At 41.0% G+C, this 144,179-nt stretch overlaps 1 protein-coding gene across 4 annotated transcripts; it reads left to right on the top strand.

Annotated features, from left to right (window-relative positions):
* The first annotated feature begins 46,196 nt into the window (after positions 1-46,196).
* On the top strand, positions 46,197-133,346 carry SLC5A7 (solute carrier family 5 member 7). Of its 4 annotated transcripts, none has more exons than XM_080377436.1 (9): positions 46,197-88,812; positions 89,799-90,021; positions 96,762-96,875; positions 99,919-100,074; positions 104,630-104,778; positions 108,664-108,807; positions 110,643-110,796; positions 111,986-112,203; positions 112,933-133,346. In XM_080377436.1, exons 2-9 carry the CDS (start codon positions 89,844-89,846, stop codon positions 113,554-113,556), a joined length of 1,737 nt encoding a protein of 578 aa, XP_080233562.1. In that variant the 5' UTR covers positions 46,197-88,812; positions 89,799-89,843; the 3' UTR covers positions 113,557-133,346. The 4 variants fall into 4 exon arrangements, with proteins under 4 accessions (XP_080233562.1, XP_080233565.1, XP_080233564.1 ...); XM_080377439.1 differs by lacking the exon at positions 46,197-88,812 and adding an exon at positions 88,938-88,955; XM_080377438.1 differs by lacking the exon at positions 46,197-88,812 and adding an exon at positions 88,962-89,461.
* Positions 133,347-144,179: the final 10,833 nt, after the last annotated feature.

Raw genomic sequence — 144,179 nt, 5'->3', positions numbered from 1 at the left:
GCAGAGCCACTTCTGGGGAAAGAATCCTTCGCTGGGGGCACTTGGATATTTCCAGGGACTTGAAATTACATCAGAAACCCATATAAGACCACTTCTTCCTGGCTTTTACTGTGTTCTTGCCATGCTTTGCACCTGGTATGTTGTTTGGTTTGTTTGGTTTTTTTCCTAATTTTTTCCACGGCTATCTGTCTTCTCTTCCATTCCCTCCTCAGGTACAGTAGGTCAATCATGGGGAATTAAAGCTAGGCATTACTGAATTCTAATCTCAGTTTTAAAATGGTGATTTGGAGAAAAAAAAATCAGTCTGAGTTACTTCCAGCAGTATGTAATGCTTTGCTGAGGCTCTGTGGGTGTAGTTGCACTGCCATGCAGACGAGTAACTTACCTGTGTTAATGGAGTCTTGACTTTGCGTCTGACTGTTGCTGCCATTATCATACATATAGCCTATAGGTTCAGGCTCCACTATGAGACTTGACAGTGGGATTCCTGGGGAAAAAATGTGTCCGTTTTCCTCCTAATCCTCCCCACCTGAATCAACATCTGGCCCTGCTGGAGAAAAAATACCAGTGAAGAATCCACAGCAGGGAGGTACTGCAGACAGCATCTGGGACATCCTTGAACAGTAAAGCAGTCCCTTCAAATGTAGGGACAGCTGGACACATGGATCACCATGAGCCTAAGTACTGTCTTCCTGAAAAAAAGCCATGTCTGGGCTAGTGAAGATCTCTTAGTTAGGTATGCTGTCATCAAACAATAGTATTCACATACTCAGCTTCTACACACACTGTCATTTGCAAAGGAAAATGTGGGAGGGAGGGTGTGGAAATACAAACTTCTTAAGACTGTGAGGTAGATAGTGCTCTTTACCTTTTTTCTTTGTAGATTCAAATGATCTCCTGGCTCCTTTATGAGGGTTCACAGCCTTGCTGAGCTGTAAAAGGCCCCTAGGACTATTCTTTTGTATATTGGCTATAATGACTTTTCTGTAGCCTCAAGCTGTGGAGAGCAGAGCAGCTTTCGGTGAACCAAGCGGTGTTTGGGAGGTCAGCCTAAAGGCTGGTGGTGGCCCATTCAGATGCCCCTTAACCAGGGCTCACTAAAACACTGAAGTGGGTAGGTAGCCTAAGAGTGACCTAGGCAGGTGGGATGCATGCACCAGTCAGCAGAAAGTGTGTATCATCTCCATTTGCAGACAGGACATCAATGCCCTTGCAGGCCAGCCATCTTAATGTTCTCTCAGTGCAATCAGCCATGATGCCTCATAGGCTCCCACATGCTCTACCAGGGCCTGCAGAACCATGGAGCAATGTCCCTCTGTGTTAACTGTTATAAACACCTGAAGAAGCTCAGCTATTGTCAGAGTATACCACTGACAGCAGAGACAGCTGTGTCAGGGAGCTTCATGTGACTTTTCTAGCTGCCAGCGTCCCCCATCTCACACTGAATCCTCAGTGAGGTGTGAGCCAGGTACGTTGAGGGAGCTGAAAACTGGCTATGTTCTAGGGCTCCAAAGTGGGAGTCCTTTGGGAGGTATAATCCTACTGCAGGAATGTCACTGGCTTTCTGGTACATGGCCCAACTTCATTTCAAAGTTTTATACATGTTCACAGCTGTTTGAGATCTGGAAGACAATGTGGTCCTATCATTGGATATGGTAACACCCCAAAACTACTTTTCAAGAGAGGATAAGCTGAAGTAAATCAAAGCATAATCAGGCCATCATTATTAAATTAATATTTAGCCTCTCAGATGATATATCTACAGCTTCTGCCACTCCCTCTGTCTTTCAGCCCTCCAGAGAGGGAAGGTTATAGTTTTTGGTGTAATAGAATCAATTCAGGTGCATCACCAAACTAGAGAAGTTTTTTGTTTACCCATGAAGTGAGGACAACACTGAAACATGGCAAAACATCAAAAGGAGATTTCTATTGTGATCATTGGCCATCAGAATATGGGCATCATCAGACTAATCTCTTTGCAGCCTGTCCCCTCAACGTTTCAGCAGCCCATCTGGAAGCCTTCTTGGTATACATACTCTTAAGGGCCTTATGAGGAGTCTTCATTCTCTTTTACAGGTAACATCAGACATTTTGGTCTTCATTTCCAAATTAAAATGAAAACCAGTATTTGAGCACCTTAGTGCTCCAAAGCCTTTTCTGCTTGATCCTGATACCAATAATTTGGGGGTGATTAATACATTGTTTCAGCAGTTCTCAGAAAACAACATAGATAGCAGCATGTGGATGAGCCTGTATGACCATCATCTCCCTTCATAGTTAATAAAAGAGAAATAGGCACTTTTGGCTTATGATTCAACTGAACTTTTCCAGCTATCCACTTAGGAGGAGATAGCTTGTGTCCTGTAAGTGTTTCTGCTGAGAAGGCACAAAATCTAGGTGCCTGTCTCAGACTATAATGCAGTTATTGTAGATGTCCATGGAGAAGAGTGATGAATGACAAAAGATTAGGACTCTGATAAGTTTCTGCAGGACATGCTCTTGTGGAGAGCATGTCTCTCCTGGAAAAAGTAATGGACTCACATAAACCTGCTTCTTTTTTTCCATCAATCCCTATATAATGAATCTGTTCCAAAGACAGTAGATTAGATTTCTGTGTGTTTGCCTTTTGTAATCAGTTTCTTACATACACATTCTGTGTTGGATTTCCACTTAATTTCTGAGATTTGGCATGCTTCTTGGCTTCTTACACCTAAACCATGCCCTTTTCCTGAACTTGGATCCTATCTATCCCAACACAAAGAGAACCCCAGGCACATTCATGCAACTGAAAGAATTATATCCATTTATCTTATTACATCCATCAAACTCGTAAACCAACAAGTCTATTGCTTGTCTTTCCTACTGACAACCTCAACACCCTCAAACAGTTCTCTTTTCGCCTATCACTTGTTGTATTTTTCCTTCATGCTGTCCCTTTCACCTAGGCTCCAAACCATCACAGTATTGCAACTGTTCCCCAACAACAACAATATTAGTGTGGTCCATTGTCCTAATATATACCTGACACATATGTTTGATCCATCACAAAGACACATCTTACCCATCCCATCCCATTTATAAAGATGTAGCTTCCTAGCCTGATCCCTGTCTTTTCACCCAGATTTTTGGCTGTGACTGAGATTGAGAGAAATGAAATTCCAGCCTGGACATTCAAAGTTTGATTACCTAAGGAATATGATTTCTTTTAGCCAGAATATCCCTGAGAGGGTACATGGCTTTGGGGTAAAAAGGGCCACACATGTATCAGTAGATACAGTGTTATTTAGTAGCAGGGGAGGCTCAATGAACATCCTTTTCAGCACAGGATGAGGCATGCCTCATTTAAAACACCCTCATTTAAAAAACAGTTAAGGTAGCTGAGTCAGTTTTGATTAATTCTTCTCATTTCCTCCTTTTCTTCTTGTCAGTTTACCCAAGACTGAATACATCCGTTTTTGTCTTTCCATATCTTAGAGTTACTGCTTTCTACTGCCAACCCCCTCCCCACCTGATGTATTTCAGTGGGAAAAGGCAACATAATCTTTCTTTGACATGGAAATTGTTCTCATTTATTGATTAACTGAATAGAAAAGAACATGAAGCCCACATATGCCCAGTGTCTGACAATCTGTTATTATTTCAGTCCCAGAAAACATAAATGATCTTAGATATAATTGTACCAATTACCTTCTCTCCCTCTAAGTTACACCAGAAAAAGTCCCCTCAGATAAAACCTGATGCAGGTCTGGGAAGAGATTTTCACCCATTAGGCACTGCACTACTGTGGCGGGCAGCTTGTAACATGTAACTATCGTGCTCTAGTGCTGCAAGGAATGATTCACACAGCAGAAGTAACTTGTGCATAGCTATCAACAAATGGGTAACATACCAGTGATGCTACAGGGAGTTTTTATGCCTCCTGTAGGTATTTGAATGAGTCTGCCTGTGACAGAGGGTTATGCCAAGTCACTGCTCCCAGAAGTTCTTTCACATTTCTGTATTTAAAATTCAGTCACCCAAGTGCCAAAAGCACACTGGGAAAAGGAATTGTGATTCCTCCCACCACCTGTAGGCTAAAGAGTTAGATTGTGTCTTCCCCTGGTCATCGTGCCCTGACTATGGTCCACTCCTGGTTTTGTGATGGCTACGACACACTCAGAAGGTGTGAGCACAGTGCCCATCTCCTTGGGCTCAGAATGGTGATGTGCTGGGCATGTGCTCCCGACCACTGTACAAAAGGTTGCTAAACTGACCTGAGACAACTGCCTTGTCCACAAAGCAAGGTATTCTGGGGCATGTGATTCAGGCTAACTACAGTGTGTACATCAGGACAAGCCAATGTGCCAACTGGACCAGCAAGGAGATAGTGACTGAAGTGCGACTCCTCAATGGCACGTAAGACTAGGGGAGATCACGCACAGTCTGCTCAGGCTCAGAGACAAACTGTGTTAGAAGAGTAATTTTTAAGCCAAATTTAGCTCAGCTGTATACACCACTTTTAAAGCATGAAGTAATTCCCTGCGTACCATGGCTGTTACCTTGCACCCTACTTCCCTCATATTCTGCTTACCAGCTAAAGTACATAGGCATAGAAACCTGCCGTCTTACATGAAGAATAAGACTCCACTTCCAATCTCTGGTTAGGATTTTGTTCCAGTGCTCAGGTACCTTTGCTTTCAAGAAACTGCGTCTTATTTCCAGTGTGAATTTGTCTGCCTTTCACTCCCAACACTGATTCTTGCTAAGTCTTTTCTCTGCTGTACAAAAGACCCCTTTGGTATTTTCTCCCCATGAGGGTACTTATATATCATAATCAAATCACCTCTCTGTCTTCTTTTTTATAAACTAAACAGATAAAGCTCTTTAAGTCTGTTATGTTCCCAGAAAAAGCATGTTTTCTGAGCACCTGTCACTCCCATGTGGCACTCTCACATCTAAGCAGGACAGTTCATGCATAAAGCTGAGAAAGCAGCATCTTCAGAATACTCTGGGCAATCATTTGCGCTTCTCTGCTCTGTCTTCTCTTAAAAAAGACAGATAAATAAGCAGATACTATAAACTAAAAGGTATTTCAAATTCCCTGTGTCTTCTGGCAGGCAGAAGGTAATCTACTGCTTTGGTGTGGGTGTTTTTTAAATTGTCTTACATCTTTAACAGTCATTTCTACTTAAATGCAATAGAAGTAGATTTTTTCAAATTCTGATCTGCATCCATCCTGCTTTTATTTGTAACACACTGTTGATGCAATGGTAGAAGATGAGGCTTTCCATTTAATCCACACAGTTCACTTCAGCATACTTTGCAAGAATTTGACAGGCTGTCTCCTGAAACCAGAACCCTTAAAAGAGAGCCAAGATTAGGTCACTTAAGAGCTTCTGCCATTTCAGGACCTTTTCCAGGTTTCTCTTTCTACTGGTGTATGTGTGTGTCATATTTGGGTTTTTGTTTTGGTTTGGATTTTGTCCTTCCTTTAATATATCAGTCAGCACATTTTGGTGGGTTAAGGCTCCTCTTACTTTATGCCTACATTTCCAACATCTGTTTTGGGTTGGTCTCAAATTCCTCTATTCAATATCTTCCAGTTCTATATCTCAGAGCATAATGAATTGTGGTTTACCCTTTTCCCTAGATAATACAAACTTATTGCTACTGATGGTAAATGATAGTGATACCTTCTGTAAAGTTCCACCACCAGTCCCAGTTAAAAGAGAAATTAATTTAAACTGAGTAAAATCTAATACAAATATGAATTTGCAGCCAGCTTCATTTCTTAATTCTACTTCCAACTTTCTGACAGACCATTTATTTTGGTAATATTTAGTCAAAGAGTTGCAATTAAACTGCTCAGACACTAAGACAGTGAAAAAATGTAACACCTATCAGGAATCAAGAAGAAAGTTAAACAAAATGATTCTTGGTAAAGTGCATCTGAATGCAAAAGAAAACCTGGAGTATAACTCAATGACATGGTAAGCCTATGCTGTAGGTTGGGTTTGTATGCCATGTCCGCATGGTTAAATACTCAAACCTGACCTAGAATTCCCTCTAGCCCAGTTTTCTGGTCATCAAAAGTTCTCAGAAACTGAAAATATTGCCAAGACAATAAAAAGAAAGCATATTCTCTCATTTTTGTTCTATAAGGGTAACAACAGTTGGTCTGTTTAATCATTTTTTCCATCAGTGACAATAAAAACTTCTTTTATTGTTTTTCATCTCATTCTGGGCACAAAGGTCCCCACTGGGGAGCCAAATAATAAAATCTTCCATCCTTGCTCAGAGGCTCACTTGGAAATGGCTGGGCAAGATTCCCTGGATGTGGCTTAACATTAAAAAGCTGTAGATAACCACTTTGAATTTGAAAATACTAGTCACATCATCCATAGATAGATATCATTCATTATCCTATTTGAATCTTCATCCTGCAGAGGCATATGTTTCTGTAGATTACAGGAAAAGAAAGTGCTCTTGTCTGGTTTATTAAAATGGTTGGGGTTTCACTGGGGTTTTTCATAGCTGGGATAGCCATCTGAACTCCCTTTCCATGATGCATGGGAGTCATAAGGACGTCTCTGAGGATTGACCAGTGGCAGCGAAAAGCATTGTGTCAGTGGTGTGTTACTGCAGAGTTTTTAAATGAGCAACATTTTCTGGTTAAAAATAGATGCAAACATCCTGTCCTCTTTCCTGTGCTCTAGATGTAAAAGAGCCACTTAATTAAGCTAATTAGGTTAATTAAATCCCTAGGCCATGAGAGCGCTCTCAGTTCAGTTCCTTGGGAAACTGCAAGGTAACTGAAATGGGTTATCATGGTCACTTTTTGGCATAATGCTGTGGAGAAGCCAGGGCAGTGGAAAAATCTCCCAGGACAGCATCTCACATGAGTTAGACTGGATTTCAAGAAGAACTCCCCTGTAACCTTCAGGCAGGGTTGTTTTGTACTCGTGCTTTTTTCTTGTTGTGTTTTCACATTAATGCCATTTCTATTACTGCTTTGCTTTGATTTCTGTCACACCTTTTATTGTATGATGATTGCTCTTTCGAGAAACCTGATTGGCATGAAGGTCTGAAGCTATTGGAGCACTTATAAAAGGCCACATGCTATTAGGCAAACAAAAGGCTACAGCAAAATATGCCTGAGCTCCAGGAAGAAGTTTGCTGCTACTTCACTCTGAGCTTGGGCAAATGACTTTACTTTCTCCTCCCCACTTTCATGTATGCTGCTTAGAGCCCTTGGCTTCCCGGATTACGTTACTCCATACAGCTTCTGTAAATGAAGTGGAGTTTGTAGAAAAAGGAACTGCATGCAGATCCACAATTACATTACTTCAGCAGCACAGCTTGATGTATTCAGCAAATAAAATATAGTCTTCACTGGTGGTAGAAGACAAAACTTAGCTTCCACCAGAATGCTTTAATTTGCCCTAATGTTCTTTTGCCTTGGTCTTCCTAGTGATCAGTAGACTAGCCTCCAAGGATCCATGCTGTGCTGAAAGGAAGCATACAGAGTTCAAAGCACTTCAGCCTTAATGCAAAGCCCTCATTAAGAAACATGAAATGCAGTATTTGATATTGTAAAGTTATGAGTAATGAAAAAAGTGAATGCAATAACTATGAAAAACACCACAGATGAAAAAAACTTGTCGTTCCAATTGTCCACATGTAAATGCCATTTTTGTGCCTCCAAGAAAGATCCCAAATTGTGGTGAAAAAAATCTACTGGGCTGGCACTTTCTTCTTGGGTACAAAAGGCAGAAGGGCCAGGATGGATACTTAAGGTCAGATTTTGTTGTGTTTGTACCGACAGGGTTGCATCATAGTCTCTATTCAGTCTTACAGATTTACCTGGGAAAACTTCAGGAATGGAAGGCAACTGATAGAAGAGAAGTAGAGTTTATTAGCAAGGTCTGATTGAAACCACAAACAAACAAACGTGCAATAATTGACTTGTGACACTTGTAGAAGGCATGGTATCTCGTTTTCATCTTGCCTATTGTCCTTTGCCAGCTGGAGGCTTCAATAGAACATTTAAGGTGCTGCAACCTGATTCATTTCAGTATCATACTTAATCTCTTGGTAAAGTATTTATGCTAATTTAATGAAGCATAGAAAAGACAGGCAATGATAAATATGAACCTTTGTCAAGTGGGTCTTGGATGTGTAAATTTCCCCTAAAATGTTCATCAATAGTAACTGCCCTTAGTTATCCCTCTGGTAATAGTACCCTTGTGTCTGATGAGCTATTGTGGCAAATGCAATCATTTAGCTTCATTTCATCTTCCTGGAAACAGTCTCTTTGAATTTAACTTGCTGAAGAAGCACTCCAAAGATTTTTATCATCCCCAAAATATACACATTAGCCGCATGGCTTCATGTAACTGCTTTAACTTGGCAAAATCAGAAAATGTGTTCCCAGGACTATACGGTGACCTATATCTGTTTCCTTTGAGATTATTTTTTTTAAGCTTGGATATTTTTCATTTAAAAAAACAACAGAAACATAGGACTATGCATGGATTGTTGTCAATTAATTTGTTTTTTGTTTGTTTTCCCTTTTTTAAGCAAACCTGCAAATCCACAAATCTCTCTCATTAAACTAACAGAATTAACACATATATACAGAAAGGGCACAGCATGAGTTAAGGGAAGGTTTTACATCATTTCTCCAGATATCAAAAAATTCAATTCAGCTGCAATGAAACACTGTTAAACCTCAGGTCATTTGAATGTTGAAACAAAATATTCCCTTTAGAAATTTCACAGCTATTAGCCTTGAGTTACCAGTGATGAATGTTTCTGGAGCTGTAAAATTTCTTCAGACCCAAGAGCACATTTTACCCCAGTTTACTGTGGTCTTTCTGTCTCCTTGAAGAGGGGTCATCATTACTGATTAGCTGTGTTAATGCAGTGCAGTGCAATAACTACATATGCCAGTGTCCACTTTGCTCAGATTAGAATTTGAAAAATATTGTTCTTTCATAATGCTGGATCCTGAACGGAAATACTTGTGAGACTAGCCCCTGATGAAAATAGGCTTTCAAAAGTGAATAACAGCCTGGCCTCCTCTATTCTGCTTCAGCTTTCAACATGTTCATGATATGGATGAACATACTGGGTGCATGGATGTGTTTCTCTCCTTTTGATCACAGAATGCTAATCATTTTTTATGTCGCTAGGATTACATTAAACCTTCTAGCTGGGTTCACACAATAGATTAATTCCTTTACACGTTGTCATAGACATTATTAACTGGCTGGAGGAATGTCCTTTTCCCTCTTAGAAATATGTTCTAGTTTGAGCACAGGATTAGCTTATTTCTCATGATGGGTTATTAAGATGTCTGTGTTCTGATGACTTACAGGTCTACTTTTCTGCTTGCTCTGTCCCATCTTCCATGTCCTGTAGGTCTTCCTACTCTCACCCTTTCTGGCTATTTAGACCATCTCCGACCTCAGATGTTTTTCCTCTACAGCATTTAGCAGACTACTTCCCAACCTGTTAGCTAAAAATCACATCCACTTCCCCTCCTCCCAAGCACATCAGCCGCACTCTTCCTCTGGAAAACTTAACTTCTGGTAGCTCTTTATCCTTTATGTCCAAGTTGTTCAACTGAATACACTGAGTGACAAAAAAAGACCACTCTGCCATACCTTACCTAAGTGCTTCTAATTCCCAACATGTCTCATCTGCAATCTCTGTTGCAAGCACTGGAGTAAAGTGATGTCCATGTGTCTTCCTTAGCACCCTGAATCATAATGAAAAATGAAAATATTAACAGAACAGGAACTTTTCCAACTATAATTGATTTCCATTACAATATTTGCATGACCAAACCACAGGATGTGGTGCAAGCTTACTTTAAAATTATGACAAAGGCAGAATAGTGACATAAGCACAGATCAACAAGTGCATTGCTAAGAACATCTGACACCTCTTCTTCAGGAACTAACACTTTGTGGAAGATAATGCAGTGGATCTCCATACATAATGGCTAGTATTTTCATATCCATATAGACATACATTAGATGCACACAGACAACAGCCAGGTATCAGATATTTTTATGTGGAAAGGTAAATCTAGGTGGGTTCTCTGATTTATTTATTATTTTTTTTCTGTTACCTAACAATGGCAGCATTGTGGTTGCAATATGACATTACTCAAACACAGCGAATAAATGAACATGAAGAAACCATTGCAGGTCTCATCTGGCAAACAGAAGGAGCCTGGAAAAGCTTAATACATTATTCAGTAGCAAGTAGTGGAATCATATAGCTAGCAGATGTAAAAGATTCATTGTACAAGATACTCAGCTCCTCAACTGAGTATATGGCATGCTCTTGAAACTCATTAAAAACATTAGTATGCAAAAAATGGTGATAAAAATCTAAACAAAACTGTACTTAAACTTGATTTGGGATTATACCTTTCCACACAGATTTTATTTTCTTGTTTGTTTTAGAAGCACTTAAATACTTTAGGTACATTAATTTAGATTTATTAAGATATTTAATTCATAAAAAAGAAATACTTTATAACTGAGACTATATTTCTTCCAGAATAATAAAACAGAAAAGCAAACAAACAAAAAATTACAAAATATAGTCTGCTACAGTGAAAAATTGCTAAAGTGAGATTATTTAATTACAGAGATTAAGATACATTTCTTAAATCACAATGGAATACGCAAGCTTTAAATTTGCTTATGGAGCCATGCATAGCCAGAAGTATATATGGTCAAATTTGCACCTACCGATTGTTTAGCTAGCCCTCTGATCATCCAGCTTCTATGGACAAAAGCATGCATCTTGCTTTAATTCACTAGCTGTATAATTGTTCCTTTGAAAATTTGGCCAAGTAGCCATCAAATCATATTTTTCAGGCCTTAAATAATTCACATTTACCAACTGTTATCTCATTAACAATTGAAAAACATTTATTAAATGCAAATTATATTGTAACCTGTACTCAAAAATGTAGTTTAATTTTGATAGTTGGGAAAGTTTGGTGCCTAACAAGTAGCCAGGGAGTGCAGAGGTATTTCAGAGAGAAGCTTCACCTCTCCAAGCCACCTGGAGCCACTTCTGGCTGGCGAGCTGGAGCTCCAAAGAGCCACCCCAACAGTTGTCTCAGCTCCCTGTGGGCACACAGTCACAAAGTCCTTTGATTTTACATCGCTAAGTTATAAAGGCATCTCCATGGGACCCCTCAGCAGGATCCTTTGCTTTCCAGGCTAAGTCCTGTCACTAAGCATCACAGAGAGCTGTCACAGCCCCAAAGACTGATCCTATTTCTTCTGAATTTCATTTGTTCCTTGGGTCTTCTCCTTTCCCCAGACAGCCAGATGTCAGGAGCAGATATTTCCAGACTGAGGAAGGAGGAGGATTTGACTGCATGGGGCACCAGTTCACATCTCCACACTAGGCTGAGGTAGGATGGAGGAGGTAATAGACATGATGATCACCAGAAAGTATCTACAGGAACTTTGTAGCCTACTGAATAAGGCACACCACTGGCAGAGAGCAAATCTCTCTTCTTTTTCCAAGTTATTTCTAGGTTTTATTGAATATCCTGATCAATATACAGGACATGACAACCCAGGGAGCCAGAAACAGACCTTCTAAAATGAAAGATCTCTCTAGCTACTAGGAAAGAGAAAGAGCAGATATTCAGATCAGTTCAGGAAGCCATTACCTAAACTGACAATGTCATTTCTGTTGATGAAGGCAATAATCATTGGCCTGTAAGCTCCCCTTCTCAGGCACTTGCTTCTCTGAAGCTAGTACCAAGCCTGTCTCCAGTCTGCAGGCTCTAATTTCCTTTGTCCTGTAGGACCACCTGGTGTCTTCAACACTGTTACACCCAACATTGGAAACTAACGGCAGAGCAAGGACTTGGGCTATGGACTGTTAATTTTGCATCTCTTCTACCTGTGTAAGTAAATGTTGAGAAGTTATTCTCAATTTGTATTTTCCTTTAAAATCTGCTTCTCTTCATTTATACCTGACAAAGGTCTCACTTGCCCAAAAGCTGGTGTAATTTTTCCAACAATACTTAGCTGGCCTAATGACAGACATTATTTAAAAAAAAAATCTTGCCCTGTTGTTCTCTGCCTTTGTATCACCACAGTAAAATACTGCTGTATCTAAACTAGTAGCTACAGGTTCCCTTTACAGGTGATGTAAGTTAAGATCGAAACTCAGATGACCTAGTTTACACAAGGACTTTAGCCCTCTAGTAAGGGTACTTTCCCTCCATTAGCTATAAAGGAGGACTGTAGTGACTAGCTGTGATAGTAGACTAGTCTACTTTTGGTCAGTTGAATCCCCAAACTACTCTATAGATTTGCTGCATCTGAAAATAAATTGTAAGTATCTAGCAAAATTGCTATACTAAATCTTTTAGCAACTCCTCTTTAGCAATAAGTGAGGTGTTAAGTCATATTCTCTTTTGCCTATTCCTGGTTAAGCACATTACTGCTAATTTTCAGCTATCTGCTACTATTTAATTTAGAACTCTATAGAGTGCTCTGTATTGTTATGAGAATAGTCATTTAGCAACATGTGAGGTAGCAGACAAGTACTGATGAATCTGAGAAGTAAATGTTGTCCAGGAGTATGTAAGAAACGAAGGAATGGGAAGTATTGCTTATAAAAGGAAAGCTGGGAAGTAGAGATAATATAGAGCAAAAGCAGCGCATAACAACACAGAGAATAAGTGTATTTCGAAGTGATCATTCTTACAGTAACATGAGCATACTACCTACAAGGGGACCTCATCTTGATATTGCCAGTCCTAAGGTAGCAAGGGGTTTTGAAGTGCCTGGTTTCACTTCATCCTTAATCTACAGAAGAAGGTTCACACAAGGAAAGTTAACTATTGTGCCACGATCCAGTCTCCTCTTTGTACTTTCCAGTACTCCCCAGCGCTCTGCTGAGCAAGTTCAGTGAACCAAGTGAATTTTTTGAGAGAGTTTCCTGCTGGATTAGCACATGTGAATGGCTCTGTAAAGGACCAGACAGGACCAGAAGCAATAGGGCAAGAGGAAAAACAGTAGAGCTAATAGTTAAATAGATGGAGGTCACACAGTAACCTAAGTCAAACTCAGCTTCCACTCAAAAGGGTGTTTCTGCCCTATCCCATTTCCAGTCACACATTGCCGGTACTTCACCTATGTGAACATGAGTTATATGCTGCAGGGCTAAAGACTAACTCAACAACAGCAGCAAATAATTATTTTCCAGTCAGCTCAGCATCCTTCTGGGGATTGGCTTGGAAGACATCAGAACGCTTGCAACATTTCTCCCTCTACTGTTGATGTTAAGAGCTAAGAAGGTTGACAAGGTGAGGTTACGACAGACTCAAAATTCTTATCTACAGTGGTGAGAGCAGCCCTGTCAGCAGCAACACAGATTTAGACTCCAACCATGAAAAAGACCAACATTAGGGTCAGAAGAACCAGAGATCAAGTTTAGGACTATAGTCATTGAAATGAACTGTTGACCCAGATCAAGGTCCTGGCTCAGACACAAAAGCAGTCTGAACCCCAGGTTGCTGCAAAAGAAAGTCTTCAGATTCTGCTGCCAACTTGTGCACAGTGAAGGTACGAGTGTGCGTGAGTCACCTATTGAGAATAACTCTCTAAAACAGATTTTGCACTTAATCTATAATAACCTGCCTGTTAGAGTATGAATCAACAGAACAGCTGGTTTGCATTTCAATCATTTGTTCCATCTTTCAGTTTTAGCTTAACAACCTGCATGTACATCACCCTCTGACCTCCAGCCACAGGGAGGCAAATCACTAACTAGTGTCAACTGCATGCTGGAATTTAATTTCCATGTGAAATTCAGATACTCCTATACTTGTTTTTATTCCATGTCGGGATATAAAGTCATTCATTACTCATGACATTAACATGAAAACACCAAAATTTTACTTTGAAATTACTAAAATGATTCTTTGTTTCAAATTAAATTTCTCAGAGTTGCTGCATCAAATGCTCTTTTGCAGTATTGTAAGCCAACTACGAATGACTCATGATTACAAAATCTGAACTTCATGCAGTTTAGCTTACAAAGAGCCCAAGGGAGGATGCGATAACAATTTTTAAAGATGGAAAATGTTACTGAAAGGGCAAAGAAGAACCAGTGCTTTATGACTATAGTAGGCAAGACAAGACATAATGGACTAAACCAGCAGGAAGACTGAAGTAATATCATAGAAACATGTCTCATTTCTAGGAATGGGTTAAAAATTAACTGAGCTGTTTGGGGAAGCTTGAGGTTCTTTAAGAACATAGGAGATTAACACCTGCCAGTAAGTATCATTGATGTGCCTTATGGCAGAACGACTGCAGTAGCAGTCTCTTCCGGATGTATGAATTTGTTCAGCACTGAACTGAACCCATCTGAGCTGCTTGGTGCCGGGCGGCAGTTAGTGCCCTGTGACAGTGGCACTCTGGACAGGGTTCCTGATCGCCTAGCAGTAACATCCCCATGATGGAAATCCACCGACTGAAGCACTGTGGTAGGCAACAAAGAGAGGTGCAATGCATCCTAAGTGGCATAATTTAATGAAGTTGTCATCTCTATTCAAAACCAAACACCTCAAACTGAGTTCACACCCAGTTTGGTCTATGTCATGCATCACTTTGAAAATCTAGCTTTTCAGCCTAAGGTATTAGTAGTTGAACTTTTTTTTCTTTTCTCTTTTCTTTTCTTTTCTTTTCTTTTCTTTTCTTTTCTTTTCTTTTCTTTTCTTTTCTTTTCTTTTCTTTTCTTTTCTTTTCTTTTCTTTTCTTTTCTTTTCTTTTCTTTTCTTTTCTTTTCTTTTCTTTTCTTTTCTTTTCTTTTCTTTTCTTTTCTTTTCTTTTCTTTTCTTTTCTTTTCTTTTCTTTTCTTTTCTTTTCTTTTCTTTTCTTTTCTTTTCTTTTCTTTTTTTTCTCTGCTACAAGGTTCAAAAGTTAAACCATTTACTTTTGAATTTACCAATATCCCACAATGGCATCAACGAATGCTGATGCTGAGAGACATGCGTTGTTCTAGCAGAAAGGCAGATAGCAACGCACAGGCTGCTACAATGCAAGGACACACTCTGCTCCCAGTGCTAGTCCTGGAAGCATTCAGTTTCTGAAAGTCATTGAGAGACTGTTTTGGGAGGTGAATGGTAGTGCAGTCTTGCTTAAAGAAGTCTTTCCAACTGAGAGATTATGTCCTTCTTGTGAAAGATCGTGCATTGCTCTGCCAACATATACTTTCAGGAATAAGCTGAGAATCATAGCAAAAGAGAGCTGGTCGCAGCCTCTTGTCTCTGCAGAGGTGTCAATGCAGTTCAAGAACTTGAGTAGCCTGGCTTCTCCTGCTATTCCCAAGGGAAGGGCACGTAGCTACAGCAACAGGTATATAAAAGAGCAGAAAACACCGTCATTACTTTATGCTTTTCAGGGCGAAGAGTTTTCCAGATTTGTTACCCAACAGATCAGCTGGTCTGCCAATTTAACTGATGCAACATAGCAATTGCTATTACCATTTTGCGTTGGCATGTCAATGTGATGGATCTGGGCTATGTGTTGCCTTTGGGTTTCTCTGGGAGAGAGAGGTGAAAGCCTTCTGCTGCCGGGAATGCTGTGGGTGGGGGAAAGATGAAAAAGAAGATGAAAAAGCCTACACTTGTTATTTCTATGACTGTGAGGCTGGGGTAAAGAAGTATGTCCTTCTGGTTCCCATCACTTAAGTTTAGCTAGCTGATAGAAATTAACTGATTTCTACCACTTTCTGCTCTCCTTTCCCTTGGAATAGACCCCTGACTAACTCTCACTTCCACATATATCATCTTTGAAGGAAGAAGCTTTTCTTTGAAAGGAGATGCATTTCTTTGCTGCAGTTTGAGGTAGGAAAGTCAAATGGAGCAAGACTGTCATTTTTTTGAGCTGCAAGGCTTCTGAGAAGTGTGCTTGTATTGACAGGTAGGACTATTCTTCAGAAGATGCATGTAAGAAGTTTATGGTGCACTTTTGCAGCATACTTTTCATTTATTTTTTTTTCTGCACCACCCTTTCCTTAGCTACCAGTAACGTTGTTTGTGGTGGTGCATGTCCAGCTCCACTAAAATTAGGGAGAATATATTTATTATTTTCCTTCACTGTCTCTGGCTCTGTAGGCACGCTCCCTTCTTCCTTCAGCATTCTCTATGTCTATAATAAGATTTTTCTCATTACAATACAGAAGCACTGAACTTAATTGAGGGTTATGTGTGGTTTTTTCAGTGACTAATTCCTAAAAGCCTACTAGTAGTAAAAGTGGCCCTCATTATACTAACATGAGTGTTGTAGGTAGGAGAATCTATCTCCATTTGGGAAAGACAGGTCTAAATCCAGAAACTCATGGGAACTTTCCAATATAAAAAGTTGTGTGCAGAGAGAAAAGGGAAGTTTATTCCTTAGCTAAAAGTGTCCAGGAAATATGCCAAAATCTGTTGCCTTATCTGTTGACACTTTCAGAAAGACCATTGATCTAGAAGACTGTTTCCTTTCCCTGAAGCAGTGTTGCTTTTCAGCAGACTGACTGTCAGTGTGGTTCTCTGTCAAAGAATCCCCAGGATTACCCTCAGAAATATTTCTAAAGAGGCAGACCCCTTATGGGGCAACCAGATTTAATGACGTGTCATGTTTGTAAGAATAGGCATGTAGTTCCAGTTTCGTTCCTCTTTCCTCTTTTTTTTCTATTCTGTGACTTTCTCAGTGGCACAAGTAATACAAATACATAAAACCAAAGATACCTGGATTATAATTACAGCTGTTTCAAAAAAGATAAAAATCACCTGGGTTTGTACATTGTTACAAACATTTTGCACAAATCCCATGCCAAAATATTAATCCTATTTGCCCATTCTTGAAATCCCACGAACTGCATAGAGAGGAACAAAAAGATCCACTAACAAGATACATTCCACTTACTGATAGAGTATATTGTTTTATTTTGGACAAAATTGTAAGTGAAGGTGGTGCTTATGAAAATAAAGTATTACCAATACTAGCTCAAGCCAGGCATAGTGCCAGACATTTGTGGAAGAGCTATAGGGGAAGCTTGCTTAAGTGCCTAATAGCCTGATTTCCAAAACCCTATTTCAGTCCTGGTTCTCTCTTGATCAAAGAGAGCCTAGTTAATGAGTTATGATCACATTTATGGTGATCTGGTGACACAAATGAATAAGGATTAGGATAAGGCCACCAAAATCAGAGCCAGATATCAGACAATTCTTAAATTCCTATTGAACTTTAAAGAAAATGATTAGGAAATTAAACATGGTGTCACTGATCTCAACAAATAAATATCATCAGAGTGTCTTCTTTCTTTCCTCAGCTGGAAATCACATGGCACTGACTGAAAGCTATGAAAAATGCTCTTCTTCTCACAGCATCTGGCTTCTTGGCAGCCTTGACTGGCTGGTTTCATTGGCTATCTCTGCATTGCCTGCAAGTCTCTCCACTGTTGTTTGGCTGTTTGGTTTACTTTGTACTCTTGGAAACTGTTTTATTTGATTTCATTTGAATTCTAAGACATTCTGGACTTTAATTTTATTGAAAAAATCATGCAGTACATGAATCTCTTATCCTTGACTGCCAAGCTTCCTTTAGAATGGAAGAGAAGGAGTGTTAAAGCATGAATGTGAGGTGCTTTAAGGCAGAATTGAAAAGTAAAGAGGATAGGTAAAGATGAAAAACATCTTGCACTTCATCATCATGTGATGTGTGATTTTGAGCTTATTCCTCTATGGCTTTTTAACCATCTTGGTCTAATTCACCTATTCAGAAAAAAATTATCAATGAATTGGTCACTAAGGTAGGGCCTGTCTTTTACCATACCTTCTGACAGCACAAAGCATTTCCCACACAATCTGTAGCACAGCTGCTGAGAACCATTTTCCTTGAAAATATTAAAAGACTATTCTTTTTATTAGAATTTTATGTCTTTGTAATATCTTCCTAAGCAGTATGAACTAACAGTCCTATTTAGATTCAGAGTGAAAAGAATTACTTCATGTTTCTTAGCAAATTAAAAAAAACCTCAAGCATATTAAATCTTTTGTCCAAAAAGAAAAACATTGTTCTACAGTTAATTTGCTGTACTAGGTTTCTGTGGCAAAGTTTTGTGGGGGGGCTACGGGGGTGGCTTCCGTGAGAAGCTGCCAGAAGCTTCCCCCATGTCCATGGAGCCGATGCCAGCCGGCCTTGAGATGGACACGCCGCTGGCCAAGGCCCAGCCCATCAGCAACGGTGGTAGAGCCTCTGGGATAACGTGTTTAAAAAGGGGAAAAACAGCAACTGCGGCCAGAGAGAGGGGCGAGGAGGTGTGAGCGCAGCACCCTGCAGCCCCCCGGCCGGGCAGGAGGGGCAGGGGGGGCTCCAGGCGCCCAGCAGAGACGCCCCGGCAGCCCCCGGCGAAGCCCCCGCTGGGGCAGGCCGTGCCCCCGGCCCATGGCGGCGAACGGGGGAGCAGATCCCCCCCCGCAGCCCGCGGGGGACCCCAGGCCGGGGCAGGGGGTGCCCGAGGGAGGCTGCGACCCGCGGGCAGCCCGGCCGGAGCAGCTCCTGGCAGGGCCTGTGGCCCCGCGGGGGGGAGCCCGGGCCGGGGCAGGTTCGGGGCCTGTGACCCCGCGGGGGGCCCGGGCTGGAGCCGGCCGGGCCTGAAGGGCGGCACCGCGGGGGGGCCCGGCCGGGGCGGTGCGTGAAGAGCTGCAGCCCGGGGGAAGGGCTCCCGCGGGGGAAGGTCGCGGAGGAGCCGCTCCCGTGGGAGGGACCCCGGGCTGGAGCAGGGCAGAGTGTGGGGAGCCTCCCCCGAGGGGCAGGGGCGGCAGGGACCGCCTGAGGGACCCCCCAGCCCCAGCCCCAGCACCGTCCGGCCCGCGGGGGGAGGGGGGTGGAAAGAAATTGGAAATGAAGTTGATACCGGGAAGAAGAGACGGGTGGGGAGAAGGTGTTTTAAGGTTTGGTTTTATTTCTCATTATCCTACTCTGATTTGACTGGTAATAAATTAAATTAACTTTTCCCCAAGTTGAGTCTGTTTTGCCCATGACAGTAACAGCTGAGTGATCTCCCTGCCCTTACCCCAGCCCACGAGCCTTTCATTATTCTTTCTCTCCCCTGTCCAGTTGAGGAGAACAGTGACAGAGCAGCTTTGGTGGGCACCTGACATCCAGCCAGGGTCAACCCACCACATTTGCCAGTCCTCTGATTTACTCTGAGGCTTTTGACCTGTTCTATGGTGAACAATAATCAAGTTAAAACCAAATGTTTGAGCACAGGCATCAAACTCTCGTATTTGGGCACCTAAAGCTGGAATGACTTTTAAAGATACTGAACCTATGTCACTGATAAAAGAAGGATCAAAACCTTCAGTAAAGAAGTCAGTTAAGTGTACTTGTACAGCAAACACAGAATACTTGTAGGCACTATGGTGCAAAATACCAATCTTATTTTTCATTTCATATGGAATGTTGTGATTGGAATTGGCCAGATTTAAGAATTGAAAAAATGTCTCTTTCCCTCTATCCTGACACTTCGGAGCAACTAATGTTATGTGTGCCTGCATACACATACATAAAATTTCTCAGTCAATAGAAACTGTCTAACATTCTTGTGTCTGTCATGATATTGCATTTCCAAACAAGGTCATATTGCATTTCCAAATTTGAAACATGATCACCTTAACCCGATAGCTGCTGAGAAGTCAGTGAGATTCTGGTGGCTTTTGGTATCACTGTTGAATGGTGAGAAGCTGTGAAACTTAAGAGCTTCATCACCATGGGGCAAAATCCATTTCAGCCCAGGCTGCCCCAGAACAAGGTCTGTCTTGCACCATGGTTACCAAAGCACCAGGTTCTGGTGCCAGCTGACTGTCTGGACTGTCTGATGTCAGGGTTACTAACCTCTGCACATGTAATCTATGCAATTAATTATGCTTGGAGGTCTCCACTCCAAAGAGCAAGACTGCAGGAGTCAAGAAGTCTAGACTGCCTCAGACATTGCAAAGCCCTAGCTCGCCAAACCAGAGGATGCTGTGGGCTTCAGAATTTGGAAACTGTTGTCCTTGAGTGGTAGAATCAATGAAGCCCTCATTTCATGTTAACTTGTGTCCTGCACACCTACAGCACCATCATTACAAGGAAGTTTCCCACATCCTGCCTGCCACAAGAAGTCTCCACCAGAACCCCTCACCCCTCCACCCTCCCACAGGTTCCACTTTTACTGCCTTATTTCCCCTTTAGCTATAAAACAAACGGCATGTGTCATGACCAGTTTGCTGCTGTCTGGACAACAGGACTAAAGGAGCTCACCACTTTAAAGCTCATGGTGGAACACTTCCCTCTGTGACACACATATTTTAGGACTGTCACTCCTTCATAGAACCACTTTCCATGAAGCGTGTCAGATTTAACTATCTTTGAGCCATCTTAGTGAAAGGCAATTGAAATTATGCCAGGAGATCTGAAAGGTATTAGGAGAGGATAAGCAGACACATGGATGGAAGAAAAGATTGCTTAAGCCTTGTTTCTTAAGAAAATTAGGCTAAAAAATTAGGCTCTTTAATTTAGCAGAAGGAAGTTATTTTAATGTCAATAACTACTTTAGAGAAACTTGGCAAACCCTGAAATGTCCATGCAGACTTACCTTCATGTGATAGTGTTTGGAGTCGTGACTACTGTCTATGCAAGGATTTATCTCACTGTGTGTAAAAGTTGCCATGGCAATAGCAAACTGCAAACAATCATATAAATAATAAATAAAAGATTTTATGAGCATACATTAAAGCTGCAGTTCTTGTATAGACTTCTTTTGCTAGACAAATTGAAGAAAAGGGTCACACAAAGTTTTTCTTGGTGCACATACTTATTTGCCTTGCTCAAGGAAGAAAAACATTTGCTTTAGGAGGTGAATACTAAAAATAATTAATCCAGAAGACAAACACTGGCCAAACCCCAGCTGGAGGGATAATAAATTTCATGTTTCTTAAAGCCAGAGGTCAGAGGCACAGGCTCTGAGCCTCTCCCAACACCATGATGCAAATTAAAAGCTGCCTTAACAAGACCCCTAGGATGCCACCTGTACAGACAAATTCCCAGCAGGTGCAGAAACACCAGATAGCTGCTTTAATGTCCTTCTTTACACCCCAGACAGAGGCTGTGACCATAGAAAAGGTGCATAACTAATGTATCTATCTGGTCTCCTTGAATTTTTGGCTATCTTAATCCAGCACTTGCTGGCTAGAGCTAGTATAAATTAACCTCCCTACCCTTTTCTGGTCTTTCTCCAAGTACATACCTCCTCTCTTACAAGAGGGAATCTGAGTAATCATCCATATATATTTCACATGTTGTCAGGCCCATGTCCTGTAGTGATTCTCCCATATAGAGCACTGGTTGAACACGTGCAGAGTTGTCTACACAAAGCACTGGGTAATTGGGTGTTGAATTTTTTCATCAGAAGGTACTGAAGTCTCTTTGTTTGAACTATGGGGTTTTTCTGTGTAGGAGTGCTCCTTAAAACTGAGAAATAGAATTAGTGTTTTGGCAGGAGGAGCAGGGGTCAAACTATTGTTCATCACTTAAAAAACTAGTCAGGAAGAAAACGTGCATATATTTATTGGATGGGTTCTTTGGTGATGACTGCTATTTTCAGCACTATCAGTGAATCAGGAGACATTATTTACACATACAGCCTGGTTGGCTAAAGTTTTTCTATATTACCCTCAGTATTTTGGATTAATGAAGAGTTAAACATGATGCTTGATTCATCAGTTCTACGTTTCAGGCAGTTTTGAACCATACTTTTCCTAATTGTTTCTTTAGGCCTATTTAGAATTACTATACAGCCTGTTACATTAAATAGGCGGATCATATTTGTGTGTGTACATGTATGTATATTTCTACATATACTTATATTCTATATATCTATAATATCTATATAGAAAATATATATAATGCACAGTTAATAGAAATAAAGAAAGATTAATCCAGCCAGGCCCACTTCTGAACTTCAAGTCATTTGGATGAAAATATCTTCTGCTAATGTTTCACAGCTTTTCAGACTCCTCTAACTAGAAATAAAAATCCACTTTTCAACATGCTTTTAAGATGTAAAGAGCTGCTTTTTTTGGTCTAAAGCTAGAGTTCAGAGCCAGGATTTTCGTAAGCATTGTCCTGAAACCAGCTCCCACTTCTAAGCCAGGAGGCCAACAGCTTAAATATCTCCATAAACCAAAGTTGGCTGTCTGTCACATAAGCAAATCTCAAATTCTTTAGTGCAGGAAGCCTAAATCCAGCGATGTGTCTAGTCTGAACACATGGGTAATCTCACTGACCTTATATTATTAGTCTAAACAAAGATATGATGGTCCTTCCAAAAATGAGCAGGAGACCAGTCCAGACTGTGAAGCATTGCTGCAATAGTCCTAGTGAGAAAATGTTAGATTAATTGCTTTTTTAGTTCAGGATTTTGAATTATGTACTTTAGGTGATAAAACAAGACAAAAAATTATAGCTGGCAATAGTAAATTCTGTATTTTAAGTATATCTGGTTAAATATAACATCTGAAGCTCTGTTCTTTTAGGTGCACAGCACACAAAAGTGGGAACCCTTTTAAGTTCAACATCTTTTAATTTCTTGTGGATGAGTCTCAAAATGTTCCACCAATGATGGGTCTAATTCTGTTGGCTAAGTTTGTTTTGCTGTGTCATATAATAGTAAAAGACCACCTGAATCAACATGATCCAGGTGTCCTGAAACCAAAAGACATCAAAACCCATATAGCAGTCTTCAGCCCTTCATTACAATGACTGGGATTTCACAAAATAACTGCCTGCATGAAGAGAGAACTTAAATTTCAGAAATATAGACATTTCTGGAGTGAAAATGACCAGATGATCCTAGGAAGTGGACCATGCACCACATTACAGAAGGAAAGAAACATAAATCAAAGGTCCTGATGGTATAATGGGGGAAACAAATCTTTCCTGTGTCCAGTCACACATCTGTTTTAACCCTGAATGCATAAGCAAGACCCCACTGGCCATAAGACAGTTTACTATCACTAAGAGTAGATGCCCATGAAATGTCCCTTTGCTAGCTGTGGCTGGTTTTCAGTCCTCCAAAGGAAGTAAAACACCATATTCTTCCCCACTCTTCCTCAAAGCCAAGTTATGTATCTGCAGTAAAAAAACCAAACAACTTCTTCCTGTCCCCTGCAGGTGGTCAAGAATCCTAAAATATAGCGTCAGTTAAAAGCACTAACAGTATGTGGAATAAGCTTCCATGACCAAGTCTCTTCAGCCATCACTTGCACCTATCAACAAATTCAGCACTGGACTCTTAACACAGGCTTGAATTTTGGGCTCCAGGATTACTCTCACCTTGTCTTAGAAATACTGTCAGCAAGCTACCAACTTTTATCATGAAGCTATTTCAGATTTTGGCCCCCTTCTCTTCTAAGCAGAAGCCTGTCCCAGAACTGTGCTCCTTCAACATTTTGCCTGTCCTTCCTCAGCCAGGGTCTGCTAGATTCACAGGGAAGCCCAGCACGGTGATCGGTGTGCAGCAAGCCACAAAGCAGACATAGTAAGTCTTGACTGAATAGTGATTTGAGTATATTTGTACCATTCTGGACTGGCTTTGTGGGAGGTTACTGCAGCAGGTGAAACTGTAGCATGCTGTTTCCCCAGCTAAGTCTGCTGGGCTGGGCTGGCCTGGCCTGGCTCACCACTGGGGCCACAATCCATAGCAAAACTTCTGCAGATTCTAGCAGTACATTCCCTAAAACACCACATTGAGGGCAGAAACATGTAAACTTCAGCATGAAAAGCCCTGGATGTTTTTTTTAGCATAAAAATTGTTTCCAGATCCTTTGGTTTATTCCAGCTGCTTTAACCTCTGCTGAAATACTGTTGTGCAAGCAGAGGTCATACCCTCGGCTAATGGACAGCTCACTTCCCTCCAGAGAAAGAAAAAGTGTGCATGCAACATGTAAGAAGGAAAACGTAACATAATGTGGAGTCCAGAGTAGCTTGAATTTCAGCAAATCCACTAGGAAAACAGCTTAAATACAATACTGAGGATCTTGCCTAGGTCTTTTGTGCTCCTGACTTTTTCTTAAACCAATCAAATGTCTTTACATTTGACAGTTTACTCTGTCAGGCACTTTTCCACATCTATCACCAGTTCACGTACCTTCTGCTCCCCAATGTAAATAAAGATACTAATACTCTGCTTTAGGGTAGAACAATTTAGATTACTTTTCCCAAAGAAGAAGTCTTAAAAAGAATCTAGCAAAATGAGTGGCAACACTAAATTATTTACTGCCTCGGATTTTCTTCTTTTGATTTTTGGTGGTCCAGCTCAGTGCCTGTATTCCACTGATTCCACTGATATTCACTCCACACTGATTCCAGCAACAGTCAGTTAACAGCACTAATGAAACCCACACAGATTTGGTAAATTTGTACAGGTCTAGATTAAATAGTAGTAGAATGTTGAAGAGCATTACAAAAAAAAGATTGCGTATGCAATGGGATTTTTTCCTTTTACTCATTAGCAAAGCTTATATAAGCTGACTAAATAAGCTGACAAATTCAGATTTTATATGTATGCAGCAACTCAATAACAAACACTTCTACATACTTTCAGTTTATTGGGTAGTAACATATTTGATGACATTATTTTCGAGTGTCTTTACATTTGTTCCTTCAGTTTTCCTAGCAGTCGTGTTTTTCTGGGTTTCCCACAGAGCTGGCCCTGGCCCTGGGACTCTGATCATTGCTGTCCCTGATGCCCTCAAAGAGACTATAATAAGCCTTATAGGTATTATATATCTGAATTACAGTGGCAAACACACCCCAAATCCAGCCAATTTTTGCAGTCATGGATGCTACATATTTCTGATGCTGTATTTAACAACAAATCTTCTTATTTTCTGAAGTCAAGCCAGGTTTATTGCCATCTCTTTCAGTATTTATAGATTTAGATTAAAACCATGTAACCATATCCATTAGAGAGTGTGCACATTTTGAGGATGCTTCTGCCAGTATCTATTCAGCACTCGGGCAGGAGCAGCCAGTTTTGATAGGGTTCATGCCGAAAAAGAATTCTTCCATGAAGTATATAATGTTTACAGTAATTTTTGATATTTATCTTATTGATTTTGTATCTTTCAGTAACTGATATATTTTCCCATGGAGACTTTGCTAAGGCCGGCTCCCTTTCAAGGTACACCAGGTGCACTGCATTGCAGTATCACTTCTGCCACTTGGACTCCCTGGATCTGCCTCCACCACTGCACTTCAGCCTGTTTACAAGCACTCTGTGCCTGAGAGAAAGGCCCAGAAACTTGGTCTTCTGAAAGAGCAACTCACATTTTCTTAGGAAGTGCTTGCACATACAGATCATGATCAGTCAGCCCTTTGGGAATTGCCAGACCCCTTGTGAACTCCACACCCAGCTACCCTGTGGGTGCTTTCAAAACATGTTAGAGGCAGCATGCACACAGCCCAGACTCAGTAGATCCATTAATTCTCCTAATCTGCCTAAATCTGCTGCCTTTGAGGAGAATGACTGCATGTATGAAAGCCAGTTTCTCAAAAATGCTGGATTTCGTGTCTGTACAGCACAGTACGTATGCACCATCGCTCCAGCCGGGCTCTGTGCCATAGTCATATCCAGGGTATCCCATATCCAGATATCGAGTAGGCAAGTGACAGACATGCAACTTATAACTGCTACCAGACTTTGGGAAAATCTGGACTAAAATACAGGATCCTTAAAGTCCTCTAGGACCTCTAATGGGATGAAGAGAAGATGTCATGGGAAAAACATAAAATGTTGATGTTTCACTGAAAGGCTGAAATTTTTCTCACACTGAGATTCTGCAGAAATCCTGCTGAAGGAGCAGAGCTCCATGGTATGCTTCACAGAGATAAAGCCATAGTGAAACTCATAAATACAACTTCTCAGGAGGTAATGAGAATCACTGCTTCATCAGTCAGTTGAAGATATCATGGTTGTAGGCAGATGTGTACTCTTCAGTGACTTTCTAACAGCAAGCTTCTTTCTATAGCTAGGAATTCTGCATGTAGTTGCCATCCTGGCCTTTTCAGTACTGGAAAAGTTTCACCAGAGAAACTGCAGAGATGGAGAAACTAAAGCAGATTTATGCCTAAAAACTTCAAGGGCTTGGGAGGATGGTTTGCTTATAATTCCTTTTCTTATTTTACATCTTTTTAGATCTGAATTTCAATTTTAAAATGTCCCAAACCAAAGAGCCCCCAAATCTGACAGGTAAATGAAAAATTCTGGAACACATTTTTGTAGACCCTGAGACTTTTTGGTGAAACCTGCGAATGCTGTGAAAGACAGAGGTTCAGAGACAAGTACCTGAGATGTGTGTTTTTATATGACAGTTATGTGAGCTAACAGATGGCTGAAGTTTTAAGAATGACTTTATGTGGACAAATGGGTAGCATTCTAAGATGCCATTTCTCCAAATTTTGAATGATCTGTCTATCCCTCTTCTTTCACAGAGTCCTCATTGAGCTCAGAGTTTTGCCAGTGTCTTCTGCTTCATTACTTGTCTTGTTATGATTCCTAAATACAAAAAGGGGCATAATTTGTAAACATTGGAGAATTTATAAGGATTATTTGGGGGTCTGATTTAGTCAACCTGAATTCATTCCTTGCATGCTCAAGTAAAAATCCCTACTCACAGAAAAAAAATAATCCTAAAAGACTAACAAACAATTCTAAAACTAACAAACCAGGATGAATTTAATTTATTCATTCTTGAATATCCCAAATCACAAATAACACAGCTATACAGAGCAGAATCTTTGGGCAGTAGAAATCAGCAAAGCACTGGTGAAACTGTTGATCTGGCTGATAGTCTTTAGACCTACAAATATGTTATGTGTAAAGACAAAAGAGCCTTAAGGCACATTTCTTCCTTGTGTAACCATGCAGTCCTGAATAAAGGAATCTATGGAGTTTTTTCTTGAGCAGCTGGTGACAGATAATAAGCCAGTGCATGAAAACACAGGAAGAAAGATGAAATTTCAATGGAAAAAAAAACTTTTAAAAAAAGGAAGAAGAAAAACAAAACTCTGTAGAGAATTTCCTAAATTGTCTGATATTATAGACTGAACTCTGTACTTGTAGTATTACATTTCAGAAGAAATAAAATCCAAAGGTAGGAAAGGCTTATTCTTTATAACCATTTCTATCCTCTCTGTGGGCATCTAAATGTGTCCTTTTTTGCACCTTCAGTCCACTATGTATTATTTCCAATTTTGATGCTACTGACTGTGATAAGGGAAATACAGAACAGTGAATTTGTCAAGTGTAAGAGATGGAAAAGGATCCTCCAGCTTTGTACTTTTAATTTCATACTTGTTGGAACTACAAGCACTGAGCAAATTACCACTTTCAGGACTTACACACCACCCACAGGATAATCAGTAGATTTTCCTAAATGCGACAAATCGCCCTGGCAGTTGGCAAGATACTCCAGAGTGGAAGTCACCCAAAAGTCTGGCTTGTGAGCTCTTCCTAGGGTCAAGCAAAGCTGGAGGCACCCCTCCATCACAGCCCCATGAAGAGGGGCAGCTCCAGCCCTGTGCTGAGATGGTACAATGCCATTCCCCTTCTGTGATGATGGCACCCCAGCAAATTAGCTTTGGAACTCCCCCCACAGCTGATGTTTGTGTCCTGTTTGAGAACAAAACCTGAGACACACTGGTTTGGATTTGTTATAAATTATTTGTAAAGCTCCTTTTAACACACATCTCTTCTTCACCCTACAGGTCAGTCTTTGAGGCTTCCAGAGCACTGAAGGGATATATATGAGAGATGCCACTTTGTCTTCTCAAAACAGCCCATGGAATCATGAGCTGATTAAACAATTGAAAATACACTTGGTGTCAAAGGCAATTAATTTGCACAGGCTGTACTAGCTAGATAACCAAGGTAGTCCTGTTTGGGAGTGTTTGTGCAACCAGAACACTCTTTCCAAGTCATAAGTATTCTGGAAACCAGCTGAAGAGCCAGGGATGAGTTGCATTCTGAAAATCAGGCTTTATTTAAACCTTCGTCCTGCCTTTTGCACCTGTTTCTGATCTACGCCTTATCTTTACACTAACATGATAGCACACATAATCTGCAGATACAGCATCTAAATTATCTTCTGTCATAGCGTGGAAGGTGATTTACCTAAAATGAGTCAGGATGCATTTGAAGGTCTACCACGCAGACTGAGCCCTTATCATTTATTCCTTAGATTTCCATGGGGTGTTTAGTCTGCGCCAAGAATAAGGCATGTGGCTGACTTGAATAATACCAAGAGGTTTGATAACAGGCACTTCTCTGGCCTGGGCTAAACAGCTGCCTAGAGAACTTCTCATCACTGCACTTAAAAACTGTCTCTAAGCAAAGAGTCACAACACACATGTGCAGCAACACCACGAGGGGCTGTGCGCTGTCCGCAGGAATCCACAAACACCCTGAAGTGGAGAACAAAGAGTTCCCCAGAGGTATCCATTATGCTGGTGCTGCTCCATTCTTATCATTCCTGTCCTACAAGGGGCTGAAGATCAGGTGGAAACCCTCAATCGAGGCTTCCCTCGTGCGGCATCCTGCTGTCAGGCTGCACAGTAAATGAAGGTGCTGAGGCTGCTGTTAGGCTGGGGCTGCCCTTCCTTTCTTTGTGACTGCAAGAGGACTCCCTGCTCTCAGGGCGGCTGGGTCCTTGCAGTGGGGTGCCTGCTGAGGCACAGACACATTGACTTAACCACCAGGCAGCTCAAGAAAGCTGAAACAATTTGTACCAGCAGAGGTTCTGGCCCTATATTTACAACTGATGCAATTCCAAGCATAGTCCATGTTAATAAGGCAGGCAGAAAGCTGAAGGAGGGCAATAGTTCTTACCTCTGCTCATGAAATATTACTTCTATGAGTTATGCCAAGGACAGCACAGATGCTGAATAACTGATTGAAAATATATGTAAGTCAATTTGTCCCCAAAAGCCCCAGAATAAATTGAATGTGCTTCTCCACCGCAATAAAACGAGAGCTGGGGCTCACTATTATATAAGACAAAGAAGGTGATTTATCTGTGCAGCCTTGGATTCGGTTTTCTCTATTGACAGGAGCAGCAGCTAGCAGCACCATTTGGGTGCTGGTGAGGGAGAGGGGAATGCAGCTTCAGGTCCTTACCTTCCTGCCAATGAAAACATCTTTTCAAGATTTAATGACACTACCTGTCCTGAACCATAACCCAAATGCAGGAGCCAGTCTTACTGTTAAAAACACAGCTCCTGTCTCCAGCAGATATCCTTGAGTAAACATACTTTCTGATCAGAGGGGTACGACTCTTTCCCCAGAACTGACTGTCCAGGTTCAGGTTTTCCTGCTCTGTTGGAGCAGGTCAAAATAGAATAAGAACATCTTAATTTGCTTGTCAATGGATAGGGACTTTTCCTGAGTGTTTCCTGGCTGGTTCTTTACCAAATCTTCCTGAGAGCTGGGGCCCAACTCTGCAGCAGGAAGCCTGGCAACTTCAAAGCCCGCAACAACCTGGGAAGAAAATCAAGGCAGGTAAAGGTTTCCAGATGCTGAGTTTCTTAGCAGCTCTGCAGCCAGACAGCTGGAAAACCCAAGCAGATGAGGGAATCAAGTCAATTAGAGTTAGGATTGTTTTGAACAGGGTATAGCATTTGGATGTCCTGAACCAAATTATGGATCTCTTCCCATGCAATAGCAAATTCCATTTTGCTGGACACTTCTGATGCAAAATCGCTGGGGGGCAGGGGGGCAGGACTTTCTGGAGGACAGGGATTCTGGGCTCTGCCTTTCTTTAGGAGACAAGCACCCAATCTGCTGCCTAAGACACTTCTCAGCTTCCCAAAAATTGTGCTAGGTGTTTAACATACCTTTCAGCACTAAAATACATTAAGGCTCTAGTTCTAGGGACCAAAATGACTTTTGTTCAATTTAGCTCCCCTTTAAAATACTTTGTATGAGTCAACATTTGGCAGCTATTTTAAAACCCTGAGGTACACCAACAAATCAGAAGCTCTGTAATGTAAACTGTATATAGGTGCTAACGCCATGATTTTTAAAGTATGAGTATCTGCTCATGAAGAATAGGAATATTTTCTTTTTAAACTAATGGAAAATATGCCTTTAAAACTTTGAGCCTAAATTCCTACACTTAGGCTATTCTCAGCACTATATTGTGCTGTTGGAACAAATCCATTTTTGCTCTCCTTGAAAACGCATAGCCCCATGCTGACTTGCATATTGTTTAGACAAGCCTAATGCTCTACCCCTTGTCTGGTCTATTTAAAGAAAATCAATCAGCATTCCTCTGATGAACTTCATGGGCACTGGTGTTAGACACTCGCTTAGACTTGCCTTCTTAATGGAACACATTCTTATTCCGAGCACCTTTTTTTTAAGTAATAATAAGACAGCTATGAGTTTACCAAAAAGGGGTCATAGGTGAACAACAATTATTGGGCAGGAGCAAAATCCTTCTTAGGCGGTCACTGGTTGCAGGTAGGAATTCCTTTCAAGGCTGAGTAATGGTCGTAAGCACCTAAACTTATACACACACTGGATTAGCTATGTACCGGATAAAGGAAAGGAAACAGATGGTGAAAAAAAATTGAGGAAAAGAGGAGATGAGAGATAAGCAAAAAAGCTGCAAAAACAATGAACATCACTCCGATATGTTGGGGAAACAATTGGGTTAAAAGCAATTCCTTAATTCACCTTTTTGAATTTATGCTGAGCTATATGTCTCCTAGCTTCCCCTCCTTAGCTTTTTGTCCATCTCTGCCTGGATTTAATTTAATTTCTAAAACATATAAAGTCTGGACAAACTGAATCTATGCAGATAATTTCAGGTCTGGGACCTTTTGGATGAAGAAACCTGCTTCTTTTAAGTTAGTTCATAGAAACAAAGCAGTAAAGTGGCAGTACACCTCTGTCTGGTTGTTTAGGAGTGTTTGCTGGCACGTAGTGAGGAATGTGCCATATATGATTCTGTCCATGCATCTTGGCATTACTCTACTTTAACACTATCTGGTAATTGCATGAATTTCCTAAGGAGAAGCATTTCTGCTTTGAAGTCAGGCGGAATCTATTTTGCCTGTATCTTTCCTTTCCTTCCACTTGTTTTCAATTGGGGGAAAAAAGAAACAAACAAAACCAAACAAACAAAAAAACCACAACCAGCCAAACAAGAAAAAATAGCCTGTGGGCAAACTCCCCCCCCCAATGACATCAAAAGAATGACTGCTGATCAATTTCTGTAATAAGGCTTCTGCTTTCCCTTAAATAGTTCACTCTGCATTCCTGGTGGTCTTTTAAAACACTCTTGTTATGCCAGACACGTTCCTACCTGTCAGCTGTGCTAGACCCAGCGGGTGCAAGGCGTTGTGTGGGGACAGCACTCATGCAGTGTGCACTGTGCAGCATTGCACTCCCCCGTGCAGAAGGACGGCAACGGAGCCAGTCAGCCAGCAGTGCCCACTGCTCCCAGCGCAGTTCGGCTGCAGCCAGGACCAATCTCTCTGGGATGCTGGGGGTGAAGATAAAACTGCAGGGACAGAGCCATACAGCCCTGTTAGTCTAATGGCTGCAGTCTGTCCCTCTCACATACCGCTGCACTCACACACACTATGTGAAAGAGTTGATGATGCATCAGTGAGAGGCTTCTCGACAAATACCCACATCTCCTACGTGCTGCAAGTTGCTGCAGTCATGAAATGAACTAAGCCATCAATAAATGAGAAGACTCCTGTCTCAGCTGTCTCTCTTTTCTAGTAGATCTTTATAGGTGTAGCCTTTGGGGAGGAAATTACAATAAAATTGTGATTTTGCTTTCAAGCTGAATATAAAGGAAAGGAAATTAATATTAAGGGAGCTGCTGTTTGAAAAAGGCTATATATCTCTGAAACACTAGCGGGCCAGTAAGTGGCAGCCCACAAAAAGACAAAAGTTTGTCACCATCAGCAGGGTCACCTGTTAAACACCAGGAAACAGGGAATGTAGTGATCATCTGAGGAGTTTTAGCTGATTTTCACTAGAGATGCTGCCAGGTGATGATCCATTTGATCCACACGAACTGAAAAAGGAAGAGTCATAATATGCTAGTTTCCCTACAAGCAGAAGTCCAATGGTGAGAGGAAGTCAGCAGTTCGTTGCTAAGGGGTGTCCCTGTCATCCAGCTGCAATATGTTTGCTTGGGCATGTTACTAGATTGATCCCGCATGTACATGAAACATGACAACACCAAAAAAAAACCCAACTCAACCAAAAAAAAACCCCAAACTGCTCTGTGTTGAGTGAGACAAATATACAGCACGAGAAGGATGTAGGGCCAAGAATTTCTGAGACATCAAGTCACCTGCAGCGGGACTGAAACAGACAGAAAAAACAAAATTGAGGACATAAAATGAAAACTATGGGAGGAGTAAAAGACGAAAAATGTGCATGCAAGGAAAAGGGTGAGAAACTATGTGAACAGGTCACCTCCATCTTGCCCTCAGCAACTAGCCATTCCTGATCAATATTCTGTGCCTGCCAGCAGACGAGAGCAAAGGCTTTAAACCAAGGTGAAAACCACCTGTAATGAGCTATTGCACTGAGATATGACTAAAGAGAAGTTTCTTCTTCACTTCAGGGAGCTATTTGCCTACATATGGCTTGGTTTCCTTATAAATTTGATCTTAACAAGTGTAACTGAATGATATTCATCTTGCTCACCTATCTGTGTCTAATCCTTTTTAGCCTTCTGCAAAGTGCTTTTCTTGAGTGATGTCTGTCATGGGGTTACAGAACTGAATTACGTATTCTGGTTTTAAGTGTTAGTTTGTAAATGTTTCCTTTTCCAATCGATTTTTTTTTCTTCTCAGCTCCTGCATCCAACCCATACCTTCCCATTTATTTTAGATGACATTTTAATATCACCTTATACATTCCCTCTCTAGACTAGTCATAACAGTAGCTAGCCAGAAAAAAAAAAAAAGTTTATATAAGCAGTATCTGTTAAAATTTTCCTCTTTTTAGAAATGCTTTTTAATGATTTTTTATCTCTTATCCTAACACCACACAGAAAGCTTTCACATCAGCAATCACTTCATTGCCCCATCTGTGACATGGTTTTACCTTTTAGTAACAGGGATGACCAAAACCGCATAGGCTGTAAAATGTGAAGACAGCACTGACTCACAGACTGTTTTCAAACCCTGATATATGCAGTATCTTCTAATCATCTGCTTTTATATTGCTTCTCTGCATGGGTCTAATGTTTTCCTGATATTTAAAAACATACTTTTTCCTCTCTATTTCAATGGCAAATTTAAAAAAACACTTGAAGAAAAAAGTTAATATTTCCTTTCAATATGAGTTAGCTTCTACTCCAGCTTGCATTTGTCACTATTTCAGCTACTTACCTAACTCTGGTAAGTCCTTTTAAATTTCACCTGAGACTTCTGGTTTGGTAATTAACAGCATTGACAACACTGTCATCCAATGGATAATTACAATCAAGGAAAGAAGGTGACAGCTGGTTTAGTAGAGTGACTATAACATCACTTATTTTAATTAAGAAGAGAGCAGCAAGACTGTATCTTTTGCAAAAGAAAGAAGGAGGTGTATTCTGAAGAAAAAGATTAAATCAGTGGAAGCTGAAGGGAGGATTAGCTATGAAAGCAAATACATCCTATCAGGAAGTACTTTTCTCTGTGGCGGAGGCAACCTGAGACAGAAAAAACGTAGAGACAAAATCTCTGAACAGGTAGCCTTAGGAATGTCTACAGCAAACCAGCCAGCAGACGGGTGAGAGAAACCCCTTGGATTAAATTAAATAGAGTAAGCATGTTCTTTTCTTTCATTTCTTGACCCATGTCCTTCATAAAGATTGGCAGCTGTGTTGTCAATTTTGTTTAAGTAAATCCATTCTTTCCACTCTCTCCCCCACCACTTTACCTTAACCTGGCTTGAATTAAGAGCAATTTTGGCTGACAGCAAAGCATTCCTTCCCTGGTGGTTTGCACCAATTCACAAACTGGGGTAGTGGGACACATTAACCAGGTACCTCACTACTCCCCAGTGCATTTCCCAGCCTACCTGGTGAGGCAGGGACCCCTCAAACTATAAGCCAGGACACAATTTGGTCTCACGGGGTCAGGAGAGAGGACAGACACTAACAGGGGTAAGCCAAGAGGCCTTCCTGGCATGCACCAAGGGTTCAAGGAATATGCCAGAACCAAGCCAGCTCTGTGTAATACCTCTGTAAACCTGAAGTGGCACATCTAGTGGTACTGTCAGTTCCTAAAATTCATATTTAAGCACTTGAAAAGCTATACTTCCATGCCAGAGTATCCAAATTCAGAACAGAGCACTCCCTGTGTGTATCTCATTGGGAAATTATCCAGAATCAGATCCCAGACACACACAAGAGCAATTATATCCTTTCTTCTCACCAAATGCACCCCCAATATTTAATGGAAGTACACAGGGCTGTAAGGAAATAGCTTTTTTTTTTTTTAGACAAGCAGCCATAAGTAGTTTATTAAGCACAGTCTTAGACAGACTTGTGTTTTGTATCTGTGGGAGGGACTGTGTGCCCAAAATGTGTTTGTGTTGCCCAGCCTGGTTCACTGATCTAATCAAAGCTATTACATCTCCCTACAAACTTGTACTCTCATGTACCCTGAGAGCATCACAGCTATCGGAACACTGTAATTCTTAGCTGCCTACAGACAGACCAGGAATTTATATGTTTAGACTCAAGCAGAAAGCAACTCCATTTTTAGGAGGAAATACATGCCTTGTTTTGACTCTAATTTGAACAAAAATCTTTGCTGTTTAAAAGAAAAAAAAAATACTAGGAGAAGAAATTGCTGTTTCACATGTAGCTCTGGGAACCACATCTCACTTGGCTGGCCTCCTCTGAGTCCTCCCCAGGCTGAGGGCACTGGTATCTAGGGCTGCCCCATGACCAGGCACCCACCTCACCTCTAAGGCAGAGGAAACCCAGCCAGTGAGCTGGAAGGAGCTGGCACACTTCTGGTCAAGCCCAACCAGGGGTTTGATAAACTGTTGTCAAAATTGGACAGACTGCCACTTGTAGCTTTCAACAATCCTTCATTCTATTTATAGATAAATCTTTTTGTTGTTGTTGTTGTGTCTGACCAGGTTGTATCATATAGGCTGGATAAAGATAAATCTTTGCAATACGTCAGTTTGAATAATGTCCTGAAGCCAAACATCTGGAAATACATATTTTATCAGTGTAGCCTATGTCAGACAAGCTAATGGTGATACTTTAACTGTTCCTACCCTTATTTCCAAGACCTGGATCATGTTATGGGAATTGCAGTGCTCATGGCAAAATGACTGATATGAAACTGCAGGAATTTTAAGCCCTTGGGGAGTAATGGTATGCTTTAGTAATCTGATGCAGAACTGAACTTCATGCTGATTAAGCAGAGTGGCCTTCTTAAAATGATTTCCAGAAAACATTTAACTTCTAAAATGCTTTTTGTTACAAGAACTTTGTAGAAGAAGCACTGACTCCACTTCTGGTATGAATTAATAGTGACTTGGTTGGTATGTTAACAATGGCACCCTCATCCTCTTTGTTCCTCCCTTTGGGCATCACTGATACAAATGCATCACTAGCTAGGCCACTCTTTCCGACAACGTAAAGAAATTCTAACTTGAAATTACTTTGCTTTTCATGTTACCCTCCCTTCTCTCCTGTTTTTCAGGGTAGACTGATTATCACTGTTATTACAGCTTGACACACAGAAGGACGATGTTACTATTTCTGTTCAAGGTAGAGAAGTGCATCTTCTGCTGGGCAGGTGGGGGACCAGACACCTCTCTTGACAGCAGCCTATTCAAATGTCCTGAACACACCTCCTACACCACCATACGTGCAGTATGTCCTGCAGTTCAATGAACACAGAGATGAATGAGGATTTCAGTAAGTCCTATAGGTAACGAGTTAAATGACTCAAGCAATATGTACCAGCCTTGTAGATAGGAAGATATACTTTCTCCTGTAATGAATGTACCACTAACATCTCCACTAAGCAGAACATAATTTTCTACTGCTAATCCAATGGCCCACTCCTAGAGAACGTTTTATGACTATGTATTTCAAATCTTGATCAGTGGGAAAGCCCAAGTCTTGGCACAAACATAAACAGTGACAATAAATTAGACACAAGCAGGGTGTAAGTTTTCAGGATCCCAGGCTCTGTCTAAATTTACTGGCTGTTTGCTGAGGCTTTGTGACTAATGGTAGCATAAAATATTTTAGTCAACTGGCAAAGTGAGGACTCTGAATGATTGAGAAGTACTGTAACCGGCTGCTCTGATTAACGGTGGGTAAATTACTGTTAATGCTGGTAGTAAATGCCATTAGCAGTAATTCACTGAATAGGCTCCGATCATGCCAAAGTTTAGCTAGAAACAATGGCTGACTAATCTTGACAAGTTCCAGACTTTGCTGTGCTTTCTGATGGCTGCTTGAAGTCATTGCAGGCTGCAGTGGCTTGTGCGCACTCACGCCTCGACAATGATTGGGATGGCTTATCAGCTATTACTCTTTCCTTCAACTGGAATGACACGTGCAATATATTTATGTTTGTAAGCAAGCAGTGCTCCTCTGCTGCCTCCAGTGGGGTGAGCTGCCGCAGGACCTGAGGCCCCAGCACCACAGCAAACCTCAGTGCTACGCTGTGAATTTTGACCCTTCAGGGCGAAAACAGCGTGGAGTCTACTCAAATCTTTTGGATCCCCAAAAGGGTTACATTCTCTTCTCCTGCTCCCTGCCCCCCATGAGGTTTCTTCTTCACATTTCCACCAGTGTAACAATATACGATTCTGTAACTCTGTACCAACAGAGCAAACCAAACGCTGGTAGTGAATGTATCCATCCTATTGTCCTGTCTAATATATGCCCTTATGTGAAGCACAAATGTAATGGTATTATGCTTTGTTGTAGTGAGAGAGAGTCATTCTTCCTATAAGTTACAGCCAGGGATTTTATGTAGTAAAGTTGCATCTTTAATTATTATATTTAACAATCCATAGTGGCATAGGCTATTACAGATGTCACTACACAGCATCTTCACTGGAACCTCGAGTATTTGTTTCAAATAATTCCATCATGCTCTCTGACAGCACCACGATAAAAAGCTACTACCCTCTCATACGCACACAACTTGGGGTGAATTTCATAGTGCTGTGCTGCTTCAGCTCAGCATGTCTGGTATTGAACTTCAATTGCAAAGTGCTGCCTTACTGCCTTGCTGGTCTTGCGCATTTCTAGCACCTATTTTGCCACATGATTTGATAAAGCTCTGGTTTTCAGTGCTTTGAGAGGCATGTGAGCCAAAAATGCTGTACTTGACTCACTGACTTGCCCAACTTGTTTCAGACTCATTGAGGACAGAACATGCCTATGTGCACACAGAGGCTGTTTGGCTTTTTCATCAGGGAACAAACCTGGGTCCAACACAAGGAAATGGTCAAATGCAATTTCCCAGTGGGAAACAGGGTGATCATTTTCTCAGTGAATCTAATGAACTGCTGGCTGTTCATAGCCACACACAGCCAGGCATTTCTGCTAATGGGACTTTGGTCAAGCGCACGTGAAATGTCAGGAGTTTGAACAGGTCATTTCTGTAACTGGCAGAATGGTCTTTGAGAACATTCAGATATTGACTAGCAGTGAGCTGTCAGTTAAAGCTTCAGGATAACAGTAGCGAGGAGTCTGCTCGAGAGGTGGGGGAGAGTTTAACAGCCATGAGATAGAAAGGGCACTGTCAGCACTCCATACATAAATGGTGAAACAAGAGAAAGGGGACTGTTTAAAGAAGCACACGCTATACTGTAAAAATAGCATACTCATTATTTGAACCTGTTAGACATACATTCCAACAAAAGTAAAATAGCTCTTTATTCCCAGACTCATAGCAATGTATTCATTCATGCTCATCATATTTCCTGTTTTCATTAGAGGAGAACCATTCCACATTCAAGTCATCACAAATAAAACTTCAGGCTCCTAAAATAATGCTTATCTCACAAGAGGCTGCTGTTAGGTAGTTTAGTCTAAGTACACTATCCATGATAAATACAATACATTCTTAATTTGATAGTTTGCCACGTGATGCATTGTTAATAATGCATTTTCATTAGATTTTACTGGTTCAGCTATCTGAAATAAGTGTGCAGATATGAGGCATCTGATCTCCCCCTCAGAGCTGAATGACAAAAGATATTTTAAACAGGTTATTTTGTTTATAGGTATTGAAATGATATTTTGAAAAGATAGCTGATGCTCCAGCTTGCGCCTCTTCTAAAAACTCATTCTTTAAAGGAACATTCACATCCCTCTCATTTTTATACATCCTCTTGCCTGTCTCACTTATCCACTCTCAAGCCTTTAATGAACTTTCCTCCTCCCCAGGCAGCCTCATAGTAAGTCTGCCCCACATTGCTTCACATCTTCCCTGCCACAAAGGCTTTTCATGTGAGTAGCCAAATCTCTTTGTCCCTGTTCCTAGATAATTTGGAAAGTACATTTGGACTCACTGAGATTCAACCATAGCTTGCCATGCTCTTGAGCCTAACCTCAGAAGAGTATTTTATAGATCTAATGTTTTACAGGTTTTATATGATCTAATGTTTTATAGATCTTCATTGTTTTACAAATGCATGTCAGGTGATTTTATAGAGGAAATGTTGCATTTTCATACTGCGTAAGTCCACCTCAGTATTTACATGCTATTTACTTTACAAGTTCCATGCTATTTCAATGCTCAGTTGTAGCTAAGAAATGCCAGCAAACACCCAGCTAATGTGCAGCTTTCACATTTCTGGTTACAAAAGAGGCAGAGTTGTTTTGGGTTTGGATATTTTTTTTTTTTTTAAATGTTGGTTATGATGAAGCATAAAAGAAATAATAGCGAAGAAATGACAGTTCTATAGAGAAATAAGCTCTTACAACAAGGATTTTACTGGAATAAGACTTTTTGCTATAAGGTTTGCTGCTACATGTCTGACATCCCTTAAACAATCTGAGGCAAAATTGTCGTACAGCATGAGTGGAGCTGTCACAGAACCACGTGACCAAACCAGCATCTCATGGCCCAAGCAGTGTTTTGGCATGGGAGGTGATTGGGTAGATGTGGGGAGGGAGAGTGGAGAAGGCTAGAGCCTTGCCTGCTGCTGTTGCCAGAAAGCTATACCTTGCATAAGCCCCAAACCAACACTTGCTTCAGTTGTGTCAGTTGTTGTTTAGATGTATCCTCTGGTTTACAGACTGTCTCTTGCCTCAAGAAATTAATTAACAGTTCATGCTTGGAGCAGTAAGTGAATCTGGTTTGGCTGCCTTAGATATGCAGGCTATAAAATGGTGTCATGGATATAAGGTGAATTTCTGGAGTATTTTTAAAAATTAGGACCAGATATGTTTTCAGGAGGATATTCTGTTGGAACCTAGTTAAAAAGTTTTTTGTGGTATTGCTTGATCCCTTCTGTAAACACAGTTTTAATGGAAGAAAAAGGGAATGCAGCCGAATGGAAGGCATAATGTTTACAGCTCCTGCTTTTATGGACTTCTATTTAGGAGCATGCTAATATGGCTGTTAAAATAATCTGCTAAATGTGTCAGTAACATTTTATAAGGCTCCATTTAAGGAAATTTTTTTCCAGGATAAAAAGGAAGGGGAAGTGGACATTTACATGGTGTGGCTTTTGGATGTAAGAAAATTAAAGAATGAGCATCTGCACTTTTAAGGTCTCCTCCATATTTACGATCTATGCAACTTGAAAGACAAGATTTGAGGTGCATTTGTTTAAAATTTGAGAGAAAATAGACTTTTGGACTTAGACATTCCTATGCTACTCTGTTCTGCTAATGTATAAAAACAAAATTAATTGCACAGGCTGAGAAACGGATTGCTTGGCTGTAAAGCCTTAGCTGAATGAAGTTAAAATTAGGGCTTTCATTCTTGATTGCACTGAGTACTGTGTGTTCAGTTACTCTTAAACCAAGTGGGTGTAAAATGTCACCACTGTTAATGTGTATGCTGATTGGGTACACAAATTATAAATTAATTAGAGGCACTTGCAGGCATCAAAGGATGCATTGTGCTCAGTCCTATTAACACATATGTATGTTTATTTGATCATATCACCTAAAACATTATCATGCACTCATGTGTAAAGTACTTGCAGGAAGTGGGCTGAGCTGAACAGGTTAACAGGAACTTGGGTACAGATATTCCCAAAAATGGAAGTCAAAGGTGTTGTAAACAATGCAATGTCCTGTAAAACGTCACATTTTCTCTCTTGAAAGCATATACTTTGAAAAGAGGAATGTTCCAGACTGTTTACCTGAAATGCAAAGCTAAAAAGAAATTAGCAGGAGTAAAGTAATCCTTTAACTTGTTTCTCTCACTGTGCCTAAAAATGCAGGTGACAATTTTACCCCTCAGACAGCATCCATAGTAATGTAAATACAAAAGCTACCCCCAGCAAGAGAGGTGAAGCAAGAATATGAGAATGCTCTACTTATCTCTCATGTACAGCCACCATGGCCTTTTATTTCATTCTCAGCTAATACGAATCTGCATTTCAAAGAAACTAATAAAACTTCATAAAACACAGAATTTGATTTACTTAAAATCAACTCAATTGCCTTTTTATAGTTTCAGCTAAAACTATCAAAATCACACAGAATGACCTCTTACAAAGAGAGCAATTACTTGAAAAATTAACTTACCCTGACAATACACAGCTGTACACACTTTGCAAAAGCATCACTTTTTCAGGCAGAAAGCATTTATCACATCAAAATAGCTAATATCAAATAACCTGGTATGGACCTCTTAACATGGAAAGGGACTTAGAAACCTTCCCACCTGCTTTTTGGCAACAGCTGGTTTGCAGGGGACAGCTTTCCAGCCCTTAGTACGACTATTCTTCCCTTTTGCAAAAGCCTGCCTAGTCCAGCTACAGCCCTTGGCAGTCTCACCAGCAAAGATTACATTCGGAAGAGCAAAGCGCTACATTTGCACAGTGCGGATCCCCTTCTTTGGAAACCTTAACCTTTAACCTGTTGATATAAAATCCCAGGAGGTAGACTGACACGGAGAGAAATGAATGAGAAACTCCACTTGACACTGAAGTCTGAGCCTCAACCTCCTTCATTCTTCACTCTGTTTTTTCACTGAGCTCTGTGTAGGCATCTGCATGCCTCCTAGGTGGGACGGAAAAAACACTGCCCTTCACGTTCATTTCCACTACTTGCTGTTTCTTTCTATATCTGCTTTACGGAAGTAGAACTGACTGCCCAAGAGATACTTCACACGGACATGTCAGCCGTGATTTCTGGGCTGTCTATGGGCTCGTTTCTGGGCTCATTTCCTATGAGTTTCTGTATTTGCCTGCTGGACCTTCTTATGTCCCCTCCTCCAGAAAAGGAGATGTCAGTGAAGACAGTTGGCCATTCCTGGTCACTTCACATTGCTTCAGAGGTTTTGCAATTTCCCCACTGAAGAAAGGGGCATAACTCTTCCAGCTGCTGTGTGGGAGGGACTTGGTGCCTGCTCAGAGAACTGCTGTGGAGAACCGAGAATAAGCTACATGAGCATTATGTGGTAGGCGCTTCATGTAGTACTTGATTAACTCTAAAGTAAATTTTCCACTCTATTTTCCTGTCCTTGCACTGTGCTCTGTGGATGGTAGTTATGGGGGGACATCAGTGCTCCGCCATGAATGAGGAAGAAGCGCTGCTTCTCAGGGAGCTTCTAAGCACTCATCTGGAAGCTAGTAATGGCCAGCTCCTTACTGAGATGATTCACCAGGAAAATACTCCTGGTTCCAGGGCAACAGCAAATGGGGACATCAGTAACACATTCAAGGCCATCTTAAGGGGTGATCTTCCAGGACTGAGGTCTTGGACCATCCCTATTCCAAACAGCACTCAGAAGATACCACTCTGGCTGCCACAGGATTGCTGTGAGGGGTCACAGCTGATATGTGTCTGACACAGGAGACTCAACAGAACATTTGCAGCAAGACTAGACCCACTGTCCATGTTTGTGCACTGTGCTACGGGCCTCCCTCAACATCCCTGCCACTGCTTGAAGGGGGCCAGCATGCACTGACTTGCCACGCTGCTACAGCAAAGGCAGATATACAAGCATTTTTTGCTAAAGAAAAATGAGACAGAATAGGGAACATGCCTTACTCCTTCTGAATTCCTACTTCAGTCCATGTATATGCGTAAAATAATAAATAGATACATTCAGAGAAGGTCCGCCTGTAACGTCTCATCCATTTTTGTCAGATCCCTTAGACTAGCTGCTGGAGCCCTGAATATCCATGGATGACTGTTGGACTTTTGGTAATGATTGGACTTTCCTGGGTTTCCAATTGGCTGTGCAAATCTTTATATTACCTAACTTCAATTTGCTACACTGTGGTAGAGGAGGTGTTAAATCTTCCATATGACCAGGGACAGAATCCATGTTATTGAGCCTGCTGTGGTCTCTGCAAAAACTTTAATACCAAAGCCGTAGCCTTGACTGTCAATTTGCTTGCAAGAAGCAAGCGTATTTGCAGTTTTTAGTTGAAAGACCGAGACTGAAAACGAGCAGATATGAAACCAGTTGTATTGTGGTCAGGACCATGTTAGTCTACAATTTGTCAGCCATTTGCTGCTATGGTTCCACCTGATTAAATGCTAAGCCATCCAAAGGAGGCCGTTGGAAATACTACATAATGTTACAGCATGATTGTCTGTTTGAAGATCCCAGCTCATCCAGGAGGACAAGTTTATCTTAGATATCGCAGAAGACTGAGGTGATTGTCATATCAGAAGTTTCTGTCCAGTTTGCTATCAAATGGCACCACTTCTGAGCTCATTTACAATTTCCTAGAGCAACAAACTTCTGGGAAGTGCAGTGCCTAGACCAAACCTGGGCTGCAGCCCCTCATTCAGGACACTCTGCACTTCCCAGAGCTCTGCAGGCTGGGCTGCTTTGTCACCTCAGCTGTCACATGCCATCCCTGCCGCTGCAGTGTGGACACAGCTTGCAGATGGTCTCCTGGTGCTGCTCTCGGCTGCTTCAGCAAAACACCCTCTGTGGTGTTGTCCATCCAGAAACTGCTTCAGCTTCTGTTTGCTTGGAAAAATTACCTCTTTGCAATACTTCATTAGAGAATACCATAGTATCATAATGAAGTGCACTAGATTTCATTTCAAACTGTAGCAAGCTGAAAATTCAAGATTCCTGGTACAGAAAACATCACAACATTAGCTTCTTTAGCCACTAGATCAATTTTCCATTTAATGTGGAATAACTTATGTCACTTGATGGTCTTTAGGGACCTTTTCACAATAATCCACTTGACAAGTGAGGCACATAAGCTTTGCAAGATTTATAATTGATCACTGGTGCTATTGTAGACATGATGGAAATACCATATATAACATAAATACTTTTTAGCAAAAAATATTATTGCTTCATAATCAGGTGTAGGTGTTAGTCTCTGATTTGGCATCACTTTGACATAATGAGCCTATGGTTCTGCATATACAGAATATAAATATAATGATGTTTTTATAAGGGTTCCAGACGTCTTGCCTGTATATGAAATGTAAATACTGCATTCAATCTTTAGCCCTTGAAATTGGGTGTGAAGGAGGGATTCTGTTTGGACCTAAATACAGGCAAGCTTTATTTGTGGGCTATATTCCTATGGAAGTGCAGCTGTTCAAATGTTCTTAACACCCAACAAAGACATCATTGTTCTGTGGAAACATGCTTGCCCGAGTTGGTGGGGCTCTGGCTGGCCAGCTGTAGGTGGGATGACTGCAACAGCAAGAGCCTGTTACTCAGCAGCCCACTGAATGATGCCTGGTGGCTTCTCACAGCAATGACGGACTGCATCTGGCCAGGGGAATGAACAACAGGGAAATGAAGACCTTGCTCAGACACAGTGTGTAGTGTGGATGTGCACTGGCACTCCTGCAGTCGGCAGAGGAAAGCTTGTAATGATTCTAGCTAACATAGGTGGCTGGTGTGGCCTTTGAGACTTCACCAGCATCACTTCAGCAGTAATGTTATTATTCTAACTGCAGATTCAAGGCAACGAACAAAATTCTTGAGCAGCTGGACTTAGATGACCATAAAAGAATACAGATACTCACACTTACATTGACCCTTATTCAGACACCATTTTCTCAGATACTTCTGACATGATCTTCACCTGGTTACAAAATGGCAGAATTTGGGGACAATACATTGACTTAGCAAGAAGGAAAAGTCAGTGGCATGGAGTAGGAGGTATAGCCCAGCATGCTCTGTTTGCCTTCATACACCAATGCCCTAAAACAAACCACAGGAAGGAAAACCTGTTGTACGAGTCTCAGGCTAGCTGGCAGTTCCTGGTCCCTGGGAAGCTGTTCTGTCTGGAGAGTTGCCTACAGGCATAGATACAGGGAACAGGACAGACAGAAAACTTCATCTGTTGCATGTCGTTGCACCATAAAATTCATAACCATGCAGCATCTTTCTGAAAGATTAAAAACTCACTAAAATTCCAAGGACATACAAGAGGTCATGCAGCAATATTGTCTGGTGTTGCTGCTGCAACAGCTGGAAATGTCACTGGAGAAATATAAATCCTCCTGTTTTGAGGTATAGGGCTAATACTAATCAAGGGGAATGAATAGGTTATTACAAAATACTAACAAGGATTTCATGTCCATTTATTGGAAATATTCAGCATTTTCTGAGAAATTATATCAGGCTAGATGGATCACTAATGCAATCTGTAGTGGTAACAGGTAGCTGCACAAAAAAAAAAAAAAAAAAAAGCTTTGCTTTTGGATAACATCTGATTTCCAAAGAGGTCTTCCTTTGTATTCATTTTTATAGTTACGGAATCTGCACCAGGAGAACATCAAGTTTAACAGAGATTTTCTGCAGCTCAGCTAAGGCTATAAAGAACACAGTCATCACTAGTTTGTAAGAATGCTCGTTGGGAGTGTTTGTTTGTTTTCCAGAGACACTGGAGTAATGCATGCTAACACAGTCCCTCTATCTTTCTTCAAGGAGTGGTTAGACTTCACCTGGAGTTTTGAATCTGCTACTACCTTCGAAGTAATTTATTTGAGTTAAGTTGGCTCAGCCTCTCACCTTGAGGTCCTGGGTACAGCCCCTGGGTGCAGCCCAGCCAAACCTGCCATTACCTTGACAACATGAGAAAAAAATGTGTATTAAGGGAGGAGCAGAGTAGAGAGAAGAAAATTAATTTGATTCCACTCTGAAGTCGCAAGGCTTGAGGAGAAGTATCTTATGCAAGGGATTGCATGAACATTATGCCCTCTTCAGTACTTCACGTGTAAGTTTCCCTGGAGGTTGACGTGTTGCAGCCAAGGGCAGACTATGCATGTCCCTGTCTTTCTGCCCCTACCCCAGTGTCATATCCGAGGGCTAAGCCGTATGACTCAGCTCCCTCCCCCACATTTTTGTTTCTCTGTTTCCCATCATCTTTCCATTACAGAAAATGAAAAGGGAGCACTGTTAGGTCAGTCCTCCCTACTGACATAGCTGTAATACCTATGGGAATGGAAATAACTAAATGAAGCCTCTGGGTTTTCAGTTTTCTGGATCTCCTGTTAGTTTCAGCCAAGATCAACCATAATGCCTTTAAGAATATCAAGATGCAAAGCTGAACTTGCATGCTAATGTTTTCAAATATGGCTTATTTTCCTAGTTTATATGGGCTGCCTGTGGTTTTGCAAATTGCCTTAGTTCTGTTGGTAGATAAACCTGTAGACCTCCCAACTGGTGTTAAACTAGTCCTCTGCTAGGAATGCCTCATATTTCATGTGAAACATTGTGATCAACCTTATGAAACTCACAATCTATTATCTTATTTTTTGGAACTGAAATTAGATTTAGTGGCTTCAGATTTGTGAGCTTGGAACAATATGGTGTAGCTATTAGAAAATAAAGTGAAAGATATGGGAAATAAGATTACTCTCACACAAATTGATAGGACTAAAATTTCAGCAGCGTTATGAATAAAAGTTATTCCCTGAGTTTCCTGTTACTTTCTTTAGCACTAAGACCACCTCTGATCATATGTTTCATACCCTGAATTTATTTCATATTGGGTTAAATCAACCTGTGTATAGCAAGTTGATTCTCCTCCCAAGTAACATCCTGCCCCCGTTGCAATCAGTGGGGCTTTTGCTTTTATTTCTAGTAGCCTTAACTTTCATTACATACCAAAACTGTATTGGTGAGTTTGCACCAGCAGAAAAGCAATTCGCTTGGTGAGAAGCGCCTATGTGGATCTTCAATAGTGGTTCCTGCTGAAAGCAGCATCGTAGAACCGGGGCATGCTTAGCCAAGATGGAAAAACAAGTGACTTTTGAATGCTCCAGAGTGGACATGCTGCTGAGACCATCCAGGGCACCTACTACATTGATGAGCTCCTTTGACCAGTACCAGCCAGCTGGGCAGTCAAAGGGAGCACTTTCCTCCCTCTCTGCTCCCCACCCTCACCCTCTTCCTCCCTTCCACAAGAGCAAGGCAGGGCGCCAGGGCAGGGGTCAGCTCTGGGTGAAAATAACCAGGCTTTTTAGCTGGGTGAATTTTAATTCAGAGCTGGCTGGCTGCTCTGGTTGGCTTTGTAACCAACACAACCACACCAGCTGGGGAAGTACACCAGGAAAAGAAGTGAGTTTTGGAGACTGTGGAGCAAGAGGAGTCTGTGTGGAAGGGAGGATTGCTCCTTTCTGCAGCACATCTCTCGTGCCACCATGGAAACATGCAGTGACAATGGGAAGCACTTGCTGCTGCTCCATGCAGCAACTAAAACATCTCACCTAAGTGAGACAGACTGGATCCCATCTTCCATTATTTTACAGCAGAGAGTGTTTTGTTTATGGAAGGAATGTGCAATGTTAAAAAAAATAAAAAATCTTGCTACCACATCTTTATGCAAGCCAACAATTAACTCGTTTTAACCTTGATGTGTTGTTCCTCAGACTTCCTAGATAATGTAAGTCAATTATCAGATGAAGATTTAGGTGTTTGTCATTCAGGACTGTGCCAGAAGGAACCTGGGGCCATGGTGTAGCTGCACTGCGGTGACCCTGGTTCTGCAATCAGACACCAGTGCAGTTCTGTCTAAGAGCTTACCCAGGTGGAACTGATTGCGGAGTTAAGACCTAAATCTACCCATTAGTGTGCATAGCAGTGGCAAGGTCCCGATGAAAAGACTTTAGCTAAACCCCCTGTTTCTCTGAATATTCTGATTAATGATGAAGGGTTTGGCTTGTGGTTGATTATACAATCTATTGCAAAATAATTTTCGCCTCATGAAAAGTCAAGGTTATACTGATTATGTGCATTTATACTAAGAAAACCTTTTCTTTTCTTTTTTTTTTTCTCCTTCTTCCAAATTCAATCTTGGAGGCTTTCAAGGGATTTTATCTTTACAAACAGCAGCCCTAAAGCTCTGGAGAGTGGGTAGTTTGTTACCTTCGGATGAGCAGGGGAAAGTACATTAGGCTCATGGAGAGGATGATGTTCTCTTACCAGCTGTTGCACGCACCAGATCTCATATGGGTCTCTCCTAGCTGGTGATATTTCAGTCTAACTGCTATTAAGTTTTAGGAATTTGGATAAAAATACCTCCCTGACAAGGAGAGGGGCACACCCAAGACCTGCAGCAAATGTGCATGTGCCTAAGACGAGAAGCCATTGCTGTGGCTAAGGGGTAGAGCCGGTAGCACAAAGTGAGACGGGGGCAGGAGGGAAGCAGCTTGGGTTTGGGGTTGAAACAACTCCTCTGCAAATAAAGAAGTATTGCAAAGAGGTAGGTTTTCCAAGCAAACAGAAGCTGAAGCAGTTTCTGGATGCCCAACACCACAGACCGTGTTTTGCTGAAGCAGCAGAGAGCAGCGCAGGGGACCATCTGCAAGCTGTGCCCACACCACAGCAGTGGGGATGGCATGTGACAGCCGAAGTGACGAAGCAGCCCAGCCTGCAGAGCTCTGGGAAGGGCAGTGTCTGGACCTGACATGGGCTGCAGCCCCTGATTCAGGACACAGTGACTGTGACCACAGCGAACAGTGGTGCAGTCTCCTCTCTAGGGGATGAAGATAAAGTTTCAGACTGCCGTGCCACATCCTGTATGTGTTGGATATGATAAGGGGATTTTTATTTGATACGTGAACAATATTGTTGATTATCATTGGCTTTCCAGATTAATTCCATGTCCCTTTCCATTCTTCATCTCCAATAATGTTTTCTTTGTTTTATAGACTTGGTTCTTTTACAGAGTAAACTTGGTGTTTGCTAGGAGGAAGTATTACATGACAAAAGTATTTAGTTTCCCGGGACCTGGATGAAAAATCAATCTAATACTCTTTGGTATTTATACAAGAAAGAATCCCTAGAAAATTAAATAGGCCTTTTTTCTTGCCAGTAGCGCCTGAAAAAAAGTTACAAAAGGGCTCTTCTTCTCATTCATTTCCCAATGGAAAGATACTTCATTATTGCTTTTGTTACTGTAATTATCATCATGCAGTCTGAATAATTACAACAATATACTTCAGCAAACTACAAATGCTGAAAGGAATTAAGTGTAAAAAAATCTAAATAACATTTTTTCCATTGCATAATGTAAAAGAAATTTATATGAACCACATCTATTTAATTTTCCAAACCAGCTGCTAGTAGTATACTAAAAAAGCTTAAGAAGTTGCTTCACAAATACTTTTCTCAGCCGATATCTAATGAGCAAAAGAAAACTTACTCACTCAAGTGTCATAAAATAAGCTGATCATAAAATGACCAGACTGCATGAAGTTCATTATCCGATCCACTGACTTTTTCACGAGAATCAGCTTATTTATAGTATGGTGCAGCATATCAGCTGCCAAGAGTATGCATATAGTAGTATTAAACTGTACAGGAAAAGAAAAGTGTTTTGTAGCACATTAGTGAGATTCCATTTGTGTGTGTTCCTGACAAATGGCTCCCCTGCAGTTGTCTCAGCATTTACTTGCCAGACAAGACTCATTTACTGCTTCATTTATTGATATGCAATGGAAGTTAATAGAATAAGTATCATATTAGTAAACCTAAAGCAGTAATTCATGTGGTTCTTAGAGACATAATGTCTGGAGAGTCTAAAACTAAACTAACTCCAAGAGATGTTTATAAGTATCGTGAATGCGGGTGGAGGGGGGGGGGGGGGAGGTGACGGGGAGGAACAACCACCCAAGAGTGATAACTTGATGATGGGATTTTAATTTAATTTGAAGTAATGCAACCAAACTGCATGAGGGGAAGGAATGGAGGGAACAATCAAGTCTCTTAACCAACAGTATTTTATCCTGCCATTAAATTATTATAATTACCCAGTATTTGACCAGATGGCAAGTCATTTCTAAAGTCAGACCAGGTGTTCAAGATGCAGAGATAATCACAAAGCTGATGACTGTGGTGAAACTAATTAAAAAAGTGTGTTGCAGTGGCACAGTGGTGCTATGGAGAGAGAATGACCAAAAATAACAGGACAGAAAAGATCTGATGTACTACAGTAAAGTGGTTTGGAAAATAGTAAGCAAAAACAAACAAAATTTAATTAATTTGAATTACCAGGTTCAGAGGAACATTCTAATGAAGTATTAGATAATTCAGTCTATTGAGGGCTTTCTGGGGTTTTGTTTCTGGTTTTCTAACACAAATGGGAAGACAGAAGTGGAAGGCAGAACTAATAAAGATGAAAACTGTCAACCTGATCAGAAGGGCAAAATATGGACACGGATGCACATCAAAATGAAATATGGGCACAAAAAGTCCTTTTCATGCCTATGAACGCTGATTACATGGCCACAGCTGGAAATTACAGGGGGCTTTATTCATTAAAGACTAACTATCTTCAATTAGGCTTTGCTTTCATGACAAAAAAAGAGAGTAGCAAAGAAATGAATTGCCATGCTGTGCCTGCAGCTTCCCCGAACATGCTGCCCCTCAGCCTCCAGCCAGTGCATTTCTGCTTAATAGATGCCTTCACCTTTCTGGGACCAAAAATCAGTTCAGACATGAGGGAAAATGCATTCAGCCATTCGACTGGGGGCGGGGGGGTGGGGGTGGGGGTGGGGGGGGGTGGCATTGGGAGGCAAATTTTCAAAACAACCCCAGCAAGTAAACACCCCACCATAAGGTTTAAGGAAGAGAAATCAAAATATCTTATTGCCAGCTCGGTGCACATTGGTCCACCCTGCTGGCTGGTACTTTGTGATCATCTCTGGCTGTCTGCTCTAAAAATGTAAGTGTGAATGCTCATGCTGTGCCCATGGCCCTGAGGAGATCACTAATTGGCTCCGTGCTATGTCCATACACGAAGCCTGATGCTAAAGGGTCCTGGACACAAGTAAAAGCTGAGACATATTAAAGACAGCTCTCCATGAGGTTTTTCAGTGAAGAAAGGGAGGCATTCCCAGCTGCCCAACTCTGGCAGAAAGGATGCTCCTCTCTGTGCCCTTGCAGTCCGCTCCGGAGCCTGAGGACACCCACGAGGGATGGGGGTTGCAACATACAAAGGCTGAGGAAAGCCTGAAAACTCTCGTCTTTAGTGGGCGTTTTTGCCATTACAGAATGATTAAAATTATGTGCACCCCTTCACTCTGTGCTGCCACGTTGGGCTGCTGATGTATTTTGGCACAGTTGCACCGGGAGCTTTTGCTAGCAATAGCAATTACGATTCAGAGTTGCTCTACTGCTCCGCTTTTATCTCTGAGAGGGTTTTCAGTTGTGTGAGCTGGCCACACTTTGTGTGAGGACACTAGTAATGTTGGCAGCCCTCTCCAGCCCCTCAACATCTGGGAGAGTTTGTCCTTGTTGCAGGTGTCTTTGCCTGCAGAAAAGCTGATTTCTCAGTACAGAGGTGCTATGATTTGAAATAAGAACAGGCAGCAGATGGAGTTAATAAATCAGTTGACAGTCCAATTAATTCTGCTAGAATTTTGTATTCACATTAGTACTAGCAATAACATCTTGTTGGCCTCTCTCTTGATTGGGGCTACAGACTGCAGGAACCCTGCTGCTGTAATCAGATGTTTCTTCATACCTTCTCCAGAAAGCAAAAGGGGTCAATATGTTAATGGCTGTGAACAATTGATAGGTGTTGTACCTTACTTAGCCATGGATATCCAGAGTAGAATGAGCTGAAAAACATAGTCTGTTAAAACATTCTCTCTCTATTGTTTTTATCAGTTTTCTAGGTGGCTCAGAAAGAGAAGATTAATTTTGAATCTATTCCTCTTTTTCTTCCTCCCCCCCTCCCTTCCTTTTTTTTTTTTTTTTTGTTGACCCCAGCTTTTGGAACTTTTCAGCCAACTCTGGTTGTGACATTGACGTTGGGAACATATTTCCTTCACTGGAATAGGGAAAATAAAAAGCCATAATTGGAAACAGGAGTGCAGACCCCAGATAATGGTGCAAGTGTATGGAAAACAGTTTACCCAGTTGAAAATACAGCTGCATTTGTTCCAGCAGTGCTTCCTCACCACAGAATGTACACTGCAGGGTATGTGGCTTTCCAAGTATTTTTAACCTTTTAGAGAACTGGAATTCAGGCAAAAATGTCTCAATGCATTTCATATTCAGTGCTTTGCAGTTTCTAATAGATATTTTTCTAGGGACAATTAGGAGCAAGTAGCCCAAGGATTGCAGCTTCTCTGGAAGCTGGTGCAGGTTTAATGCCTTTTATCATGATGATGATTTTCAACAAGTTCATAATCTCCCGCACCAGCTGTTGTTTCTGTGCTGTCTTCCTGCTGTCGTACTTGCCCTTTGTTTGAACAAGTAGAGGTTTTGCTGGTTTTTAGAAACAGGCAAGTAAAGATAGGTTTAAGGAATGTGAAAATAAAAGCTTGCATATGAATTTTAAAAGGACACCATAGGCTTTAATTAAGCTCACTGCTAAGCAAGGGAAGAAGAAAATTTCATGTTAATCTACAGACTTTTAATTAAAACTTACAGCCCACATACTTGGCCCTCCATCTAAGTCTACAGTGACCTGCAGAGGCCTTTAAGGGCCATGCAATCAATTTTTAGTGTTCAATAGGCCTTGCCACCTGCTCACATCTGCACACAGAAGTGAGGGAAAGGCCCCCTCCCCCTCTGGCCTTGCCACACGGTGGTCTCTGCTGGTTAGTGGTGGGTAACAGTTTGCAGAAAAGAGGAAGACTGGCTTACAGTCTGCTGTCTTCCTTGCACAGGAGAAAGCAAGCATGAAGGAAGGTTTCACCAAATCAGGTGTGTGCCTTGGCTGTTAAATATAAAGAGGGAAGAGGCTAAAGAAACAGAATAAAGGGAGAGAAAAGGAAGGACAAGAAAGTGTTACTTCTTTCCTTTTTTGTAACTGACCATTTCCTTATATTAGGAATATGTAAAAATAATAACCTCTGCTATAACCTGATGCCTGATATACCTGTAGGAGCCCTTTGTGTTGCCTTTCACAGCCAGATTCATATTCAGATTGGCTTCAGCTTTCCAAACTCCATCCCAGTGTGAGGACCCTGGGAGCATCCCCCCTCCTGGGAGTTTGGCTGCAGGGGCTCACAGCCAGCTCAGAGCTGGTGTAACCAAAGGCAGCCCCCATCCCATTCAAACAGTGTCTCTATATCCCTCCTGAGTTTCCTGTTCCTGCTTCCACCTCCTGTACACTTCGGTTTTATGCCTAAATTCCATCAGGATCTCCTTGTTCATTTAGCAGGCCTCCTGCCACCTTCACTTCCTTTGTGTCAAGATGGACCATGCTTGGGACTGAGGAGGTGATCCCTGAAAATCAACCAGCTCTCCTGGATCTCTCTTCTCTCCAGCAGCATATCCCATGGGACTCTTCCAACAAAGCTCTTGAACAGGTGAAGACTATCCCAGTTAGGGGATAAGGAGGTCCTAAAAGATCTCTACATTCTTCCAGGTTGTTGCTGGACAGACATGAGGTCACCAGACATTCACTCAATTTAAAATAGCCCTGACAGTCATCTGGCCCTAAACTCACAGGCGTGGTTTGAGATTACACTTACTCTGTGATCAATTTACATTATTTTTCTCAGTATCTGCTTTGGATTTCCCCTTTCAAAATAAACAGTTAAACAAAATTTACCCTTTGAACTATAAAGTTTGAGGTAACCTTTTATCCCCATCAGGAAATCTGGAGACTCTACACTGATCCCATGCTGGTTTCACAAAAATGCGGCCCCACTAGCTTTGTGAATGGCATCAGTCCTGCAAACCTGCTCAACTGTGACAAGTCTGTGCTATTTAAAATTTAATGCATGCTCAAGGACCTCAAAAATCAGCCCCTGCATCAGATTAAGCTCAGTCCAAGTAGATTTAACCTACTGTCATATTTACATATGTTAATTCTGTCACAGAATGGAGAAGAGCATCTCAGTAATAACTACACTCATGCTAATAAAACCAAGGTGTCTAGAGAGGATAATTACTCTATGACCTTGCTGCTTCACGGTGAATGACCTTGTGAGATTGGAGAGTACAAAATGTTCTAGTAAAATGTTTTTCCATTAGAGAATGATCCCAGAACTAGGACATTGTACAAGAACTTACATATTGTCCTGAAGATTTTCACACAAAATAATTGACGTTGTTTGTTTGACTAATTGTGCAGCTTGCAGCTTAATGTGATCACAAAACTCTGTTTGAACTACTGCATCAGGATTTGAAATGCATAAGGTACAATATAAAGTTCAAAGGAAAAAACTAAGAATGGAGACTTTCAGAAAAGTCATGTCAGTGTATCTCACCCTTTTTAATTCGCTTGTGAATTTGTTTTACTTTTCACTCCCAACACGAAGGAGGAATGAAAGGTAAAATGTTTTTCTTTTTTTAAGTGGAGGTACTTAAAGGAGTGTATTTCCAAGGCAAGACACAGGCCAGCATCCCCTAGATAGGAAAAAAAGGTGTCAATTTAATTATTCTGGATGACTTCTTATTTTATATAATTAAGGCACTGAGATGATAGCAGTGTTCTCACGGTTTGGGAAGAAATACCTGCGTTCTGCAGAGAAAACAGATGTTTTATCAAACACTGAAGATAATCAGCATATTTACATACACACTTTTATGTTTAACTGCCAATTTCTGTTTCCCAATTAAAGTGGTTTATTTGACTGTTATCTTTAGCTAATTAGTACTTATTTTAGGGACTGAATACAGAGTAGGTTTCATGGGAAAGTAAACTCATTGGCTACAAGCAGGGGGAATAGCTCGATGACTGAAAGAATTGCCCCAGATAATGAATTCCTACGTGTTTTGTAATGTAACCTAATACCTCATGCAGCTACTAAACTCCCAGATGGCCCAGCAGAAGCATATACTCATCAGGTGACATATTAGCCAATTTAAAAGATAATTAGCAAGCACCACTCTTTCTGTATTCTTTAAGCATCAGGAAGATTCACATTCCACTCTTTTATGTACTGGCCTCCAATTCAAAACATAAGGAGAAATTCTTTTTTTTTTTTTTCTAGAGGTGCTGCTCTCCTGCTGTACCCACTGACTTTCAGCACATACTTATTCTTTAAAGATGCTTCTGTGCAATTTTGCTAGTGCAACTTTGTTTTTGCAAGCATCTTCATTTGTTAAGATAGTCACACTTTCAGGGTGTCTGCTGTTGCAGATGCCTGTTCCAGGTTTCGGAGTAGGGGCAATTAATTATTTTCTTTCTTATATCAACAGTCCTGATGTTTTACTTTGCCAAGACAAGTATGGTTCAATTACTGGAGGATGTCAGTGCTATGCATGTGTGGCATTAGGAAAAGCCAGAAGTTTGGTCAAATTATTCACCGCAACCAAGAGGCAGAGAAACGTGCAGGAAATGGGTCCAGAGTCTGGTTTAATTCTGAACCATAGCATGGACCTAGCTCCTCTGGGTTCTCATTGTTATACACAAGCAGATTAAAACTATTAGCCCCAACAAACTGAGTGTGTAACTGTGTATACAGCTGAGTGAGCCTAGCTCCCTCTCAGGATTTAGGCTGGGCAGGCTCCAAACCAAAGGACAGAGCTCTGTTCTGGTGTTAAGTAGAGCACTAGATCCCTCTCCCCAAAACATCCCAGCCTGATTTGCTTTCCCAAACAGCAAACAATGAAAGGTGTGAAGTGTTGAGCCAAATCTATGTGGGGAATGTGCTGGGACCTGATTCTTCACTACCTGGATTTCAATTTAGCTTGGATTTGCCTTGCATGCCTTGAGTGCCCAGCCCTACAGTTAATTCCTCTATAGAATATCCACATCCATGCTAGCAACTGTTTATAACTTGAAGGGGGTTTAAGTATACATGGGAATACTAACATATACGTAAGTCAACATACATTGAATACTTGTATGTACTGGATTCAGTTGTCCGTCAAAAAAAATCTGTTCAGATATTGTGATCACAGTTGTTCTTTCCTTCATTTTTGAATCCAAATTCATCCATGAACTTTACTGTTTTCCTGTTTGCTCATACCTCAGTCTCAATTTTTTACCATTAAAATCTTTACAGGATAATTATATAGGTATTATAAATAGGAAAGTCCATTTCAATACATTGTCCTCCACCTACCAGTAGTCCCATGTAAATACATAAGCAGTAGCATTTAGTAGCAAAATCCTAAGCCTACCTCTGGATCTGTAATTATTTTATGTTATCCTTTATGTGCAATTTGAGCAGACCCACAAACACCTCTACCTGTTTGCATGTTATGCATGGAGCATATGTGTTATGCATGGAGCAGGCGGCGATCCCACTCCTCTCCCCACATTCAGGACCTGGAGCTTTTGCACAGATGTTTGCATTTCTGGATGTTTTGGCCTCCACTCCAGGCAAAGCACCATTGTTATTTTCCCAGGCTGCAGCAGGGATGGCACCCAGCTGATTAGCTGGGGTGTTTCCATGCTTTGCTCTTGCTTCTCTTCTTTGTTATACTTCCATGCTTTGACAGACAGCGATTTCTTCTCATTTCTCAAGGCTGCTCTTCTCCATCAGTAACTGTCTGTCATGGATTTGGTTTTAGCTGTGCAGCCTCCGTTTACAGCCTGTGCCCCAACTTTCAAGTCCTACACTGTTATCCTGCACTCAAACCCAGGGACACCTGGTGCCAAACTCCAGTTCACACAGCAAACTCCCACCGTGAGCTGGTAACAAGCCTGGCAGGACAGCAGAGGGGCCTGGCAGCATAAGGCAGAGTTAGCAAAAAGCCTGTGGCCGCTCCTACTAGGCTCACTACCTCTCATAAACGCTTAGGAGGAGTAAGGAGTATCTTCTGTCACAGTGATGTACCAATTATATACCTCCCCAGCTGTCACAAAGAAGGGCTCTGCCCTTTCCAAACTCTGTATTCAGCGGCTGATCACTGCACATACTGCCAATGTGCAGCAGCTTTTTTTCCCCAGTGGGAAAAGTAGGAAAAATGGTAGAAAGTTCTCTTCCCCACCTGCAGAAGTACCAAACCAGTGCAGCTCCAGTAAATTTCAGTGCCCTGGCAGGGAGCTACCTCTGCATTTTCTGCCTCTGTGCCTTCTCTTGGAATAGGACCCAACAGTAATCATCTGGGTGTCTCTTGTGGATTGCAGAAATGCAGTGAAATATCATTCGATAAGCTGCTGCTTCTGCACTCCTTCAAATTAAGGACAACCATATAGATTTCTGTGAAATGTTGGTGGGGAAAAGAAAAGCTCTAAGTCTTAGAGGTGAAATTTGTCACAGCTGTGAATGTATACACAGCCAAGTGTTAAAATCTCAAAAAAGAGATTAAATGTGTGAATGAGAGGCATTTCAAAGAGATTGCAACAGAATTCTGCACAGTAAAATTAGGAATACTACGTGAGGCAACTTACAGGTTCCTGTGAATGGAGCAAAGTTTAAACCATAATTAGTCTTGTTGATAGGCTGCCAATTTTGCCTATTGAAAGTACATTGTTTATAAAAACTGGTTTATACTAGGAGTATTTTGTCTATGAAACTCTAATGATCACATAGTCAATGGCTCAAGTATTAGAAGATAAAGTTTTAACTCTGTGTTAGAGAGAACATGGTAATGAATGGACATAAAATTTACAATGAAATTAGGAAACAGGATTGCTCTCAGATGTCTGTGACATGCAAAAGGAAGAATCTCGTAGAAGTTTTGCTGCCCTTAATATCTTCAGAGATCTGCCAGAGGTTTTGAATTATACTGTGCTTATTGAAATAGGCAGCTTTTGGCCCTGAAGTTTGGGGACAGGTTCATTAATAGAAACAACACTGTTACGCTGACTTCCACCAGCTGAGAATGTGTCTCTTCAGGATGTATCACATCCTCATGTCACAGTACCCAAAAACTATACTTCAAAGTCAAATCAAGGTGGCAGAACGGCAATGGGTCTGAGCCCGGCATCATTGCTCAGGGATAGCTCTGACAGGTGCCCAGCAGGTGCTCTCCTTCAGTAGAGACACAGTATTTCCTTTGAAGAGCAAGACAAGCTCTCCCTGAAATCAATAGAAACACCCACACTAACTTCAATGGGAGCTACATCAGACACCAGTGACCAGCTCCAAAGTTCAAAGACATTTCATCCATTTTCAGATAGAGAAAGGGTGCTCAGCAGGACACAACTCAGGCCTTAGGAGTAAACACATTTGCATCTGGTTAGTGAATAATTCTGTATAATGTATATTTTGCACTACAATATTTATGAATATGTGTGGTAGGAACCTACAAGGTATGTAGTAATGCAGTACCCAGAAGAATGAGGTAATCTTCAGTGCATCTCTAATAAAGTACATTGAGAGAAGTTTTTTAGTGGTAATACTCTGAAAAACCTGTACAAACTACTCTTCCAACATGGCAATAATTATATATAAGATTTAGGGAATAATTCTATTCATTAAATTAATAGATGAAAGCTTATATATTGCAAGAGTCTTTTCCTACTCAACATTCCTATAAATTATAAATAACATTCAATTTAGTGTAACTCCATAGAGAAGACAGTGGCCTTAATGTCCGTATGGATTTCAAACTTATGTCCTCATTAATCAGAAAAGAAAGAGTTCTCTTCAACATGTTTTAAATTTTTGCAGGAAAAAGAAAAAATACACATTTTAGGTAGAAAGTAAAAGCGAGACGTCTTTCCTAGAACCCCTACAACGAAGAAACAGAGATTTTGCACACTCCTATTTAGAAAGAAAAAGAAATGTGCATTTTGCATCCTGGTTCTAATTTAATATACAGAGGTCATAGCTGCTTTCAATTCAGGACAGCCCAAGAGTTTTTATTAAGTTTTATGTTTTGAGCAAATTTATAGGAAAAGCATTGTAAGTTCAAAACTGAGATAAGGCAAGATTTCGCTTGATTCTGTTGTGTACTGACAAAACATACAATTTTTTCATGTTCTTCTGATGTTTTCATGGCTACAACTAATGATATATGTCGTGTAAGATTAGTTGAGTTTCAGTACAAGACTGTGCTGAACTGAGACTGGATTTGAAAGGAGGATCCTTAGGCAAAATTGTCTGTATCTGTGCAAGGCAACAAGGCCCTTCATGTTCCAGAGCTGACCTGTGATTATAACTGTACGTTCAGATTCAAGTCAAAGGGCTCAGTATGAAGCACTTAAAAATTTGAAGAGATCATACACTGAGGTTCCATTACTCAATCCCACTTCCCCCTCCCCCTTCCCCTACACAGGAATGCTTTACAACTCTTTTATTATTATTTTCCATTATAAGTGGTGCTTTTCTGGTCTCCTTTCCCTTTTTCCTCTCATAACCCCTGAATGTATTACTTTGTTCAGACATTAAAAAGCTGCAAGTATTATAATAAAATTGTTTAAAATCATTGGAAAGAAGCACTGCAGCACTGGACTTTGCATTCCAGATTGTAAAACCAACACAAATAATTTAGTTCAAATTGGGAGGACTGTAACTCACTGTTCACCAGAGGGGCCTGCTGCTGATCCATATTTTATGGAACGTACATTTTTAATGAATAAGGAATGGCTTTCCATTTCAAAATTGAATGAAATACTGATTGTTCTGTAGTTAAAAAAAAAAGTAAAAAGAAATCTCTTGCTGCTCCTGGCTGCAATGACATACTTGACTGCTTGTTTCCCTTGTAGGTCAGTTCTATTACCTTGTTTCCTGGCCCCCAGAGAGCACTATGCACCCCCTCATTTCTCCCTCCTTCTCCCTATTACTCCCACCTCTTCTGACCACTTTTCCACAGGTACCAGCCCAGGACTATTGCTCCTTCCCCCTGTCCTGCCCAGCAGTGCCGGCAGCACTCCCCAGCAGGGTGTTGCCTCCACATCCAGGGATGGTGGAACAGATTTTTCCATATTAACACTTGTCTTGGCCACCTGTGCTGGACATCTCCACACTTCCACTCCCTGAATGGGGGAGTCATTCAGAAATCAGGACCCCGCTCCATAAATCCACATGCCCTTCTTTGCCCTGACCCCTTTGGGCAAGGCAGTGTGAAGAGATGGGTGTCACTCTGAGGCTGGAACAAGCGGGGTTTGTGCTGTGAGCTTCATCCCTCATTGTGGGTTTATTTTGATTTAAGGTAGCTACTCCACTGTTCTCAGATTGACTTTTGCTCTTATAAAGGCTGGTGTGTAGACTGATGGCGTTGGCAAAGCAGCTCAAAGAAAGGCAAACTGCAGGTGCCAGCTCCCTGCCCGGCCTGAAGAGAAACTTTCTCCTTTCACAGGCACCGTACAAATGCCTAGTCATCCATTCCCCTAGCAGGAATAAGGGAGAAATTATTCCAGCATCTGGCATGTTCCCAGCGTACCACAAGGATTCATATACTATACTGTATTTTGTGTATTTTGACTCCCAAACGTTTCTGCAAGAGCCACTGCTGGGTCGCTCTAACCGACCACGGGCTCTTGCAGAAAGGAAGGGGAGGATTTAGAAAGCGGTCCCCCAGAAGCCTTCCCGCAGAAGAAAACGTTTCCAGGGGCTAAAACTAGATAAAATCAAAACTGCCTCCGCCAGGCGCCGGCCGCCGGGGGATGCGGGCAGCGCCCTCAACGCCGCTCCTCTGCCTCCCTCTAGCGAAGCGGCAGCGCCGGGGCCCGCAGCAGCCGCTGTCACCTGCTGTCACCTCCTGTCCCCGTTTGCTGCATTTTCAGGAATTAAGCCGCGGACCACAGCTAGTTTTCTTGGTTGTTGTTTCCCACCACCCCACCCCCGGTCTTGTTACACAGATTGCCGTGCGCTTCCTCCAAAGAAACAGGACCTGCACAGCACGCACAACCTTTGTGTACGGGTTTTGCTCTGTACTTCTCGTACTCTTTTCTTTCAGTTCACAGAAGCAAGGATGACTGAGGCTTTCCTGGTGACTGCAAGACTTTAGGTGTCTGAAAAAGAAAAATCACTCCGTAGTTAGTTCTCCTAACAAAACATAAGCAAGATGAATGAATTGGTACATTCTGATGACAGCGTCTAGGCAGCTGTTGTCAGTCTTATACTAAATCTGACTAGCAAATGGGATATGGTTATTCCACTTTAAAGACTGTCTTGGAGCATGTTTGGATTACGTCTCTCTGTCAGCTGCATCTCAGTTAATTTTATATTATAAAAAGTAGCAGTGCAGAGACAGGCAGCCAATGCAATTATTTACATTCTCCTGACACGATCTTCTGATGCAACGACATGTCAAAAATAGTAATTCACATTAGGTGAGTCATATGCCTTCCGTTTAAAATGTAGACAGTATGTCTATATGGCCATGCAGCACCCTAAAAAAGACTACTGTAATCCTATGGGTTAAAGCCGAGTTTACTTTAAAATCAATTTAAAGCTTTATATCTGACCAACAAGTAGAGCACATGAGACGTTTTCCATCCTCCACCAATAAAACACTCATTATAATCTCCAGGTCCATATTCTTTTCTTACTGCAAAGCCAAAGGCAGAACCTGACTTCTTACATTTGATGAATGCTTTTGCTGGAGGAGGAATGTAAGAAGCCAGCCTGCAAACTCCCTGGCTGCTGAGAGGTCTGGATCTCTATTTCCAACTGGTCTTTCCTTCATGCACTGAGTTGCCAGTTATTCACTCTATTGAGCATGCCCGTCAGTCACATTTCAACAGTCCTACACAGAAGGCATTTGGTTTTATCTTTACATCCTACAGAAGCACAGTATTTTTCTAAGGCAATACATTTGAAATCAAGAGGGAACACTTAACCAGTTTCACAGGGTAGTATCTCCCTCCCTGATCAAATGTGTGATTAATATACAGCAGGTGAGAAAGTGAGTCCCAAGAGGGTGATGGTGGAAGACTAATGCTACCTTTACATTGTGGTTAACCTGTAGCACAAATCCATTTAAGCCTGGAGATTTGATGAGCCTTTTCAATTGTACATTTATTCAGCTACAGATTGATTTTAAAATATGTTAGCTGGCTCTTTGGAGAATGATTGGTGTTTCTAATCAGCTCCACCACAAAACTAGGTACTGTTTACATACTATAACTGCAGGCATCCTTGACTTCGTCAGATTTGCATTCCACAGATCTCAGTTGCTTTTTTCTTCTGGTACTGTTATGACATTTTAGAAGCAGAAAACTTGTCTGCCATCATTACTGATCTTTTTTTCTTTTATTTTACTGTTGCTCTCTGCTTTGTGTATTCCTGACATGCACAAGTTTTGTTAGAAACATGCTCACTAATTGGTGTCACTGGTTTGCTCTGCTGCAGGGTGTACTGTAAGAATATACATTTTAGAGAGAAAAGGGGAATCAATCACTTTCTAGCTGTCTGTATAGTGTTTCCAAGTATCCTCTACCTTACATCCAATTCAATAGCCCAGAGCAGGCAAGAAACTGGGTGAAAAATCATTGGAAATACTGTTACTAACTGCAATACTATATGTTCATATATTATGTGCACATAATATGTATCTAGACAGAGTTTTATATGTGTATATACTTGGCTCCTCTTTCTTCCACGAAAATCCTAGCATGGTGGCTAACTCCTGCAGCTGGTTTTGCCACTGTTGTAGTGGGGCTTAGAGGAGCTCAAATCCCTAGTATGAGACAGCACATGCCCAAGGATGTCTAAAGGCAAAGGGCACAACTTGAGATAAAAAATCACAGAGGCAAAATGGTGTTCCATGGATTTTCAGACTGTGTCAACATGCAAGGTCATGAGTCAGATCAGGTGGCATCTGCAAGTTCAAGGAGCCGTAGTGGTATTTTAGACAGTGTTTGAAAGGAGACAGAAAAGCAGCAACTTATTATCCACGTTTCAAATTTCAGATTCTAAGGGACAAGTTTCTGTTTTCAGTGACACTTTGGGTAATAAACACTGTGTCTCGTTTTTCCACGTCGCAGCATTGGGTAGCTCTGACTCACAAGAAAAAAAAAAATCCTCTTATTATGTAATGAACATCATGACCTGCAGCTCTCAGCACTTGCTAGTCACAAGGGAGGCACTTTCTAGTCACAAGGGAGAGGAGTCCTTAAAAGTTATGCTACTTATTTTAGCAACCAACTATTCTGCTGAATAGACAGGACAGGGGTTTTTTGCATGTTAATAGGTCTGAGCTGATTGCTTTTAGGTTGCTAACTAGGAAATCCGGAAACCTCTGATACTAATCTACTAACCTCAAGAGAAAGCCATTGCAAGATAAGAAATTAGAGTATTCTAAGCCCCTTTGCAAGCAACTATGCCTGTTGTTGGGCATGCGTAAGCAAAGCAGTTAGGCCTGCGCTGCTGGTCTCTCTCTGCCGCACACAGGTACAAACACAGAAGCGCAGACAGAACCCTCCCCATCCCTTTTTCAGGAGCGCTTGCCTTAATTGTTTGTCCGGCAGGTGGAACCCTCCTACTTCTTGTTCTCCTGCAGTCACTGGAAAGCAGAAGGCAGCGGCCGCCGTCCCTGTGCCGGCTCGGCTCCGTCCCCGGGCAGCCCCCCGGTGCCCGGCGCTCTCGTCTCCGCTCCTGCTGTCACTATCCCCAGGAGGTACAAAGGACCCTTCAAACAAAGGGAGATGAAGTTTCCTGTGGGCTGCGTTTCATTGCCCAACCACAAACGAAATTCTGAAACGAGCCGTTAAACTCGTGACCCGTGTGTGTGTTTTCCCTCTTGCCTGCCGGTAAGGAGATCATTACGAAGCTATATGTTGTTAGTCAGAAAGGATTCATACTGAACACATCAGTGTTTTCCCGTCTTAGCTACATGTCTCTCAAATATCTTCTTTTCCAACAAGCAAGACAGAGCCTCCATAGAATCACAAAATCGTTGAATCATTTAGGTTGGAAAAGACCTCTGAGGTCATCAAGTCCAGCTGTTAACCCACCACTGCCAAGTGCATCACTAAACCATGCCTCTAAGCACCACATCTACACCTTTTTTTAAACACTTCCAGGGATGGTGATTCCACCACCTCCCTGGGCAGCCTCTTCCAATGCTTGATAACATTTTTGCTGAAGAAATTTTTCCTAATATCCAATCTAAACCTCCCCTGGTGAAACTTGAGGCTGTTTCCTCTTATCCTGTTGCTGTTACCTGGGAGAAGAGACTACCCCACACCTGCCCACAGCCTCCTCTCAGGCAGTTGTGGAGGGCAATTATGTTCCTGCTGAGTCTCTTCCTCTGCAGACTAAACCACCCCAGTTCCCTCAGCCACTTCTCATAAGATGACTTGTGCTCCAGACCCTTCACCATCTTCATGGCCCTTCTCTGGACATGCTCCAGCTCTTCCACATCCCTCTTGGAGTGAGAGGCCCAAACCTGAACACAGGATTCGAGGTGCGGCCTCACCAGTGCCTAGTACAGGGGGACAATCACTGCCCTGGTCCTGCTGGCCACACCGTTTGGGATACAAGCCAGGATGCCGTTGGCCTTCTTGGCCACCTGGGCACACTGGCGGCTCATGTTCAGCTGGCTGTCATCCAGCACCCCCAGGCCCTTTCCAGCCAGGCTCCTTAGGCCCCATGAGAGGGAATGCTTTGGCCTGTCAGATCGGGACATGCTGCAGGGGCCATAACTATACGTGGAAAGTGGGAAGTGCCCTCCGAGCACACGCCCTCCCCCAGCATCACATCCCCATCTTCAAGTGCAGAGCCTCCTGCCCTGCAAGACAAGACACTGCTTACAGCCAGAGGGTGAGACTGAGGGGGCATTTTTGAAACATAGGATTGCACATCAGGAGAGGGGTGACAGCTCTGTGCTCAAATGCTTACCTGTACATCCTCTTCGCTTTTAGCGTTCCTGCTCCAGAGGCTTTTCCTTCCCATTGCATGCATGTGTGTCAGCTTAATTTTTCTCCAGACAGATTAGCTTCATGTTTCCAAGTTCAGCATTACTCCTTCCCCAAGAGTGCTTGCAACTGCTCCCCAGACTCCTTTCTGTGAAGCTCTGTCACTCCTAAAGCCTTCACTGTTTCATGTTCCTACTCCTCTTTTTTTCTGTTTAACCCTTTCTTCTCTGAGACAGATCTGTCATTTCCTGGTTTGCCTTAAAAGAATAGATAATTTAAAGAAAGAGAAACACAAGTTTTAAGCTCTTTTGGAATTTTTGCTTCATTATTCATTGGTTTTCATGAGCTAACACTTTATTTTTAGATATTAAAGTTCAGATTGCCTCCACAACTACACTTAACCACATGCCATATATTAGTATGCTTTATATAGTCATATCAAAATTCTTGTTTTCTCTTTAAATGTTTAAATGTTAATGTTACTATGATTCTTTTTTCTACTTCATCGCTGCAAATCATTTTATGTTTCATTACAGGAGGTTATTATTTATACCTTTCTATACAGTATATATATTTTCTCATACAATAAGCAGGATATGCAGCACACTGGACTTCATATTTTCTGGTGTTCTTCATAGAAACATAGAATAGATTGGGCTGGAAGGGACCTTTAAAGGTCATCTAGTCCAACCCCCCTGCCATGGGCAGGGACACCTTCCACTAGACCAGGTTGCTCAAAGCCCCATCCAGCCTGGCCTTAACACTGCCGGGGATGGGGCATCCACAGCTTCTCTGGGCAACCTGTGCCAGTGTATCACTACCCTCACAGTAAAGAATCTTCCCTTTTACATTTGCCAAGCTTCTTTTTTTAAAAACTTTAATATCTGAAGTAATAGTGCTATGAGTTCATCACTTGATGGGGAGGGGCTTACAGCTAAGATTTTTCACTTCCAGTCTCTGATGTTTTCTGACTGACCAATGCAATGGCTGGACCTAAATTCCCAATATATTCCAAGAGAGTGTCTTAAGAAACTCATGTTGCCAATCTCACTGAAGTGCAAAGGTATTTTTTGTGGAAAAATGTATGTTCACATTAGTATATTCTATGAAAAATTATGTGTATTCCAGGAAAAAAAAAGTGTATTCAAGACATACAAAAGTTGTACCATCATTCATCTGAAATTATTAGATTCTGGGGAGCTATAAAACACCCTCTGTCCTCTGTTCCAAATGACTACAAAAGTCTCTGAGCATGACTATAGCCAGGTCTCCTGCCTGCGTGGCTTCCAGCTGTCTGTTGATGCAGCCAGCTCTGACTCTTTATTTTGTTTCTTTTGGAATTTCTGTGAGTTTTGAACTTTCAAACTCAGGTGTCTAACTGGCAGCATCAGAAATGGGACACCTGTATTTATCCACTTAGAAGTCTAGCACAAGTAACAGCACCAGCGCTGCTCTGATGCTGGCTCTGCCACAGAAAGAAGAGGTCCAGTGCCCCCCTTCTATGCCAACATATAAATCACCTCAACTCAAGACAGAGGTGCACCATGTAAACAAACAAAAAGCAGAGCCCACTGGCACGAAAGCTAAATATATCTTTAAAATATGTTATTAAAGTAATGGTGTCTCTGCTGAAGCTGAAGTCACTCGCCAAGGAAAGTGTCAGGTGTGACAGATGGCAGGCACATAATTTTGGTTATGAATAAAATACTGCTGCATAAAGCAACATACTGATTTGTAACATGTCACGTCCATTGTGGTAACTGTGTTTACCTCAAGATAATTGAGAGGCAGCTTATCCCTAAACAAAACTGAGATAAAGCTGCCCCATGTTTACCAATGAGGTAAGATATGCCAATAAGCAATAGCAATGGAATAGCTAATAGTAAATCCACTCCGCCCTGAACGTGGTGTCCATGCCTGTCAAGATCTTCTGAGGTCTGTACAGAGTTCTTGATGATTAGGACATGCGAGAGTCTAACCTGAACTGGAAACAAATGCCTATCTTCAGTAACCAGTTCTGGACATAGTTTTATTCTGAGGTCAGTGAAGATTTGCCCTGAGAGCATCAGCTCGATCATAGCAGCCACACGATGTTTGCAGTGTGTTAATGCCTTCTGCCTACATTAGGTCTGAATTGTGAATTGGAAGCAAAAAAAAATAAAATTTCCCAGATTGTCCCTTGCTCCTTACTAGCTTATTTTGCTGTAAATAGGCGTTTTCTGTGATGAGGACAAAGTAAAAGTAATGTTCTGCCCTTTTTGTCTTTCCACCTGTGGATATAGAATATATTTGGTGAGATCCAAACCCGTTATTCATGGAGTCAGTGAAAAGCTGGGTTTATGGTGAGTAAAGCTAGAGATCTCACTCAAGGCACTAGTGCACAGTAACCAAGAGGTCTGGGCACCTTTGTAATGCCCAGAGAAATACTAGCAGTATTGATGGCTTCTGCTCAGACCTGGGAGGAAGCTGATCTACTTTCTGTGCTGTTTGCACACATATTAATGACTTCGCCGCCAAAGACTTTGCTTCATGCGCTGCAGATAAACGTGCCTCAGAAACAGTGTTCATTCATATTGCGGCCATCCCAGTGAACACCCTCTCCCAGAAGGGGAGACCTAAGCAGGTCCGGACCTGCCAGCTGCTGGACCTAGCCACAGCAGATGCAAGACTGTTGGGAATAGCTGGGCTGCAGCTTCCTAAGACGTCATTGTTTTCTGACTTGGAAGCACATTTAACACAATGAGGACTAGTGAGGGATATACAGGTCTGAGGGAGACAGCAACCTCCCTGGATTGTAAACTTCCAGGTGTTGTGCTTTTACAGTGCCGTTGCTGCCATGACCCTTGCCCAGTGACCAACACTGAATAAATAAAAGGGCTGGGCTTGTGACTTTGTGGGGTAACCTGTTGAAGTCACCAGACTGGTTGCACCTCTGTTATTTCTGTCCAGCCAGGTATATGTTTCTATCCTGTCCAATGCAGATTAATAGAGGGATGCTTGTAATCTAGTATAGATGGTTTTCCCTTCACTAGCTGGGTTGTGTGAACTACCCATAAAGCTAACCATGTTCTAAGCTTCATAACATTTTACAAAAAGGGGGCACCAATTTATTGCATGCTTTCCACTTAAAAATGACCATAATAAAAGTGCAACAAGAGCCGCCTATGAGAAAAACCCTACAATCTTTATATATCACAATCTTAATTCTTCCAATAGTCTCCTCTCTTTTTCCCACAGGAAAGATACGATAATGCATGTTTGTATGACTTTGTTATCCCAGTATCAGATGGGATAAAGGGTTTAAAAACCTGGTCCTATTTTTCATAGTGCTGCTTCTAAATAAAACACCAGAGGGAGGAGTGAAAACTATACCCCTCTACTCTTTGCTTTCCTTGACTAAGCCAAGGAATAAAAGCCATGCCAGGGTATCTCTGATCTCTGGTAAAAGAAGTAAAGGGTGAACTTACCAGCTGTGCCCCCTTGCACCCACTCAGGGAAAGGAAGCTGTTTCCACCAAATGCTGAGGAGAGGTGACAAGTGTTTTTTTTCCCCACCGGCTCTGTTCGAAGTGATCACTGTGTGACACTGCAGGAGCAGCTCCCCTTCCCTGAGCTGCGGGTGCTGCTTGGTGAGTAATTGCCTTCACTAATTCTGGGCTTTTCACACTCCAGCGGATATCATACGCTTGGCTGTAATCTTTACTAGTCTCAAGTGGCTCTTCTCACACAAAAGGTCTGGAATAGCAATACCTTCAAACTGCTTCTTTCTTGTCTGCTCCTGGAGGAGTCCGAGTTGCAGGTGGATGCAGCAGTGCCTTGTGTTCCTCGGTAAGGGCCCTACCGTCACCCCAGGCTCAACACTGTAGGTACGTAGCTGACCTCTGGCAGACATCATCCTGCAACAGCACTTCCAAATAATGTAGCATACAAAAGCTCCTCCAGTCTGTCAGACTTACAGAAATCTTTGGAGTCCAAAATGCAAACCAGCAGAAGGGTTAAAGGATCTGTGATAGCATCCTCAGTTTCATCTGCTTGCTTCCAGTGCCTCTAGGACCGCATTGCTGCATCGTGCAGGCCCTTCTTGCAAGTTTTTTGTGGCAAATCCAATGGAATTATCTCAGAAATTGTATGAAAATACAGTATTTCGTAACCACAGTATAAGTCCCCAAAAGTATGCCTCAAACACAGAAATATTCTTAAATAAAATGGTCAGACATGAAAGTAATCACATCAGTACAACCCTTTTACCCCTCCTCTGTTTTAATTAAATTTTAGTACCTCAAAGCAAACATCAAATGATTCTTACTACTCAGCACTGTTACTGCAAGGAGACTGGCATTTCTAACAACATCTAATACTCAGTGATATCTCTTAGAAAACACTGCATCAGGATTCTTGGGCCAAAATTTGGCTCTGACATGAATAGAAGATATAATAGACTGGACAACAGAGTATTTGTCCAGAACAGAACTTTCGTAAGAAACATGAACAAGTGAAACATTTTGCAAGGCTAAAAACCATTGACTGATTAGATAGGCAAGATTTCATATTCTAAACCAGCTTTACCTTTCTGTGCCAAATAAAAGCTGAAGAAATCACCAGGTGGCTACAAAACACCTTAATTTTCCAGAAATTCTTGGAATTGTCAAAGCAGCTGAATTATCCCGGTGGTGTTTGGAAGGCACCTCCATTTACCCAGATGGGAGCTAATCACAGCTCTCTTAGCAGCTTCCCACCTCCATCAATATAAAGCAGATATACAATCAGATACAGTGTCATGCACTCACCACTTAGGCTGCTCACCACCTCCAAGGTCTGAAACTCCATTAGGCAATCATTTTATGATACCAAGGCACTCGTTCTCACCTATGTTGAGCATTGCATGTCCCTGACAGAAAAGCAGCAAGGATTTTCAGGGGTACCTTGCTGATGAGATCACGCCTATTAACAGGCAGGCAGCTCTCTAATGGGAGTATCAGTCAACTAAGTAACTCTGCAGCCTACTCAGGGAAGCAAGTGGTGGGAAAGGGATAGGGAGCTCTCCTGCTTGAGGCAAAGGTAGGTAAATGAGGTAAAGGCATCTCTGCCTGGGGAGGTGGGAGCTGTGCCTAGGGCAGGGGGAAGATGTCCTGCCTGTGGCAGGAAATGAAAATAGGAAGCGTATGGCTGTGGGGGCACAGGGAAGGAGTGACAGCACTGGAGCCACGGCAGAGGTAGAGATGGGCAGGGAAGCTGCCCTCCCACCGAGCTCTCATCTGCGTCTCCATCCCTCTGCTGCTGAGCAGAGCTTTCCCAGACAATTCCTATTACCACCTGGTGATTTATAGTCATCTCTCTCTCAGATGAACCAAAACACATGTCTCTTCTGATGGACTGTGTTCTGCAAAGCATGAGGTTTTACAATACAGCTGCTATGCGTTATCCCACACAGCAAAAGTGGAAATATTTCTATGTTTTTTTAATACAACAAATATATTTCCCCAGATGCTCTTGACTGAACATGTTGCTAATGGGAGTGTGTTCAGCCTTCCAGAATAAAATGCCTTTAGAAAAGAGAGAAAATATTAAAAAGCTCAAGAACCAAAGGTGATTTTTAAAAAGTAAAACAAGCTTTCAACTGCATCTGTGATGGTTTTTTTCTCACAACTGCTCTAAAATCTACATTACAATATCGCTCATGAGCTCCTTCTTCTTAAACATGGCATTACCCAGAGGAGATGGATCATATTAGCTGGGTAGGTTCAGCACAGCAGTGGAAAGCAAGCAATGCCATACCTCGTGAGCAGGCACCTGTACGCTAACAGTTAAATGTAAGACTTGCTAATGGGCTGGGTGCCGAGTCGAATATTAAACAACACAAGTTCTAATACTCAGGTGTTGGATGAAAACTTTGCTTTATTTATTTCAAAGGTTGTATGAGCATCCTCCTTAAATGTCCGTAAGGCCATTTCCATTTGCACAACTTGCTTACTGAGAAGTATTAATAGATGCCAGGAAATCAGACCATTTGTTGTGAAACGCATCTCCTTATAATGCTTTCTTAAATTGGAATTAAACAGATTACCACAATCAATTCCTAGATATATATCTTGATGCATGTTCCTATTGATTCTCAGTCTCACTGAAATGAAGGAAGCATATTTCATTCTGAAGAACAAGATATCTCAAAGAATTTGAGAATCACTAAATATACCTGAACCACTTTAGAGCAAATGCTTTCTTGATAGTCCATTTTAGAAATGGGCTGCTTTCAGCTTTCTATGTGATGAAACGGTTATAACTCATCAATTTTTTTGTGATCCACAGCCACTTAAGCCTTCCTGCCACAACTGCCAGGTTAGTTTTCTTGACTGAGAAATGCTTATGATATTATGTGTCAAAGAGCTCTTTTCAACACAATTGGCAATTGCTATTATTATCACACCTTTACTGACCATCTTTAACAAGCTTACTTTTGCTGGTTGCCTTTTTTGTATTTTCTCATGTGTGTTATCAACATGCAGACAACTTCTCCTGCGATTCACAACTCTGATTTTATCACGGAATTGAACCTAAAGGACACACATTCCTCCTTTTGTGCTCAGCCCACTAAATCTCCCTCCATGATTTTTTTTCTAGTGAAATGAGACTACTCCCACTTCTTTTGAGATTCGTAGTACTTTCAAATATACAGAAATCTAGAATAGCAATATCTAGCTAATAAATATAAATTAATAGCTTGCTTCGAAATGTATATATGTGCTCCTAAAAAAACATCACTCAACCATTCGGTAGAAAGTGCAGTAAATAGATGTGCATGGTATTTTATATCTGCTCATGAATTTTAATTATAAAGTTTGAAATTTCTCAAGTTTCAAGGTAATGTTTTTACAATTAACTCAGATATTAAGCTATATTGCAAGAAATTCTAGGCTTCACTGAAAATAATAGCAAAATTGACACTGAATTCACTATGAAAAATGTATCAATCTTTAATTTTTATCTGTATATAATGAGATACAAAAAATGTAAAAAAAGGGGGGGGGGAAGTAATTATAATTATAAGCCAACTGCAAGTCATATACATATTCAATACAGCTGCAAAAGGAAAAGCACCATTCTGACAAATATTAAAACAAGATTGCAGACTCTGAGATAGTGAAGTTCCTCCTGATAAGACTTATCCCTGTAATAGTAACTTTACTGGAGTACTGCCTTTGCTTTAGGCACAAAATTTTGAGGGAGGTGAGCAGAGAATGACCAAAGACTTTTTATCTATGTAGAAAACAAGCATAAATTAAAATTATTATAAAAGAAGAATGAGATGACCACATTACAGTACATAAAAAGTTGTCTTAGGAAGGAAGAACCTCCTCCTCATTGGTGGGCAACAATGTGATTAAACAACAAAAATTAAGATTATGGTTAGACATTAGAAAACAGTTGCTAATAGTAGGGGCAAGCCCTGGAATAGATTGCCTGGAGACATCGTCAAATCACCAGCAGATCTTTGAGCAGACATTGCCCAAATATTTTTCATGGAAGATCTAGGTATAATTAGCCCTACCTTAGAGAAAGGCATGGATTATTTTTTTTTAATTTTGACTACTTTTTTTCCTATGATTCTATGTTCTTAATTTTAAGCACAATCTTAATACTTGCTAGCTTCAGTGGGTCTTCGGTTTCTACTAAAATGATTCCCTGAATTGAGACAAACCTTGAAAGAGTAAATTAATTTTGAAACCTATGGATGCCAGGTATTCAATATCAAAGAGCATTTTTTAAGATTTCCTAATTAATACAATTTTCAGGTGCACTAAAGGAATTAGGTGATCAGCTGCTACTAAATTTGACCAGATCTGTGTATTGAATATTCTCTGAACAAACCAGATCTAAGCGGTACTCAAACACGTTTAAAGATTTTTTTGTTAAGAGAAATTCCTGCCAATTCAGAAGCTAAAGGTTAAACCAGAATGGAAAACAGACTAAACGGCCTCTTTGAGTGCCTTCTTGTAAACATAACTTTACAAATAAGAATACATTATAATTTTTATATGCTTACTTCTTCTGCTGGCTGCTTGCCTCTGATATCTTCATGTGCTACAGGGAAGTTTGCATTTCCCAGGCTGCGTTCATATCTTGAACAGAAGTAGGGCTTCATCTCCAAACATTTTTTTGCTATCTTCACCATCACTAAACTGAGTACAAAGAACCCAGACTTCAGGTGATGTACATCAACAAAGTACCGTGAATGCCATGGAAGCCTGGTAATTCAGAGCAGTTGAAGATCTAGTCTAAAAACATAACTGAACAGGGAAAAAGGACTCTGCTCAGACTTACAGATCTTGCATAGAGGAATAGGGTTACCATTTTTGTTTAGTATTTTAGTGTTTTATAGGCATGGATAAAAGTCCTTCTATAAGCAAACCTATTTGATAAGAATACTCTCTTCATTAATATCTCCCCTACAAATTTATTTGCATCTCAGATTTTAAGAATGGTGTGTACATAGTCATTTGTGTTACTGCCACAGCCTCTCTTTGCTCAATTGATTGCCTTGCTATTGTTTTTCTGTCTGCTCATCTATACAAGTGAAATTATCTTGCCCTTTTCTCTTTTCTGCCTGTTTTCTCAGATCATTTAACAATGAGCTACACTTTCTATGTATCCCTTTCAAAAGAGATGCAAAAGGGGAAAAGGGGGGGGGGGGGGGGGATGGGGGACACGGGGACAGAAAACTGAAAAGTCCGTGTCAGATCTGTATGAAATAAATTCCTTGCTGACAGTAATTTCACTCAGTCTTTCAAAAAATTGTTGTGTTCATGGTTACATGCATCTCATTGTTTCTATGGGGTCATACTTCAGTGATCCATTACTTCAATTGAGCTTTATTTCAGTATGGAAATGATGAAATTGTATTTTTTTTTCAGAAAAAGATATAAATAAATAGAAAACAAAACAGTATTTATTGCAGTTACCATTAAAATGCATTTAAAATTACAAAAAGAAATAAAATCGTTCAACTCCCACTTCTTTTAAAAAACATATTATTTACAATAAAATTGCCAACTTCTTCCTGAATAACCAAAAATGTGTGCAATAGACTGCAGTGAGGGCCTCCTTGATGTCTGCTGCTGGGTTTGTACTGGACTGTATCCCAGACCACATGCCTGCTCAGGGAGCCCTCATAGTCTGGTACCACCTCCATTATACCACAGGTTGGGCTGCTGGGGCCAGTGGATGCTGATTATCCTTCCTAGTGACCAAGAAAATGGGTAAGGGATTGTCATGTACCTGATACCAACTATCTAGGCATTATTTCTGCTTTTAGTCTAGCCTGACAGCATATGGGGGCAAAGCCAGAGCCAAAGTGGAAGCATGCCTGTCTGAGGAAAGATTCCTTCCCTTCGCTGTATCCCACGATGGCACCCATGCACTGGCCCTGCCCAAGGTAACCTGCATGCTCACAGTCTGACCCAAGTGAGGCATGAGTTCCACAGGCTTAAAAAAACAGTAAGTATTCAGTTCCCTGAGCGGTAACATAATAATCTGTAAATTATCTGTAATGCTAAATTGTAAATGATAACTGAACAGTGTATTGTATTGTGGATAGTATTTAGGAAAACCATGAATGAACAGCTGACATTTTTTAATACATCTGTCACCTACATCATGCACTGGTATAGGGCAGTATAATACCGTTTTTCTTCATCAAATCAGCTTCCAGTGTTGCAAGCCCTGACACATAAAATAAAAATATTTCTGCAGTCTGTGACTCTTCCTTCTGTGCAATGAACTAGGAAAAGAGTGAGGAACAAAGCAGGAAGGGGAATGGCCCTCAGCATAGGCTGGCTATTGAAGAGTAGGATGCACTCCAGACATAAGAAAAGATTGTCACTAACAATTTCCCCCGAAGCAATGTAGGAGCAGGGAACCAAAATATGGTCATTGCTTTTTCTTGATCTGCTGTTAATACAGCCCAACTATGCCCTACTCTGAAATGGGAGGAAATACGGTCACTAGGAGGGGAATCGTATAAAGAGGAAAAGAGGAGAGGAGGGGAGAGAAAAGAGAAGAGGAGAGGAGACAGGAGGAGATGAAACCTGCTCCATGATCCCTGATGTCCCCAGGTGTGTCTAAATTCTGTAGCAAGGATTGTGGAAGTGCTCTGGGTAACAGAATGGAAATGCCTTAGCAACTTTCTTATGGTAAAGAAATAATATTTTTCCAGTATTAAATGTAGATTTATGAATAAATCAAGTGAAGCAGTGGACTTTTTCCATTTAAAATCCCTAAAATCAGTATTTCTTTTATTTATGTCATTATCAGACTTCCAGTTTTAAGCATACCATAGACATTGGTAAAATGTCTGACACTCCAGCATTATAAATGACTGTTCCTGACCATGGCAAACATGGCAAAAGTTTCTCATGGAAACACATGATTTCTACACCAATAAATTTGTTTGTATTGTGTTTACATGACATGGTTTTGTAGTGAGTGGGAAATCAAAATCTCATGGCATCAGAAAAACTGATGACTGCACCAGAGAAACTGCCCTCTTGCCAGAGGAAAAGCTGAAATTTACGACAATTGCATGGCCTTCTTCCTGGCATATAAGGCATTAGTCAACAGCTTTGAACAGTGGGATAAGCATCTCATCTTGATCTACTGAGATAAGCTTTCATTCACTAATTTGGATGGAGAGGGACAGAGACAAGGATGAAAACCAGTGCATACCATACAACTTCTGGCAGTGAATGGAAGTGTCTACAGAAAGAGCTTAATAATGTAAATTTCCCAAAAGAGTAAGGGAGACGGAGAGATCTCAGTAGATGCTTCAGTCCATCTATAGAGGAAACCATCTCTCTTCCTTGGTTGTATACATAGCCCAGAGAACACTGAGCTTTTGGCTCGAGTAGCTCTATCTGACGCCTCAAATCAGGTAGCATATTTTTGGCCTTCACCTCTAGTTGTTATCATTGATCCACTTCATTGGATGAGTTTAGAGCACCCTTCCTATTTCCTGAAGCAGAACTCTTGCTTCAGGATGCCTGCAAACTCAGGAGGACAATACTGCCTTGATTTATTCTGCATTTGATTTTCATTGAACTACAGGCTTCATTCAGAAAAAGACCCTGAATCCAAAAGAGAGAGTTTTAAATAGTTTTCCTTTAATCACCCCTATCCTATAATGAAAATTTTATCATTTTTTCCACTCTCTTTTTCTGTATCAGTAGTAGATACCTAAAAAAACCCCAATAAACCAGAAGTAGTTGTATTGAGACATATTTTTCAGCTTTCAATGTCTCTTGTTCAGGTTGAAATTTTCAGCAGAAGGAATGTTGAAAAATCAAATAAACTAGTGAAGCATAACCAGTGTACAAGATAGTGACAATAATATGAAGCTAAATTACTTATGGTCTCATATATAATATTCTTGTCAGAGGCATTTATTTGATGTATAAAATGCATACAGAGGAAGTTTCATGTGTGGACTTTTGCCATTAGGTTGTATTTTAGTGTGAGTGGAAGTATTTGAACAAGTCAGGTACTATCATCTGACGGCCCACCCTCCAGGCAACTGTGGGGTTTTGTGAGGATTCCCAGCAGCTTCCCCACCCCTAGATACTTAATCCTCCCAAAGGCATCAGCACTTTTGGATGCTTGTGCAGTTGCTTGCATACTGTTTATTGTTCAAGGGGTCTGCCTGGAAAAACCCCGGCACCTGCATTGGATGGGCCTACTTCTGAAGTAGTTACACCAGTGTCCCTTTTTAACCACTTGTCCTTAGCAGTTGTCTTCAAAGATTCAGATGACCTGCACCCTTCACTTCAGGTGAACACATACTTCAAGGACAGTAAAGGGAGTCTGGAGTGACTAGCTCACGTGATGTTGGTGTCTGAAGTTGGGTAAAAGGGTTCTTTTTTTTGTTAAGATTGTCACAGATGAAGCACAGACACTATCCACTGCCACCACAGACCTGGTTTTGATACATCCTTTCAACTCACCTAATGGAAAGTCTAATTATTTCCCAAGTCATTCTTGGATTGGAATCATGAGATATTAATGCTATTGACAGGATTTTGGTTTTGCTTTTGGCTTTTGTTTGTGGTTTGTTGTGTGTTTGTTTGTGGTTGGGGTTTTTTTGTTTTTTTTTTTTAAATAAATACAGTGTCATATACCACGTATGCTTTCACATTTCTGTTGTATGGGAGTCTAGCCCACCTCGCAGTGAGACCGTCCACTGTTGTTCTTCACGGGAAGGGAGGAAGAGGACAAAACAGTCTGCTCATTTGACTGATGTTGTTGTCTGACGTTTCTCAGGAAACTTTGCAGTTCATTTGACTAGTAGTTATCTAGTCCATAATAATTCAATGATTGTTACCTAACAAATAAAGGATGGTCATAACTAATATTACTTGCTCAGACTGTTATCTTCAAAGATGCCTCCCTATAATATTCCAAGAACATCTGATATACCAGAAATAGTCTAAAAAACAAATTAAAATGCAGTCCTTACTTTAAAGAGTTAACACCGTTAAAATAGTTTATTTAGCTAGTAAAGCATGGTCTATTTCATTTTCTATTGCAGAATATACTCTGAGGTCTTGGAACTCATGAGACCTTCACAGGCAGTAATCTTTCTCTCCTTGCTCCCAGCACATGGGATTATTTGGGTGACTGAAGCGGGTCTGTGATGGCAGTGAGAGGTTCTGGTGCAGGCTGGGGGGTGTTTGGGGCCATCAGCCCCTTGGGAGGCTTTTTGCACTGGGGCGGTGGGTCGGTGGGTCGGTGTCTCGGGAGCCGCCCGGCGCCGCGGCCTCTGTCCTTGGTGCTGATCACCCCGGGCGCCTGGTTGCTGCTCCTGCGAGCCACGACAGGGAGAGGGGGAAATCATACCAGTTTTATTGGAAAGTCAGTGCAATTATGGGTTAAAAGTTGATAAATTAATTTAAATAATCTTGTTAATTGTTCTGTTCTAAATATAAGAATTAATAATTGCCATGATGCTTAATTATTAATATGGTAGCATAAATATTAGCATAATTCCTTCTGCCAGTTTATCATTCTTGAAATTACAGCACAAAATCCGTCTATAAATCACAAAAAGAAGTTAACAAAATCAGGAAAATTCACAGACAAAGATGAATATGTGCCTTTCCATACACTGATATTTTTGATTGCTCTAAGCAGAGAGGGAGAGATTGCATTTTAAATACATACATGCAAATACATTTAAAACCAGTATATAACCATAAACCACATATCTTGAAGCACTAAGTCAGATTCAGGAGGCAAGTGAGAAGGGCTAATGAGTTTCAGAAGAGCCTCTCATTTGTTGAGATAAGTTTCATGAGTTTTGTATGTAAAAGCCCTCTTTTTATATTGTTTGAAAGTTATTTCAGATTTACTATCTTCTGCTAAAGTACACAAGGTCTTTTTCTTGTTCTCATAACTTCTAACAGCTGCAGGATGGATAGCGTGTTTACCAGAGAGCATGTAATAAATAATGAATCACTTTGAAGCATTGCTTTCATGAAAAGTCACATACAAATATGATGTTTACTTGTAATTTGTTTAAGTTATAAAAACACTAGTTGAAAGGGTGACTTCCCAATAAATCTGCTAAAGTACTGGGTAATGGAGTATAGCTTCTTTTCTTTTCTTATATTTAAATTTTTCACCTCAGCTAATTTATGAGCCCTTCCCAAAATTATGCTCCAAAACACGTTTTTAGCAAATTCCCCAAGTGAAATGATCTATGAAATTGTCACCAGGTTCACTTTAATTTTTAATATCAGTTTTTCTCAGCTTCGAGTTCAATGAACAACAAATCATAGAAAAGTACCAGCTTTCATGCTATTTGCATTTGCTTCCCAAATGTATCAAAGCACTAATACCTTAAGGATTGGCTCACAGATGTGAGCTCAGTTATTTATATTTTTTCATAACTAAAGCAATAGAAGTAATTATTATAATTAAAAATGGAATTAATCAAAACTGCCGAAGAAAGTTGTTCTGATAGTGTCAGTTGCACCACTGCTTTAGTAACAATCACGTATTTTTAACTAGATACTTCAGCTTCTTACAGATCCACAAACAAGTTTAGAAAGGCTATGCAAGCTTCCTTCTTTCTTGATCTGCAATGACACAGGTCCACAGGACAATAGATCTTAAAAGGTCACCTGCTCTTTCCTTAAGTACATCAGGTTTAGCAACCAACAGCAATTATGACTATGAAGTGTGGGGTTTTGACACACAGAGAACCCAGGATGCAAACAGTACCAAGAGCCCAAGAAGACAAGAAATTGTAGGTACAAGGTTTTCTGGACAACATTGGCAATTCCAATCCCAAAGTCTTCTTTCAAAATCCTTCTTGCTGTGATCAGATGGTCTTTTATCAAAAATCTCTGTCTTATAAACTGGAATATTTTTTGTCATTTCCCCTCTGCTTTGAAGACCAAGACTCCTGTAATAAATCTATGTAATTTGGGGACTCCATTTTGTTTCTCTAATTCACCATTTTTTTACATCCTGATCCAAATTTCACTGAATTCAGTTACAGTAATTCTACCAGGTACTTTAGCAGTCCCTTTGAAATGATATTACACACTTACTGATACACAGACACATTATTCAGAATTTTATCAAAGTGAATTTGTGCGCCAAATGCTTTCTCACCACATTTAAAGTACAAACACCTAGATCACAGAAGTACAGAAACAAAAAAGTGCTTTTTGGATGAAAGCGTTCTTGCACAAAAGAGGAGCTAAGAAACTTTTGTTCACAGTCAAGAACTTTTCACAGAAATAATTTTTTATATTTGACTTATGGGCTTCAAGATACCTGTACTGAGGTTCTGATTTAAAGCAGTTTGTAAAACTGTTAGTGGAACCACTGATATTCACAGGATTAGCCTGATTAGCAATTAGTTATCCATTGGAGGACCTGAACTACTGAAAGCAGAGCCCAGTCACTAAATAGTGGAAATGGACATCAAAACACAGAAATATTATCTGTTTTAAATAGATTTCATAATGTATGTGGTAAACAAGTTGTTTGTGTGTAAGCAGTAATGACTGGAACAAATGACAAAGTGATAAACACAAAATAAATAATTGTTTTGTGCCAAATACATCTGTGTACAAGGGCCTATGCAATGCTCAGGCAGCGTTTCCAGTTTTACTGAAGCCCTTGAACCAAGACAAATATTTTTATATTGTATCTTTAAAAATGCAGAGGCTATCATGTTAGTGCAGTTGTCTTCCCACCCTGTTACAAAACTTTTGAAATTACTGTGTAATTTCAAAAGGAAGACCTTTTTCTTGAAGTTAGAGGTACTTTTTTAATCCCGTCAATTCCAACTAACTTGTTCTAAAACAAGCAGAAATACTCCAGTCATCTTTGACCAAGTGTTATGGTACTGTGTTAGACATTTATGAACGTGCATTAGTAAACAAAAAAAATACAAACCAATATAATTCTCCTATGATGTTCTAGGTCACTCAGCAGTCATAAAATAATAACTTGTGGCTAAAAAGGACTGTCCTAGTGAAACTGAAAAGCATTTCAGGCCAGAAGTATTGGCTTTGTGAACCTTGTCATGAAATGTGCAAGTTTTCAAATTTGACAATTTTGCATAAATTCAGGACATCTTTAATGAAATCTAACTACTGTAGCACTTGCAGTTAAACAGCGTATTTATAAATTCTTATGTACTCTGTCCAAGATTGTTACTAACCCCCCTAAAAAAGACCTCATTTCCTTCACATTCCTCCAAGGATATATCTATTATGATATAATTTTCTCACACTAATTGCAGCCTCCATTTACAAATTCCTAGTAGAAGTAGATGTGCTTATAAAATCATCTCCTATCAGCTGAAGTTGATGAGAAGAGTTGCTTCAAAGGGGATAAAATCAGAACCCTTTTACTGTTTGTTTTCATTTTGATTGCAAATACTATTTAAGTTCCCTGACTTAACAGTAGTGAAATTATACATTTTCTATTTTTATTTAGGCAGATAATGCAATTTGAAAAGACTAAATTTCATTTATCATAGATCACTTATAAATTAGATCACAGAATTCAGAAAACAGCTCTGAATTGTGCCTTGAGGACTGTACGCAGCTCATTGGCTGCTGAGAAGCTGACATGTTTTGGGGATTTTTTAGTAGAAGTGGCTTTTACTCTAAGGATTACTACTTTGGTTCTCTGTTGGCCCATGCACCTTGTCTTGTGTGTGCTTTTTAAGACATCAGTAAGTAAGTAAGTACATACTTTAATTTTCCTGAAGGAATGGGGAACCAGTGGAGCAAGTGAACCGATATGGATGTTTGAAAAGATGCTGGGTAACTTTAAAGGTGGAATAACTTTCAAACGTCTGCAGAAGACAGGTCTCATGTTTACTCAGCTTTAAAAGTGTGAACAAGCATGGAGATATCATGGGTTAAGGGGTTACTGCCTGTCAATGACATGCCTCACTTCCATTGCCTCACTTTCATTATTCACTTCATGAATAATGAAATTCATCATCATTCACTTTCATGAAACAAAACATGCTAGCTTAAATCACATTTTACGTGGCAAACAGGTATACACTTTAATTAGATTTCTGAACTACTATACAGAAGGTCCATAAACTGTACTGGCAAGGGTTTTATGATACATGTTTTTTCTCCTTTAAAATTTTGACTTGGCTGACACTAGTTTCAACTCTTTTTCTATTACAGACCATGCACATAGATGAAATCATTGCCCAGACAGAGTCATCTAACTGTGTGTGCTCTGTGGTTATTTCAGCTATACTACTCAAAAGCTACTGCTGTTAAAAACCAACAAACAACAAAACAACAAAAAAAAGGTTAGATTTATCTAATCCTAAAATCCTCACAGAATCCAATCAATATTTTCAGGTTTTTCTCAGGAAATGTATTCTTCAGCCAAAATGTATGAACGTGAGTGAAAATAAACTGTATCCAAACAGCACCAGTTTTTCATATATCAGTCCACCCAGTACCACAGAGAAAATTATTTTATTATTTTATTATTATTAGGATCAGTTACTGGTAGTGATGCCTGGAAGACCGATTTTTCACATTGCTTTCACTAGATGTTTCCAATGAAATTGCCATAGTTAAATCTTAACGGGATTTTCTTCCAATTTTTTGTCAGTTCCTACTTGGTCAAAATTATGCATTGATATGCATTGAAAATCATCTGAGGGTTTATTTAAACATGTCTATCGTAAGAACATAAGCACCATAGTTATTAATAATAATAGCATTTAAAAGCAAAGTTTATAGAGTAACTTTGGATGTAGTTAACAAAATACAGTTTCTGTATGGTTTCAGTTACTGCTTAACATTTTTATTATATTTTTTGCTCAGATCTATAAAAGGTATATTGCTCATGAAAAGTTTATAATGAGAAGGAACTGGTCATCTGAGGCTTTACCAAAACTTTTCACAGATTTCCTTTAAAAACTGAAGTCCTATTACAGCAAAGATTGAAACAGCATGAAGCTGGGTGGTTGGGGTTTCTTGGTGAATGTACAGAAGAACCTTTTTCTTGATTCCTCTAAAACTGCCTTTGTAAAGATTTCCTCCATGCTATCACCAAAAGAAAATCCTTCCTGAACTAAATTTGAAAACTTAATGTTCCTCAAATACTTTCTCAAGTCCTACTTTTTTTTTTTTACTTTTTTTCCAAGACAACAACAGGAAATTGGTTAGTAAATCATGGATTATTTGAATTCAGACAGACTGATGTAAAGCCCTCACAACTGGCACTGCAGGGCAAAGTAGCAGAGTGTAAACAACAGCTGAGAGTGGCTTAAACTCACCTGTTAGTATTTGCTTTTTCTTGCATCCCTTTCAGTTCAAAGCAAGATTAGGACTGCATGCCATCTTCAGCATGTGTTAAGAATATTCATATAGTCAGTAACAGCTCCAAAAGCATCTCAGAAACTGCTCTCCCTCCTTTGCTTTCTCTCTTTGCACCAGGCTCTCTTTTTGCTGTGATATGGCACTTAACTGTCTTCAACGTTTGCAAACAGATCTGTGGCCCACTTCTGCATCAGTTCGTTCATGACTTTGTGACTTTATTTGCTGTGGTGAAGCTCTGGCACCCTCCATTCACCACACTCCTCTTTTCAGCTTTTGGTTATGTTTGGATTTCTGTTTCCCATGTGGATGTGAAATACTGAAGTGCTTTCGAGATCATAATGCCCACGTAAGCATGCTTTTTGCCTTAGTGGGTATGTATTTGGTCACTGACACACTGTAAGTCATCATACAACACAAATAATAAATGACAGAAATGCTAGCCTAGCTGAGGGTGTTCCTATGCCAACTGTCCACCAGTTCAAAGGCCTTCACTGTAAGCTTGATAAATGGTGAGTCTCCATTCAGACAGATTTATTGCTCAGGGATAGATTTCCCCAGAAATCCAATAAGCATTGCAATCAGCTTGATCTTGTTTAGTCCAAGGCATGCCAAAAGAAGGTGGATCTTTGGCCTGCCTATTCCCCATCATTGGTCCTAACTCACTATCTTTTTCAAAAAACAAAAGAATTACAAGCATTACTTCCTAATAGCTTCCCAAATAGCTATTTTGCATTATGTCCCATTTTAAAAATCACTCATTTGCATTGTAATTTTCTTCTGTTACCGTTACTTTATTTTCTTACTCCTCAAGCTGTTCAGTGATGCTGATCAACGAAGCAGAAAAGCCTAAAAACAAATATGTGGTTTCTGCATCAGGGTCTTCACTTTACAATACTTTTGTGTAGCGCTTAACTGCAACAGAGCTTTGACGTGACTGACTTCTGACAACAACTGGCAATATCGATATTAAATAATGATAATAATACACAACTTCCTTGCTTGCTTCATTTTAATCATATGCTCCGTATAGTTCAAATATATGTAGTTCACCATAAAGCAGTGTACATCTCCAATCTGATTCACTCTTATTTACACTAAAGTAAAACAGGAATAGTGCAATAAATCTGTGTCAGGGAATGAAAGAATTGAACGCATTGTATATTCTCTTTCAGTCCCTTAATTTTAAATTTTTTATGGCAGCTTTCTTACAACAGGTGTTGAAAAGCTAGTTCAGTTCAGGTTGCCTGAAATTTCTTACAATAAAAGCCTTACTTTTACTTGCATACAACTTTACCAGGCATCAGGCTTCCAGCTGAAATTTTTCACAGCCGTTGTCTGACTTAGATTGAATATTGATTTTATTTTCTTCAGCATTTCAGCAAAAATATTATTAGCTCCTTCTAAGATTTGCGTAGACATTGAATAAAGCAGCAACAGAAATTGACTGGAGCTATATTTTAAATATATTAATCTGTTTTATAGCACAGAAGTGCCACCTACTCCCTTAGTGTGCTCCATAGAAAAAATTGCCTGTATTTGTGAAGCACTAATACTCTGCACTGCAGAAACACCTGGAGAAAGCCACCAGCATTGTTTTTATTGTAAAGTTTGAACGAGGTGTAATGTGTAAGGCCACAGGATTAATGAGAAGATAAATAGAAATACCGAAGATTTATTGAAAGAAAAAGGCACCTCAGGGAAAAAGTAGTATGTGATCATGCAGTTGAAGACTATCACAAGAAGTATGTGGACAAGAGGACTACATCAGGATTTCATACACAGTCTTAACTCTGCTTTTCTTATGTGTTTAAGTACTACACTTTACAGTCTTCTCCTTTTACTGACTTTTTTAATGCTATAGACTCACAGAAACTATGGTGCACAGTATTAAACAACATGTCATGTGCAGCATTTGCCACAGTAGGAAAAAAAAGACCTGTGTCTTTGACATTTAATCCGGTTTACTACCAAAAGGGTCACATCAGTGCTCTACACTATCTGGAACGCCTGAAAGCTCAGAACTGTACCTGTATCTGTATCTTCCCACGAGATAGCCAGGGACTCTTGGTACCTATCAAATATATCTTCCAAAAGAGGTCTTATCCAGGTGTTCTTTCTGAGCTGTTGAACAAATGGATGGATAATTTCTTTGGGGACTCCATGGTTAATAAAGAAACTGCAGAAGGAGTCTAAGATGGATACTATCCCAAAAACCACAAACTGATCGAGACGCCCTTTTTTAGAATAATTCTGCCATAAGCCTTTCTGCAGCATCTGTCTCAGGAAAGCTTTTATTACAGGGCTTAAACTAAGTGGTAGTAAAAGCTCTCTTATTAAGGGAATACTCATCAAAACCCCCTTTTTTTAAAAAAAGGAAGCTATAGTTTATTTAAGTAACTGTGTAATCCAACCTGATAAAATACATAATTGCACCATACAAATTTTAAACATGGAAATCTATCAGAAAATAGAATTTTATCTCAAAGGTTTATTTAGCCAGATAGATATTTATTCCTTAGATGGTTTACATCATGGCTTACAACCTCTGGCTTCTTGAATACTGTGAATTACAGTTCTTAACATAGATGGTGACGGGGTTAGAATTCAGTCTCTGTCCCTCACATTTCCTATTGTTCAGACTCCTCTGAAATATCAAATAGCAGGAAGCACTGAGAAAAGAAAGTGGGTAGCAGTTTAGCCTAAGTGGCCCTAAACAAGTATTTATATTTTGATCAGCTCCATGAGTTGTGTCCAGGGTGACCTTTTCCTAAACAAAGTCTCCATGATGGACATAGGTTTGGAATGCAAAACTGTTACCAAGAGGGAGTTCAAATAGCTATACATAGGCTCAAGAAATCTTCGGAAATATTGTAAGATCTTTGCCTAAAAAAATGATAGACATGCTACATGAAAGTTAACTTCTGTTTTTTCCACAAAACATTCCTCAACAGCTATGTAAAGAAATGGAAGAAAAAAAGAGTACCAGATATAGCTCCATAGCAAGGACTGGTCATAAAACTAAAAGCTCAAGTTAAGCCATCTAATTTGGGGTGAATATCTGTGTTCTGAAACAATCTGAGTAGGGACCTGTACCTTTAGCCTTCTGCTGCTTGATAGGCATCCTGCCTCTGCAAAACTTCTCCACAAAAGTATTCAAAGGATGACTATCACTGAAATAAACATTCATTTTAGTATTTGATAAATTGCCACAAAAGATGAAAGAGGACTTGATGCCCATTTCTGTTAGTGGAGTAAATCCCAAGTGCATTCAGTAATTTAGTGTGAATTGTTAAAGTAAAACCTGGTCCTTCGTCAGTGTTTCATAAAACCTTCAAGGTAAAATTGAGAACTGGATAGCCCAGTGTGGGGTGAGCCCTTGGAAGCCTGCAGCAGGCAGGAGTAAGGATGCAGGGTTATTTGCAAAACTTTATTTACCAGGGTACCAGTATTCATCAGATTACTCTAAGTACTGCTTCATGCTGATTGATCTAAAAACCTAAAACAAAAGAGCCATAAGGGATCTTCTGTTGACCCACCCAACCTGTCAACTTTAGACTGTCCCACTATGAAGTTATCAATTCTACTGCTGTCACTGTCCAGAGCAAGACTTCTACAAGGGGCAGAGGCATCCGATGGTGATGGGCAGCCACAAACCACCACCAAGGACAGAAACACTTGGAAATGATTTGAGGTGAGTAAATGCAGGCTTCTGTGACAATTTCTTAAACATGAAAACTAAGTTTAAAGATTTCTGGTTTGAATAGTGTGTTTTGAAACTGTTCTTTAAAAAAAGAAAATTATATTCAAATGAAGAATAATTGTTTTAGAAGTCAGAAACTGCCAATAGACTGCCTCTTTCCTGGAAAAGATGACCTCAGTTCTAAGTGTTTCGACAGCAGAAGTAATTCTCTTTGGAAATGAGGTCAGGTCTGGTATGGAATCTGCCTTGCAGTTACAGTTAGTATCTCTGGCACCATCGTGCATCTTTTCCCAAGAGCCATAAAATTTACTGGTATTCATTTGTGCACGCCCTCAGATAACATGATAAATGAGTTTTGTGTATGACTGCGTTTGATAGATGCTGTTCGGGTGCAGCTGGCAGAATGCACACAGGGATCCAGTGTGGCAGGATCCTTTCCCAAAAGAAAACACCAGAAAATTATCTGAAATAGTAATAATGGATGAGCGAAGAAAGGATAGTAAATGATTAAATCAGCTAACATTCACACCTTACTAAAATTATTTTTTCAGTCTTTCCCAGCTACATGCAGGAGAAGACAGTTTCAAAACCCAAAGCCAAACTCATTCAAGGAACCTATAGCTTAAACTAATATCTCATCAGAGAATGTATGACTTGACTTATTTGCGGTTAAGTAACTACATGATAGATACACACGTAAGGTAAAACATGGCTGGCACAGTTGGTTCATTGGATGGAAGGCTGCAAACTATTCCTGAGCATCAAAGAGACAAAAATTCTCAAATATAATTTTTAAAAAATTCATTTTAATGGTTTTCATTAAAATATAGTAAATTTAGAGTTAATTAATTTCTAGAAATGAAAAAAATAGTTTCCCCGTTCCAGTACCATGAACAGGTCTGTATCAGGCCCAGTAAGGACAACAGGAATTTGTTACAGTCTTCAGTGAAGACTGAAGTTGGGATTTAATCTAAGAAAAGACTATGGGATTTTTTATTGGTTAGCATTTTTTGAATTTGCCTAAGACAGACTTTGGCTAACACTTTTCCCCAGAATTTTCGATATTTTGTGTTGTCATGTCTTCTTCCACTGTATTAAGCTGGAGGAAAACTTCCGATTAAAACTTTCTGTGAATTTAATTTAACATCCATTTTTACATTCAAGCATTTCCTATCACATTTTAATTCTCGAACCTGTTCATTTATTTCTAATTGAGACACCCCCAGCATTGTTTCCAAGGTCTCTGACTTCTACTTATGATTTTTATTGTGTGTACTTACGACAGTATTTGACAGTATTTCTGTTTAGAAGGCAACTTGATGCTCAACTGTGTCTAAAATGCGTCTCTGTTGCCTTTTCCTGGGAGGAGGTTTTTATTGCAGACTCCCAAAGCAAACATCGCATCACTAGCGTCACTCGACAATCCACGAGATTGGCTGACAAAAATAGTAACATTCCTAACCTTTAATTCTTTGGCCACCCTTGTCGAGTCTTCTTCAGCTGAGCCCAGGGACTTGGAAGCAGTGTTATGCACACAATTTATGAGTATGCAATTATATTTTTTTGCACATAATATACGTCATAAATGGCTGGGGCTAACATGCTACTTGGTGTGACATGTTCAGCAGCCGGTGAGCAGCCAGCCAAAGCGGCTATGCCAGCCAGGCAGTTGGCAAATAGGCAGGGAAGTGCCAGCCCTTGGGTTGTTCCATGCAGCGGGCTGAGCTTTGCTGATCTGCCACCTTCCTCCTGTCTTTACATCTTCCCAGCTGGTAGTTTTCCTCTGAGTCTAGGATGATTTTATATTTTCTGCTTTAAATTAGTTCTTCTACTTGTCACAGTTCCATACTTCTGTGGGCTTTGTATTTCTACTTTTCTATCCTCCATGAGCCAGTGGCCCATGTTACCTGCCTCTCGAGAGCGGACAGTGACCGCTACAGCTCAGCATAACCTTTCCTTTATAAAAACTGGGGCAAGGGCACGCATGGGTCCTTTTTGCATCCTGAGCACTCATTGTCCAGCATAATTTGGAGACAGAAAGCAAGAGTGCTGTCGCAGGAAAGCTGGTATTACTGTAGCTCTGGAGGTGAGGTTTGTAAGAGGCATGGCAAAATAACGGAGACTCCCCAAGAACTAGCTGCTCAGCAGCTGGGAAGCGCAGCTGCACGTTCAGCCAGGTTGGGAAGGGGGCTGTGGGGAAAGGTGGCCCCGACCAGCCCCACACCGCTGTGCCTTGGCCCGATGCTGGCCCAAGAGTTAGGCCAGTGGCTTCCAGTGAGGAAGGGTGCCAGGGAGGGACCGGGAGCACAGAGCTCACCTTCCCTCTCCCTACCCCCGCCGCCTCCCCTTGCTCCGGCTCGCTTTCCAGCACCTCTCTTTTGATCAGCTCTTTCTTTTCTCCCTCTTGTCCGTGGGTCCGGCACGATCGCGTTCCTTCCTTTCTCCCCCTCATTCCCTTTTGTTTCCTCACCCCATTTCACTTTCTAACCCTGTTTCCCTGCCATGGCACGACAATCACTCTCCCTTGAGTCATCCTTACTTCCCCCCAACGTCCCCTAGCACTCTGACGTCTTTCCCCCTTCCTCCCCCCAGCTCTGACGGACACGGCCCTCTCACCCCACTCAACCCTCCCCCTTTATAAAGGGATTTTCTCTTTTTAATCCACGAGCCCCCCGCCGCAGCCTCAGCGCTCGCTGCGCCGCCGGCACCGCGGCGGGCAGAGCCGATCCTGCCTTTGCGCCTTCCCCCCCCGCCAGCGGGAGGACCCCGGGCGGGGGCAAAGCCCCCCGGCGGCTCAGCCCCGACACCGCCCCGCGGCATGGGCGGCCGTGCCCCGCGGGCTGCGGGGCAGCGCGGCGGCGGAGCGCAGGTGGGCGGCGGGCGGAGGGCGCAGCTCCCCGACGGCGCGGGGCGGGGGCGGGCGGGGGCCCCTCCGGCGGCGCGGCGCGGGGGTGCGCGGCCGCGCAGGGCGGCGCGGCGGTGGCGGAGCGCGGGTGCGGAGCGCCGCGGGAGGTAGGGCGGGCCCCGCGCAGGGCTCCGCGCAGGGCTCCCGCCGAGCCGTCGGGAGCGCGGCCGGGGCTTGCGGGGCGGCGGCGGCGGCGGAGCGGCGGGGCGAGGGCGGGGAGGGGGCTCCGGGAGAGGCTGGGTACGGGGCAGCCGCTGCGTGCGCTGCCAGGGAGTTTTGCCCCGCTGTAGCTCGTGTACCTCAAAATTCCTGCCGCTCGACAGCTTTTAAGCTCGCCGTTTCCTTCTCGAATTGCGAGCCAGGATGGATTGGCACTTCTAATGCGGGGCAATTAAATGTCGCAAAAAAAGAAAGCGCGGATTTTTAAGTACAGGAGGTGATAGAAGGGGGGGGAAGAGTCGGCGTTGAGACACAGACTCAAAAGACACGTTTTGCTGGTGTAGCTGGTACTTATCCATAGTTCTTAATGTAACTTAAAACACTTACGTGGTTCGCGTCCTAACTGAGCAGAGACTTGTAACAGCCCACATGGCCGAGACCTGTCCTCTTCCAGGTACCAAACTATTTCGTGACGGAGGAGTTCCCATACACTGAGGACTTGCTGACACGAAAAGAATTCAGTGCTCAGCAACTGATTTCTACAAATGGTGTAGCTTTCAGTCAGAGCATTGATTTCCTTTTGTAAGCGCCAGTTACAAATGTTGGTTGTTGCTCCACAGGCATTTTAATTGGCATGTAAACTTAATTTCAATTACATCTGAAATACTTATTTCATACATTTAGCAGAATAGTCTTTTTTAAGAACCATCTCAGTTTTCTTTGTAGACCAATTCTAAAAAGCATCTTTCCAAGGTTTGTTAAAAGCAGATCTGTTATTGCATTCTCTCCAGAGGTCTTAATGAAATAACAATCAAAGAAACAGTCGGGACTTCAACATGGCTTTCCATGCGGAGGGGCTGGTGGCCATAATTGTATTCTACCTGGCTATCCTGGCAGTTGGGATATGGGCTGCTTGGAAAACCAAGAACACCGGCAGCGAAGGAGATCGCAGCGAAGCTATTATAGTCGGTGGAAGAGACATCGGCTTGCTAGTTGGTGGATTTACAATGACTGGTATGTAAAAGCACCTTTTTTTTTTTTTTTTTTTCCCTACCAGCATATAACTTGTCAGTTTTCCATCTGAATGAAGAAGTGCAATGTGCATGTTGAATAATGCAAAATGGAGAATATATATATACTATTTTTCCAATTGCTGCTAACATTGTTTAGTGAATAGCCAAATGTAGCATCTATATAAAAACATGAAATATTTTAAAATCATACAGGAAGAATATATTATAATTCTTACTCATTGCTTTCATATTTGTCTGTAGTTCAGATATTTTTGGGACAGAAGTATGGAATGTATACAGATTAATAAGAAATCCAGTTTAAAAATAATTGTTATTGTTGTTAAAGCCATCCAAATTAGCAAGCCATTTTTGTTTCATCTGAGAAAAAGTTTATGTGCAAAAAGATGTGGGGGGGAGGGGGGGCATCATCAATTAAGAATAAGTTTCTAAAAGAAAATTGGCATAAATCCAAGCTTGTCATTCCACTGATTTCTGCAAACTTACTTTGTGGATTCTTTTAGCTTCTTCTGCAGCAATTTGACAAAGCAGTACATTACTGTCAATAGTAGTATCGGTGAGAAAAGCCTGGGTGAAGGAAGAGCTGATTTTGTAAGCAGTGCTATCCGACTCCCGGAGCCAGTAGAACCAGGTGTCTTACCTGGGTAAACAAGATATTCACGATATGGTCCAAAATCTCAGGTCCTACAGCTAACATATAGTATCGGAACAAAAATGCATTATAATAAGAGTGAATTGGCCCACCATTATTATTTAAGCTGTTTAATTTTTAAGCTTGCTTCTTTCTGTTTTATTTATTTGATTTGTTCTAAATCCTGTTCAGGCAAAGCGCTTTCAATTGCCAAATTGAATTTATCAAGTCATATTTGTGTTTTGCTTTTTTTCCCTGTTCGGGTTTCGCAATTATCTCAGGCCAAAATTTTTGTGTTCTTTAGTCAAGAGATATTCCCTTCTGATGCAGGGTCATCCTGCTCATTCAAAAAAATGAATATTTGCATATTGAGTAAAAAATATTTGTAAAAGTCAATAAAGTTTGAATACAGGCAGATGTTCTGCTTTTCGCACTTTGCTGTAATTTACTGTATCACATATCCATTGGCTACTGAAGCATCAGTCATGACAAGGTTCTGCTCATAGCACAAGCTGGTTTGACTGCTTTCTGCTGAATGAAATGTTTTCAAGGGCACTGAAACCAGAATATTTTGCAGAGATATTGCTTGCCACAAAACTGTAATCATTAGAGAAGGGGAGTGGAGACAAAACAAGACATTCTCTGCACAAGTGGTTATGAGTAACAGCTTTGCCTGTGGAAGAAGACACAAATTCTGGCCTCCTTAATCCTATTTTACAGGAATATTTTCCATAACAGCCGAAGCAGAGATGAGACTTGAACTGGGGCTTCCTATATTGAAGGCAATTTCTATAGCCACCACAATTCACACCCACATATGCTCATCCCGTTTCATGCAGGCTCTAGAGATGGCGTAGTATATCATCTCTGTGGTTGAATATCAAGACTGATCCTAAAGCCTTTGGGCAGCTAAAACATTCATGGATTTTATACTCTCAGGGTTTGCACAGTTTCCCACCTATACCTTCCTTAACTTTGGTAATTAAAGCTTGAGATGTCAAGGAAATTACACTTTCAGTTTCAGGGAACAACACCTGGCATACAAAGTTAAATGCAGGCACAAGACTAATGAATCAAGGATTAAACTGAATTTTGTTTTGGTGATGGTGTTTGGGACAATCAGTTTGTAAAGCCATAACAAAACAATTATGAAAGTATGCTGATCAAATTTTGCATTTTTTACTAAGTGGTCACATTATTCAAGTGCATATTTGTTTCTTTAAAAATGATAGATGCAGATTTTGCACCTCATAACCATGCCTCCAGAGATATTTAGCTATTCCAACTTCATCTTTATATTTCACAGTTTTTGTTATCTAAATATGAATTAAAAAGCAAAGCCTACCCTGTAAAAGGAAAACAAGAAATTTTTAAACATCTCCAGAGAGGATATTGTTCATATGGACATGAAGTCCTTTGGGTTATGAGATAAGGCCTAATTCTGTCTTTCTTGCCTGAAGAAAACCCTACCGTGTTCTACAGATATTAGCTAGAAAATAGTAAAAGTTTCTAGGGCTACTTGGTGGGGAGGATGACAGAACTCAATTTATAAATTTAAAATAAAATTCAGAGCACAAGCGTTGTGACTTAATAAGGCCAGCCTCAAGATTCCTGAGTAATTATAGTTGATTTTCCAAACAGTATTGAAAAACCTTAAAACAAATGCACTACTTATGAATAATGGCTATGGACATATTTGGATATATGCTATGACCCTGAAGAAGCAGCTGTATCAACTAGTTACTGAAACACCTGAACACAAAGCCTGTTGAAGACTGCGTGTATTCATAATTTTTCAAAAACAAAGAATGAGAAGCTTGAATTTGGGATGGTTCACAGTAGCTCATATTAAAATGAGCTAATTTAGTACCAGAGTAGACAACCCTTTAATCTCTATTATTTTTACATAATTGTAGTTAAAATGTTACATTAAGTGCTAGCATTCCTTAATTTGTGGGTGAAATTCCTAAGAAGGGGCATTTGCGACAAACTTGAGTCTATTCTGATTTTGGTGATTGAGTATAAACCTCAAAGGAAATATTTGAGATGACATAATCAAATGCTTGCAAACATGACCAAAAAGGTAATATTCTAATGATTCAGTTTTTTTATTTTAGTTGGATGGAACTATGTATCCTTCCACAGGAAAAAAAAAAAAAGAAATACTACAAAATTCTCTTTTTTTGAAATCCTTAGGTCAGGATTTGCATTTTACAGAACTTGATGGGTTGATTCAATCATTTGAGAGGTCAGACAATCTGACAAAGAAGTGTGAAAAAGTCTGATTTTCATATAAATATATATATTTAAAGAACTCTGAGACTGATTTCTATGTTATTTATATGAACTAGAGGCAGAATTGCACTCCATATCCTCAGTGTTTGTCTGATCATTTTTTAGGGTGCATGTTTTAGATGGATGTTGCTATTTGCTTCATTTTTCGGCCCTTCAGATGGCAGGCAAAGAGAAGATTAAAATAGATTACCATGAGTGTTTCCATAGATTATTAAATTTTAAGTTCCTTTTGTCTGATTTAGAAAAAAAATAGGAAGATTTTAACCAAAAAAGGTATTAAGCTAACTTTAAATTGTGGCTTAGCAAACTGAGGATCAGAAAATTAATATCTAAGGTTGAAATCCCATCCTATCATATCCCGTTATTTCTCTTATAATGCATTTACTGATGTCAATGTATGCACTGACTACCCATTCACCCCCTCAGAAACACCCATATAGCACCTTCTTAGAGCTCTGGGGTCTTTGGCCAGCGTTCCGGAACAGCCATGTGTATAGAAAAATTGATCAGCAGCTACCTTTCAAACCCTAATCCAGAAATCAAGAAATAAAATTGAAAATAAACGTTAAATCCTCCATGCCACCTTACCCAGCAATAGCTGTCCACAAGACATTGTTCCTGTCCCCAGCCACGGGGGCAATGGCCCCTGCAACATCAAACAGAAGGGAAATGACATGATGCCCTCCAGAAGAAAATAAGGGAGCTAGGCATAGCGTCCAGGTACCCCTTGGAGAACGCCTGCCACCTCAGTAGCAACCCCAGGCAAATAGATGCCAAACCTTGAAGCCTCCTTTCAGCAATGCTGGACATCTGTATGGGATATTATTGCCCATCTGGAAGGGCATATCATTCATGCAAAATTCACGCTTATGTTTTTTCCAGAGAAGGAGACAAATACAATTCCCTTTCTAAATATTTATTTTTGTTGCTGTATACAGGTGCTTACAACCTATTCCATTAAGTCTGTGCTGCTTGAGACACAATAGGCAACACGTATCCCAGCTAGTCGTGGACTCGGCAGTCAACGGCTCAATTTCCAGGTGGAGAACAGTGACAAGTGATGTCCCTCAGGGGTCCATACTGGGGACAGTATTATTTAACATCTTTTTTGGGGACACAGACAGTGGGATTGAGTGCACCCTCAGCAAGTTTGCCAATGACACCAAGATTAGTGGTGAGGCTGATACTCTAGAGCGAAGGGATGCCATCCAGAGGAACCTTGACAGAGTACAGAGGTGGACCCATGTGAACCTCATATAGTTCAACAAGGCCAAGTACAAGGTCCTGCACCTGGGTCAGGGCAATCCCAAACATGGATACAGGCTGATCGATGAGTGGATTGAGAGCACCCCTGTGGAAAAGGACTTGAGGGTACTGGTGGAGGAAAAACTGAATATGAGCTGGCAATGTGTGTTTGCAGCCAGTTTGTAATGTGCCAATGTGCAAATGAAAGCCAAGTGCATCCTGGGCTGCATCAAAAAAAGCATAACCAGCAGGCTGAGGGAGGTGATTTTCCCCTTGTGTTTGTCTCTCACGAGATACCACCTGGAGTACTGCATTCAGCTCTAGGGTTCCCTACATAAGAAGGACACAAGCCTGTTGGAGTGAGTCCAGAGGAGGGGCACAAAGATGGTCAGAGGGATGGAACAACTTTCCTATGGAGAGAGCCTGAGAGAGTTGGGGTTGTTCAGACTGGAGAAGAGAAAGCTCTGGGGAAACCTTATAACAGCCTTCCAGTACTTGAAGGAAGCCTACAGGAAAGATGGGGAGGGACTATTTATCAGGCTGTGTGGTTATAGGACAGTTTTAAACTGAAGGATAGTAGATTTAAATTAGATATAAGGAAGAAATTCATTACTGTGAGGGTGGTGGGACACTAGAACAGGTTCCCCAGAGAAGCTGTGGATGCCCCATCTCTGAAAGCATTCAAGGCCAGGCTGGATGTGACTTTGAGCAACCTGGCGTAGTGGAAGGTGTCCCTGCCCCTGGCAGGGGGGTTGGAACTAGATGATCTTTAATGTCCCTTCCAACACAAACCATTCTGTGATTCTAGGACTCTGGTACACAAAGTATCACATTTCTGCCTACCTTAATTCACATTGTCAAGAGGCAAAAATCCCAAATGCCTGACAATTTTTTACATAGATTCTGTATCCTTGCTCTTCCCATCAAGGATCAATGTTCATACATCTTCTCTATGTGGTCCCACATGGGCATCACTTACCTTTAGTCTTGTCTCTGTAGTGCACAATAGATCCCGATACCAAAAGTCTACCAATAACAGGGCTGCTTTGATCACTTCTTTTGTTACAGACTCTCTCTGCATGCATATCCTTCATACAAGCCCATTATACTATTTCCCACAACAGAATGGTACATTCCTGTACTTAAAAATGCTGAAATGGGGGCGATTGTACTGCTCTGGTTGCTGGAGATCTTTGTTTCTAAAGCCATGGTGTAATTTAGCATCATGTTAAAAAAAGCACCCTCTGGTAGTATTTGAGAGATATCACAACTGAGCAGAAAAGAGTGGGCATTTAGATTTTCACAAAATTTCATTTACTAATTTTAATTAAAATTTAATTTGTAATTAATTAAGCAATTAAAAACTATTTTTTTTTCATTTGTGTTTATCTCCAATTGTTTGTCTTAAATACAACATCAAGTTTGCTTGTATGATGGTGGATGCTGGGAAAATCCTGAAGAATTCTTAAGAAAAATAAATTTCTTAGAACTGTGAATTTTTACACAGAAGGTCTGAGCTACTCTTATATGAGAAGGCAAAGGCTTCTGAGGCAAATCAAAATAGCATTACAAAAATCTAGTACTTGAATAATCTGCCTGCCCTCATCCAAACTACAGACACAGATTCATAAAGCTTACTCATTACACATTCGAGAAAATCAAGAACTTTTTGCATGGAATCTGCAAACAGGAAGAGATAAACTTTATTATGTAATTTCTTACAAATTATTTTTGCAGATGTAATCACGACGCATTTCTGTGTTGGGGATTTTCTTTCATATATACTGTAGATCCCAAATTCTCAAATGTAGAAACTTCCTTTCAAGACAGAGAATCAATTCATTAAAGATCTGAGGATGGTATAATAAAAATACTGCTTTTTAGAGTGATAAAATCAGAAATATTATTGATAGTACAATTCTCTTCTGAAATATGTCTTCAGGAAGCACAAAAATAAATAAGTCAGTTTAGAACTTAAATATCCACATAAAACCACCACAGCCCTATATGGAAATGTATCATTTATGGAAGTCAGTTTACCAAATGTGCTTCATGTAGACAATTTAAAATTTAGCGAGGTTTTAAGGCCAATTTTTTTCACGAGGGCCCTAGTAAACAATGCATTCATTAAACTCTTGTCTGATTGGAATGCTTTGAGTTTTCTCAGCTGGGATGACTTTATCACCATATGTTTATTGTTTTTCTTCAGATCCCCCCTTACATCTCTCCTTCACTTTGACTAACACAAAGCAAATAGTAATGGTTAATGAACTGATGTGCATCGTTTGTTGTAAACAAGTAGTGGGGGACTCAGCCTTCACATCTTCACTGACTATACAGAGGCTTAAACACCTTGATGATTGTCTCAGTTCAACTGACTTCTTTTTTTGTATGTCTAGGTTGTACATTTTTAGAATTAGAATGACCTTTTATAGAAGGATGCCATGTCTGGCACTTGTATAGTACATGTAATAAAAAATAGCAATATCATACATGATGACAAATTCATTTCTTTGCGTGCATTAAAGGCTTTTCCACTTCTTCTTTTTCAGCCACATGGGTTGGAGGAGGTTACATCAATGGGACAGCAGAAGCTGTGTATGTCCCAGGCTATGGTCTAGCTTGGGCTCAGGCACCTATTGGATATTCCCTTAGTCTGGTTTTAGGTAAGCAAAGAACTAAAGCTAATAGTCTCATTTTAAACAGTTCTGATGACAAGTCCATCATTTGAAATGAAACAACTAGGGCCTGATAAAAGAACACTAAGATAAACTAGATCCATTCTGCTCATAGTTTTGCCTATTAAAAAGAAAATCAGAAAATCACTATAAATAGTTTGATATCTTATGTTTCCTGAATACCTTGGCAAGATCTATTTGATCATTACAACCATACTGATCTTTGGAGGTCACAATAAGTTAGACTCCTTAGGTTGTGGAATTTTTTTGTTGTAGTTATATATACTAAGTTTTACATATTGAGGTTTTCCTTCAGTGCCTGTATGATCTGGAACATGATAGTATCAGGGCACCTATAAATCTTGGAATTCAAGAGCAGCAAATACCCTTTCAGGTTAGGGAAGTGCTTATACCTTACAAATCTTCACCAAGAGTCTAACTTGTCTAATTTTGTGTAGGAAGTCTGCAGTAGAACCAGACTATTTCCTCAAAATTTGACCAAGCCTCCTCTTAAATGCAATGCAGAACTCCAAATCATATGTCAAAATGCAAACGCACAATCCTGCTATATGCAGGGTCAGTTTTTAAAATACAGACAGCATTATAATTTTTAGTGCTGTGGCCTCTAATTCCTGAAATGTAGTCTCAGAAATAATAGCAATAAAAACTTTCTCACTGTGTCTCAACCACATGGAACAGCTTGCAATGAAAGTATTGCCTTGTGAACCATGATAAATATGCCACAAGGTTATCAACTACATCCTGTCAGTTTGTGAACAGATCATGTCCCTAAGGCAATAGCTAATGCAACAGTTTAAAATGAATGTTGCTACAAAAAAGATCCTGTGTTTTTCATGTTTCATTAATATGATTGGTGTATTAGCCTTTCTAATAATACTTGACCTCTCGGTCTATTTTGAGTCTTTTCTCATGGTCCTCCCACCTAGTCTGTCCGTTTGTTTCCTTCGGTTGTTTATCCAGGTCTTCTTGCCCCTTTTATTTCTTCCTATACAACTTGGTTTCCCTCCTGACTCTTTTTTTCCCTCGGAAATGCTTTTCTATGGCCTGTCCTGGTTGTCCTTTCTTGCCAGGCTGAATCATTCCCCATCATAGATGTTCTTCTCTGGCATGTGCAGGCCAGCTCCAGTTCCAGTGGTTGTTCCCATCCCTTAGAGCAGCTCTATTTCCTGTAATGAAAACAGTAATGGTAGATGTCTGCCTGGAGATTAGTTGATGTCATTATGAGGTCATGGGGGTTATGATCCATAGATGTCGTTAAGCAGTTGTTAGGATTGTAGTCACATTCTTCCTGACTCTTAGCCTCTGTAGAATTGACACAAATTAATTATAGCCCAGAAGGGGTTGAGTTAGCCTCTCCCCTCATTTTCAGCTGGTTTTAGATATCCAGACATTTTTTTCCTGGAAATTAAAATGGCCACTGCAGAGAAAAGAAGTCTGATCATGCGAACATATATCTCTCTGCAGAGCACAGAGAGGAAAGCATTTCTGTAGGTGTGATCTGTATGTGCAGGTTTGAGGAGAGGAGGTGTTTATCCTACTTTAAAAAAATAAATCACAATTATAAATACAATGCTAGAAGAAATATTACTGCTTCAGACTGGAAAGATTTAAGATTGATATAACCTCTCTGTTAGTTCAATGCTGCTTTTCCTAATTTTTCAAGCAATTTAGTTTTAAAGGTTAGAATATCTCCTATTTTCTTTGACAGATGCTTGAATGTCCTAATAGATTATAATACCAGTGACTCTTTCCTACTATAATGATGACATAACAAGTAGAATAGAAACAGGACCCATGACCAATCCAAAAACAGTAAACAGTAAAAAATTGTTGGAGGGTTTCTGCATCCAAACAACCTGCCTAAAGACAGCATTAACATAAACAGTATAAATACAGTGTGATTGGTAAACCAGTACCTTCTGTTCAGGGAACTTAATGCAATTAAGAAGTATTAGTGATATAAGGCAATACATAGAAATATGGAAAATCTTCCCTACAATATGATGAATACATTACATATCTTGCAATGAAAAACTTAGTTAAGGGTCACCAAATACTGTACAGTCGATTTTATTGGGAACTAACTGGTTTTCCAGGGTTTTTTTAATTGTACCTTATACATTGCATTTCAGCAGTTTCACTGTGGTAGAAGTCTACTTAGTTATTTTGTCATGTGCAGATCTCGACTACACAGGTTTCCATGCAAGGGCTATTTCAGCTTTCCTTAGATACTGTCTAAATTTCTACTGCCCTTTTTTTTCCCCAGTCAGAAATAATTTGATGACTGTACATTAGAAAGGTGAAGTCTTTGCACATTTATGTACATATCCAGCCCATATACCAGCCAGGCAGAGCAGAATTGTGATACATCAAAATTCCTGAACACACATGAGTGAAATAAGTGTATGACAAACGTTTAGGGAGCCAGGCACCTGCAGAGCCCAGAAGGCATCTGACCTACTCTGCAGGTGTAGTAAGGTTGATTTAAGCCTGCATAATAAATCTGAATTGTCCTGAAAGAATCATATTTTCTGTGTGTGCACTAAACCATGTGTGAACTCATATTTCTGATCCAGGAATCCCAGACAGTTTTTATTTTTTTAGTAGGGGTACGTGATAATTCATGTTGGGTTCTTCTCTAAGAATGAACAGGATTAGGTAGAAAATCCATTCCCTTAGGCTGATCCAAAATTAGTCAAAACTCTGACAGCATCCATAATGGCAGATTAAGTAAACTGAACCAGACAAAATAAGACAAACTTATTTTTCATTATCAGACCATAGATATTAATGGTGTGGATGTGTTTATGTAACTCTGTAGACAGATGTAAGGTAAGAGTTCTTAGAGGATATTTTAACTGTACTCATTTCTTTAAAAAAAAAACCAAACCACAAACAAACAGTAATACTGATATTTTTGTGTCCTTAACTAGCAATCAATGTTTTTAACCCCTTAATGGCAATGCATTTCTCCACTGCGGCTGGTGTCTTACGCAACTTTTCTTTGTAGGTGGCCTTTTCTTTGCAAAACCCATGCGATCCAAAGGCTATGTGACAATGCTAGACCCTTTTCAGCAGCTTTATGGAAAAAGGATGGGAGGGCTACTTTTTATTCCAGCTTTAATGGGAGAAATGTTTTGGGCTGCTGCCATCTTCTCTGCCTTAGGTAAGGAACACGCAGTATAGATATTAATTTATTACAGGTGGAAAGGATTAAGAAAATCAGAAATGCATTAAAATTCTCTTTTCAAATGCTAAATATTCGAGTCAAATGATTAAGAGTATGACTGTTCTCAGACCCATGCTAGCTAGTAGTTAAACCCAGTAATGGTACCTCATTAATTATTTTGGTAATGAAAAGAAATTCATTTTCAAGTACCTTTAAGTTGTCTTTTTTCAAAGAGCATGAAAAGATTTAGCAACAAATTTCCTTCAGTTATGAGGGTAACGAGTGACTGTAAGTGTCCCTTTCATGTCAAGACTGGCCCAGCTTCTCTTCTACACCACTGAGATCACAGAAGCCAGTCAAGATTTCCCTTAGAGATATGAAACATTATTGCCAGTGCATCTAAACAAAATAATCCTTTGCATATAGGAAACCTGTATGTACAGAACTTTTCGTAGCACAAACAATAAAAGTAAAACAGATGCTGATCAATAAATTGAAGTATTATTCAATTCTAAATGGCTTTCTACTTGACAATATGAAGGAGATACTTAGGATTCAAGAAAGGACTCTGAGAACTGGTGGAACTATGACTCAATAGAAATTCACCTGACTACTCATCCAGACCTGAAAAAGAAAAGCAGCTGCCAGGGTTTTTAATTATATTTCATGCCTGAATTTAGCAATCCCTTCAAGAACTGAGAAAGCCCTTGAGTTGAAGCACCAGTAGTTGACTTTTACCAGCTAATCATACTCATAGTGCACATGCATGTGGTAATGCTTTCTAGCACAAGCTATTTTAAACAGAAAATAAACTTTGAAGGTACTCTCCAACTGTGCTCTGATGAACTGCAAAGCAGTGGGGAGCTTGTTTACCACAATTTCATCACAAAACCCTTAAAGGACTAAGAACAAACTACATGCTGAGGTGATTGGAGTTGAATAACTTGAAGAACACTCTGACTATTTGGAATGTACTTTCTTTTTGATTGAGACAAGCTAATCTATGATATTTCAAAGCGAATGTCGTGAATACCCTTCTTGTAGGTTTATATTAACAGCTGACAGTTAAAGACTGTCAGTGCCTATAAAGGTCATTGAAGGTTTTGATTTTAACTATTTCATGAATAATCTAGTTATACCTGCTAATCTGCATACCTATCCTCACTGATGAATATTTAATCCCAGTACTCTTCATTACTTGATCTTCTTCATAACTCCTTGCTTGACAGGGTTGTAACAGGGAAAGACAGGGCTTCCACATTGTGAAGAGGTCTGAGCTTGCAATGCTTAAGCAAATGCACTTTGAATGCTCACTGTACAGCAAAAAAACCCCACCTGGCAGCTCCCAGCAGCTCTTATAATATCACACATCATGTTGTGTTCTGCTGCCAGAACTCTTCCATCTATGCAATCAAGAATATCCATCTACAATACCTGAAAGGACTAAAAGTTATTGCAAAATGTTTCATTTAAATCAGCCTAATTGGAAGATAGGATTTTTAAAAACATGGTTTTGACACACTTCAATCACTTGAAATAGCTAATACACCTCGTGGAAATGTATAACCATCCTGATAGCTGCTGGAGGGGCAGGGCAGTAGGGCACAAGCATTTCAGGAGGTTTCTTGAGTACACTGGCAGCTTCCTGACACAGATGATCAGGAAGATGATGAAGGGAGGTGGGAGGTTGAGCCTGTTACTTACAAACAAGGAAGAATTAGTTACGGATGTGGAGGTCAGAGGCAGACTTGGCTGCAGTGCTTATGAGATGGTGGAGTTCAGGGTCCTGAGAGGAGGGAACAAGGCAAAAATCAGGACTGCAACAATGACCCTCAGGAGAGTAGAGCTTGGCCTCACCAGGGGTCTGCTTGGAGGAATTCGATAGGAGACACCATGGAGAAACATGGAGTCCGGGAGAGCTGATTGATACTCAGGGATCACCTCATCCAAGTTCAAGAACTGTCCATCCAGACAACCAGGAAAACAAGCAAAGCTGGCAGAGGACCTGTATGGATTTAAAAGGAGCTCCTGACTAGACTTAGGCATAAAAAGGAAGCATTCAAGAGGCAGAAAAAGGGACGGGTGACTTGCAAGGAATACAGAGACACTATCCAAGCATGCAGAGATAGGTTTAGAAAAGTCAAAGTCCACTGGGACTTGAATCTGGCCTGGAAGGGCAGCAAGAAAGGCTTCTACAAGTACATAACCTAGGGAAAATGTAAACAGCTGTTGAATGGGATGGGGGACCTGGTGGCAAAGGAGGTGGAAAAGGCTGAGGTACTCAGTGCCTTCTCTGCTTCATTCTTTGCTGGTAAGACCAGCCTTCAGGAATCCCAGGACCCCAAGAACCCTAGGGAAGTCCAGGGCACGAAAGGCTCGTTGGAGGAGGATCAAGTTAGGAGACATTTAAACAGACTGGACAGACACAATTTCATGGAACCTCATCGGATGCATTCCACGAGTGTTGTGGGAGCTGGCTGATAGCATTGCAAGGACACTTTCACTAATATTCTAAAGACTGGTGATCAGGGATGTTCCTGAAGCCTGAAAGAAAACAAATGTCACTCCCATCTTCAAGAAGGGCAAGGAGGAGGATACCAGGAACTAAAGTCTGGTCAACCTCACCTCAATCCCTGGGAAGGTGATGGAGCAAATACTCCTGAAAACTACTTCCAAACAAATGAAGGTCAAGAAGGGGATTGGGAGGAGTCAGAATGGATTTATGGAGAGGAAATAATTCCTGACCAGCCTGACATCTTCCATGGTGAGCTGGCTGGGTTGGTTCTTGAAGGGAGAGCGGGGCATGTTGTGGATTTTAAAAATTGATTTTTATACCATCTCCTGTAATATCCTCATAGACAAATGGCTGAAGTACAGACTAGGTAGAGTGGACAGTGAGGAGGATTGAAAACTGGTTGAACTTCTGGCCCCAGAGGGCTGTGACCAGCACCGTGGACACCAGTGGGTGGCCAGTCACCAGCTGTGCACCCCAGAGCTCAATACTGAGCCCTCCATTGTGTAATGTCTTCATTAATGACCTGGATGATGGGACCAAGTGCACTTTCAGCTAGTTTGCAGAAAATAAAAACCATGAGGAGTTGCTGATAGATCGGATGGTTGTACTGCCATTCGGAAGGATCTCAACAAGCTGCAGAAATGGGCCAACAGGAACCTCATGAAGATACAACCTCATGTCCTAGTACAGGCTGGGGGCTGGCCAGCTGGAAAGCGGATTTGCAGAAAAGGACCTGGGAGCCTTAGAAGGCAGTGTAGTTGACATGATCCAGCAACGTGCCCTTGTGGCAAAGAAAGTCAATGGCATTCTGGGCTGCATTAGGAGGACCATTGCCAGCAGGTTGAGGGAGGGGATCCTTCCCCTCTACTCAGCACTGGTGAGATACATTTGAAGTGTTGAATCCAGTGCTCTGCAATAAAAGAGACATGGACATACTGGAGAGAACCCAGTGAAGAGCCACAGAGGTTATTAAGGGACTGGGGTATCTGATACATAAGAAGCTGAAAGAACTAGGACTGTTTAGCCTGGAGAAGAGAAGGTTCAGAAGGACATCCATCTGCATAAACACCTGATTTAGTAGTGAGGGGAGAAGAATAAAGACAGGCTTATATCTGCTGCCCAGTCACAGGACAAGAGGCAATAGGCACAGACAGAATTACAGGAAATTGCATTTAAACACTGGCACACATTGTCCAGAGAAATTGTGGAGTCTCCATCCTTGTGGATAGTCAAGACCCAACTGAATATGATCTTTAGCAACCTGCTCCATCTGGCACTGCTTGAGTGGGGACCTGGACTAGACAATCTCTGGAAGCGCCTTTCGGTGTCAACAACTCTTTGATTCTATGAGCTGTTTTGTGGAGACTGACTGATCAGCTCAACATTGTGGCTTGTTTTCTACAAACGAAATCTGTTTGATCGTGCTTGGAAAAGTTCTTGGGTTTTAGATCAACAATGGAGGATGGATTCTGTAGTTCACTGAGAAACCCACCTTTGTTCCATGTCAACAATTCAAGGGCACTTTAGAAGGGTCAGTGGACAATTGTCTATATAGCTGATGCCTCCTCTACCTTCCTTGGTCAAAAGAGGCTAGCTCAGAGCATAAGTGAGATACAAAAGGCTGTGATATGTCGCAACAGACCTCCCCCCCGCCACCCCCAAGCACAGCCCTCACTGCAATGATACACCTGTTTCCATGCAGCTGCAACTCTCTCAGGGAAGCTTAAGCTGTCTGTGCATGGTTGCTTTCCCCAGGCAGAGCAAGAGAGTGTAGTCCTCGGACAGCCTGAGCAAGGAAAGGGTCTTGGGACCCTTCCCTCCTTCATTTCATGAAAAGCTGCAAAATTACAGATGCACAACTTAGACCAACAGGAATCTCCCTTTTCCCACTCCCTTCAAAGGCACAGAAGGGGGGAATATCTTCATGCTGTTGCTAAGTGTCAGACCAGCACGTATATGCAACTTAACAAAGGTGAGCCTTCTCATCAGACATACCGTGGCATACACTAACATACAGTGCTTTGTTTCTCCCCATAGGTGCCACTATAAGTGTGATCATTGACATTAATGTCAATATTTCGGTCATTATTTCTGCCCTGATTGCAACTATGTACACGCTTGTGGGTGGGCTTTATTCTGTGGCCTACACTGATGTAGTTCAGCTCTTCTGCATCTTCCTAGGATTGGTAAGTTTGGCTTTTTTTTTTCTTTTTTTTTTGTTGAGGATTTTGCCCTGAGCATTATGACGCTTGCTGAGACCTATTGCCCAGCTTCAGTTTTGGAACTCTGTCTTCACTGAGAGGGTGGAGGAGGAATATCTCCATTCACAGAGAACTGACTTTAAAGAGCCTGAATTTACATCGGTATACAGCCCATGCTTTGACAATAATGCTGACCAAGAGGCCCAATTCTTTGGGTTTTTTTCCAACCCGTCTGACAGTGCAAACACTCTTGCAATTTTCCTGCCGAGTATACATCTAACTCAGGATAGGACTGGAGCTGTCTCCTTCCTTATCTGTCCATAGGACTGTGGCACAGACATTGGAAAAGGACATCAGATGTATGAAGCAGTCAGTAAAGCAGTTCAGAAACGCTGGCATTGGACCTGCAGAGCTGATACTCTTCTGTTTCTCTTTCCTGTGGCTGTTAACCTACTCCTGCAGCTTAGTTAACCTCCTGCTTTAAATCACCTTCTTGTTTTTTCCCTCATTTCCCTCCACTGTCCTTGGAGACCATAATATAGGAAGTCTCACCAGCTGACCTTGCTGTTTGGGTATGGTGGTATCAGCTATCAATGATATGCTAGTGGGTAGCCTTTTCTTTTATTTACTGCTGTTCTCTAAGCCTTACTCTGACAAATATCAATGCAACAGGGTTTAGATCACAGACGTGCAATCAAAGAAGCTACTGCCTTTGTTTGCCAGTGGCAGTAATAGATGGTCACAGGTGTGCAGAGGACTGAGGCTGAAATAAATGGAGTGGCTGAAGGTGAAGGAACTGAATGGCACCTTGGGGACCCAGAGTTGTTTCTTTGCTTTCACTGGAGTTCTTGCACAGCTCTAGGGAAATTGCTTCAGCCACTGCTCACACAGGTGGTCACTAACCAACCCTATGTGTGTCCTCGCTCTGTGGTATCCTACTGTGAGGCCTGTGGCCTTATTTGCAGAAATTCTAAGCATTCCCTGTTGTAACTGACTTCATGGGAATGGTGCTAAATACCCTGAAAAAGCAAATCCAAGTTCCAGCTGGCTAGCTCAAATAAGAAGTTATTCCAGATTTTATCTCATACTTCTGTTCTTCACCAGCACAGTGGGGAAAATAGTCTCCTTCCCTAACATGCATGTTAATATTGGTGAACCATTCAGTTTCTACAGGTGGTGTGCATTACAGAAATTCCCAAAATTGCAGATAAATCAAAATACAGAAATGCTTTTCCAATGAGAACAACTTATGCACTGCTAAAGACCCTGATCCTGTGGGAGTAACAAGTGGTGCTGTATTAAAGGCAGGGAGGGGAAAAGAAATGAAGTTTGTAGAACAGTCTTCTAAATGGTTGGATCCATAGCTTGAATTGTGGTCTTTTAATTCAGGTTGGGCTTTTTGCATAATTTCCCATCTGAAATAAACAGCAATAATGTCACATATAAGAAAGCATACTCATAAACTTGAGAGTCGTCAGTGAGGCTAGAAGCCTCAGGTAGCATCTAAATAGTCATGGTCTAGCTAAGACAGTTTTAGATGAGATGGGACACTTTCACCGTAGGTGTCACAGCAGATCTCACAGGCTCATGATCCCAGCTTCTCCTCCAGGCTCTAGAGCAGTTTGTATTTCCACTGGCACAGAGCTTTACTGCTCATTCCTCTAATGTCTGTCCTCTCCTACTCTGCACCCAAGAGGATGCTTGTAATCCCTTTAATCACCTCCATTCCCTACCCTGGCTCCTCATTTTAGCCACAGCTTCTTCCTTAGGCTTCCATAACCTCCACCGCAGCCACCCCACATACTTGCCTGTTTTTCTTCTTACAGTCCCATGTAGTCTCTGTCCTTCCCTCCTCACTCTCCTGTACCCACACCTGCAATTCTAAGGTCTTTGTCTTTATTTTGCCTGGTGAGTGTTTCCTGGAGCCTGCCCTGTACCCACTATTCACTGGCTGTTCATCTCAGATGTATTATTAATTCTCCATTCTAAACTCTTTGCCACTGGTTTCCAACCCCATGAGGCCCAGGTCCTCCTAGCTACCTGCTACTTCTGCCCCTAAGCTTCAAGTCCCAACATAAATTCCCAGTTTCTGCTTCAGTTCCATGAGCCTTTGTTTTATTTGCCTTCCATTCAAAATGCCATTTTTTTACTCCTGTTAGAGAAGGCTCAATGAAGAAATTAGGTCTATGAACATTTTAAGCAAGTTAAATAGTGTCAAGGTGAAAATACAGTATCACTTGTGCTTAAATGTTAACGCTGTTTTGGCCCACTCAGGAGCAGTTCAGGGCTGTTTTTTCGGGCAGGGAAAGGAGTCTAGATGTATGAATGTAAACCATGACATGTCAGCGAACTGCAGGGCCAGAGAAAGTATATACTTGTTATATTTACTGACGTAGAGGTAGTCCCTGAGGCCACAAAGAGCTAGGTTACTGTCAGGAACTGGAATGGATTACAAAGGCTCATAAAGCACTTGGAATACAGTACCTATTAAATCCTGGGCTGTGGCATGCAGGCTGCAGATGGACAATTAGAAATATATCCTATTGAAAATCTCAGCTGAGTATGGGCAAACACAGCTCTTCAGAAGCTCATCACTTGGACATGTTTGAGATTCACAAACAATAAAAAATTCCATTTCACATCCTTGTTCCCCATGAATTTCTCAAGAAGAAAAGTATTAACATCCATTAATTTTGAAAACATGCTTATTTTCCCCTCAAAATATCTTGGAGACAATTGAAATGTTTTGGTGATCTCTCCCAGAAAAGCCCAAGCAGACACTGAGAAGGGAATCTTTTTACCCAAGTGTTTAAATTGGCAAAGTTTAACATGTACCTGAGAACAGAATATGTGCTAAACAGCTTGAATAACAGGCAATGGTGCAAAATGTTCTTCACACATTATTGCAATAATTGTACAGCAAAGTAGAGGAAGATGTTTGATTCCCGCCTCCTTGCTCCTATTACCCCATACATTTAAATGTGGTTAGCTGGATTGTGGTGATCTGTGTGGTTTTGGCTATCATCGGATCCTTAAGGATGCCATGCTTGTGATGGTCTATTCCATATAGCATAAAGCCTAGTTTTCATCCCAGTAGGAGCTGCTGAGTGAGGCTCTCCTACAGAAGGTAACTGAGTTAGACCATTGCAAAATAAGTTGACAAGAAAATGCACAAAAAGTTAAAGGAAATTAACCTTCTGCTAGGAACTGTCTCTGGGAGGAGTTTGTCAATTGATTTTTGGGCCTAGATGAAAAACAGAGAGACTGAAAATAGCCAAAAGCCCAGACTGAAATCACCTCCAAAGCAGAAAAGTGCTGTAACACTGGGCTACTTGGTGTTTTGTAGCAAGACGAAACAGGGGTTCACCAACAGCACCCCTCTCTCGTCGAGGTATAGTTTTGAGTACAATTAAAAACATTCCCAAGCCTTCAGGTGTGTTTATGATGTCTCATGCCTGTATACTGGCAAATCCTGGTGCTATTGCATGTAAATATGTAGATGTTTCTCTACAGTGAGGTCTAGGAAAGAGTGCAGAGAATATATGTGGAGTTTAGGGGAAAATAAAAAATAAAATTAAGAGGTATAAATGTGTCTTTCCTTCTGATTTTGTGATTTATATACATCAATTCTCTGCTCATGCTCACTCTCCAGGACAGAGGTAAGCTATCCATTACCAAGGTCTCTGGATTTCAGAGATATTAGCACATTCCTCGGGCATATAACTTGACTTTTCTGCAAGTCATCTCAGTAATTTGACGTTTATTTGTAGCATGCAAGAAGAAGAAGAACAGATCACTGTTAATATTAAAATGTCACAGGTTCAGAATGCTTTCTTTAGACCTGAATAAAGTGTTTATCTTTGGTTACAGTGGATCAGCGTACCTTTTGCAATGTCCCATCCTGCAGTGACAGACATCGGGCTCACGGCTGTGCACCAGGTGCACCAAGCACCTTGGCTTGGATCTATCAACTCACTTGACATTTACACATGGCTGGACAATTTCCTTTTACTGGTAAGTGGTGGCTTATATGAAGGAATGAAGCATTTAAGCACTCACGCTGTGGTACTATGACAGCTGAAAATAATAGACAGTCTAGTTAGGAGCTTCCAGCAAACTGAAAACTTTTACCCTCTTGACTCCTGCTCAATATTTCTGCACATTTGAATGATTTCAATGAAATATCAGTAGAATTTTGTAGCACAGCTGTCAAAGTCAGCATTGCCAGGAATGCAATTTAAATATCATCAGGCTGAAAGAGTTGAGTTATGCTAAAATTAATTAAAAGTGTGCAGCTAATACTTAACTGATGTCATTGTTGGCAGAGGAATTTATACATTGCAGAAGGCAATAAATATGTTATACAAATGATTAAATATGCCTTAGGTATAGGTGATGTAGAAAAAGCTTTGCAGAGATGAATGGATGAATTCATATATGCACACATGCCAGAATGAACTGAAGGCTTTCATTATTTAATACCTATGTATTACACATGGGATTGGTGGTTATTAAGTATTTTCCATTAGGAGCTCTAGCAACACATGCTAACATTTTCCATTCTCAGTGTTCCCTGAGCAGCTCTACACTGTTTTTATTATCACATTGTACTTCGGGATTCTTTTCTCTGTTTTGAGTTTGGTTTTTTAAATAGTCTTAACCAAAAAAAACTTCAGAGTTTTCTGATAATTGTGCTATTAAAATATATTGGTTTACCCAGCTTAAAATTTTTAGAGATTCTCAGAGAGCCAAAGTATGATACTGGTTCAAGTGGCTGTATTCTGTCTGGTGAACCGGAAGGTTTTGTCTCTGTTGATGACCAAAGGAAAGCTCTGATGTTGCCAAACTGTGACACACTTTCTCTTCATCTTGCTTGTTTCACTGTAGCTCAAGAAATTTACACATGCTTGGAAAGCTTTGTTAAAGAAATGATAGTACCGCTGCAAAGGAAAACAGTCATAAATAGCAAGTCAAAATCATAGTTGTCTGTAAAATATTCATTTGGTCCCTGTGTGTGCATGAAACATATATGAAACACCTATATACACACTATTTGGTCCAACTGCCTTCTGCCTCATTTAGTGTGTAGAACTGGGCTGTGCACATTTAGCGAGCAATTTGCTTTGCTTTCTTTCCATGCTGTTTAGTAACAGTCAATGATTTAGTTAGTGGAAACTACTCAAATCCTGCTCTCAAGACAGAATTGTTAGTACTTGTTTTTTCAACCTTTGATAATATTCTTTTGTGTCATATTTTGCAGACATCATTTTGAGTCCAATCAGGATCTTCACTGTTAAATACCCCCAAAAAATAGAAAACAGTTGCCACCGTAAAAGAAAACTTCATTTTACTGCTTTGTCTTTAATTTCTATTGCCCTCTTTAGATGGCCACAAGCATTCATAAACAAAGATAAAATCTTGCTTTCAATTCCTATCAGAATCTAATCTATGTTGGGGGGCGTTGGTTGTTTGGGGGGGTACTGGAGGCCAAATTCATCAAATATAAAATATGACAATAGTATATTATAACCTTTCATAAGGCTTTATTAAGTAGTTGCACGGCTTACAATACTTGGGGATTACATAGACTATGTAAGTGCAAAGTGTTGCTAATTGTACAAAGTAATAACTTGTCTGAAAGAATGAGATTTAAGTGGACTTAGAAAGGTTTGACATTACTTGTGGGAATGAAAATTACAGCTATTACTGGCTGACTGATAATAAATAAATGAAAGACATGCAACACAGCGTTCAGCATTCAAGTGATGCTTCTACGTGCTTTCTGTATGGTGATAGCAAAAAAATCCAGTTAGCCCCCAGTGACAGGATGCTGCCCATTGTGTTTGCAGACATTAGGAGGAATCCCATGGCAAGCATACTTCCAGAGAGTTCTCTCATCATCTTCTGCCACATATGCTCAAGTTCTGTCATTTCTGGCTGCTTTTGGCTGTCTTGTGATGGCACTTCCTGCAGTACTCATTGGTGCAATTGGAGCATCTACAGGTAAATAATTAAAAATGAATACTACAATAAATGTGTGAAAACACTACAATGCTTATGTTAAATATAATCTAGCCAGATGACACCATTAATAAACCTATGATTTCTTCAACAGGAGAGTACATTCAAAAATAATATTATAGAATATTCCTCCCAGGGGAAATTGCTTCTATCCCAGTGGTTGAGATTAACAAATTTTGCACATTCTAGATATCTACCAATGTAATGTTTCTATGGAATGTTTGAGTTAGATTCTGGTACTTTTATTGGTCCTAACAATAATAATGAGGAGCAGCTGAAGGAACTGGGGTTGTTTAGCCTGGAGAGGAGGAGATTCAGGAGGGACCTTATTGCTCTCTACAACTACCTGAAAGGAGGCTGTAGTGAGGTGGGAGTCAGTCTTTTCTCCCAAGTAACAAGCAATAAGACAAGAGGAAATGGCCTCAAGTTGCACCAGGGGATGTTTAGACTGGATATTAGGAAAAATTTCTTCACCAAAAGGGCTTTCAAGCATTGGAACAGACTGCCCAGGGAAGTGGTGGAGTCACCATTCCTGGAGGTATTTAAAAGCCCTGTACACATGGCACTTAGGGACATGGTTTACAGGTGGACTTGGCAGTGCTGAGTTTACGGCTAGACTCGATGATCTTAAAGGTCTTTTCCAACCAAAATGATTCTAAATGATTCTATAATTTATTAGGAATTTCTTATCCTGACCAAAGCATCCTTGTCAAGGTCTTTGTCACAGTGAGAGCGAACCCCATCACAGTGACCATGTAGCTAAAATAGAAATGCTCTGTTAGAACTGTTTAACACATAGGTTTGAGCTCGGAGTCTGTAATCCAAGAGAATAAACACATCACAAACAAACATAGATCCCAGACTTGTTTTATTGAGGAAAATTATATTATGAGCAATGAAGAGTATTTATATTAAACTTACTTCTGGATAACCACAGGCTGTGGTCAGACTTAGCTTAGAGAGAAAGAAAAATGCCAAGCAGAATTAAATCTACCTAACAGAAACCTGTGGGTCACTGCCTCTCTGAAATCCTATCGGTCTGGCCCTAGCAACAGTTTGGTCATTGAATGTGAATGAAAATGTGGCAATATAAATAGCTCACTACAGTCAAGAGATGCTGTAGCTGATGACTATTAATGTTACTAACAACACAACGGTGTCCGTATTGCAGCCTGGAATGAGACAGAGTATGGTGTCCCTGACCCCATGACTAAAAAAGAAGCAGATATGATTTTACCCATCGTGTTACAGTACCTTTGCCCAGTCTATATCTCGTTCTTTGGCCTTGGTGCTGTATCTGCTGCCGTGATGTCATCCGCTGACTCTTCAATTTTATCAGCAAGTTCTATGTTTGCTCGAAACATTTACCAGCTTTCCTTTCGGCAAAATGTGAGTTTACATGTTCATTTTTACTTTTAGAGAAAATTTTATGTGAGATCTTAACTAGGTGATGCATAGACTGCAATTTTGTAATGAAACACCTCTTTCATGTTTCTGCCTATGACTAGAAAAAGTATAGCCTTTCATTCCTAACAGTATATAGAAAAAATTGAAAGTTGTAAAAATATTTATGGTTGTGACTGAAGACAGAGGTGAAAAAGTTAGCTCAGGGGAAGCAGCTTTCAAGAGTTCTCATGGCACTGCAGCTTCTCCAAACAGCTCCTAATTATTGCTGCAACCATAAATTTTACTTAGATCCTTACAAACATCTTTCTGAATTATTGATTTATCAGGAAACCTTATGACAACAGAAAGGGCTAGAGAGTTGGAGTTTTTCTTAGGAAATGGAGAAGAAATTCTGATGCCGACAGTTTTTAACCATTAGGTCATACTGTGCTTAACACTCTGGAGTTGATTTTTTCTTTGACACATTATCATACTTTCCCTTACGCTTCACAGATTAATGACTTTGAGAACGGCAACCGTAACCCTTGGGGTTTTTTCTCTGCACTTGAGCTAGAGATAGAAACAGAGATAGAGATATTAATTTGTAAATATTATCGAATAGTCATGCAAAATTGCCTTTTACAATGCAGTACTTTATATCAACTAGGTGCATAAATGTAAGCATACATACATTGCTGTGAAGAAACATCTAACACTGCCCTTTTTTTGCAGGCTTCAGACAGGGAAATTGTGTGGGTCATGAGAATCACTGTTTTTCTGTTTGGAGCATCAGCAACAGCAATGGCACTGCTAGCTTCGTCAGTGTACGGCCTGTGGTACCTCAGCTCTGACCTTGTTTATATCATCATATTCCCTCAGCTCCTGTGTGTGTTATTTATTAAAGGAACCAACACCTATGGTGCCATTGCAGGATATTTATTTGGCCTTGTTCTCAGAATAACCGGAGGGGAACCATATCTCTACCTTCAGCCCTTGATCTATTATCCTGGCTGCTATCCAGATGAGAATAATATCTATATTCAACGATTCCCATTTAAAACACTTGCTATGCTTACCTCCTTCTTTACTAACATTATAGTCTCCTACTTAGCCAAATACTTATTTGAGAGTGGGACTTTGCCACCAAAGCTGGACTTCCTTGATGCTGTTGTTGCCAGGTACAGTAGAGAACACATGGACAAAGCAACTCTTGTAAAAAGTGACAACATTGTGTTAAACGAACTTGCACCTGTGAATCCACGGCACAGCCTAACTTTGAGCTCAACTTTCACAAACAAGGAAGCCTTCAATTATGTTGATTCAAGTCCAGAGCTGTCCAACACTGAAGATAATTAAAAAATCTGGTGGCCACAGGCAAAACGTGAAGTAAGATATTCTACAAAGAATAGTAAGAGACATTTTATCAGAAGAAAAGCAAGAAGTGGGCATAAAATGCCACTGCACAATTCTTTAAGTTGTTTCTAGGAGCAGGAGCATCCCATGGGAGGAACTCTTTCCTGTTATTATCTAACATGTTGGATTAGATCATAGAGTGTTTACCAAAAGATACACTCAGATCCCATTCTTTCCACCCAGAACCATATACTGTGTTACTAAAAAAATATTTACTATTGAAAATATATGTAGCAGGAAAAGTGCAACAATTATTTAGCTAGGACATCATATGAAGAAATTATAATACAGCCACTCTGAAATACTATCAGTCAACATTTTATTGGCATTAAGTGAAAATATATTGTCACAGCTATAAGTGATTTATTACTAAAGACCTAGTTGCTTGAGCAAAGACAGATAAATAACTTCCTTGGGGTTTTGGTCTGTTGTTTTTTTCCTCACAAGAAAATTCAAATAATACAAATCTAGTATTCTATTATTTGTATAAGACAGCAAAATGTGCAAATAGTAATAAATTCCTTATTGAAGTGCTAAACATCGTATGTTAATTTAGACAGTTAAAATGAAGTCACCAGTTTAAAATGATGTTATACCTAATGCAAGATGACCTGAAGCAAAGTATGTTACTATAGGTGTCCTTTTTTTCCTGTGGTTAGTGGCTGCCACCAATGGAGGATAAAAAAATATTTGAAGCAATAATTGGAGTTGAAACAGCTTGTGAAAAATGACAGAACTCTTATGAACTAAATAGAACTTGTCAGTGTTGAGAAAAGAAGCCTTATCTTGACTTATCATCAGAATGAACACTGAGCAAAGCACTCTGACACCATGGAACTGCAGCAATGGAGCAATATTAAAAAGTAAGGGGAGTCAAGAAAGCCTGAAAAAAAAGATGAGAGGGTTTTCCATGGGGAAAATTTCCATTTTTCACTTAATAGAAAAATGTAATCTCAAAGATATCATAAAGTCTTTTGGGTTGGTCTTGCTGGAATTACTCTGGAAAGTGTAGATTTTCCATGAAAAATCACATTTTCTCAAAAATTTGATTTCCCATGGGAAAACCAGGCTTGTGGACAGCTTTCCACATCTGTGTCTACCTCCAAAATCAATAGCAGCTTGGAGGGGGACTGAAAGGAAAGTCAAACCCACAAGTGTAGTGAAAGGCACAGCAGTGTCTTCCGCTACCTTCTGGCCTCCTTCACTAACAGCTGCGCTCCTGGGCCAGCACAGTGACTCGGCGGAGCACCAGCAGTGGCCAGGCATGGATGAGACTTCACACATGAACGGAAACACTGGCCAGAAGTGGCAAAGCAGGGAGATGAGGCCTCTTCTGACTTTGCCCTGGCCAGCAGGGAACATGCAATGTTGTTTCCATTTGCCCATGGCTGAGACAATTGTGTCTGTCCCCATTGGTATGTGCCTTTCACAGTGGGAGATCTAATAGCCAGATTTCTGTACAGTTAAGAGTTATGCTCCAATAATTCTTTTTACTATCTACACATGACACAAAATGTTCAACTGAAATCCAGATATCCTCCTGTTGCTGGTCACTGGTGAAATTTCTTCATTAACATTCACAGCGCAAGGAGCTATCCTGGAAGATAGATTTAAGAATAGGTTTTGCTGCTAAAGGAAGAAGCCATCAACCTGTGTATTCAATGTTGACATAAACTTCCACAAGGTTGAATCTTTAGATATGTTTTTGCTCCTTTTGTGGAGTTTTAACAGCATATATATATTTTATACATAGAGAAAATTAATTTTAGATATGTTGATTTTTTTCTTCATATACTGCATTTAAAAATAACACTGCATCTCAGTTCTGAATATGCATTGTGAACTGCAGTGCTACTGTGCTGACAAATATTGAGTGTGCTCTGGGTGGAGATCAAAATCAGGTTCTGCACTAAAACCCAGAAGAGCCAATATAGCAAAGCAATGAAAAATTCCTGTGGGGTAAGTGAACAAGCCGCTGATGAAATTCAGGGTGCTGAGGATCTCACAAACTGGACAAGAGCCCAGTTATATTAATTCCCCCATGAACCATGGAAAAAAGAAGGGGAAAGACATTGTATGCAAGAAAGAGAAGGGAGAACAAAGACACTGCTGAATTATTATCCATTTCTGGCCCAAATCCACTAGCCTGAATCCCTTCTTATGAGAAAATACCAAGCCACAATTTTGCCTGCCTACATAGCCAATGCCTTATGCTGCAGTTCCAAATTAAGTTAGAGGATCCTATTCTACAGACATCTGTAGGTCTTCCTAAAAGATTTTCTCTTACCTCAATTTTGTCTAGGAATTGCTAGAATTTTGCTATGAGAAGCTGAATAGCGGCCAGATGCTTTGAATACAGCAGCATTTCTGTATTTCAAAATACCCAATAGTGGAAGGAGAGCGAAAGGAGAAGGGAATTCAGCTGGAATCGTTTAAGAAATTTTGACTGAAAAATAAAAATCTTTCTTTTTCCCTTGTATTCCCTTGTTGCCATAAATCTTTTAAAATGTTCAAAATAAAAAGTTAAGTGAGAAAATAAAATGTATTAGTCCAAAAATTTCAAGCCAGATGCTTTCAATATTGTCATAATATTTTATACAGTTTATCCTATCAAATCTTCTTGGGAAATTGCTGTGATTTTACAAATTATTCCTGTTTAGATGGAACTATGCATTCTCTGGCAGAAAATGGTTCCACCAGTTTTCCAGTCCTCTCTGTGGGAACTGAAATGTTATTGCACTTTTCCATGTAGCACACCATGGAAGCTTTATCATGCAAAGGAGAGAAGTGACACAGAAGACTGTTCATCATGTGACCATAACTCTGCTTTCCGCATACGAAATCTGTGTGTGTGTCTTTGCATGAGTCCAACGATGCCTGCTGTGGTTGCAGTGGTGGGCTGCGTAGTGGAGAGGACAACTCCAAAAGCCAAACTAAACAGCCCTGTACAAAGTCTGTTTACAAGTTCTGTTGCCTTAGTTCAGCTGTCCTATGATTAAAATTTTACAAAGCTGTTCATATAGCCAAAGGCCATAGCTATGATTGATAGCTGGATATGGGGCGGGGGGGGGGGGGGGGGGGGGGAGGCGGGGAGAATTTCAACAAAATACAACCAAATTAATTCCACAAGCAAAATGCCAACAGGACATGATTCTTCAAGTTGACTTTATTTTCGTGGGAATCATCACATGCTCCTTCTCCACTTCTGCAATTTGTAGACAGTAGTACTGTGCAGTAAATTGGATCTATAACCGGTGAAGCAAACAGCTCATTTTCAGACACTGAGGTTATTGTTTCTGAGCCTACAATTTCTAGGCAAAGTATTCATATCACGAGCATACATTTTACTTTCATATTCTCGACACTTGTGAATAACACCTGACAGGGTTTTTTACCTCCTTTGCATGAGATGTGTTCATAAAATCAAGGTTAATAACATAGCTGACATGTCAAAAAAAGTTACAATTTAATCTATATTTGTCCATATGGGATGGTATATGTATTATAAATAAAACGTACTTTTGTGAACCTGAATTGAATGTAAACATTAAGTGGATCAAATTAGGTAAATGTCAGATTTAGTCTTTTATTTTCATATAGTACAACAATTTAGCATTTCAAATATAAGTAACATAGGAAAAAAAACTGTGATTAATTTTTCCTTCTGCCCTTCAAGCATATTTGATCGAGTCCCATGTGCAGTTAGACAGTAATTTATTGTAAGTCTGCTATTAATCAGGGCAGTATTTGTGGCTGTTGTAAAAAAAAAAAAAAGTATATTTTTGTCTGTGTCAGAAATGTTATATTAAGATTATACTTAACAAAGCAGATAGGAAGCATAATATAGATATATATGTTTTAACATCATTTGTATTGTATTCAATAGTGCCCATGCAATTCAGGAAAATACTGTCTAGTTTTGGGTCTGTTTTGTCCATCTATTAAAAATAAAGACATTTATTTTATTATCACTCAGCATCACCTGAAGTTTTGTGTCATGGGCACAGCCCCGCAGAGGTGGAGTGGCCCCAGCAGAGAGAGAGCTGGCCCTCACCAGGGGAATCAGCAGGTCCACGGTGGCTACAGCCCTGCCCCAAAACCTGGCTCCCGTGTTGGAGACAGACTTCTCATTTCAGTCATCTCTTCCTTGTCCTCACAGCCACAAAGAAGAGCAGAGGCCCCTGAGCTCCAGGGGAATGTACATCCAGTGGGAACCTTCGGGCAGACCCCTTGCCAGGGACCTTTCTCTTGGGGTTTCATCCTAGAACAGGGGCTGTAGTTTGAGCTGCAGAGTTGGCAAGGAGCACAAAATGTGCTACCAGAGCAGGAATGCACATGCCTAGAGACTGCAGCTGGGTTCCACCTTTAGTGTGAGCAGAATGTTGCAAGGGTTTGTTAGCTTTTCCCTTTGTAGTGGGACATAAAGCCACCCTGGGCATTGCATGTGTTATAAATACAATTATTTAGAAATCAAAATTTTAGCTGACGGAAAACTAAATCTGTGCTTTTATCCTCCTATTAAAAGTTTGATATAATGTCTATTGAAGTCAAAGGAAAGACACAAATGGGTGGCTATCCAAATGCTATAATAATGATGCATGCCAAATATAGAATGTATTTATCTGCCAGATGATTTGCAAAAATATGTAGGCAATACTGTCTACTCACGGACAGGGGAAATAAGGCACACTGGCTTGTGTTCCAGAACACCAAGGTGCTCACTCATGGAGCACAGGCTGGGATTTTCAAAAAATGTCAAACTGCACAGACATTTCCTTGAGGCCACAACACTCTGGTCTCTTTTGCAATTTAGGAGTTTGATCCCAACCCGCACATTTGAAAAACTGAAGAATGTTTTAAGGTAAAAGCTCTTATATTTTAGAATCTTGGAATTATTTAGGTTGGAAAAGACCTTTAAGATCATCAAGTCTAACTGTAAACCCAGCACTGCCATACCCACCATTAAACCATGCTTCTAAGCATCACATCTATGCATTTTTTTAAACACTTCCAGGGACAGTGATTCCACCATCTCCCTGAGCAGCCTGTTCCAATGCTTGACCACCCTTTCAGTGAAGAAGATTTTCCTAATATCCAGTCTAACCACCACTGACACCACTGGAGGACATTCCATCTTGTCTTGTTTCCTGTTACTTGGGAGAAGAGACCAACCCCCACCTTGCTACAACCTCCTTTCAGGTAGTTGTAGAGAGCAATAAGATCCCCCCGAGTCTCCTCTTCTCCAATCTAAATAACCCCAGTTCCCCCAGCCGCTCCTCATAAGCCTTTTGCTCCAGGACCTTCTCCAGCTCTGTTGCCCTTCTCTGGGCATGCTCCAGCACCTCAATGTCTTTCTTGCACTGAGGGGCCCAAACCTGAACACAGGATTTGAGGTGCAGCCTCACCAGTGCTGAGTGCAGGAGGACGATCACTGTCCTAGTCCTGCTGGCCACACCGTTTGGGATACAAGCCAGGATCCTGTTGGCCTTCTTGGCCACCTCAACACACTGCTGGCTCATGTTCAGCCAGCTGTCAACCAGCACCCCCAGGCCCTTTCCCACCAGGCAGCTTTCCACCCCCCTGCTTCCCCAAGCCTGTAGCACTGTGTGGGGCTGCTGTGACCCAAGGGCAGGACCAAGCAAATGGCCTTGTTCAACCTCATACAATTGGCCTTAACTCATTGATCCAGCCTGTCCATATCGCTCTGCAGAGCCTGCTTGCCCTCTGGCAGGTCAGCATTCCCACACAGCTTGGTGTCATCTGCTAACTTACTGAGGGTACCCTTGATCCCCTCATCCAGATCATTGATAAAGAGAAACAGAACACCACCAGTGACAGGCTGCCAGCTGGATTTAACTGCATTCACTGCCACTCTTTGGGCTTACCCCTCCATTCAGCCTTTCATCTGGCATGGAGTACCCCCACCCAAGCCACGAGCAGCCAGTTTCTTCAGGACAATGCAGGGGGGACGACAGCTTCAAAGTCTTCACTAAAGCCTACATAGACACCTTCCACAGCCTTTCCTTCATCCATTAAGCTGGTCACCTTGTCATAGAAGGAGATCAGGTTAGTCAAGCAGGACCTGTGTTTCATAAACCCATGATGGCTGGGCCTGACCCCCAGCTGTCCTGTACATGCCATGTGATGGCACTCAGGATGATCTGCTCCACAACCTTCCCCAGCACCGAGGTCAGGCTGACAGGTCTGTAGATCCCCAGATCCTCCTTCCTGCCCTTCTTGCAGATGGGCATCACACTGGCTAACCCGCAGTCAGCTGGGACCTCCCCAGTTAGCCAGGGCTGCTGATAAATGATGGCAAGAATCTTGTAATTTGTATCTTAGAATGAAAGCAAGTCTGTAATCCTGCAGATTCAAAATGGCAAGAAGCATTAAGTAAGGGTGTGCTGATGATTCCTGAGGAAGCATTATCAATTGTTTTACCACATGACATCGTAGGTAAAATGACACATGCAGGCCAGCTGTGGTCAAAACAGCAGAAAAACCCTACTTAGGAGATTCTATTTAGGAATCATTTGAAAGTTTTTTGTTTTTTTTTAACAACAATCATTTTTTGTGAAGAAGAACTTAGGGATTTTTTTGCCATATTTTTCTGTCAAATTCACAAGCAGGATAGTGGGTATGAAAACAAACAGTGGAGGAATAAATGGGTGGAGAAAGAAGCTAAGGTCTTTCATGTAAGAATTTTTAGTCAATATTGAATACTGAATAGCAAACCAATCACCACTGCAGCCACGCAAGGACTGATCTAGGTGAGTACCATGCAATTACATGACATAGATGAAGCCTCCTTCTCTTTAAACTGCATTTAGTTGCCAAGAGAAGTTTAAAATCCACAAAAAGTACTGAAAAAGCCACAAATACTGAGTAGTTTTCCACTTGAAAAAAGTTAACCTGGGTAGACCTAAATGCCATGAAAACTTGCCATCTGGCTTGCCAGACTGCGCCTGGAAGGTTTGGAGAACAATTACACCAAGCTTGGGAGACACTTCAAAGAGGTTTAAAGAAGGCCATGTTAATACTTGAAAAAATGCCCAGAATTGTTCTCAGACCATTAAGGTGGTCTCTAGCCCACTTTTGGTTCAAGCCAAGCATCACTCTCCCAAACAGTCACCCAGGCACAGTTTGGGGGCTGGACTGCTCCAAGGGCTGCAGAGCACCTTTCCCAACAGGAGCTTTGCAAGCAGCCTTCCCTTTGAAAGACTGGCAGAGGTTGCAATCATAGCCTCATGCCAAATAGGTTCAGTGCCCAGGGACACACCTGAGCACCTTCAATTTAGTGGTGAGGATACAGCCTCAGAGATAAACAAAGCTATTCTCTACTCCTGACCTGGCCTTTTGGGCTTCCTTCGGGGCCAAAGGAGAGAAGCTGACATGTATAAAACATGACTAATCTCACCCTAAAGCATATGTTACTGTGAAATGGGTCACACTATAGATAAGCCCCTAAAGATGTTTAAACACTGGTGAGATGGGGCCCCACCTTTCTCCTGCTCCTTAACAAAGAGGTTGAATCCATGAATATGATCACACCAAACAAACAGATGAGGAATTAGTTGTAGGAGGGGACTCTGGGGCATTTAACTGTTACAAAGTGTTCACAGAAAGAGCATGGTCCTCAGGGGAGGGTTTGCACCTGATTGTCTGGAGCATTGACCTTCTGCAACCAAGACTACAAAAACATAAAGGAAAACATCAACCTAGGCTGCAAGGATGTGTTGTGACTGGGAGAGACACATGCTATCTCTGCAACTGGTGTTAATAAATAATAGGTGAAAAACAATGTAAATGAGACTGTAGCCCAGAATAAGGCTGTGCTGGAGAATAAGGTAATGGACAGCAGGAGAAAAAAAGAAAGTACTTCTGTAAGTGAAAGAATTGATCAGGCTGCCTATATTTGATTTAGGAAACATTGTGAAATCAGAGGAATTGATGAAGTTGTTTGTGGACTAATGCAGGAAACCTGGGTAATGAGGTGGAAGAACTAGAACTACCGAAGCAGGATGGGAAAACCTCTCATACAGAGTAGGGGAAAGATGATAGAATAGCTCACAAGATGGAAAAGGATTTTAAAAGAGCATTTTCTGAGGTTATACAATGGGTTATATAGGCATAAAGAATTTAATTTGAATGTAGACAGACACACTTTTAATATTATTAGTGAAAGAAATACTACTTCAAACTGCAGGATCATGTAAACACTTGAAATTTGGCAAAGACTGGAGAAAAAGAGTTGTTGTATTGGCAGAAAATTAGAGATTTTATTCCTGTGGGTAAAGAGATTACTTCCTCAAATGGTCAACACACAGAAAAGAAGGGGTGCTATTTCAACTTTGTGCTTAGTGTATAAATACAGCATTACAAAATATCTGGTGATAGAAAATACCTTTGTATTGAAAACAGAGTGATTAGATTATCTTCATATACAAACAGCAATGAGAGGAGATATTTAAGCTGAAAACACATTAATTAAAAGACAAATGTGTATACAATACCATAGAATAGATTTGGAATGGGAATTAGAGGCAAATTCCTCACCACATGATTAAATTTCTGAAGTAGTTGGAATATTGTAGACAAAAAGCAGAAGTAGTGTTAAAATAGATCCTGTGAATGAAATAGCAATGATGGTCAGGTCCTGGGGGTGTTGTAGTGCTACATCCCATGTTGCTTCTGATCCTAATATACATCATCCTAGGAGTCTAAGCATACTTGAAGTTTAAGTGGCATCCTTCAATGTAAAATGGCAGTAGTAGATCAGTTCTTAGCCACTTGTTAATTCTTCCAAGTAAGAGTTTTCTGTGGTTATGACTGAAGCACTAAAATCCATTTACTTATTTGGAAATGGTCAAGGCCATTTTTTTTGCCAAACTACTAATGAATTTCACTGCAAGCAAAAGGAATTGAACAAATCCTGCCAATTTACTAATGGAATATAATTATGATCTATGTAGTAATAACAGAGATTAGACTGCTGCACTGCACTTTGTGTTACTCAGCAGTTCACATCCATCAAAGCATTGCACACAATTTTCAGAAGGACTTAAAGGGAAAGATGCTCACAAAACTGATGGGTCACTGAGGGCATGCCATTCAAGGAATGGGGCAGCTCCAGTTTTCTGGCTTCTTGTGGTTTCAACATGATTAGGTAAGACACGAATTATCTTTGTCTGGTGGTATTCTGATGACAGACATGTCCACTTTATGTTAGCTATGCCTATAACTGCTGCAGAGCCATGACTGTGAAAGGCTTGTCGTCGTCTGAAGTTGGGAAGGAGCATGGTCATGGTGAAAGGAATGAAAAGGTGCCTGCTGCCCAGCAGCCTCTAGGTCTTGCCTCTGTCTCTCCCTCATTTGGTACTTGCATTGTTCTGGTCTATGGTCAAGCATAGTGATTGAGTCTGTCCTCAGCACCATGCTGGGCTGTCTCTGCATATAACTTGCACACAGCCTAGATACTGACAGTCAGTCAGTAATAGGAGAGAGCTGTCTTTAAAAGATCATACCATCCCACAGAATTACAAAAAAACAGTGAAGTTCTGCTGGGTTCAATTGCACACTATAGCAAGCAGTTTCACAAGCCATCCTTTTAACAAATTTTAAGGTTTCCTTTTTTTCTGTCTTATATACCAGCACCTTTGAAATCCAGAGTATCTTAATTTGCCTTCCTCAACAGGGAGGCTTTCCCACTCCAGTAATGATCAACAGCTACTGTTGTCACTGCATGAAGTGCAAACCCAGTTGCTCAACATGTAAGAAGAATATTAGCAGCAATAAAGAAGATTTCTAGCCTCTACAGTTAGTTTCTTACACACAAAGATGAATTGACAGAAATATGACAGAGAAGTAAACTGAATACCAGAGGTAATATAATTTTTCAGGGCTAGTATACCAGAGAGCTATGTAAACCTTATTATTCTGTATGACTGTGAAAAAATATTATGCTCCAACAAAGCAATGAACTAATAACTTCTGCTTCATTCTTGTTTCCTGCCCATCAGGAAAGTAATATTTGAAGAGATTATATTATTTTATATCAGTTATTAGTTCTGTGGTATATTGTTAAATGTACACTTTAATGATACTCTCAAAACCATATACTAATTGCAGATTAGTGAAAAAAATCAGTAGCTAGATGCAAGACAGCCAACCTAGAAAGGACAAGTGCTATCCCTGAAGTTTTAAGGTAGGCTATTAAAATTAATTATTCCATCTGTATAAAGCTATACAGAACACCAGGTATTGGCTTATGGCAACAAGAAAGAAAAATAACTATGGAACGCAGATCAGATGGGGGATTATTTCACTTCAAATATTGTCAAGACAACTGCCAATAAAAATGCAAATATCTGGAAAGTTGTCTTATACAGTCTCTAAATTGTAGCCATGAGACCATAACGATGCTTTCCTGGTATCACAATGTGAAACACACTGTCATCAGCTATCCATGTGGAGGCAGAAATTGTAGAAACACTTATCTCAGTAGACAAGGAAAGAAATTGTTGGATCCAACAAGTTAAAACTCTAGTCATCCAGAGATGTTGCAGTGGTTACTGCCAAAGGCTGAGCAGTATTCCTCTAGTGCATAAATTAGTATATTTGCACGATGCCTGATATTTGTTTATGTGCTCACTACAGCAGCTATTCTGATGTTTGTTTATGTGCTCACTACAGCAGCTGTATAATGAGACCATGTTGAGAAGCAAGCACAGTTACCCAATTTTAGGTTTGAAAAACAACTTTTTTCAACAACATCAGTCTAAAAATCCATGGTTATTTTTACTTCTGATGAAGTGCCCTTGAGGATTTCATTTGATAAAATTGCTTATAACATAATGGAAATGTCTTTTTAGAAGCATAATGTAATATTTGAATAAGAAAATAAATAATATAGATTTTCATAAGAAGCTTATTTCCCTGCTAAAAAGGAAAGATGGAGCCTTCATTCCTGAACAGGACCTCTCACAGGATTTCAATACTAACATTTTAAGGGGACCTCATTTTTTAAGAGTGCTACATGTTAGCTCCTTGAATACTAAATCTGCTTAAGCTACTTCAAAGCAGAAATACAAACTTAAGAAAATCTGGCTGTACAAAGAGTTCAGTCCTATGCCCAGTGAACTGACTACAATGTATGCTTAACTCATCTTGCATGAATGCTTGCATCAAAACTCAGGATACTTTGCACTGCCTTTTTGTAAATAGTTTTCATTCATAAGCAGTTTCTATTCAGATATACCACGAGAAAAATACATGCACCATTGGTAAGGCAAAACCAAAAATGAGATAAATCTTGTAGCCCATATGTTCAGAAAGAAAGGTTTTGTCTGGGGGATTTCTTATGTCATTCCCTTTTACTTAACCTAGTAAAGCATTTACAGTTGCATCACTCAGTTATTTTCCTCTCCATATCTCCTGTAGATTTGTGTTGCTTTCCAACAACCTAAGGAATACTGAAAAGGTTTTTAATGAGACTAGAGAAACTGTCAGTAAACAGATTTATTTCACAACACTGCCATTTAAAAAATAAGCACAAAAAAAATGCAGACGTCTCATAGCAATTACAGTATCTGCAGTTATGAGCAGAAATATCAGAGAAAATAGGCATTTGGCAATATGACACTGAATGGCATTATCAGGGCAATGCTGAGTGTTTCCATTACTCAGGCTAGTAATGAAGGCTAATGGTCCTGTCTCTGCTGTCACTGTAAGCCAGAGCAGTCTTGGAAACAAATAGTAGGTAGGCAATTAAAGAGGTACAAAATGTAATCTAATATTAAAAAATAAAAGTCACATTAGTAATAGATTCTAACACTGAGCCACTGTGACAGATGTTATCATCACGTAACATCTGATTTACCAACCTATTTGAAATGCATGTTCTGGGATGGTTTTCAGTCACACAGAACACTGTGAGGTTAACAAAGGCTTGCACCAAGAGCAAACAAAAAAAATATTGTGCCTTATTAAATAATATATATATATGGAGACCTTGAGCAATGTGGGGATAATGATAGCCACTAATAACAAGCTAACCTTTATTTCTAAATCAAGGCATTTCCAACAATTGACCATGGGAACAGATACATTAGATGTGTTTGTCCTGCACCCCACCTCACCCATGCAGTCGCCAGTATGAATAGGTACCAAACTTCTAGATAGGTAGGAGAGTCCTCATAATTAACATTCATTAAGGCATCAAGAAATTACAGGTCCACCAGGTCATATACATGCAGATGGAACTGAGTGTCTGTGACAAGAAGATAGGACTCATGTAGGTGGTATCATTTGGATTGCATAGGAAGATGCATTAGAGCAGGCTGCAGCAGGGCCTGGAAGCATATGAATTCTTGCAAGTCTTCACATTGCTTCTATCCCACCATTGTCCTCCCAGGCTGTCACTAAGGAGAGGAGACAATAAAAGGGTTTGGATCATGAATATTTATTTCTTCTAAAATAACAAAGATTTACACCAGATGAATGTTCTGATTTTTCTCTCACAGAGTCACAGGAAGGTCAGGGTTGGAAGGCACCTCTGCAGATCACCCAGTCCAAGCCCCTGCTACAGCAGGGTCACCCACAGCAGGTTGCACAGAGTCGTGTCCAGGCGGGTTTTGAATGTCCCCAGAGAAGGAGACTGCACAGCCCCTCTGGGCAGCCTGTCCCAGGGCTCCGTCACCCTCAAGGTAAAGGAGTTCTTCCTCACGTTCAGGTGGAACTCCCTGTGTTGCAGTTTGTGTCCGTTGCCCCTTGTCCTGTCACTGGACACCACTGAAAAGAGCCTGTCCCCATCCTCCTGACACTCGCCCTTAAGATATTTGTACGCACTAGTAAGATCCCCTCTCAGTCTTCTCTTCTGCACGCTAAGCAGGCCCATCTCCCTCAGCCTTTCCTCACAAAGGAGATGCTCCAGTCCCCTCATCATTCTTGTAGCCCTCTGCTGGATCCACCCCAGTAGTTCCCTGTCCCTCTGGAACTGGGGAGCCCAGCACCGGGCCCAGCACTCCAGGTGCGGCCTCACCAGGGCAGAGCAGAGGGGGAGGATCACCTCCCTTGACCTGCTGGCCACGCTGCTCCTCATGCACCCCAGGGTACCACTGGCCTTGGACATGGGGACACACTGCTGGCTCCCGGGCAGCTTGGGGTCCACCAGAACTCCCAGATATTCTGCAGAGCTGCCTTCCAGCAGGTTAGCCCCCAGCCTGTACTGGTGCATGGGGTTGTTCCTCCCCAGGTGCATGTTGACTACTCCTGATGACCTCCTTTTCTACCACATGCTTCAAGATGACCTCCAGGATGAGCTGTTCCATCACCTTTCCAGGAATGGAGGTGAGGCTGACCAGTCTGTAGTTGCCTGCATTCTCCTTCTTGCCCTTTTTGAAGACTAGAGTGGCACTGGCTTTTCTCCAGCCCTCAGGCACTGCTCCTATTCTCCATGACCTTTGAAAGATGATAGAGAGTGGCTTAGCAATAACATGTGCCAGCTCCCTCAGCACTTGGGGGCACATCCCATCAGGGACCATGGATTTCTGGGTGTCACGTTTGCTTAAGGGATCCCTAACGTGATCCTCCTCGACCAAGGCAAGATCTTCCTTTCTCCAGGATTTCCCTCTCTTGCCCCCACAGTCTGGGAAACCTGAGGGCTGGCCTTAGCAGGGAAGACTGAAGCAAAGGCGGCATTCAGGAACTCCACCTTCTCTGTGTCCTTGCTCACCAGGGCACCCACCTCATTCAGCAGCGGGCCCACATTTTCCCTAGTCATCCTTCTCCTGCAGATGTACTTGAAGAAGACCTCCCTCACCAGATTTAATTCCAAACAGACCTCGGCCTTCCTTGTTGCCTCCCTGCATGTCTGACAACAGTCCTATATTCCTCCCAAGCAGCCTGTCCCGTTTTCCACATCCCGTAAACTTCCTTCTTCTATTTCAGGTTTGCCAGAAGCTCCCTGCTCATCCACACAGCCCTCCTGCCCCCTTTGCTTGATTTCTTACTCATGGGGGTGCACCAGTCTTGAGCTTGGAAGAAGCGAGGCTTGAATATTAGCCAGCTCTCTTGGTCCCCTCCACCTTCTAGAGCCCTAACCCATGGGATTCCTCCAAGCAGGTCCTTGAAGAGGCCAGCATTTTCTTTCCTGAAGTCCAAGGCTGCAATCCAGCTTGTTGCTCTGCTTCCTCCATGCAGATCCTGAACTCCACCATCTCGTGGTCATTGCAGCCAAGGCTGTCCCCAGCCTTCACAGCCCCAACCGGCCCTTCTTTGTTTGTGAACACAAGCCCGAAAGCACACTTTAACTCCTTGGCTCCTCCACTACCTCTCTCTTCTTCTGCCTTTCTGTGGAAGAAATTACAATGACCTCTGAAATGCAGAAATCCTCGGGATTATAGTGGGAGAGAAGTCTCAGCTTCTCAAAGCAGGTCCATGAAATGAACCTTAGGGTTGTCCTGCTTCCCTAATGTCCTGCATTCCTGATACAGGGATAACGGTTCTGTCAGCCAGGCAAAGGTGCACATCCCTCTCCCAGTGTTGAGAAAAATGTGTCCGTTACCTTTGCAATCGCATCCGTCTTTTGCAGAATGAGTTATTGATATCTGCTGATCCAATATACTGTGCTGTAATACACCAGGGACCTTGGATTACTTCTGACTTCATCTCTGCTTTATGTTCTATAAAGATGCCTGTTCCCTCAACAACCAGTGCTAACAGAGTTTTGTGTCTGATCACAACCCTCTGAGCTCTGCCATTCAGCCAGTTCTCAATACACCTAACTGTCCGCTCATCTAACCCACACTTCTTGAGCTCACTCATGAGAATTTTATGGGATTTGTTATGTCTCATTTCTGCTGACAATTTCTCCTTAAGCTTTTATGTTGGTTTTGTTTTGTTTTTTTCCCCCAAATTATTGCAAAGGCCAAATGACTGCAGTTTCACTTTTTTGAAGAACAATACAGTTATTCAGGGAGACATAGTCCCTCTTCTGGAGAGTCAGTCACACCTGAAGAAGGGAATATATGTAAAGCTGTAAGGGATAAAATGGCAGGACAAGGACAAACATTCATATGCACTAGCGAAGCACATGACTTCTGAAGTTCAACTTATATTTTTGCTTGTATCAATGAAATAATAAATGGCAACTTAGGCTACAGGCCTCCTCGGTATCCTGCCTTATAGACCTAACAGGAGCAGTGGGACCAGGAAGGCAATGTCATTGTCTGCAGTACCAGGAAACAGGAAAGCTGACAGATCCATCCAAAATTGTCATCTTGGGAGTCATCTTGGGCACTTTTGAAAAATGGGTGCTTGATGCTGCTGTTTTAGTTCAGGCTGGCTGGGCAAGCAGCCAGAGCAGGAGCAGGTGAAGGTGGGGGAAGACAAGGAGAATGGGCATAACCTGTCCTCCTTTCACTCGTCGTCTGGCCAGAGTAAGTCATCGTATCTTTCCTTGCTTTTGCTGTTTCTCATCTTGTCTGTCTTGTTTTGATTTATGCTCTCCAAGAAAACACCTCTTCCTATGTGTCTGCAATGTGCCTAAGGAGGCCTAAATTCTTCTAAAATACCTACATCTTTATGTAATATAAATAATAATAGAAATAAAAAATAAACCCTAGCCTTCTACTTCGACAGCCATTTCCCCAGTACAATGCTATTAGCAATATTAATTTTAAAGCTGGCTGGTTTTTTGGCTCTCATTCATTCTGAGTAATGTCTGGCAGGTTTTATAGCACCTTGTGAATGCAACACAGTGCTAACAATTCAACATACAGAAGTATTTCCTGTAGTAGAGGATTTATAAAACTGTCGTGTTGCTGTCCAAAGACACTCTCTTCCAGTAAAACACTATTTGGCATGGTATTTACCACTAAATTAGCAATTGCTAATTGGGTATGATAATATTTTTGTTTAAAGAGGCATTTCATTTCACATGAGCTGCCTATCCTTTTCCAGCATTCCTGTATTTGATAAGGAAATTAGAAACATCTTAGAGGCTTATAAATTCAGTGCTCTGCCTCAGTGCTTGAAATGATCCCCTCTTTAATGAAATGTGAATCCTGCAGGATTAGCAGGTAATGAACTTTGTAGTTGTTCATTTCTCCAGCCTGTTTTTAAGGTCTGTGTGATTGCTTTTATAATTTATCTGTGCTTTCATTATCTAAGACTCAGGGGTTTACTGTGTACACCTGATCTGGTAGATATTTGAGTTCTGTTGCTGACACTTTCAGAATAAAGAACTGTTCTCCCTTTCAAATACTGAAATGTCTCTTTGAAGGCAATTATTAAAGAAATCCTGGAGTAACACCACATGTCTTAGCCTGTCAAACCTATGCTGCCAATATCATACTTTAATACTAATCCTGTGTTAGAAAACAACCGTTCCCTGGATTTCGTAGTGTGTAACTTTAATGTTAATTGGATTTTTCATATGTCTGTGAGTAATTTTCTAAAGGATTTTAAACTGTAAGCTCTTTAAATCAGGACTTATGTTTATACTTGTTTCCTGTTCTTGGCCAAGTATTTTTATGAAAAAAAACCCTAAATACAATAGCATTTTTCACATGGTTCCTGCATTAGTTACCCAACTGGATAAGATTTGATGTCTTCTCTTTGTAGACCTTGGGTTGAGTTTTGCAGATGGATGGCAACATAGTATCTAGAACACTGAAGCTATTCTAAAAGCAGTGCAGGGAGAGTGGTAAATTAATTGTAGGCATACATATAAGCTTGTAAGAACATATACAGAGAAAGAACTTAATTAGAACTTAAATATATTTTAAGTAATTTTAAAAAGACTTGAAACATGGACTCTTCGAAATACATTGACTTACAATAGTGGAACAGAAATATTTCATTCATACCTTTCTCATGCCATAGATCCGTGTCAGAGAGACCTTCACGACAGGTATCAGGATTTCTATAGTAAATATACCATGTGTAAATATACACACAATTACAACTTTTTATTTCATTATTACAATATCACTTTACTCCAAAGTTATATGGATGATATGCAGATATTGTTCTGAGAGCAAAAGCTCCCAGAGGGTGTCTTCACTCTCTACGACCCAACTGAAGAAATACTTTGCAAGTCAGTCATTTTGTACAGACACCAAAGTGAAATGAAGAGGGAGAGTGAAGTGTAAATCACCACCATCAATGATGAACTTGTTGCAGTCAAAATCTCCACTGCAAGGTCAATGCAGGGGGAATGAAAAGCTTCCGATGCTGAAGGTCTTGCTTCCAATAAATAAAATTCCCAGGTGCATATTAGTGCCTCTCCACTATTACTTAGAAAGATTGGTATATTACATTGCTGCCATGAGCAGTCCATGAAGGGTTTTGAGGCGGATTAGTTTAGTTTCTGCAGTGCTATTTTCTGACCATACTAACATTAACCAGCTCTGCCAAACACCAACATCTCAGGCAGGTCTAACTCGAACTTCTTTCTGCAAAATAATTCCAAAATAATTCTGAGCAAATCAGTGGCAATTGAATTGCCACTGAAGTAAGGAGAAAGGACAGCAGAAATGCTGGCTTGGACTTCCAGAGGGCCGAGTTTGGCCTGTTTAGGAGACTGCTTGACAGAGTCCCTTGGGAGGCAGTCCTGAAGGGCCAAGGGGTCCAGGAAGGCTGGACATTCTTTAAGAAGGAAGTCTTAAGTGCTCAGGAGCAGGCCACCCCCATGCGCCAAAAGATGAGCTAGCAGGAAAAACGTCTGTCCTGGCTGAACAGATAGGCTGGAACTCAGGAAAAAAAGAAGAGGGCTTATGATCTTTGGAAGAAGGGGCAGGCCACTCAGGACTACAAGCCTCTCATGAGATTATGTAGGGAGAAAATTCAAAGGGCCAAAGCCCAACTAGAATCTGTTTACTGCCATAAAAAACAATAAAAAAAGTTTCTATAAATATGTTAGCCACAAAAGGAGGTCTGAGGAGAATTTCCATCCGTTATTGGATGCAGGAGAAAACAGTGATAAAGGATGAGTACCTAATACCTTCTTTGCCTCAGTGTTTCATAGAAAAACCAGTTGTTCTCCAGGTACACATCCCCCTGAGCTGGAAGGCAGGAAACAGAATGAAGCCCCCATCATCCAAGGGGAAATGGTCAGTTGTAGAGGAATGCAGGCAGTGGGTTAATTAACATTGACAATATGCAGCTGTGGCCTTGCCCCGAAGGCAGTGGGTTGATTGACATGGATGATGTGCAGCTGTAGCTCCTTCCTGCTAAGTAGTTAAATAGCACTGAGGATGAGAGGAAGAGAAGCACTGGATGAAGAGAGACCCAGAAGCAAAGGGAGGAAAGAGAGCATCCTGGGTGTAGGAGAGACAAAAGAGGCAATGAGAAGGAAGAATCTGGACACAGCAGAGGCAAGAAGCAGGGTGGATGGGCTTGAAGAGGATGAAGAAAGAGCACTGACAGTGGATGAACTTGTGAAACCTTGTGGCGGATCAGTGGTCGTGCCAGGGCAAGGCACGGGATCTACTTAGTGAAGTTAACCTGGTATTTGATGGTAAAAGCCTTGTTGTAGCCAGCTAGTTTGGATAGTGCTGCAACAGTCAGTGACCTCCTACACCACTTAGACACACTTAAGTCTATGGGGCCAGAAGGGATCCACCCAGAGGTGCTGAGGGAGCTGGTGGGAGTGCTCACCAAGCCACTGTCAATCATTTATCAGCAGCCCTGGCTAACTGGGGAGGTCCCAGCTGACTGCGGGTTAGCCAGTGTGATGCCCATCTGCAAGAAGGGCAGGAAGGAGGATCTGGGGATCTACAGACCTGTCAGCCTGACCTCAGTGCCGGGGAAGGTTATGGAGCAGATCATCCTGAGTGCCATCACATGGCACGTACAGGACAGCTGGGGGTCAGGCCCAGCCATCATGGGTTTATGAAACACAGGTCCTGCTTGACTAACCTGATCTCCTTCTATGACAAGGTGACCAGCTTAATGGATGAGGGAAAGGCTATGGAAGGTATCTGTGTAGGCTTTAGTGAAGACTTTGATGCTGTCATCCCCCCTGCATTGTCCTGAAGAAACTGGCTGCTCATGGCTTGGGTGGGGGTACTCCATGCCAGATGAAAGGCTGAATGGAGGGGTAAGCCCAAAGAGTGGCAGTGAATGCAGTTAAATCCAGCTGGCAGCCTGTCACTGGTGGTGTTCTGTTTCTCTTTATCAATGATCTGGATGAGGGGATCAAGGGTACCCTCAGTAAGTTAGCAGATGACACCAAGCTGTGTGGGAATGCTGACCTGCCAGAGGGCAAGCAGGCTCTGCAGAGCGATATGGACAGGCTGGATCAATGAGTTAAGGCCAATTGTATGAGGTTGAACAAGGCCATTTGCTTGGTCCTGCCCTTGGGTCACAGCAGCCCCACACAGTGCTACAGGCTTGGGGAAGCAGGGGGGTGGAAAGCTGCCTGGTGGGAAAGGGCCTGGGGGTGCTGGTTGACAGCTGGCTGAACATGAGCCAGCAGTGTGTTGAGGTGGCCAAGAAGGCCAACAGGATCCTGGCTTGTATCCCAAACAGTGTGGCCAGCAGGACTAGGGCATGATCATCCCCCTGTACTGGGCACTGGTGAGGCTGCACCTCAAATCCTGTGTTCAGGTTTGGGCCCCTCAGTGCAAGAAAGACATTGAGGTGCTGGAGCATGCCCAGAGAAGGGCAACAAAGCTGGTGAAGGTTCTTATGAACAAGAAGATGTTCTTATGAAGAAGAACAAGGCTTATGAGGAGTTATAAGCTGGGGGAACTGGGGTTATTTAGATTGGAGAAGACGAGACTCGGGGGGATCTTATTGCTCTCTACAACTACCTGAAAGGAGGTTGTAGCAAGGTGGGGGTTAGTCTCTTCTCCCAACGAACAGGCATCAACAGAAGAGGACATGTCCTCCAGTGCTGTCAGTGGTGGTTAGACTGGATATTAGGAAAATCTTCTTCACCAAAAGGGTTATCAAGCATTGGAACAGGCTGCCCAGGGAAGTGGTTGAGTCACCATCCCTGGAGGTGTTCAAAAGATGTGTAATGTGGCACTTAAGGCCATGGTTTAGTGGTGGACTTGGCAGTGTTAGGTTTATGGTTGGACTGTGGTCTCAAAGGTCTTTTCTAACCTAAATGATTCTATGAAATATCTCAAAGAAATTAAAACAGTTCAGCAGTCTTATGTTTTGTGAAAATGGGAGTGTCTGTTTCTATAAAACATGGAGCAAAGGTGAAGCTATGTTACAGCTCTGGAGCTGTCCTGCAGTGGATGGGTAAAGAGGATTGAGACTTTCAGGGTTAAGGTCTGGCATGACACAGGTATCATATGACCCTGTACTCATATAGACTCGCTATTATGAAAGTACTGTAATGTCAGTATTTACATAAGAAAACAAAACATATAAGATCACATCACATTCATATAACTAAGTAGTAATAAATCATGCGAGAACAAAATAGTTGCCCTAGCCACTTGAGCTTTTCCCAGCCTAATGCTTCTTGTATATTTTAAAGTTGATTTTTATTGTTTTATTAAAAGAAAAATAATTTAATGCTGCTAAAATGTTGCCATTTGCCAGGTTGGTTGATCCAAGATACACTAAGCTATGACAGCTTCTCAGCAGACACTACAAATGGACTGTTAGTTAAGTTAGTAAGCTATTTAATATTAAATTTTTAAGGCACTAGCAAGACATTGATAGTTACTGAGATAATGCCCTAGTATCAGTATACAGAAGAAATAAAACAATTTATAGGTCCATCCGACTTTACATACTCTGCCATTTAGAGACCTCACGCAGTGATTAATCACAAATCTGAAAAAATGTTTTTGAAAGAGTCACTAACATTAGACAGAGCATTATGAACAGTAGAGCTCTATTTCAAAAGACCTGCTTGTCAGACAAAATGGGACAGAATGATTTCATCTGGTCACCATAGGCAGAGCTGAAGAAGCAAGCTGTTAGAAAGTTTGATGGAGATGCTCTGAAGCACATCTGCAGAACTGCAAAACATGGTACTGAGAATGTGTGGTATCAGGATTTCAGTTCTAAGATGCGGGTCACCATGTTGCATAAAAAAGGTATTGTTTGTGGCATGTACTTGAGGACTTTTTCTGCACAGGTAAATACATTCTGCTTAGATTTCTCCATCAATGGCTGTCACTAGAGGTACCTTCCTACAGGCCAGGCCTGTAGGCAGCAAAGGCAAGCTGCCTAAAACTTTGAGATGGCCATTTTAATGCTAGCTAATTACTTCATTCACATTCAGGGGAAAGTTACACTCTTACAACCTTCTCTACTACGGGTCCCTGTATCTGCATCTTCTGGGGCTATATAAGCCTGGCTATATTGCTGACGTTAAACAGCTTCTCTGTTCCAAGTCTGTGGTAGGACGTTTTCAAAACCCTTAACATAATAAGTCCTGGAGACATACTGTACTATTAATAACAGGAAGATGTAATGCTTAGTGTATGAAGTTACCTTTTTTGTGTTTAAGTTTTTTGTCCATGTTTCTTAGGAAAATGTATATTTTTCAGCTGAAAATATCATCTGATACCGAAGACTGCACTAGTCAGGCAGTTTAATTATCAAAACGCAATACCATGAGACAAATATACTTCGCATTTATGTCTTGTGCACTAGTTTAAAATAATGGCTTAAGTGTGTCCAGAACTTCTATTACAGCCAAAAGATATTTTAGTTTTCTCCTAAAAAGTTGTTTGCTGAAGACTCATGTTGCAGACATTTTCCAAGATGGTTTCTTATTTTGGTTATTTTATTCTCATAGCTCCAATTTTCTAAGCCACTCTCCATCCTTTCTTATAACTGCTATTCATGCGTGATCTTCCCATGCGAACCCTGGACTCAACGTGCCCTTGGCTTGGAAGAAAATTTCACAAGTAGACAACTAAAAGAGAAATTTTGTTAAAGCAAATAAACTGTCATGCGACCAGAAGTGTTTATGTTGTTAAAAGATCTGTAATTTTTTGTTGGATTTCCCAAGCTGATTCGTTAACCAACATTAACTATCCATGAGAAGATGTGTGTGTTATAAATCCAAGCTATTGATATTATGCTGATGGCTGAATGAGCACATTGCAACAAATTTTTGCAGTTACAGATTTTAAATACAGAATGGCAAACAGACAAATGTCTCCCTGAGGGGCTTTTAAGAAGAAGAAATGTTAATGAGCTCATCACTTATAAAACCTGAATACCTGCCTGGGGACAGACAATGCGAATGGTAGAGGAGTCACGTGGTCATGTTTCTCTTCAAGCCTAGCATCCAGCTAAGCTCATTTTATGTTTGCTGTTACACAATGCAACTTGCACCAAAGCAAGCCTGAGCAAGACAGAAATTATGTTAACCCAAAGTGACATTTTGGTTTCTGGTTATTCCTGTAAAGGATGGGAATGAAAACCTTCAAACAACGTAAGTTTTCTGCTTCATTTGCAGTTATTTATCCTACTTAGTCTTTCACTGCAAATATGGCTTTTAGAAATCTTGGGTGCTTCTGCAGGAGCTAAGCAAGTGGGTAGTGTTTAGTTTGTAAAATTTAATCACACCTGGTCAGAAATACAACATCCACTAAACCACTGACTTTTATTACATTTCAGGCCCTATAAAAATGCACTGTATTATCATTTTGGAGCTTGATTCTTCCTGTGGAAGAAAACATATCAAACACAGATTTTTTTTCTTATTGGCTTCTCGGAAATATTTGTAAGTCTTAAACATACAAAACTAAAAATCTGCATGTGTGTCTCTGTTAAACAGCTCACTAAATGTCTGTGACAAAACCTGTTTTAATCTGGAGTATTTCAGGTGTCCTCCAGTTCTTACAAATCCAACTATCCTCACAGAAGGATATGTTTTAAAGCCTTTTCTGTGAGCATCCTGCTAAATATCTTCCAAGGACCTTCATGGAGTTCCTCCAAGGGCCAGTTTAGCCTGTACGATGTGAGTTGGTTTTGTTTTCTGCTCAGCAATCCAGGGACTCAATGAGTCACTTGCTCCATGAGGTGTCCGGGATGATGCATTAAGTCGGGGCAATTTTTAAATTGAGATGTGGGGGAAGGAATCTCTCTTTCCTAGTAACTAGACTTCAGAAAGGGATGACTGTCTCCTACGGAAAACTGGGGATGATCTTGTGGCTTCAATGCAAAATCCTGGCTGTGTGCAGCCTTTAGGCCAGAGCAAGAAAGGGGGAGCACCCTTGCCCAAGCTGCCATGTGTTAAGGAAAGTGACTGCACAGAATATGTCTCTGACAGCACCTCTTGTGGCCAACAGCACAGTAAAATTGCAGCCTAAGTGTACATCTGCCTCTTTTTTTTCTTCTTCAGCATCCTTTATCTGTGGATAACATAGCAAAGCAAGGACAGACCCACAGCTCAGGATTCAGAGACCTTTTATTTTCATGTCATGCATTCTCCTGCTGTCTGCTGGCCTCTTATCGTAGTAAGTTAGGCATCCCATCACTGCTCAGCCTCACTGTGTGATAACTACCATCCTTGGGGGCTGATATCAGCCAAAAAAGCAGTTGCCTCATCTCCCTCTAAAATCACCATACAGTCAGCACCCCGCAGGCACTTCAGGCACCTAGACGCAAGCAGATGGTCACTGGCTTCCCAACTGCATGCTAGGTGATGCAGGAGCACTCTATAGATTAGCTAGGCTACAGTCCACAGGTACGGTCAAGTGTACTGCAAAAGAGCTAAAACATACCATGGTTTTCACAATATTACCGTAGGTTGTATGGTATAATTTCAAACCAAGCTCTGTCTACAAAGAGAACCAAATTGGATGATAAAAAAAATAAAATACATGGGAGGGGACAATCAACCAAATGGGCACGTGTAGGCACAAATGTATTTCAGAGAGAAAAAGTACAAAGAGAACAAAAGTATTGGTTTTCAGTAATGCTGTCATCTCTTGTTTCTCCAGCTGATTTCTTTGTGACTTCTTGGATTTCCAGCAATATTGCATGTAGATATGTTTTTCTTTTTTTTACACCAGTCTTCACTACTCTTTTAGCTTTCAAATTCCTTTTATGACCATTTCAGTTGTGTGCTCCAGCTGGAGACCTGAGCTATCAATAACTAACAGCTGATTTCACATAAATTAGGCAGAAGTCCAGCATGCAACTTAGAAGTAGTCATTCTACCAGAGTTCTTGACCTGGAGGACTTCGCTGTGGTTCTTCTACTTGTACCTATAGCTCTTCAGTCATTACAAGGCTGAAGGCTGTACTCTAGTACAGGGCAAATCGGCTGCAGTTTGCCTCTCTTCATTCTAGTAGAGCTAAATGGAATAAACCAGCACAGCAGGAGTAAATGAGCCGTGGCAAAACTGATCTTAACCTCCACCCCCCTGATCTGGCAGCCAGGCACTAGGGCAGGAGACAAGATAATTCTTGTCAGCTCCAGTGGGCTCTCTAATGCAATTTGACAAATCGAATAGATAGCTCTTATTAATGTAACTAGATGAATTATTGCAAATGGGAGAGGTGGACATTGATCTGTCTTCATGTATGCATTCTGCTTTGGAGGAGGGGAGATATTGGCTTTAAATTTAAAATTCTAGCTGCTACTGCCTGAGGTAGGAAGTCACTGTAATTAATCAGTTCTGCAGTTTCGGTATCCCCAAACTGCCCGTTTAACACTAATATCAATAAGGATAAAAAAGAAATACAGAAGAGCACTATGGATACAGAGCTATCAATGTTCATACTTGGACATTCAAGTGAATAATCAGGGCCAGATTTTCCTGAATATGAATGTGTGCTTTGCTCTTGGTGCTAGAATGGGACTAACAAATATATGTACTTGTCGTATTTTTGTTGAATATTGTTGCCATTAAAAGACAATGCCCTGACTACATTTCTCAATAACAGCATTTCCTAAATAAACTGCTTAAATAATATATTTCACAACACATATGGTGCAGATACACAGATAGCTTTCCCAATGAAAGCCACCAAGTCCAGATCTCTAAAATCAGGCACGTAATTTCAGAGCCTAAAGAAACATTAATATTCTTGCCATGTTATCAAGGCTGTGACACAGGAACATCCAAGTGTCAAATCTGCATATTTTATTTGGGAATATACTTTCTTACTTCTTCATATTCTCACAAGTTAGTCCTGAGACAGCTAGAGGGCAGCTTGTGTTCTCCCCCTTCTTTCTTGTCTGTACCCAGAGCCAGAATTTGCACCATGCAGATGCCAAGCATACCTATGCTGACCGAAGTATTGGAAAAATTGTGCTAAATAGTATAAGCAGAAGAAAGACTGATTTAGCATGTGGTAGAGGAAGTCTTCTTGGAACCATATAATGTGATGGACTTCTGGGAAAGGAGATGAAGCAACTCTTGGCTTCATATACCTATCCCTTTCAAGACAGGACTACCACTGCATCTTGCTGAGCCATTGTGCTGAACACATAAGATTCTCTCAAGTGGTTCAGCTAAGATCGTTCAGCTTTCTGCATCCTGCAGACTGTTGATGCATTTTCTTTTGTCTCCATCCAATAAAACATTTTCCCTGTTCAGATATGCAAAAATATTTGGGGTTTTATTATCATTAAAAAAACAGAGGGGTTTAGTTTTATTTTTGTATTTCTTTTGATTTAGTTAATTTGATTAACAATGAGTCACTGATTTAAAGTACTTCTAGCAAGTTTTACACTATTTAATCAAGAGGGTTTTTTAAACCTTTCTTCTAACATCTCTGTGGAAGTTAGTGCAAAACTGAAGTATGCCACGTACAAACAAAATCAATGCCTCACAACTGTTAGGGGAAAAGTGTGACTGGGAGTGCAGTATTACCTTAGATTTCTTTTACTAAAGATGTTTCATTTCAAAGTATCTCATGCATCAACTTGTTATAAGGAAGTCTGTCTATACACCAGAACAGAACACTTTCACCGGTTTCTGAAGTTCGGGACAACAAGGATCCACCTAAAGATCTTCCTCTGCTTTTTGACAAAGTGCTTCTTTAAAGACAGAAGACCTGGTGGCAGAGACGCAATAACATGTGCCATCTTCCTCAGCACTTGGGGGCACATCCCATCAGGGACCATGGATTTCTGGGTGTCACATTTGCTTAAGGGATCCCTAACGTGATCCTCCTCGACCAAGGCAAGATCTTCCTTTCTCCAGGCTTTCCCTCTCTTGCCCCCACAGTCTGGGAAACCTGAGGGCTGGCCTTAGCAGGGAAGACTGAAGCAAAGGCGGCATTCAGGAACTCCACCGTCTCTGTGTCCTTCCTCACCAGGGCACCCACCTCATTCAGCAGCGGGCCCACATTTTCCCTAGTCATCCTTCTCCTGCAGATGTACTTGAAGAAGACCTCCCTCACCAGATTTAATTCCAAACAGACCTCGGCCTTCCTTGTTGCCTCCCTGCATGTCTGACAACAGTCCTATATTCCTCCCAAGCAGCCTGTCCCGTTTTCCACATCCCGTAAACTTCCTTCTTCTATTTCAGGTTTGCCAGAAGCTCCCTGCTCATCCACACAGCCCTCCTGCCCCCTTTGCTTGATTTCTTACTCATGGGGGTGCACCAGTCTTGAGCTTGGAAGAAGCGAGGCTTGAATATTAGCCAGCTCTCTTGGTCGCCTCCACCTTCTAGAGCCCTAACCCATGGGATTCCTCCAAGCAGGTCCTTGAAGAGGCCAGCATTTTCTTTCCTGAAGTCCAAGGCTGCAATCCAGCTTGTTGCTCTGCTTCCTCCACGCAGAATCCTGAACTCCACCGTCTCGTGGTCATTGCAGCCAAGGCTGCCCCCAGCCTTCACAGCCCCAACCGGCCCTTCTTTGTTTGTGAACACAAGCCCAAAAGCACACTTTACTTCGTTGGCTCCTCCACTACCTCTCTCTTCTTCTGCCTTTCTGTGGAAGAAATTACAATGACCTCTGAAATGCAGAAATCCTCGGGATTATAGTGGGAGAGAAGTCTCAGCTTCTCAAAGCAGGTCCATGAAATGAACCTTAGGGTTGTCCTGCTTCCCTAATGTCCTGCATTCCTGATACAGGGATAACGGTTCTGTCAGCCAGGCAAAGGTGCACATCCCTCTCCCAGTGTTGAGAAAAATGTGTCCGTTACCTTTGCAATCGCATCCGTCTTTTGCAGAATGAGTTATTGATATCTGCTGATCCAATATACCGTGCTGTAATACACCAGGGACCTTGGATTACTTCTGACTTCATCTCTGCTTTATGTTCTATAAAGATGCCTGTTCCCTCAACAACCAGCGCTAACACACTTTCCTAAAATATTGCTGGGAAAATTGCATGGACTCTTGAATTTAATTAACTGTTCAAGTCAGCATATCTCAAATTAGTTTCTAAAATGGACCTGGGGCAAACACTGAAGCAGATGAATGACAGTGCTGCTTACCCCAGTAAGTCATCAGTGTGCACAGCTCAAACGAGCCCTGCTCCAGCTGATGGTAAGGTAGAAAGTCACTATTTCTAGGGAGGACATGAAGGGAAATTAAGAAAAAAGAAAAGTGAATGAAGTCTCCATTTCAGAAAGTCTGTACACTACTAATCGTGGTGCAGACAGGCTACAGCAGGGAAAGGATCTTTATGCCTCTTTCATATCAACGTGCATCAGTCTGCAGCTCACCCCTGTCAGAAAGAAATCTGCTTTTAATTACTCTGCATATGTGTGCGAATGTGCAGATTTGTACAGATGTACATATATGTATCTGTATATATTTTAGTCTGAAAGAAAGGTATCTAATGGATTTTACTTGGGTTAAGAAATATTGTGGGGGAAAAAAGGTCTACAATGCACCAGAGGGATTTTAACGAGTCCACAAAAAAAAAATTCTCCTTCCTTTTAGAGAGAACAGATCAGCTGAGGAAGCACTCCCCACACCTATACTGGAAGAGGTTAAAAGTTGCTCTTGCTCTGCAAAATCTCCTGTTTTCTGCTTCTTTTCTCTGGGTGACAGGTTAATATAACTATTCCAAATACCCCGTCTTTCAGTTTTAATTCAATTGAAATACATACTGTCCACCATTTTTTCATCTTGTAACCCCACAATTTTCAGATCACCTGGGAAAGTGAGATCCTGCAATGGTAGCTGCAAACCAATAAGACAGACACATATGAGCCTTTCTGTTTCTGCTGATCAGTTTTTGTTGCTCCCTGAGCAATGAAGTACGGTGTAGAAGTAGCACACATTAAACATTCACTTCCGGCAACGTTAGACTACAAAGCCCGATGCCTCTTGTCTTCTTGCTGGTCTTGTCTCAGGGTTTTCTCAAATGTTTATTTTTCCTTCAACTTTAATAAATCATATTATCTTCTCTCCATACAGAGTAACATCATCCAGAGTTTTTTCTTCTTTTTTCAGAATCTGTAAACCAAGCCCCTAAAGAAAGATCATGGACAATTCTCAGTGTTGGTCAGTCCTAAATATCTCAGCCTCCTATTTTTGTCATTCTGTTGCATTCTTCAGCTGGTGTCCCCTCTCACTTTTTCCATCCCTCTCTCGATTTTACCACATGTGATCATTTCACCAGTACTCTTGCATATGGGTTTTTCACTTCAAAGCCTGTGTTTATTCAAAGAAAAATATTTTTTGCAAAGCTGAGTCCACTTCATCCTTTCCTTCTAAGCTCTTTCTGTAAAAAATGCTCCACAAATTACCTATTTCAGACTATGTGTATGCGAGATACATCTCAATGTTGAGGTCTGAATTTTATGAGATTTATACTAAAGTAAGGATTAAGCTTTGGTGTGAAAAGTCTACTCTGGGTGGCCTAAGATATTCCTGTTTGTCCTCTACTAATGGAGTCACTAGGAAGAGTGCAGTCTCACCAGAGGAAGCATGCAATATACCTCAACACTATTACTGTTCACTGTAGAAATGGGAATAAAACTATGGATTCAACCTCTTCCATCATGCTCTCCTTTTGAAGAGCTGCCATTTTAGGCACAGAGGCTAGGATCTTGGGATATCTTCATGTCCCAGAAGAATGCTCAGCAGCCATTGAACAAGACTACAGAAAGAGGAGGTCCCAGCAGTACTTCTTCTAAAACATAAGTGATGGAGTTTGCTAGAGCTGGCTTTAAATAAGGAATCCAGCAGGACGCTAACAGTACAGAGATCAAGTGCTGGAAGATTAAGCAAGCAGTTAAGACTTTGTCTTAATTTGTGATCGCATCTGAGTAAAAAGAGGTGCCCTCTGCTTTGACCTTTGGCTAAAATGAGAGCATGAAAGAGGGAAAGCAGAGATAAACTGAATCTGCAAGACTTTAGATACCTCCCTGATCTATGGAGACAGGAGATTACTTCCTGATACATTTACGGTGTTTTGTGGCAGTGAATCACTGGAGTTTTTCCTTGTGCTACTGAGTTAAATAAAGGAGTTCTACTCTTACACTGCATAGTCTGGATGGGTTTTTTCTCCTGACAGCAAAAACATTATTTCAGCAGTAAATTTCATGGGAGACGGTAGTTTTGATGACTTGCTTACTTGGAATAAAAATGCAAAAGCTAGCATCTAAAATTTTATTGGCTCTTGATGCCAAGGTCAGACAGAAAGAGCCAAAGGAACAGCACTAGCTTTATTAGTGATCTTTATTGCTCAAAGCACTAGAAATTGGAAGAGGAGAGAAGCGATAGGCTGTGTTTTCATTCATTTAGAGGTTCCCTTGAGATGAAAGCATAAAGCATGCATGTGTATTTTCAATAAAAATCCAGCACTGAGCTCACTGCTGTGCCTAGGGAGACAGCATCTGGATAGCATTACTTCACAGTGTCTGTTCCTCTTACTCATTCCCCTCCCACCCCCAATAGTATTCACCATAAAAGGTTGTATCTTGCATTTGTCCTTTTATTTTTTGTTTTACTGTGTATAACTAATAGTTTAATAAGCCATTAAAGCATATTATTCTTATTATTTAAGTTTCTGGTCCCATTGGCTGTGTCTCACCTGATGGGATTGGGAATGTTTCCAAGCATCTGTGCTCTGCTGCCTGTGCCCTTACCGACTTCTGCATATCTATAAGAACAAGACTCAGGCACACAGTCGTCTTCCCTCCTGCACCATGCATGGTTTCCACAGAGAGAAAAGAAAACTGCTCAGGATAAGCAGGTGCCACGGCATACTCTTGTCTGAGTCCCATTCCAGACAGCTGACACCGTACCCTGGGATGCACTTCATTGCATAGCCACCACTCATTCGTGATGAGAAAAAGGATGTGCTTATTGGCTTTAACCCAAGCATGTCCTTAAACAATACGTCCTTTTAAAGGCTGGGGAATTTGGCTTATGTAACAACCTGTAGCCATTTTACAGCTGCCTAAAGCTTTTGGAGAGCCAGCTGATGGTGTGCCAGGCCTTCCATCTCCTCTGAATCATTTCTTCTTACTGAACTAAAATGCCAGCTATCACCAGTAACTCTTGGTCTCTTAGGTCTTAGCAAAACTCCTCCAGGCAAACTGAAGAATAAATAAGCATTGTACTTCTTTGGCTTGTCCCTGTACCAGCCATGGTTCCTTGGCCATTGTAGCCATGAGCTTCGCTGCATACCAGAACTACCCTGTAGCTTTCCAACTAGTCAGGC

The sequence above is a fragment of the Falco punctatus genome (genome assembly GCF_963210335.1).
Source record: "Falco punctatus genome assembly, chromosome: 2".
Lineage (NCBI taxonomy): Eukaryota > Metazoa > Chordata > Aves > Falconiformes > Falconidae > Falco > Falco punctatus.
This window is presented reverse-complemented; position numbering and strand designations above follow the sequence as displayed.

What these genes read in the sequence shown, in the direction of transcription:
- SLC5A7 (XM_080377436.1), top strand. Translation starts at nt 89,844, where the DNA reads ATGGCTTTCCATGCGGAGGGGCTGGTGGCCATAATTGTATTCTACCTG. An exon ending in TGGTGGATTTACAATGACTG is followed by an intron (nt 90,022 to 96,761) that starts GTATGTAAAAGC and finishes CTTCTTTTTCAG; the next exon opens with CCACATGGGTTGGAGGAGGT. An exon ending in AGCTTTCCTTTCGGCAAAAT is followed by an intron (nt 112,204 to 112,932) that starts GTGAGTTTACAT and finishes CTTTTTTTGCAG; the next exon opens with GCTTCAGACAGGGAAATTGT.